Source organism: Salvelinus namaycush, chromosome 40, assembly GCF_016432855.1.
Source record: "Salvelinus namaycush isolate Seneca chromosome 40, SaNama_1.0, whole genome shotgun sequence".
In the NCBI taxonomy this organism is placed as follows: Eukaryota; Metazoa; Chordata; class Actinopteri; order Salmoniformes; family Salmonidae; genus Salvelinus; species Salvelinus namaycush.
Window position 1 is genome coordinate 8,881,710 of NC_052346.1, and position 144,179 is coordinate 9,025,888.

The window sequence follows — 144,179 nt, forward strand, 5'->3', positions numbered from 1 at the left end:
ATTAAACACCATATTCTTTACTACTCTAAACAGGACAATGATTTGCCTGGTCCCAGATTAGTCCTGTATAGCCGATTTCTATGGTCATTGGCATGCCAAATTGACCAGACAGCACAAACTGATCTGTGACCAGTAGGTTAACCAATGATTACTATGCTGCCACAAAATAATATACATAATAACATTTAATAATATATGCCATTTAGCACACACTTTTATCCAAAGTGACTTAGTCATGCGTGCATACATTTTAAGTATAGGTGGTCCCAGGAATCGAACTCACTACCCTGGCGTCACAAGCACCATGCTCTACCACATGAGCTAAAAAGGACCACAAAACCTACAGCATATACAATGTTAAAAAGCAATAAATACTGTAAAACAAATCAGCACTGAAATCATACAGCACGGTTTAAATCATTAATAGCACCCAAACCCAATACATGTTGACTGAGTCAGTCTGGTATTTGGCTGGAGGTGAACAGCACAGATGCAGCCACTGTGACTTCCAGAAGCATCCTGCGCCAAACCTGCACCTCCTCTATCTCGCCACACATCTCAATACAAAGATGTTCCTTCAAACGGTTAAAAGCGACCGTGTCAGTCAAAACAACTGCATGCTTTGGTGAATACGTACAAAAGAGCAAAAACATTGTTTAGCCTACTAGCTTACCTTGAGAATAAAGCCAAGGAACTCCACTCAAAACATCTCAGGAAATAATCACTCACCTAATATACTGTACTGACAAAGACTCAAAACATCACAACTGTAGATGCCACCCATTTTGCTCAAAATAGAACAACATAGTGGCTCAAACGCTGTGATGTGTGTATATGGTGCCATAGTTAGCATGGCAGGCATCATGAGATTAATGATGTGGAAGCCATCGGGTTGGTTGGGTAAATACCAGTGTTCATTAGTAATTACACAACGCCACAGTGACCACTCTTCTTCACCGGATCTGATTTTCCACAAGAACAGTCCTAATACCGCCACTCAATGGACCTACAGTACTGTAAGCAGCACAACAAAAGTCCCTCTATTATAATGTTGTATAATGTTGTTTATTTATTCAACCTATTTAACCAGGAAAGACCCCTGAGGTTAGAACAGATTTTACAGAGCCCTTCTTTGTATAGCCTACCATTGACCTCGGTCATGTAAGAATTGAACACAAGCACACAAACACTCATCTTAAGTAACAGGATGCTTTCAAATTCAAAATGGCCGCCACTGTAGATGACCACTTAGCTTCTGATTGACCTTGAGTATATCATAAAGAGATACGCATGGCCCACGAGGACGCTACTGTGGTAGTATGTGGTCTGAATGGTGGGGGTGGTGAGTGGATAAAGGACCGGCATAACATTTCAGTCACTAGCCTAAGTGCTTTCCTTCTCCACTGTACAATAGCACGGAGATATTACGGCGAGTTAAGACGACGCGACCTTGAGAACGTATCAATAAAAAGCTTCATTAACCCATTCGATTAACCTCTTCCTCTCATAAGCGCCATAAAACTGATGCATGTTTTTAGCCAGGCCTGGCCATTCTGATAAATCACGGGAGACCCACAGGGCTCTTACATTTAGCCTACAGTTAAGCCTGGTTAAACCAGACTGAACGCGGCGTTCGATTGTGATCACTGGTGAATGCGGCGCTTCCGTTTGGTTGCACCAGGCTATCTTACAGTAGCCACAGACATAAACAGCACAGGACCAGACTGGGTTGATGTTAGTGGTTGGAGATCCATATAATGTACTGTGGCAGTCATGGCTGACTTGTGTTACGGGTCAACAACAGTGTCAGGCTTGAAGTGTTTTCATCACCTGGTCTATTTATACGAGTTCATCTTCAATTGATAGATAGTACAGTGCAGTATTGACCAAGAAGACGCACAACAGTGAGCACAGCTCTCCACGGTACTCTGATTAAAGACTAAGCTAAGCAGCTAAGCTAAGACTAAGTTAAGACTAAGCTTAGACTAAGCTAAAGTTAGCTTTATGCTAATAAAAGATGGAATGTACCGGCTAAAAGCACATGGTGCATATTTCCTCAAGCATTGTTCAGTTCCCTGTTCAGAATTTACTCTTGAGTAGCTCAAAGTACACTATTTTCATCAGGACACACATGTAAGAGCTCGATAATAACATAAACACTGATTACTAAAACCACTGATTACTAAAATAAACATATTTAACAGAATCCCGTCAAATGCAAACATTCATCTCTCTGCATCTCTCTGTAGAACATTTCTATAGAAAACCAATGGATTAATTTATCTCCAACTATCATGGGGGGGGAACTGACCTCTAATCAATGAATTAGGCTAAGTCTCTCACTCACAGGAGGGCACATCAATACACAATTGACCGTATTAGGTCTCTGGTGGGGGGCTTAGCATTATCAAATTAAAGTGTTAGTCTGGTCAACTTATCCAATTACAGTTGTCAAATGCATGGCCTTCACCCAAGTGCGACGGCTGCAGAACAGAGCCTTGGGGGGGGGGGGGGGGGGGGGGTCGTTGCGTTGTGGGGCATACCAAGGGAAGGCTTGGCCCTATCCTCATCATCTGGAGAGGGAGAGAGGGAGAGAGGGAGAGAGGGAGAGAGGGCCGCATACTTCCACACAGGATTACAGCGGCGGTGGAGGCACAGAGACGTCTTTGAGGTCGAGACATGCCTTGTAGTAACATCAGTGAGCCGCACAGCCACAGTCACAAGCTGTTAACATCAGCGTAGGAAAAGCCTCCTCCGTTGGCGTGCTATCATAATAGTGGATGAACACACACAAACATAAACATGAACACACACACACACACACACACACACACACACACGCACACGCACACGCACACGCACACGCACACGCACACGCACACGCACACACACACACACATACACACAGGCTCGCTTTCAATTAAAGTGTCCCTCAGTCTGCGCCCAAAATGGAACTCGATAAAGACGTATTTAATCATATACTAAACTATGAACTGTTTTTGATGATCATAAGGCTGCATTAGGGTCTTCAACTGAGACGCTGCAATTTCATGAAGGGAGGGATTATTGCCCAAATAAATGAGAGGGAATTCAGAAGGAAAATAAGTCCATTTTCTATGGATGAAATCCCATTTGAAAGCTAAACTGGTAAATGAGCACTCTGCTCTGGTTGCTATAATTCACCATCTAAGCATAATCCAGTACTAGTGAGTAGTGGTAATGTCCTGATCAGGCAAGGACACACACAAACAAATGAAGGACAGCTATGGGAATACAGTATGCATTTATTCCAAGTAGCTGAACGTTAGAAAACGATAAAGAGTTGCTTTCCACTACCTTTACACCCAAAGAGAAATACATCCAAACAAAGATATTTCCAAATGGACCGATAATCTATCAAAACCAACTGCCAGACCTCCCACTTCACTCAAATTTGGAGGGATAATTCCTCTCTAAAGATGATAAATAGTTTATTGATTAGCAGATGTCCTGACTAATGTCAATTCAGGAGGGGCTGCAGATGCACGACTTGCCGGTCCTCATAGCCTAAGAGACGATCCTCCATAGATCTCCAGCAGTGTACCCATTCTCCCCTGCTCCCCACCCCACCTCCCTGCTACCCTGAGTCCCTGAGTCCTCCAAGGTGTGGAGGGGTCACAGACAAACAAAGACGCACACCATCTGCTAAGGGTAAGGCCAGGTGAGACCAGCTTTGGCCACTTGGCTGATCAACGGACAGCATTCTACATAAAATGTTGACACAGATACCCAAAGGAAGGTCAATGGAGATTTAGTATGGAATGAAAAACACTTTCATTACATAAGATAAGACCACAAGTAATCCCAACCATACACGCAGACACATGGACAGAGTGCAAGAAGGAGGAGATGAAGGGAAAAAGGAGGAATTGGCAGAAAGAGGGAACAAAAACTAATCTGCATTGTTTTAATCCAAGGCCAAGGAAGATTATATATTTCTGTTCCCTCGACGCAGCAGCTTTTCAGACAGGGCACGTGACCTTCCACCCGGCCAGTCATGCTTTTTAGTGTCCTAAAGCAGCATCCATATGTCCTCATCCAAATCACGCCTGCTCCCATTCAATAGCTCACTGTCTAAACAGAGAGAAAGCTGTCACTCACTTCACTTTCACCACGTTCCCTCTCTATTTGCATGTAGAAATAGATGTACATGACAGACTCAATATTGTTGTTTGGCCAAATACATCTACTGTGAATCCATCTTTTGGCCAATAATTTCCACATAAAATCAACCTATATCTGATACGATAAGAGAGAACCAGATATAACCGTAACAACCACAAGGAAAGCTTACATGATGCATCATGACATGTCTTGTCTTGTTTGGAGCTTTTTAATCTGATGTTGACACAGGGCTGTGGAGCCGTTGTTTGTGTTTGTCATGGACGTCATCAGAGTTGAGGAGCAACGGTAGGCTCCTTAAGAGTACATCTTGGGCTACCTACCCCCATTCGCTTGAGTAGCACAGTCAGGCTAGGAAGGGTGCCACAGACAAACCTGCACCCCCAACATATCACGCCAACCAATTCCCTTGCTTAATGTGCCTCTGTCATGTTCCATTATCACAGATCGCACTCATCATGTTACACATTCAATCTGGCCCCCAACAAAATGTTAAATGGCTGTTCCAGTTTGCAGTTTTCCAAAGTGGACGATCACAGCTCAGAAGATTTGCATAGTCATACTGCTGTCCCGAGCGGTGGTTGAGAGCAGTGTAGCCCGAGCGGGATAGCCTGTGTGTGGTTTGGGTAAATAAACGTCGATGTCTACACTATGGCATTCCCACCGCTCGTCTCAACATGCAAACAGCCCAAGGGGGTGGTCTGTTGACAACTAAAAATATGCTATAAACACTTCTGAGGTAGCTTCAAAAGGGTATTTAGACTTTAGCGTACCTCATTTAGTGTTCAGACATTCAGACATGTATAGAAATGCTTGGAAGTTGTGTATGTCTGAGCCAATAAGAGGCCCTGAAGATTAAGGGGGTGAAGACACACACACACACACACACACACACACACACACACACACACACACACACACACACACACACACACACACACACACACACACACACACACACACACACACACACACACACACACACACACACACCATTGCATTTTATCCAATGATTATCTCCCCCTGATTAGCGAGTTTCTGGGGGGGAACACATACCTTTTTGACGACGGCGGCCGAAACTGGTCACGTAATGCGCCCAACTAAGTGACGCACGTCATCAACCTCCTCTGTCCTCCTTCTGCTCGCCCCCTTAATAAACCCTCCCAGCTTAATGTCATTAATGTCTGATGGCTGGGAGATTGTGGTCGCTTTTTACCAAGGAGGAGAGGAGGAGAGCCCCCCTCAACTCCCATTCCCACCCACCACCTCTTATCAACCCTGTCTCGCCCTCCCCTTCCTCTCCCAGCAGTACCACCATCCACCACCCACCCCCCCACCTTTCAGTGGAATGCTAGCCCGTTGGTGATGGTTAACGGGGGGATGGTAGTAGTAGTGGTGGTGGTGGTGGTGGTGGTAGTGGAACCAGTCAGGTTGTGTGTGTGGGGTATGTTGGCACCCATGTGTTTCTAAACATTGGAATCTGTCACTGACACCACTGGCAGTGGAGTAAGCAGGGCCTCCTAATGAGTTGAGAAGATCGCTCACCACGCACACACACACACACACACACACACACACACGTACACACACGTACACGCACACACATACACACATACACACACGCACACGCACACGTACACGCACACACGTACACACGCACACGCACACGTACACACACACACACACACACACACACACACACACACACACACACACACACACACACACACACACACACACACACACACACACACACACACACACACACACACACACACACACACACACACACACACACCACACTAACTCACCCCTGGACATGTTGGTACTCTTCTAATACAATGTCCATGTGGTGGAAGTCCAAACAAACAGAGCTTCCTGTTTCGGGGGATCGGACTCTGCTATGAATGGCTTGGCTTGGTCTGCTGGTTTCTGTCTCACTACAGACAAGCTGTGTTTCTGTGTGTCCATTTTGGATCCCGTTGTAGACATGGCCATCGCTCAATGTTTGGGGGCATGCAGTTTATTGAATTAACGTGGGGCGACTCCTCAATATTTCTTGATTATGTATCCGTTCCTGTTGACTTCTGAGTCCATTTATCTTTTTTTATCCAAACAGAACAATGGGACCAAATTGATGACCACCTGCTCTAGAAATCAAATTAGACCCTCACCACATATTCAGATTGTGTGTGTGTGTGTGTGTGTGTGTGTGTGTGTGTGTGTGTGTGTGTGTGTGTGTGTGTGTGTGTGTGTGTGTGTGTGTGTGTGTGTGTGTGTGTGTGTGTGTGTGTGTGTGTGTGTCAGTGTGTATGACACATCTGCAACTTATGATAAATGCAATAAAGCTTGATGCATGACACTTCGGTCATATTCAGTATAATTAGCCGTCGTCAATCTTCCCTGTTATTATGATGAATAGGTTTCTCACTGTCAATTTTACGGGACACAACGATCCAGTAATGAAAATGTGTGGTCTCGACATGCCAAGATTTTACAATCACTACACAAACTTTCCAGCTGATGTTGCGTCCTCTAACCGGTTCAAATGTTGTCTTTCAGATCCTGCATATTCTCACTGCAATGTGCACGTTTCTAGTTTTAGCCCCATCTAATTAACTCCTAACTTTCTCTGACCCAAAATGCGGTGGTATGTGCATGTTTATTTTTCACCCAACTACAACTTTCACTTGTCATACATTTAGCTAGGAGGCATCCGCTTCTGTCCCCTTTGGTTGTGGTGCTACTAATTGCTCATGTGTTTAGAGTAATTGTTCATTTAGCGACATTAGCGACTAGTGAATGTTGGGCAAAGGGACCGTGATTGGCTAGGCTGGGAGTAGCTCTTCCTTTCTCTTCCTCTTTATTTTAACAAGGACTGCTTTCGCCTGCCGGGACCCTTTCAATTTCCCTTTCACCCCTCCAGTGTCTGCCCCCTTTTCACAGTGGAGGGGGGAGACAATGGAGAGGGGTCCCCTCCCCCTTCCTCTCCACTTTTCCCCCATTTCTCCCCCCTCTACCCTCGTAGGCGTCCTGATCGAGAGGCTCGGGGCTTTGGTTTGTCACAGCCATTCAGCTGAGACTGATTGTGATTGCGGCAGATGGGCTGGAGTTTGTCCCAGGCAGCCAGGCCTCCCTCTCTCTCTCTCTCTCTCTCTCTCTCTCTGAAAAGAGCTCAGTCAGAAACATCTCAAGCCGATCTCCACTCACGTCCCTGAACCCCCCCTCCCCCTCCCCCCTCACTGCTGTCACCCACCCCTTCCCCATCTCTCCTCACCCCCATTCATCTCCCTTCATCTCCCCAGAGGAAAGTGCCACCTTCAGAGCCAGCAGCCATCTCACCCCTCCCTACACCCCCCACCCCCCAACACATGTTAAACGTCCTGTAGCTTGAGCAGGAGAAAAGCGCTGAGGCACAGAAAGAGGAGGGACCTCAAGAGTGAGACAGAGAGAGAGAGAGAGACTGTGTGAGAGCGGCAGAGTATGTAACACGAGTGGGAGCGAGAGAGGAGCAGAGAGGGAGAGAGACAGAGGAGAAAGTGAGAAACAGCGTTGAGGCAGCAGTGTGCATGTTGTCAGAGGGAGAGAGAGAGAGAGAGAACGAGAGAGGCAGAGTGATAGAAACACACACAGTGTGTGAGAGTGAGGACAGGCAGAGATTGTGTGTAGAGCAAGTCAGAGAGAGAGAAAGAGGGAGTGCAATAGAAAGAGAGAGGCTCAGAGAGAGAGAGGGCGATTGCTGTTCTGCGCAGTTGTCACACCGAGCAGAGGGCTGCATTGTGGATGTAAACTTTATCGTGGGTGGGATCAGTGGCTTGCAGCAGCAGCTGTGCAGTGCAGCGTGCAGCAGGATTACCATGTGTGTCAGCTGAAGACAGAACACCAGGATGCATCACCTCAGGCATGGTAAGGAGAACACCTAGACGCTCATAACACCACCACTCTTTTCCCTTTAAGACAGGAGATGTCCCTTTAAGGGTGGAGATGTCCCTTTAAGAGTGGAGATGTCCCTTTAAGAGTGGAGATGTCCCTTTAAGAGTGGATATGTCCCTTTAAGAGTGGAGATGTCCCTTTAAGAGTGGAGATGTCCCTTTAAGAGAGGAGATGTCCCTTTAAGACAGGAAATGTCCCTTTAAGACATGGGCCTTCAGCAGTATGTTTTCTCTGATTTTGTGGACTGGGGGCATCAAGCTTCTGTATCAGGTGCATAGGCTTCTACGCGACCAATAATCGTAGGTTATTATGTTGGGCTTAAAGGTGTTGTGTTTTCTTTCTGTTGTCATTTCATGCTGCCGTGAATTTCAGCCAGATGTGTCCTTTAAGTTGCAAGGAGCGTCAAAGTTAAATGCAGTGTACTTGCTCCCTTGTTGCGTACGTGTCGTTGATTGTAGCGTTATCATATTTGACCGGTTGTGCCTCTTTAAATCGTGGTCAGCTTGCTGTGAGCTGTGTTTGTCCAACTGGTTCCGATGAGCGTGTAGCCTAGCGTTAGCTACATTTCTTATTTCGGGAATGAGGCTACTTACAGGAGATGATCCTGATTTGCAGGATCCCTTTATTAGCCAGTGCAGCGAAAAGGAAAGCAATTGTGTGCCCTGTTGCTAGTGGCAACGGCACGGGGGCCGGCCCTGTAAGCGGCTTTAAGTCTGATTGATTGATAACGGAGGGAATATGTGCCCAATCGTTCAAGGAGAGGTACAACAAGTTAGTCTGGGAGGTGTGTGTGTGTGTGTGTGTGTGTGTGTGTGTGTGTGTTTTGGAATGTATTTCGTCCCCTCTTAGCCATATTAAAGATTTATATGTTTCCCCCAGCAGTGAGTCTAATCCTGCCATAGAAACAGCAATGGTGGGGTATGGATTGTGCTCCCTTGCTGGGACTGTGTGTGTGTGTTCACATCATTACTGCTTTGGCTTGGGTGCCCCTGGCTCTCCCCCAGTGTGTGTGTGTGTGTGTGTGTGTGTGTGTGTGTGTGTGTGTGTGTGTGTGTGTGTGTGTGTGTGTGTGTGCCTGCGTTGTGGATGGATGTGGCCAGCTCCATTGTACAGCTGTGGGGCTCCCATAGACCACTACCCCTATTCCTCCATGACTGGTGAGGGGAGAGCTAGCTAGCTACATATGCCAGCCCCACAGCAGTCACCGTATACGGGAGGACTGTACTGCATGCACACCCTTATCAACAGAAGCCTTAGCTGTCACTCAAACACCACTGACTTGAGCGACGGCTCCTATTTCTGTCTCGGTGATTATCGGAGTAAACAACGAGGCGACAGAAACACATCAACATGACAACACAGGACCTTAGGAGATGACAACATGTTTGTTGGTTTATTTTCTCCTTGTCAAACTGTGTTATTCTGTCTCAAACAAACACACTTGCGTTGCGGTTAGACTATGTCATAGCGTTGCAGTATTACTCTGTTAATCTTTAACAACAGATTTTTTAATCACAAGGGAGGCTATGATTGCCTATAATGATTCACTATAATGCTATATGGTTCAGGGTAAGTTGCTCCCAAGGCAGTACAACAGTTAAGGGACAGGCTGAGATGCTTCCAAGGCAGTGATACTTTACAGGCAGCCTGGGCCAGCTTCTGGCCAAGTGAAAGGGTTCACACTGGGCAGATGCGTTGCTGGTGCTGTCCAGTTTGAGGCTAGCGGCCTCTGAAACATACCTGGGGATTAGTTGAAGAGGATTGCGAAGTGGAGATATGTGATTTGATGGAATTAAAAGCATCATGCTGCATGTGTCCCCGCGATGGATGAATGAAAACATTTTCTGAGTGACATGATCTTTCTTCCTCCTATTCTACTCCCGTACAGCGTTTGATGTTAATGTCTGTCATTAACTGTACTGTGTGACCTACGCTATATGGAGCCAGTTTAAAGTGTGTTGTTGTGTGACAAATGTCTTGTGGATTCACTGGATTGGTTGTGTAAATGTCCTGTTTGTTATAATCCCACTAAGAGTATACTTTCAGGTGAAACCATATGAATGTTGAAAGTTGATCTTTTAGTGGAAGTACTGTAGAAGTTGTCATGCTAGTCCAACCAGTGGTATGGTGGCACAACATATTATCCTCTCACAATGTCCTGCCAACCACTTTGCATGTAATCCAAATGTCTACATGGACAGTCAGATTGTTGACAGACAAGCCGCTGCCAGTAAGCATACAGGGATCACAATCGGTTACTGCCATCCCCTCATCAAATATGATGCTTTACTGCCCTCTCTTCCCTCTCTCTCCCTCTCTTCCCTCTCCTCCCCCTCTCTCCCCTCCTTCCCCTCTTCCATTCATCGACCCAGCTAGCATATTGGGTTCAGGTCAAAATGAATTACTGAGGAATGTTCTCCTGTTCAATGGCCAGCCCCAGTGTGTCCCAGCATGGGAGCATTTCCACCTCATTTGCAGCCAGACTCGTTTCATTTGGGAAGAGGACCCAATTCCCCAGAGGCCAGTCTATCTCCCGCTCTGTGCTGTCCAGCACTGGGGTTGGACACACTCGCACACATGCAAACACACTCTTAAATGAGCATGAACAAGACCGCACGCACACACACACACGCGCACGCAAACATACACACACAGTGGGGAGACCCAGAGGCGCCCATAAAGCAGTAATGGTGTGTGAGGCCTGAGTGTGAGGCCTGAGTTCCTCTCCCCTCTCTAACCCCTGGCTCTGTTTAGACAGTCTCTACTGCTGCTGACGATCACTCGCATCAATTAAGAGCAGCAGTGAATGCATTCCTCCCATAGTCCCGCTACACATTTATCTAGCTAAGAACAGCACGTGGGAAACTCTAAAAACAGCAGAGGTCTTTGGAGGGCTCTCCGACATGGGACAAGCCAGTATGAGCCTGTTTCGGTCTAAGTCTGTCTAAGTTTCCCTGTTGAAAATGGGGCAAGGCAAATGCCTTGTCTCTGATGGATAGCTCAGTCATTTTGAGATTAGCAAGATTTCAGCTTGGCAGCTGTGTAGGCTATATGAATGTATTCGTTCTATAGCTGCAATGACTCGGCTTGTTTTCAATTGCCAACGTAGTTTCAAATGTGAAAGACATATTTCAAATGTGAAAGACTGTTAAATCCTTGTCATGTTGTGGCTAACTGCCTTCTGAATCTAGTGTCCCACTCTAAAGCAACATTAAAAGTTAATACCCCAACACCATTTATAGGCAATAAAAGGGTTTTATGTGGTAACTGTCAATGGATGGTGTTGGTGGAATCTGATTACTCCTTTGCCTTTAGAGACAAAGTACAGTATTACCCTGTTAAATTATGCCATTAAAACGCCATCTTGTGGTTTAAAACGGCTGGGTTCGCTCTACGGGAGTTCTCCAAGGTGAAAATGTTAGCAGGACATTATTCCAGTCGCTAACTGCTGAATTGCAAAGTTTGCCAATCAGGTTTGGCCCACAAAATAAAGCCATGGATTATTTTTCTCATCAGAGTCTTTATGCAATGACAGATTCTTGGAACACAGGCTTGTAGAACTCTGGTTGTTGTGCCTCTTTAAATATAACCTTAATCTTTAATTGTGTTGGCATCTATCCCTTTGATACATGTGTCCACTAAGGATTAAGTTTAAGAGATAAAACCGGTGGACATAAAAGTTATTTGGAAACACCCCAGATTGGATTTAGTTTTAAGACTTTAAGACTAGTTTTAAGCAGTAGGCTTTCAGCAGTAACTGGGTCATAACTTTCAATAGGGCAAACTATTTATGAGAAGATTGATGTGTCTGCCGTCATTTGAGAATTTTTTTTTGCCATCAAAGCTTCATACTTTATCCCACAAAAATGTGATGAGAAAAGCTACAATGTGAACGGTATACAATCCAACCAAGGTGCGTGGATGGAGAAAATGACAGGATATTTGACAAGCGTTCATCTCCTTTTGAAGAAAATGCTTTCTTTATTGTTAAAACCTGGAAACAGAAGCTTCCGTCATGATTATTAACCAAGGAAAGGTGTCAAACCATTCTAGTAACATCTCTTGATTGATCTTTTCACACGTTTTAAAGATACCCTTTTCGGGAAACAAAACCATTTATGACGTTTGTTGGGAATGAACTGGAGCGTATTTATCAAGCCTCTCAGTTGGAGTGATGTAGGATCCAGTTTCCCCTGTCAATGTCATCTTATTCATTGTGATATAAAATGCGTAACTGATCCTAAATCAGCACTTTGAGTTACATGGCTTCAGATTGAGGTTAACCCGAGCCCTGGGGAATATCAACACACTTCATCTCCCGTCTATCCCAATCGTAAATCACAGGATAATTGTGGGAGAAACAAGCAGACCTCATCCACTTGCCGTTTCTTTTCTTTTTATTTGGCTCTGTGGGGTCAGAACTAGATTGGCTACTGGTACCTGGTGCTCTCTTAGAGACGTAGATGTAGGTGTGTGTGTGTGTGTGTGTGTCCACATCGGTATGTGTGTGTCAGTATTTGAACATAGCTAACACGTTGTAATGGCCTCTCCAGGGAGACCAGGGACCCTTGAGAGAACGAGAGCCAGTGTTTACCCGTACCTTTGTGTCTATTCTAGAGGAATGACTTGTTTGTCTGCTGCTGTAAAAGGGGACCGTGCTTGCGCTGCCTCTGAAACGATGGTCGATGGATTCCCATTCACAACGAGTAAAAAGGGACCAGGGGTGGCCTTTAAAACTAGCCTGGATGAGTCAGCAGTAAACAGCCATAATGGGGTGTGGTGTGCGTGCGTGTCTGTGAGGCTTAAGAGTGAGTCCCCACATATTGAGAGGAAGTCAGTGCATTTGAAGGGCCTACTGCAGAGCGAATGAAAAGCTTGTGATGGGTGTTGTCACGTGTTGGTCAGTGTGACATCAGCACTGGCTCCACGGGGAAAGGAATGGACAGATAAAGACAATTATAGGAGTGATACACACACGATTACATGTTGGAACATGAGTGACTACCTGAGTGACTGTAGTTTGATATAGATGGTGAAAATGCCCTATGTTTGTGTGCATGCATGCAGACGTGTGTGTATGTACACACAGTCACGTGCGCATTCGTGCACGTTTGCGTCTGGTTCCAACACTGAACACCTGCAGCGGTTTGTGACTGATGATTCACAATCTCCATTCATCGTGCCCGAGCCGACTGTCTGCATTCTGTCTGTGAACTGTCTTGTGATGGTGGGGCATCGGAGGCCATTTCAGAGTACATCTGTTCTGTCGGAGTGTTTCGTTCCGTCTGAGGTGGAATGCGTCTGACTGTGGCTGATGTGGTTTAGAAACAATCGAGGTCGGCCGTGACATGCCCAATGAGAAAACGTTTAGAGAGACGGGGGGAGGTGTGGGGGGGCTCCTTGCTCGCTAGGAACATTCTAAGCCATGTCAGGCACAAGGCTTCAGAGCTAAATTCGCCATAGCTGTCATTGGACAGATGATTAGTGGTTTGTGTGACTGTTACCTTGGGTTTTCTTAATTGTGTGGAAATAAATGTGTGATAAATGTGTTGTAATTTCAGAAGATAAGGCAATTGGCAAAGCATATAATATGTGAACACCATTCAGTTTGAACTTTTCCTACTGTAAAATATGTCTCTGCCTCTGAAAAGGTTCATGGTTCGTTCACTGGCTGTTCTCTATCAAGGCTTTCCATAATTTATAAAGTGTTAAAATGTCTTAAAAGATGGAGCCATTCTTATCAAAAACACCGCTTTTGTGTTCTTTGTGTGTTTCTAAAGAAAACTCATCATGTTTCATGTCTTCCATTATTGACGCATGCGGTGTGGTAACACTCATTGGCCCTCTGACCTCCTCATTTCATGGGTGTGTGTGAGGTGATAACATATGGCTCCAGCCTCCCGCTGCTCTCCCGTGTAGCCCAGGTCTGGACAGGGTACCAGAGGTCAGAAACCCTCAGATGTGGGTGGTAGGTGTAGTAGCCTCTCTCTGCCTCTCAGTGCTAAGGGGGAAAGTTTTCTAGTGACATAGCTGTAACTGCATAACGTACATGTGCGTGGATACACACACACACACACACACACACACACACACACACACACACACACACACACACACACACACACACACACACACACACACACACACACACAGGGGCATTAGCCATTATTGCTTTCTAACGGACGCTATAACTTAATAAGCGCCTGAACAAACTCATTGGCCTGATGCTCCATGGAGGGAAATATGGCATTGGAATCACTGAGAGGGTTGCATAACCGTGGGATAGACGGATTAAGGAAATGGCCAAAAAGAGAGCCAACCGGCAAGGTCTCTCCGAACACACACGGACGCATGTTTAGTCACACGTGCGCACACACACACCAGATTTGTTCATCTGCAGAGTTAAAACTCAGCGTGGAGCTAGCCAGCGCTAATACATAAATGCATGGGGACTCATCATCGTCCAAACATTTATGCTTCCCATCCACTTCACTCTGTGTACATTTGCGGTTTACTCAGATTGAGATAATGTCATGGTTTAGATGTTCCGTTTGCTTATGTAAGCCTTGTATTAACACTATTGGAGGGCTATTTTATTCAGGCATCCTTTTCCCAGAGTGGTGTGTTTAGAGTATAGACTGTGAGAGCTGATGTTGCTGTAGAAGAGTTTTCATTATTATGTAGTGGATGGTGAGGTCGATTTCCTGTTTTAGCCAAATTAGACTATTTGTAGCGTACATCCATGGACAATGTCTTATTGTCACAGCAGTGAAATATGTTGTTTTACAGGGTCAGCCATGGTAGTACTGCATCCCTGCAGGGAATTAGGGTTAAGTGCCTTGCTCAAGGGCACATTGACAGGTTTCCACCTTGTCTGCTCGGGTATTTGAATCTTTCGGTTACTGGCCCAGTGCTCTAAACGCTAGGCTACCTGCCACAGTATGTCATTTTCTCATTGCCACAACGCTACTGCATATGTAACAATGGTTTTGTTAGGACAGAGAGGTAGGTTTGGCTTGCCAGTGTATGAATGTGTAGTTTGGTATACAGAGTAACCCTAAGCATTATGAGTAAGGATAACTTTTTTCCTTGTATATTCACGTCTTTCCTCATCAGGCAAACTTAGAATGACAAAATAGACTTAAACCAGACAACCTCACACAAGGGACAATGGTTGACAATGGAACAATCATAAGGATAAAAGAAAAAACGCAACAAAACGAGCTCTGCCTCCCACAATGCAGTTCAAAGCGTGTCTGGGGGACGAACGTGTCAGCTCAGGTTGGCAAATAACATCTCCCGGAGAATGATTGATCCTCCCGCCCCTCGCCAGATCATGTCTTTGCACGCGGGTATGCTCCGACGCCAATGCAGCCGCGCTCCTTTGTCTCCGCGTGACGACGAAAACAATCTGGAGATGGGGAAGATTGGTTAGCCTGGAGAATGTATGGGGAATCAGGGCTGATTTGATCTGTGTTCATACACACACCTTTCCTCGCCTCGCCTTGGCACATTCTAGGCTGTCATATGAAACCTAAAGGAAGGTGATGTTGTTGTGATGGTGCATGAATACCAACATCCCAATGAGGAAAAGACCAATACAGTATTGTGTGGGTGGGTGGACGACTGACTGCTGATCCTGACAGCTGATCCTGGATCAGAACTAGATGTGACAGATCTAGTTCAGAAACATATGGACCCTGATTAATAAGGTTTCAGTATAGTTCTGGTCCAATACACTGCAGTAACCAATCAAATGTCGTTTTTTGGCATAACGTTCATACTGTCAGTACATATTGCCAAAAGTACCCCTAGCCCTATAGGGCGAGCGATGAGATGGCATGTGGGATATGAGATGGTTGGGGGGCCCTCCCTTGCCCCTGCCCTGCCCGTGGTGTCAGCCTGGGGGCAGAGCTTGGCCCTCCCTGGTCCTTGGCCCGTTGCCCTTCGCAGCAGCACCTTGTGCGAGGCGTGGGAAGCAGTGGGGCGTCCGCGGGGGGTGTTATGTGGTTGGGCCTGCTTCACTGAAGCGTGGAGCTAGTCAGGCTGCGTTCCTGCTCTCCACTGGCCCAACTGCTTGTGGTGGATATATTGTGGGCAGACTGTGGGCACAGACTGGGCACTGGTGCGGGCAGTGCCAGGTGATTCCAGGTCACTGGGAACTGCTGGAGGCCAGCGAGGTGCCAACCCCGATCTGTCTGCCCGTCGCTGCCGTTGGAATGCACTCTCTCCCGAAGCCCCCTAACTGTGTTCAAAGAGCAGGGGGAAAACGCAGGGATGGAGGGAGGAGGGTTTGGATGCAGCTGGGGTTTCAATTAAATATTGAGATGAAAAGGTTCACAAACACATGGTCAACTGTGGACAGCTAGCAGTCTTAGCATACAGCATGCTTCCTTTCCGCCTGTGTTCGATCAAACATGGGATCAGAGTATTGGAAAACACATCTTGGCCATGTTCCAATTCCGTAGTACTATACCATTTAATTAGAACACATGCCCAATACATTCTAGTAAGTGGTACTGCATGCTTGTGTGACATATTGGAAAACAGCCTTATTTATTTATAACCACCATCACAGCTCAAGGAGAATGAGTTCTGATATCTGGAATGTTTGTCATTATAGCTTTTAGGACTGACTCTCATTCTGTGTCTCTTTTGAGAGGTAGGTTTACACAGCTGGTCATGGACAGGCTAGCCTAGCCGTTCCCAGAGAAACAGATCAGCAGAATGGGCTAACTTGGTGGTGGTTGAAATGCAGATGCCACATGATGTCGGGATCAAATATGCCTAATGGGTTGTCTATTACTCCAGCGGTCTTTTTCCACCCCTTACTTACATGATCCTATTCAAATACCACCCCTCCCCATTCTCAGGGCTGAAATTGGAGTCAAATGTTGCCATGTTGAGGTACTGTTTTGACTGCCTGTTAAAAATGTACCAATTACCGTAATTATGTTTTACACAGAATGTAAAATGGCTTTATTTTTGGCAATGATTTTCTCAACGGGCGCAGTTAGCTTAAGTTTCCTGCCCCCTGTAACATGTCTGTGAATAAGTGGCCTGAAACTTAACCCCTTACATGTCTTGCTCGCAGACCTGACAAAGGCTTTCTTAATAAACAACAGGTGTAGATTACCAGGGAAATGCTTTACTTCCCTACAATGCAGAGAGAGAAAAAATATGAGTAATAAAAAGATAACAACACAAGGAATAAATACACAATGAGTAACGATAACTTGGCTATATACACGGGGTACCAGTACCGAGTCCATGCGCAGGGGTACGAGGTAATTGAGGTAGATATGTATATGGGTAGGGGCAACAGGATAGATAATAAACAGTAGCAGCAGGGTATGTGATGAGTTGACAGCTAGGAAAACAGTGTAGACGTGGTGACGAGTTACTGAAGTTCAGGAGTTTCTCACAAGGTGACACAACACACACACACACACACACACACACACACACACACACACACACACACACACACACACACACACACACACACACACACACACACACACACACACACACACAGTAACTGGAATGGTTACTAATAGGACTGTGCAACTGGAGCGTGAGTGTGTTGCCATGTGTTTCAGGTGTAGCGTGTAGGATCACATGGGCACAGATTTCTCACAGCTCAGTTACGATACTGTGTGTGTGCATGTTTGTTTGCGTGTGTGTGTGTTTTAATAGGGCAGGTCAACTTACACTCAGATTCACTGCATCAACTTCCGGTTGGATTCACCGGATCACTGTTTCTCAATCAGTCGGCGTGCCAAGACTTTGTCTCTCTTTCCCTTTCCTCACACACAGCAGTTGGATGACAAACAAACCAGAACTTTCTTATTTAGCGCTGGCGAGTATATTGTCCTACAAACTACTAATTCAGTGGGGACTTCACCATCCATATTCATCCACTATATCCATATTCATCTACTATAGCTACTACCTTGGTAGTCTTTTTAACACAGGACTTTCCCCAGGTGAGTCAAAGAAGAAACTCATTGTTGGAGTCTCAGCGCAATTCCGATGTCGTGAAATTGCCCTATATCTAATACTAAGAGTTATTTTGTAGGCTAACAATGGTGGCTGGTGGGCAATGAAACCACAGCATTACAGTACCTCTTCTTGTTTCTTGCCTTTAGATATGTTGCTAATATGGAAGGTATGCCTGGCCTAGAGGAGTTGTCTGTTGCTTCCAGACAGGTAGCTACGGTAATATGGAAAACTAAGCGTTGTTTTGTGGGGTAACAATATGATGGTGGCTGGCTGGCATTGTAACCGCAGCAGTACAATTCCCCTTGTCTGTAGCTTTCAAACATGTTACAGTATGTTGTTAATATGGAAGGCATGCCTGGCCGAGAGAACTGTTAGTCAGTCAGGCAGTGATACCTTGGGAAAAGCTCTAAAGAGGCCATCGTTATCAGTGCCAGTACATGAGCGCGCCACTTTCTCTCATTAGCAAAATGATTGAGCTCGCGTGAGATTGGGGGGGGGGGGGGGGGGGGGTTGTCTGTGTTACAGTTTTCATAGAAATAGAACGCTAGAAACTGTATCTCTATGACTGAGTGGATGTTTATGGTTGTCAAAGTGGAATGCTTTTCATGCTTTTTGTGTGCTATTTTTATCAAGGCGTAGGCTAGTGTGTCTCTGTTTAGTGTCTAGTTGCTGCCCCCTATACCCTTTCTGTTTGTTGTTTGTTGACGTGTTGGTAAACCACAGTGCTGTTAGCTAGTTGTTTGGCAGAACACAGTGCGTGGAGCACTGACAGAGAGAGGTGACAGACCTTCCTGACTGTGTCCCAATGAAAAACGATCAGCTATTCACTTGTCTCCTGTTCTCTCTCTTTTGTTCTCTCTCTCTCTCTTTTGTTCTCTCTCTCTTTCTCTCTCTTGCTCTCCCCTCCTCTCTCTCTCTTTCTCTCTCTTGCTCTCCCCTCCTCTCTCTCTCTTGCTCTCTCTCTCTCTCTCTCTTGCTCTCCCCTCCTCTCTCTCTCTCTTGCTCTTCCCTCCTCTCTCTCTCTCTCTCTCTCTCTCTCTCTCTCTCTCTCTCTCTCTCTCTCTCTCTCTCTCTCTCTCTCTTTGTTCAGGGAGAAACTGGCCGTGGCTCGCCTGCAGAGGGAAGTCGCACGAAGCAAAAGCGAAGGAACAATGGTACTGTTGATGCTCTGTCTTACACACAGACACACCACACACACACACACACACACACACATTATCAGCCTTAAACCCACAGCCCACAGTTGTAGGCATGCCAGTCCTGCTCGGTCATCGACCAAGGTCACCGCACTGCTAACTTTCCTCAACCAAAAACATATATTTACGTTGGGTCTTGCAGCACTTTTCTGGGTGGCAATTCTAGGTCTTGCTCCCATCGCCATGATATTATCAACCCATATTATGGCCCATTAGTGCTGCAGATTTCAGAGATGACGTCAAATGTAGCGCTTAAACACACACGCACACACAGACACACACACACACAGACACACACAGTGGTTGTAAAACAAGGGGAAAGCAGACCAGGGAGCCAGTCGTGCTGACGCAGAGGGTGTGAGGTAGGGTTCACAGAGAGGGGACTGACAGTGTGACAGAGCAGATACCAGCGGACCACGGTCTCTAGAGTGACAGCCAGGCCTTGGACTCAGCTGTTTAGAACCGCAGTAAATTCACTACAGCCCCAAATAGCTTCATAAAAGAGCGCTATGGCAGCAATCCTAAAGCAGACTTGAGATTTACATACTCTAGGATCGCCATATCTACAATGCTTTTTCGTGGTGGTAGTGGTCTCGAGTTCCAGCGTTCTAGAAGTCCGCCTGAAAATACCGAGTTAACAGCCTGGGCTCGTAACACTAAAATACAGTAGAACAGACATGGATATGAACAACGCTATATACTGTATAGAGTGTCTAGCATACGCATCATGACAATGGCCGCATACTGCACATAGCCTTCTTTGTATAGATGGTCCTGTATGGCTCAGTTGGTAGAGCATGGTACTTGCACTGCCAGGGTTGTGGGTTTGATTCCCACATGGGACCAGTATGAAAATGTATGCACTTACGTTGCTCTTGATAAGAACATCTGCTAGATGACGATGTAGATTGTAAGAGAAATGTTTCCTGGGAGCACCCCACTGAGACAGTGATGTTTACCATGGAGTCTTTGGAAAACACTTGGATGTTAGTTTGTGACTGCGGAGAACGACCTACCCAGTGTATTGATTTCTGCATTGCGGTTCCTGAGGTACGCTGTAGCCGTCTGCAAGGTCAGACGTGACCATGCAATCAGAGTCACATGTGTTTTAACACAGTGCAGGCTCTCGCTGTTGAGGCTCACTGTAGCAAATTCCATACAGTCCCAGCACAAGAGAAGGAAGTTCCCACAGCTCTTATCTCAGGCTCCATTGGGAAACTCTGTGTGTCAGCACCTCGTCCTGTAGTCAGTCAGACTAAGAGACTGATCAGCCTCTGACCTTAGTGAAGAGCTAGTAGGGAAATATCTACTGCCTGGCTGTGTGTGGTTTTCTCTGTGTGTGGTTTTCTACTGCTTCTTCGAGTCGTGAGAGTGGATGCCATGCTAATTACAACTCCGGGTGTGTGTGTGAGGAAAGGGGGGTGAAGGAGGGATGAGTTATCTGTGTTAGACAGGAGGAGGGGAAGGGAGTGGTAAAAGAAGAATGTGGGGTGTGTGTGTGTGTCTCTCTGAGCTCCATTTTGAAATTGGGATTATCCCTCCTCTCACACACACATGCCTGGGAGATGCTCCTCTCCTCTGGGAGCTCAGGCATGGTCTTTAGGGTCTTTAATAGAAATCAAACGAGAGGGCTGCATCAGGGAGATAATTGTTAATGTGATGGCAAGGTGAACTCGAGAGTAACCTCCTCGCACACACAGCCACGTAATGATATACAGATACCGACACAGACACAGCCTCCAGAAGACGACAGATGAAATGCTGTAGACTTTGAAGTGTGCATCTCTGACCCTCCTCTTTAACTAGTTATGCTCTCTTCTCTGCGGAGGGAGGGAGGGAGGGAGGGAGGGAGGGAGGGAGGGAGGGAGGGAGGATTTTGATTTTGTAATACAACACTCAATGTTAATACAACTGAGTAACAAGTCTTAACTTTAGCTAGTGTTTTAAATTGGGGGGTACAGTTGCGCAAAACCATGGCAACTGCCAATGACTTGGGCCTTAGACTTCTGTATCATTCTTCATTGGGCATTTAAAGTTTGTTATCAGGACTTAAACTACAGGAGTTTGTAAAAAGCAATACATATGTATCAAGTGTCTCAGAGTAGGAGTGCTGATCTAGGATCAGTTGCTCACCCTGTCCATGTAACCCTATTCAAATCAGCACTCCTACTCTGATAGATATGGCCCCTGGTCTTCTAAATGAGAATTGAGGTTAAGATACTGAGTCCCTATATGATAGACATGACTTATATGCATTGGTTTATTGGTTATAAGGAGATGTTGTTATAGCCATACCTGCCAGGCCTTTGAACGTGCTGTGTACTGCTCAAACATTATCTTAAGCCCTGCAGGGTGTTTAATCAGCCAGCCCCACCCAGCCACCTTCCGTTCAAACTCAGTCAGGAAGAAAAACACTGGATCCCCCACAAGGTATTTGATGATGAGCTCTGGTAACTGGTCGTGTTTATGCTCAGAGAAGGCAGAACACAGGCCCAGTCACTCCAACAAGCGTAGCCTGTCTTTCTCCAGTCAAACCCTCTCATTCAGTACCAGTCGCTGCTGTGGGTTTCCCCTGGAATTCAGAATTCTGGAATTCTTCACATCCAAGCCAGCCCAGAGAGTGAGGAGTATTTGGGCTTGCTGGCTTAATGAGTCCTGTGAGTGTGGGGGGAGTGCGTGTGGGCATGCATGCATGCGTGCGTGGGTGTTTCTGTCCTAGGCAGGATGCTGGGGAGGGAGGGAGGGAGGGAGAGAGAGAGAGAAGTAAAAAAAATGTGTGGCTTCTGAGGTCGCTAGGTGCTGCGGCTGAGATTATGACCACTGGAAGCGGCTGTCTAAACAACATGGGAAAATAAATGCTGCACTTTGTGTGAAACACACTTTATTTTCTTTGCCTTCTGAGGCACAACATGGTATCACAGCTTAATAGACCCATAATGAAGTGTAGATGCGTACAGCTTGCATGCACAGACACATTCACACACAAGCAAGTCTACAAACACACGCACTCACACACACTCACACCACTTTATTTCTCCTTCCTTGATTACTGCATGTGATTTGCTCACGCTTGAATGAAACTCAAGCGAAAGGGATTGAAACATTTTCTCATCAGCATCGAATTCTAGGCTATTCAGCAGTCTCATTTACTCCAAAGGATCCAAATGCACCAGTGGTAATTCATGGGGAAAATGCGCTTAAGATAAACGGGGTACTGTTACAAGTCTGAGTGTTAAAAGAGATCTGGACAAACACACAGTGCAGTAGGCCAAATGGATGATGAACCAAAAAAGTGTGCCTATGCATTCTAGCTATAAGCTCTCCATTAGTGGGAAAAGAGAGAAAGGGATTGCATAGTGAGTTGAAGTAATAGAAATAGCATTACTTATATTCTAGAATTGTGCTAGTATAATAGCCTACTTCCATTCTATAGTATATTCCTTGTATTTCTATGGTTGAAGTCTGTGTGGTGGACTGAGGTCTGTGTGGAGACAGCATGGAGATGCCTTTGACAGCTGTTTGGAGGATCTATGACACTGGTGAGGGCCTGGGGACCGAGGGGATCGCTGGGGACTCAGGTGCTGTCTCTACAGATTGGGGCTTATCAGCCATGTGCCGGGACAGAGGGATCCCAGTGATGGCTGTCACCGCTCGTCACCCATCTCAATGTGCGAAACCACTATGGGGACCATCACTGGGATCCCTCTCTCCCATAGGTTTCACACATTGAGATGGGTGACGAGCGGTGACAGGCAGGCCTAAATCGCATCTCCATAGAGCCAGCAGTCTCTGGACGGAGCACGTGGGGTGGGGGGGTTGGGGTGTGTGTGTGCTTACGTTTCTGCGTGTGTGTGTGTGTGTGTGTGCCTCTCTTTTTTTCTCTCTTTCTCTTTCTCTGTGTGAATGGACAGGGTGTGGGTCCCTTGGCAATGATAAATGGGCCACTCATACGGTTTACCATATCCCGGGGTGTGTGTATACTGTACATCCGCAGTGGCTGCCTACGTGAGAGCAATAGCCAGGCTCTAATGTAATGGTTTGCCCTGCATGATAATTGAATTTATGGACTCCCTAGGGACCTGTGGGGCAGTGATTTCTAGGGAATAGCATGAGGTTCAGTTTACACCATCCTCTGTATTTCGAAGATAAGTATTATTTTAGCAAATGGTCATGTTCAAGACTATAATCATATTTTATATTGCAATTTAAATAGGGATATTATGGTAATTGTTCTCTGCTCAATGTACCAAGGGCAGAGCTACTACTAAGAACCTGCCTGAAATGAAATTGTTATTTAGAAAATGTATTATTTCAGTGCAATTAGGCTAAGAGAGTAAAGGCACTTCAGGCAAACATGCTACATGACATGCTACACATTCTACATGACATGCTACATGACATGCTACACATTCTACATGACATGCTACATGACATGCTACACATTCTACATGACATGCTACATGACATGCTACACATTCTACATGACATGCTACATGACATGCTACACATTCTACATGACATGCTACACATTCTACATGACATGCTACATGACATGCTACACATTCTACATGACATTCTACACGTTCTACATGACATGCTACACATTCTACATGACATGCTACATGACATGCTACACATTCTACATGACATGCTACATGACATGCTACACATTCTACATGACATCCTACATGACATGCTACATGACATGCTACACACATTACATGACATTCTACATGACATGCTACACATTCTACATGACATGCTACATGACATGCTCCATGACATGCTACTCATTCTACATGACATGCTCCATGACATGCTACTCATTCTACATGACATGCTACATGACATGCTACTCATTGTACATGACATGCTACACACACTACATGACATGCTACATGATATGCTACACACGCTACATGACATGCTACATGACATGCTACATGACATGCTACATGACATGCTCATGACGACATGCTACATGACATGCTACATGACATGCTACATGACATGCTACATGACATGCTCATGACGACATGCTACATGACATGCTACTTTTTAAAGCATTTTGTTGTTGTTGTCATAATAGCATGTAAATACCTGTATTCTCTATTGTAGTGAACACACATTGTTTAGCCTACAGTTTGCCAGTCAGACAAATCCCCTTGTTACACTTCTTCTAGCAGAATCCAGGCTGGTCAATATACTGCCAGCCTGGCAGGCAGACAGTAAACAACATGTATTATTGATGAAGGAGGAGGAACCTGCATGGTGCTTTGTGTCCCTGATGTTTGTGTTGCAGTACTGGGCCAAGGAGATATCCTCCAGACCTTTGATTCAGCGAGAGCCTCCCAGCCTCATACTGAGGTGCACTGTGTAATGAAGAGATTATTGAGTGAGAGAGGGGCACACACACACACACACACACACACACACACACACACACACACACACACACACACACACACACACACACACACACACACACACACACACCCTCTCTCTCCACACACACACACACACACACACACACACACACACACACACACACACACACACACACACACACACACACACACACACACACACACACACTGCTAACATTGCACAGACTGCAGCTGGTGCACAATGTGGCCTTGAGAGACGCAGTAGTCTCTAATTAATTTAAAATCTCCTCCGGATCATGGAGGGGTATCAGGGGGTTACGGAAGGTCTAGTAATTCACTACTGAGAGCCCTGTCTGTCTGTCCCTTATGAATAAATGACAACACAATGCTGTAGATTTACACAGCCATGCTAGGACTGTGTCTAGTGCAACTGGGTTACTATAGCATGGAGCAATCAAGCCCAGTTACATATGCTGAATATTATGACAGAGACATGATTTGAAGTAATGATTCTATGTTTATACCATATGTATATATTTTGCTAATGATGGATCGTATGCATACACCCAGCTCCATATCCGTGCCTTGTTTCACAGGGGTTGGGTTAAATGCGGAAGACACATTTTGGTTGAATGTATTCAGTTGTGCAACTGACTACGTAGTCCAATGTCTCACTCTTCACCGAACAATATTTGGATGCAGTCACTGGCCTTGCTTATTTCCACACCATACCTTCCCAGGTAATAGCATGATAATCCCATTGAGTTCAAAGTTAATCCGGAATACCCAGCTACAATCTCTAGGCAGAGCCACTCGCTAAACCTTGATGAGTCAGCAGAATCATGAAGCATCTCATTTGACAGATTATATGACTGATAAGAGTAAAGGAGGAGACATTAAATGTGACAAAAGTACCCGGTACAGTATTATAAATGTTCTAGGATCAGTTTTTCCTTTTAGATCACAATTAATAAGATTATATGGACAAGTAGGACTTGATCCTAGATCAGCACTCCAACTCTGAGACACTTTGTGAATATGGGCCTTGACAGATATGTTTTTTTAGGAAGAGAAGGCCATCTACTGGACAGAGAGGGAAGAACATCCGTGCAGACAGTTTACTACCATGCAAGCGAATCATAATCAGAGGTATAATCCTTTTTTTTGTCACTTGAGACATCAAAGTAAATGCTGCTTTAGAAAGAATGCTTATGCTAGTTTTTCTACTGATTGCCTGAACAGTTTTTCTCACATCGAGTTGATCCTCTCTTTGACAATACTGAATGTAGTCTAGTCTAGCGGCAGCTTAATGTTAGTGGTTGGTTTTAGCACGTTGGAGTATGCTTTCAATTATCAGGCTTGGTATCACTGGGCAAGGCCAATTGCCATACGCATATAAAGTCTGTGGACAGTAAATACTGTAAATACTGTAATGTCTCGCTAGGATTTTCTGGCAATGTAAAGATATTTTAAAGTTGGATTTAACGGATCTGGGCCTTGTTAAATGGCAGAAATTATACATTGAACAAAAGCAGAAGACTGCTTTTAATATAATGTATGCTGTTATAAGTGTGTTGTTGTTGAAGCTCTTGGCAAGGCTTAGTGTGCAGACGTTGGGTAGAGTTCCAAATTGCACCCTATTCCCTATGTAGTGCACTACTTTTGACCAGGGCCCTTAGGGAGGTTATCGAGTAGTATGTAGGGAATAGGGTGCCATTTGGGGTTGATAATTTTTTACATTTATTTCATGGTTGTTGTGCCTGGGGTGTTTTTAAGTAGTTATGGTTAACAAAAGGCAGGGACAATGGACAATTGCAGGAACCCAGGCCAAATCACTGAACAGTGTCATTTGCAGTTATGTTTGAGGCAAATTGGACCTTTGCATATAGAGGTGATTTTAACATACAGTAAACATCTTTAGGCAATTAGTGTGGGTATTTGAACAATCGGTCGACACATTTTTGATGCCAAGTAATTTAAGTTACTCCTTGAATCCCTTAAATATTCAATCAAAATACCGCAATTTACCTTTAATTTTCTGATTAGATGTTTTTGTTTTTTGCACTGTGCCTGTGTTTAAACCTGTTTATGTTAGAGTTGGCTCATTTTTTTGATAGAAAACCCATCTCTTCTGAAAGAGAAAAGGTCTAGTTTCCAAAAAGGTCACTAAACTTTCGAAAGCGATTACTTCAACTCATGTTCAGTTGTTCAACTCCGGTCTAACTAGTCACGGTAAAGGAACTCATTTGGGTTTGGTCCAGCTCTAACTTGGCACCAGCCCTGTGATAGTGGGTTTATGTTCCTGTAGTGGCGTGTTATTTACGGCAGCCATTACGCGTGATGGAGAGGCTCCCTGGTGCGTAAAAGCCGCTCCACATAGTATCCCTGGATTTACGGTTGTGTTGAAGAGCTGGGGCTGGTTTTAGTTGTGAATAGGGTTTAATGCTCAACTGCTTCAGCGAATTAAAGTCTTGGGCCAAGTCACAGAGTTAGAGTGAAACATGGCTATTTATTGGACGGCTTCAACTCTAACACACTGGGCTCACAACTGAAGAAAAAAATGGTTTTGTCATTGATTTGTATTTAATTTATTAATTTTTTAATTTATATTTTTTTGTCTGGAAACTGTCCTGGTTGTGGTGTTGCAGTAGTGTGGGGCACCTTCTTCATTCAGTGTTACTTTGTCTTTCTCTTTTGGGACATTTAAAAGACACTCTTATCCAGAGCAACTTACAGTTAGTGCATTCATCTTAAGACAACGGGGGGGGGGGGGGGGTCAAGTGCGAGTGTTTGGCACTTTTGGGGGGAGGGGGAAGAGGTGGTATGAGGAAGGGTGCTGTGGGATTATTTAAGATACTCTTTGAAGAAGTAGGGTTTCAAATGTAATGTCTAGGAGTAGGGTAATAGTGACTATGTATATGGGTTGATACATATATATATATGGGTTGATTTGATATTCACACTAACAATTAGTAGTGACTATGGGTAGGGTATAGGGGTTGATTTGATATTCACACTAACTATTAGTAGTGTCTAGGGGTAGGGTATAGGGGTTGATTTGATATTCACACTAACCATTAGTAGTGTCTAGGGATAAGGTATAGGGGTTGATTTGATATTCACACTAACCATTAGTAGTGTCTAGGGGTAGGGTATAGGGGTTGATTTGATGTATAGTTATATAGGTAGTTTGATTTGAGAGTAATACAGATTTGCTATATTAAGGCCTCCGTAGTATATATGGAAATTTGAAATGTGTCATTCATGTGGTAAGGAGCCTGGTTTGTGCTATAGTAGGCTTGGTTAGTTCCTCTCCTGTATGCTGCTTGAGCTAGTGTGTTGATCAATATCCACTAGATGGCCCTGCAGTACTTGTCTTGTGAAATTGTCTGCTTTCAATTCCATCTTGGTTACCATGCAGTGGACAACCTAATGAACAAGATCTTGGTGGTATTGCATATATCAGAAATAACATAATGATGATTAAAAAGCTGTTGATTTTTGCTTTTTCAAATGAACTCATGTTTTATATGTGATAGCCACGAAGGTAAATATTTTATACCTCTATATTTTTTAATAGAGGTCAAGGAAAGGCCTTACTTTGTTTGCTCTAAGGCTCTATGCCACATGGAGTGTTGAACTAGTTGATTTTGGACAAGGTTATTCACTCAATTACAGTGACTCAGCACTATATATTTAATGGCTGACCAATGTCAGAAATGAAAGAAATCAGACAGGCCAAGGCAAACTTTTTTATTAACATAATTGGTGAAGCAAAGGGAAATTCTAAACTGATCTGGGAGAATCTAAAAAAGTTAACAGGGAAAGACCATAGTAACACTGCAAAAAGACTAGAAATCATGGTGAATAACAATCTAACACAGGATGCAGTCGAAATAGCAATAGCCTGCAATTCCTACTTTATTGACTCTGTCAGGGTACTGACACAGAACCCCTCCACTGGTTTCTTGGGCTCAGTGCTAGTAAATGATGCTCAACCTGTCTTCATCATAAGGGAGGTTTCGGAGTCAAAGGTGGACAAGGTGATTAGCTCACTAAAGAACTCTAAAGCCAAAGATGTGTTTGGGATGGACTCTACCTTTCTTAAAAACTACAAAGAGTCACTCATTGGCCCCATTACTAAGGTCACCAACACATCTATTGGTCTCGGGGTGTTTCCAAGGGTATGGAAGTCGGCCATAATAACGGCCATCTTTAAATCAGGCGACCCTGCTGACGTGAGTAACTACAGGCCCATTAGTATACTACCTGTGGTGTCAAAGGTTGTTGAAAAGTGTGTAGCAGAACAACTGATTGCCCACCTCAACAACAGCCCCTTCACATTACATTCCATGCAGTTTGGCTTCAGAGCGAAACACTCCACAGAAACGGCCAACTGCTTTCTTCTGGAAAATGTGAAGTCCAAGATGGACAAAGGGGGCGTTGTTGGGGCTGTGTTTCTGGACCTAAGGAAGGCTTTTGATACTGTTAACCATGAGATTCTCATCACAAAATTGTCCAAGTTCAACTTTTCCCCCGATGCCTTGAGATGGATGAAATCATACCTTGAAGGCAGAACTCAGTGTGTCAGAGTGAGCAATGAGCTGTCGCCCACTCTTAGCTATGATGTGGGTGTGCCCCAAGGGTCAATACTGGGGCCCCTCCTGTTCAGCCTGTACATTAATGATCTGCCTTCTGTCTGTACTGGGTCTGAAGTTCAAATGTATGCAGATGATACAGTGATATATGTGCATGCAAAGAGCAAACAACAAGCTGCACAAGAACTCACTACTGTAATGGTCCAGGTTACAAAGTGGCTCAGTGACTCGTGTTTGCATCTCAATGTGAAAAAAACTGTTTGCATGTTCTTCACAAAGAGGGCAACAGATGCTACTGAGCCAGATGTCTATGTGTCAGGGGAGAAGCTCCAGGTGGTATCTGATTTTAAGTACCTTGGCATCATACTTGATTCCAACCTCTCTTTTAAAAAGCATGTGAAAAAGGTAATTCAAATAACCAAATTCAACCTAGCTAATTTCCGATTTATACGAAATTGTTTGACTACAGAGGTAGCAAAACTGTACTTCAAATCTATGATACTCCCCCACTTAACATACTGCTTGACTAGTTGGGCCCAAGCTTGCTGTACAACAGTAAGACCTATTCAGTCTGTCTACAAACAGGCTCTCAAAGTGCTTGATAGGAAGCCCAATAGCCATCATCACTGTCACATCCTCAGAAAGCATGAGCTCCTGAGTTGGGAAAATCTTGTGCAATACACCGACGCATGTCTTGTATTCAAGATCCTAAATGGCTTGGCTCCCCCTCCACTCAGTATTTTTGTTAAACAGAAAACCCAAACATATGGCAGCAGATCTACAAGGTCTGCCATGAGAGGTGACTGTATAGTTCCCCTAAGGAAAAGCACCTTTAGTAAATCCGCTTTCTCTGTGAGAGCTTCCCATGTCTGGAATACACTGCCATCAGACACACATAACTGCACCACATATCACACTTTCACAAAATGCTTGAAGACATGGCTAAAGATCAATCAGATTTGTGAACATGGTCCCTAGCTGTGTGTTGCCGCTTTCCATGTCTGTTGTCTGTAACTTGTGAGGTGTGGAAACACTTCGTTGCTTTTATGAATTTTGTCTTACTGCTTTTTGTTCTATGTTGCTCTGTCTGTATGCTACGTCTTGCTTGTCCTATGTTGCTATGTCTGTATGCTATGTCTTGTTCTATGTTGCTATTGTCTATATTGTAATTGTTTTTAATAACCTGCCCAGGGACTGCGGTTGAAAATTAGCCGGCTGGCTAAAACCGGCACTTTTACTGAAACGTTGATTAATGTGCACTGTCCCTGTAAAAATAAACTCAAACTCAACTCAAAATGTATTTATTATTTAGCACCTTTTTTACCCCTTTTCTCCCCAATTTCGTGGAATCCAATTGGTAGTAGTTAGTCTTGTCTCATCACTGCAACTCCCGTACGGACTCGGGAGAGGCGAAGGTCGAGAGTCATGCGTCCTCCGAAACACAACCCAACCTAGCCGCACTGCTTCTTGACACAATGCACATCCAACCCGGAAGCCAGCCGCACCAATGTGTCGGAAGAAACACCGTACACCTGGCGACCTGGTCAGCATGCACTGCGCCCGGCCCGCCACAGGAGTCACTAGTGCGCAATGAGACAAGGATATCCCTGCCGGCCAAACCCTCCCTAACCTGGACGACGCTGGGCCAATTGTGCGCCGCCCCATGGGCCTCCCGGTCGCGGCCGGTTGCGACAGAGCCTGAGCTCGAACCCAGAATGGGTTCAGGTGGCACAGCTAGCACTGCGAGGCAGTGCCTTAGACCACTGCGCCACCCGGGAGGCCTCTTTAAGTGTTTCTATCCAGATGCAGTCTCTAACTGACCCTGTTCAGGACAACAGTACAGAGAACAGAAGGAAGTCAGGAGATGGGACTTGTGCTTTTATAAGATGTCCATATAGGGAGACGTCCATACAGTGAGACGCATACAGTGTCAAGAAAAAGTATGTGAACCCTTTTGAAATACCTGGATTTTTGCATAAATTGGTCATACAATTTGATTTGATCTTCATCTAGGTCACAACAATAGACAAACACAGTCTGCTTAAACTAATAACACACAAACAATTATACGTGTTCATGTCTTTATTGAACACACTGTGTAAACATCCACAGTGCAGGGTAGAAAAACTATGTGAACCCTTGGATTTAGTAACTAGTTGACCCTCCTTTGGCAGCAATAACCTCAACCCAATGTTTTCTGTAGTTGCGGATCAGACCTGCACAATGGTCAGGAGGAATTTTGGAGCATTCCTCTTTACAAAACTGTTCCAGTTCAGCAATATTCTTGGGACGTCTGGTGTGAACTGCTCTCTTGAGGTCATGCCACAGTATCTCAATCAGGTTGAGGTCATGACTCTGACTGGGCCATTCCAGAAGGCGTATTTTCTTCTGTTGAAGCCATTCTGTTGAAGCCATTCTGTGTTTTGGGTCGTTGTCCTGTTACATCACCCAACTTCTGTTGCGCTTCAATTGGCAGACAAATAGCCTAACATTCTCCTGCCAAATGTCTAGATAAACTTGGGAATTCATTTTTCCGTTGATGATAGCAAGCTGTCCAGGCCCTGAGGCAGCAAAGCAGCCCCTAACCATGATGCTCCCTCCACCATACTTTACAGTTGGGATGAGGTTTTGATGTTGGTGTGCTGTGACTTTTTTCTCCACACATAGGGTTGTGTGTTCCTTCCAAACAACTCAACTGTAGTTTGATCTGTCCACAGAATATCTTGCCAGAAGCACTGTGGAACATCCAGGTGCTCTTTTGCATACTTCAGATGTGCAGCAAAAAAAAAATTGGACAGCAGTGTCTTCTTCTGTGGTGTCCTCCCATGAACATCATTCTTGTTTAGTGTTTTACGTATCGTAGACTTGTCAGAGATGGTAGCATGTTCCAGAGATTACTGTAAGTCTTTAGCTGATACTCTAGGATTCTTCTTAACCTCATTGAACATGCTGTGCTCATGCACATCTTGGCAGGATGGCCACTCCTAGGGAGAGTAGCAACAAAGCTGAACTTTCTCCATTTATAGACTATTTGTTTTACCGTGGACTGATGAACATCAAGGCTTTTAGAGATACTTTTGTAACCCTTTCCAGCTTTATGCAAGTCAACAATTCTTAATCTTAAGTCTTCTGAGATCTCTTTTGATTGAGGCATGGTTCACATCAGCCAATGCTTCTTGTGAATAGCAAACTTACATTTTGTGAGTGTTTTTTATAGGGCAAGGCAGCTCTATCTCCAATCTTGTCTCATTGATTGGACTCCAGGTTAGCTGACTCCAATTAGCTTTTGGATGAGGACATGAAGAGGACACACTATTTTTGTCTATTGTCTTAGATGAAGATCAGATCAAATTTAATCACCAATTTATGCAGAAATCCAGGTAATTCCTAGGGGTTCACATACTTTTTCTTGCCACTGTAGTAAGACATCCATATAGTAAGACTTATAGTAAGACATCCATATAGTAAGACATCCATGTAGTAAGACATCCTTATAGTAAGACATCCATATAGTAAGACATCCATATAGTAAGACATCCATATAGTAAGACATCCATATAGTAAGACTTATAGTAAGACATTCTTATAGTAAGACATCCATATAGTAAGACATCCATATAGTAAGACATCCATATAGTAAGACTTATAGTAAGACATCCATATAGTAAGACTTATAGTAAGACATCCTTATAGTAAGACTTATAGTAAGACATGTCCATATAGTAAGACATCCATATAGTAAGACTTATAGTAAGACATCCATATAGTAAGACTTATAGTAAGACTTATAGTACGACATCCATATAGTAAGACATCCATATAGTACGACATCCATATAGTAAGACATCCATATAGTAAGACTTATAGTAAGACATCCATATAGTAAGACATCCTTAAAGTAAGACTTATAGTAAGACATCCATATAGTAAGACTTATAGTAAGACATCCATATAGTAAGACATCCATATAGTAAGACATCCATATAGTAAGACTTATAGTAAGACATCCATATAGTAAGACATCCATATAGTACGACTTATAGTAAGACATCCATATAGTAAGACATCCATATAGTAAGACATCCATATAGTAAGACTTATAGTAAGACATCCTTATAGTAAGACATCCATATAGTAAGACATCCATATAGTAAGACTTATAGTAAGACATCCATATAGTAAGACATCCATATAGTAAGACATCCATATAGTAAGACATCCATATAGTAAGACATCCATATAGTAAGACTTATAGTAAGACATCCTTATAGTAAGACATCCATATAGTAAGACTTATAGTAAGACATCCATATAGTAAGACATCCATATAGTACGACTTATAGTAAGACATCCATATAGTACGACTTATAGTAAGACATCCATATAGTAAGACATCCATATAGTAAGACATCCATATAGTAAGACATCCATATAGTAAGACATCCATATAGTACGACTTATAGTAAGACATCCTTATAGTAAGACATCCATATAGTAAGACATCCATATAGTAAGACATCCATATAGTACGACTTATAGTAAGACATCCATATAGTAAGACATCCATATAGTAAGACATCCATATAGTACGACATCCATATAGTAAGACATCCATATAGTACGACTTATAGTAAGACATCCATATAGTAAGACATCCATATAGTACGACTTATAGTAAGACATCCATATACTAAGACATCCATATAGTAAGACATCCATATAGTAAGACATCCATATAGTAAGACAACCATATAGTAATATACAGTTGAAGTCGGAAGTTTCCATACACTTAGGTTGGAGTCATTAAAACTCGTTTTTCAGCCATTCCACAAATATCTTGCTAACAAACTATAGTTTTGGCAAGTTGATTAGGACATCTACTTTGTGCATGACACAAGTAATTTTTCCAACAATTGTTTACAGACAGATTATTTCACTTATATTTCACTGTATCACAATTCCAGTGGGTCAGAAGTTTGCATACACTTAGTTGACTATGCCTTTAAAGAGCTTGGAAAATTCCAGAAAATGTATTTCAAGGCCTACCTTCACACTCAGTGCATCTTTGCTTGACATCATTGGAAAATCAAAAGAAATCAGCCAAGAGCTCAGGAAAAAAATTGGTGATCATATCTGACCTAAAACAGGGATTTTTTACTCTGATTAAATGTCAGGAATTGTGAAAAACTGAGTTTAAATGTATTTGGCTAGGGTGTATGTAAACTTCCGACTTCAACTGTATTTCATAACATCTATTTTAGCAGTGCATTTGTAATTCTACAGTTCAGGAGAACGATATCATGTTTCTAATTCGAGCTCCTAAAGCCATTCCAGTTGCCATGGCACAAGATGGATACCCAGTGTAATGCAGCACTCTGCACTGTAATAATAATAAGCTGTTGATTCAAATGTACAATTGTAAGGCAACCAGCTGCAATAGGATTGTGAGTATGCTTTAAAAAAAAAAAAAAAATGTTGAGCAAACTCACAATCCTATTGCAGCTGTGGTAATAAGTTAATCTTGTACATCTTCTGACCTAACCCTGATACACAATCCATGTCTCAATTGTATCAAGGCTTAAAAATCCTTCTTTAACCTGTCTCCTCTCCTTCCTCTACACCGTTTGAAGTGGATTTAACAAGTGACATCAATAAGGGATCATAGCTTTCACCTGGATTCTCCTGGTCAGTCTATGTCAGGTGTCCTTAATGTCTTGTACACTCAGTGTAAGTTAAAGCTTAAACCCTGCTGCTAGAATCAGCGGAAAGCAACAGCACTAATGCTAGATTTTTCTTTACTAAACATGGTTTTTAAAGACTCCACTGCAGGCTCACTGCTGAAAGATGATCAACTTTTGCTACAGAGTCTCGAAAAGCAGAAAAGCTTCTGAACATCCCATTTTTTTTTCTATGACCCTAATTGGAACATGCACTATGTCCTGAAGCCTCAGAAGTTACTCCAAAGGAGAAACTGTCCTTGGTTCAGATTCTACACTTCAAAGGCTATGCGGCCTGCCTGCCTTCCTGTCTGACCATCTCAGGGAAGAAGTTTCAAGTCAAAGATAATGTCGGGGTTCTGTGGTAAAGTTTTGTGGGGCCAAACACTGCCTGCTCTACATCTAAACTTCCACAAGCTGGTTGACTTTGGGGATTTCCCTTGAAGATACTTTAACACTGAAGACATGATATGGAGAAAGTTAGTGCACTAATTTAACTATAATCTGCCTCCATATGGCAAAATCTACCTAGTTACAGTAAGTGGCAGATGTAACTATTGATCACTGCATGCTGGGTAAGCCTCTTAGCCGTACAGTAGGTTTAACCACTCAACCATCTCCCTCTGTCTAGGGTGTAATAAGCTTATTGCCAAAATATAAGGTTGTTTACTTCTGGTTAAAAAAAAGAGAGGCCGTGACACTGTTGAACACAATAATGGTACAAAGTGAAACGAACACTGCCCCTACCTCGTTCTCCAACTAATGTGCATGAATTGAGGAGAAAACTGAAGAGGAAATTGGACATATCCTCCTCATGTCTGCCAAGAGTGGCTGAATTTCCTCTTCACTTGAACACTATAACATACAGTACAATATTAGGGGCTGTGATTATAGCAAAGGGAAATCGTGCCTAGAATAAATGCAGATACTGATAGCCGTTCTTTACAGTATGTTTTATGGACATTCCATGATATATCTCATTCCCAGTGAAGGCTATAGTTACAGGGGATGCCTCGAAAGGAAGGAAGGAAAAGGGGATACCTAGTCAGTTGCACAGCTAAATGCATTCAACCGAAGTGTGTCTTCCACATTTAACCCGATCCCTCTGATTCGACGTCAACGGCGCCCGGAGTATATGTTGTTGGGGGTTAACTGCCTTGCTCAAGGGCAGAATGGCAGATTCTTTCCAACTTGTTGGCTCGGGGATACAAACCAGCAACTTTTTAGATACTGGCCCAACCGCTAACTGCCTCCTACACAGTATATAGCCACCAAGTCCATGGGTAGCTGACTATGGCTGTCTTACAATAGAAGGTGTAATGTACATTTCATCACGTGTGTCATTCACAGTGAACATTGTAGTGGATGCGTCAACATAGACTACAAGGCCATGGGAAGTTGACTATATATAGATATCTTAATATACAGTTGAAGTCGGAGGTTCACATACACCTTAGCCAAATACATTTCAACTCAGTTTTTCACAATTCCTGACATTTAATCCTAGTAAGAATTCCCTGTACAAAGATTCACCACTTTATTTTAAGAATGTGAAATGTCAGAATAATAGTAGAGAGAATTATTTGTTTCAACTTTTATTTCTTTCATCACATTCCCAGTGGGTCAGAAGTTTACATACACTATATTAGTATTTGGTAGCATTGTCTTTAAATTGTTTAACTTGGGTTAAACGTTTCGGGTAACCTTCCACAAGCTTCCCACAATAAGTTGGGTGAATTTTGGCCCATTCCTCCTGACAGAGCTGGTGTAACTGAGTCAGGTTTCTAGGCCTCCTTGCTCGCACACACCTTTTCAGTTCTGTCCACAAATTTTCTATAGGATTGAGGTCAGGGCTTTGTGATGGCCACTCCAATATCTTGACTTTGTTGTCCTTAAGCCATTTTGCCACAACTTTGGAAGTATGCTTGGGGTCATTGTCCATTTGGAAGACCCATTTGCGACCAAGCTTTAACTTCCTGACTGATGTCTTGAGATGTTGCTTCAATACATCCACATAATTTTCCTGCCATTTATTTTGTGAAGTGCACCAGTCCCTCCTGCAGCAAAGCACAACCACAACATGATGCTGCCACCCCGTGCTTCACGGTTGGGATGGTATGAAGGCTGCGTGGTCCCATGGTGTTTATACTTCCGTACTTATGTTCGTACAGATGAACGTGGTACCTTCAGGCGTTTGGAAATTACTCCCAAGGATGAACCAGACCTGTGGAGGTCTACAATGTTTTTTTCTGAGGTTTTGGCTGATTTCTTTTGATTTTCCCATGATGTCCAGCAAAGAGGCACTGAGTTTGAAGGTAGGCCTTGAAATACATCCACAGGTACACCTCCAATTGACTCAAATGATGTCAATTAGCCTATCAGAAGCTTCTAAAGCCATGACATAATTTTCTGGAATTTTCCAAGCTGTTTAAAGGCACAGTCAACTTAGTGTATGGTAACTTCTGACACACTGGAATTGTGATACAGTGAATTATAAGTGAAATAATCTGTCTTTAAGCAATTGTTGGAAAAATTACTTGTGTCATGCACAAAGTAGATGTCCTAACCGACTTCCCAAAACTATAGTTTGTTAACAAGAAATTTGTGGAGTGGTTGAAAAACGAGTTTTCATGACTCCAACCTAAGTGTATGTAAACTTCTGACTTCAACTGTAGATGTCATGACATAAATGTTATGAAATAGATATTATGAAATGGATATTATGAAATAGATATTATGAAATAGATATTTGTGACATGTAGATAGTCACAGACTTTGGTCTATGTTGCTGGTGGCTTTTCTGTCTCTCTACCTGTTGACCAGTAACAACACCTGTTACATTTAGCTGTTTTGTTGACAGCCAGCAGCCAACCTGACTCTGTCCTTTTCCCCACAGCGACAAAAGCTGATTCACGTGCTAGAGGAAGAGCGACGCCTGCGATTGGACAGTGAGAAGCGGCTTCGGGAGGTGACGGACGAGTCGGAGCTGGGCCGAGCGCAGATGGTTTCGCTACAGCAGCACTTCTCCAGGTAACACGCAGCCCCTACGCACGCACCCACGCACACACACATATACATACACACTGACACACACACACTGACACAGGCACAGACATGAGCGCGCACACACACACACACACACACACACACACACACACACACACACACACACACACACACACACACACACACACACACACACACACACACACACACACACACACACATACACCGCCGTCCCACGCGCCATGGCAACGTTTCCATGACAACATACCAGTAGGCACCACCAGCTTACTGTACCACTGTAGCATGACACAGGTCAGACACAACCTATATAGGCCTAGATACATTCTGTCTATGCTACCATCAGATTGCACTGCCATACTCATTGACATAATGCCAAAGATTTTAATGCCACAGACTTTGCCACAGGTTTCAAACTAGGGGCCAATTTTAATTTACACCCCAAAAAATGAGCCATCTCTGTTTTTAAATCTTTTGTGTTGAGAAATCTTTATTGCAAACCGTCTCTCCTCTTATCTTTCTCCACTTCATTGGAGAGTATAGACCTACCTCTTGGTGTGTCACTTCATCAGTCAACCTTGACTGTATTGAAATACACATTTGTATCTCTCCAACATTTAAAATGAAGGAAGGATGAAGTCTTTGTCAGTTCTCTGACCGTGAAGAATGACAACTGCTTCGAGAGTCCATTTCCCCCTTACTGTATGATCATTTTCATCCTACTACAGGCTCATTGAGGTGTGACAGTATGTAAAATAATTCACCACTCAGCTCCGAACTGATGTCATAATTAGGAGATAGTCATTCAACGCACCGCCTTACGAGAATAACCCGTGGATTTTTATAATGAGCGCTTATCTTCCCATTTTAAATTGGGTGAGAAAATCTGTCATATTAAAATAGTCTGACATTGGATTGGAGTTAGTTGTCTGGAGTTAGTTGCTCAGAATGACCTCTAAACGTGTAGTTGTCATAGTTGCCATGTAGTGTTTAACTATGGGGTTAGTCCAGCTATGGTACAAGTCTAACAATGGTATTAGTGTTTCTTCTCTAAGTTCTGTATTAGTATTGTAAGAAATCTGACGTTCTTAAGACCAAGGGTGTTTGTGGGCCAGTGGTTACTGTCGCTGCCCTTGGTCAAGGCGATTTGGAGTTCAAGCATCCCCCAAATCGCAACAATGGTGTCAGAAGTGGGATTCGGACCCACGCCTCCAAGGAATGTCAGATGTGTTAGTGTAGTGGCTATTCTGGCTACTCACCCGCTTCACTCGACCTCATTCACAACAGCCTTGATGGCTAACACACTGCAATGCACATCTATTAAATGTTAATTAACTTATATCCCAATGATTCTATATGGTGTCAAACTTAATGGAGAAATAGTGGTTAAACCATCAGCATGGGCCATTGTCATTCCAGCCCACAAGCTTAACATACCCATGCCCCACAACTCTGTATCATGTTCAGCCTTGGCTGTGGCATCCTGTCACCATATATCTATATGCATATCTATCAACACATTCATTCTGTCGCGGAACTCCTTTATCCATGTGGGCGTACAGTATGGATTAGATTTTGCAGTCAGCACAGAGAACACAGTCAGCTCAGACATGCTATTGTGTATCTGTATAGTAGCTAGCTTCCCCCCCCCCCATATGGAATAATGCCTGAGGAATCGGGCACAGATCATTCAACACAGAGATCTAATAAAAGTCAGTGAGCGGGGGCGACATCGTATCATGTTTACATAAGTGCCTGTCTCCAGTCTTTGTCCCTATTCATATCGCCCTTCCCTGACTGCCTCTGTGACTGCCTCAGTTATGTCTGCCATCAGTCTGATCCCCAATCAGTGTCTGACTCAACCAGCCATAGCCTTATTATGTGTTCTGTCACATCATCCAGACTCCAGGCTGATCTCAGATCTGTTTATATTCTGGGCTATCACTGGCGCGGACCAATGAATCAGCTGATAGAGTTAGCATAACGATGCCCGATGTCCCATAGCCCGAATAAGTGAGGCGAGCCAGACTGGGTGTGCATGTATGTGTGTAGGGGAAAAAATATATTAGGCTTATCTGTGATTGGGTCCTGCTATAGTCCCTTTGTGACAGATGCTTCCGTCGCCGGGCGGTTGCCTCTCTCCAGAGGGATTGTTCTTATTGGCTGTGACTCCTGTGGATGACTGCATGCCTCCTCGGCCCCTAGACTGTGGAAGAACAGGGATTCCATTATGTCCTTATAATGCTCAGCGAAAAGAGACCTTCCCAACACACGCTATAGGAGATGAAGTGCTTGGCATTGCTGGTGTAATTCTCCCTGTATTGCTCATTGTCAGTAGTGGTGGATGGCAGTAATTTCAACAAGGATTGCTAGAAATGTGTTTTTTTGTCATTATATTGCTCTTGTTTCTGTACTTTTCAGTGCCTATTAAAGGAGGTGTCCCTGCAGTGACACACAGAGGAGCGAAAAGGCTTTAGAGAGACTCAGTGGCTTGTTGAATTCATAATGTTTGTTTTTGTATGTTGGAGTGTCTGGCTGCGTCGGTGGCTTCGGGTGTGGGTGCGTGTGCTTGTGTGTTTATTGCGTACGTGTGTGTGTGTTTGTGTGTGATTTGCGTGTATCCCTGCATGTGTGTATGTGTGTGTGTACCTGGCCTCTCATTGGATTATTATATTTACATGGGAGCCAGTAATGTGTGGCGGTGGTCGCAGTGGCAGATGGGACATCTGTGTGGTCACTTTAATTAAGAGCTTACCAGCCAGCAAACCAGCCAGCAAACCAGTCAGTCAGCAGGCTGCCCACACTGTCTTCAGCCTGAACCTTTGACCCACTTGATAATGCCAGCTCTGCACTCTTAAGTCACTGACACACACACACACATTGTGTCTAGTACTTAGTTCAGGATGATTGAGCATATTGTGCCATCCTATAGTTGCATTATTTCATTACTATATTGTTACCTGCATTATTACTTGTAATCCCACTAAAATCTGATTCTCCAGTGAAATAACCTTCCATTGTACCTGTTTCTTTGGTTGTCAAGGATAGAACCTACAGTATATGCCCTGCATTCATCTATGCAACATATAATCTTCATCCCAAATGGCACCCTATTCCCTACATAATGCACTACTTTTGACTAGAGCCCTATGGCCCATGCTTGAAAGTAGTGAACTATTTAGGGAATATGGTACCATTTGGGACACAGACATAGCCTACCATTCATTTCTCATCAGAAGAGAATAGCCTCTTCACATGAATGTGTCCTCATAGATAATATCCAGGAATTATGGAGGTTGACATCCAATCTCTTCGGGTGTTTTCACACTTGGTCCCTTTGAGACAATTTTTGCAGAATTTGTTTGTGCAGTGTGAACACTCCAAAGGAAATCAGACACCTCAAAAGTGCCCCTGAAGCAAACCCGAACTGAAACCATCTCGAAAGGTGGTCTGAGTTCGGTTCTCTTGAATTCCGCTGTCCGGTTCACTTTTTTAGGGCAGTGTGAACACAAAGCTCCCCAGGTTCGCTTCTCATTATTTCCGGCATAACACACTAGACTACTGCAACACCGTTTCCTCTGACATAACCCCTCACATTGGTTCCACGAAAGAGAGAAGATGATGACGTGTAGGGTCACAGAAAAAAATAGCTGTTTTTGGATATTGATTAGCGATGCACAGATATTACAACATTTGTGTGGAGTTTCATACTGATACGATGTTCAGATCATTTTTTTGCAATATGTGATCTATAGGATGAGAGCCTTGTAAACTGTTTATTTGATTATGGGGGTTGAATAGCGTAGGAAGGCAACAACATATTTGGTGAATCAATGCTTGCTCTTAAAGGGGCATTTGGTGTACAATTTTCAATTACAACATTATTTAATCTGCAGTTATTCTTCTGATATTTATTCTGTTATTAATATTATCTTCTGATCATTATTATTATGACTCATATTTTAAATAAATGCAGTCTATTAGCTTCCAAAATGTGAGTAGGTATATCTAGCTGTCTGATAACATGTTCGGATGGAATTGCTTGTCCTGCACTTTGTAAAAACCCAGAATGCATTGATTGAATGTTGGAAAATAGTATTACTTCCTTTCTAAACATAACAATGTGTGTTGTTGTTTGTGTCGCACTGCTTTGCTTTATCTTGGCCATGTCGCAGTTGTAAATGAGAACTTGTTCTCAACTAGCCTACCTGATTAAATAAAGGTGAAATCATTTCTGTTTTTTAAAATGTGAATTTTAAGAGGACTCAGGCCACAGAATCGGTGAAGTGAATTGGCAAAAGAGTTGAATCCTCATTCAAAGGCAAGGGCAGTGGGAATAGAACGAGAACTCAGTTCTTTTGCTTTTTTTACCCCAGAGTTCACTTTAAAGAGGACTGAGATCAGTTATTTTAAAGAGGGCTGTATGTGAAAACACCCTTAAATAGACTGGAATCTATTTGACCCATGGCAACAATTCATTTGAGTATCGTTAATTGTGGCTCCCGAGTGGCGCAGCTGTCTAAGGCAGTGCATCTCCATGCAAGAGGCATCACAACAGTCCCTGGTTCGTATCCAGGCAGTATCACATCCCATAGGGTGGGACAAAATTGGCCCAGTGTTTGTTCTTGACTGATGAAATAAAGGTTAAATTAAATCTAAATGAGGTCACATTGAATGATAGTGCATTGAAATAAGGTTAGAATAGGACCTCTAAATTGGATAAAGATAAAATACCACAACCACATATCAATATTCCGGTAACATTTTTATAGCCTGCAGGAATAATGCTTTATAACATGTTATGGGCCTGTCTTAAAGGGCTTATAATATGTTATGTCTGTCTATATGTAACAGAACCATATTTTTTTCAGTCAAACTTCCTTAACATAACAGGACACCCTTTTTTGTCAAGTTATTAGTCTGTTTTAGTTTCGTCTTTCCACAGCCTGGTTTCATAGACTAGACGTAACATAGTAAACGTAAATTCGGAATACTCAAATTAGTATGATATGTTATGTTTGGTATGGCTACTTAAGTACTTAAGACAGAAAAGAAAGTAGGGTGGTTGGTCGGGGTGGATGGGTAGGCGTATAATGCAAACGTCTAACAACCCAAATGTGACGTCTAGTAAACCAAAAGTTTTGAGTGCGAATCTCATCACGGACAACTTGAGCATTTTATCTAATGACCAACTTTTCAACTACTTACTACTTTTTAGCTACTTTGCAACTACTTAGCATGTTAGCTAACCCTTCCCCTAACCTGAACCCTACACTTAACTTCTAAACTTAAACCTAACTCCTAACCCAAACCCCTAGCCTAGCTAACGTTAGCCACCTAGTTAGAATTCATAATATATATTATGTTTTGCAAATTCGGAAACATATTGTACTTTTTGCAAATTCATCATATAAAATATGAATTGTAATTCGTAACATATCATACGAAATGGGTGATGGACATCCACAAACTAATGCATACCATATGAAATATAACATATCATACTAAATGGAGTGTCCCAGATTTATGTACAGAATAATACGAAATGCTCTGAGACCAGGTTGCTTTCCAATCTCCTGTTTTGGAAAACCAAGGTGTTATGTGCTGATATGAGAGAGTTATGTTAATGAGCTCCTTGTTAGATCCATAGCACCTCGCTGTCTTCCTCCTTCCTTCTCTCTGATCAGGGAATAGAGAAAACACACACATCAGAGAAATCCTAAGAGTGGTGCCAGATGAACCCCAGAGAAGCACAGCTTTTTACTAGCCCAAGCGTCGATGTGTGTGTGCTTCCTGATGTGCCTTTGTTTTCTTTTCGGGAGGTGAATGTAAGGCCAGGAACCTGATCGAAACAATCGTTCAGTAGTGGGTCGTCTGGCTTCCTTCTCTGTTTTGTACACAAAAAGACGTCATAGTCTCGGTTCCCAGTTTTGTGTTTTCCTTTGTGTTCATGTCTGTCCTCAGATCAGCAGGTCTGCATTCCTTAAGGGACTGGTCACTCACACACTCGAACCCCACCAACACACACACACCCTCCCCCATCCCTATCCAGCTGAGCATTAAAGGGGAGGAGACCCCAGCAGGAAGGTCACATGGTCAGCCCCTGACTTGGGTCAGCCCTCAGGGAGCTAGCTCTAGATTGGTCGTCATTAAAACTCAGGGATTAGTAGAAGATTTAGAGCCCACACAGCCCACCCTGTAGGTTATTTACACACACAGGGGCCTGACACTGTAGAGAGAGGAGAGAGGACAACGGGAAACCAACTAACAGGAGCCCTCTCAACTTCTCGAGGGCTGAAGTTTGAACAGTTAGTTAGACAGGAGCAGAGTTACATAGACAAGTAGCGGAAGATGGAGGTGAAAGAAGGTGGCCGTATGGACTTTACTAGAAGTTGACCGGACTGAATTGTTAGGAGAGCCTGAGTCTAGCCCTCCTCCATCCCTCCCTCCTCCCTACAGTCAGACAGGATGTCCTGTGGACAGGCATGGACCCGGGGGCCACTGGGGCCCCCCATCAAAGGCTTCCACTTAGGGCTTGGCCTGAAGATGAGAGAAGCAGTTTTCAGGTAATGAAAGATCCAGGCTCGTTCTGTTTCTCACTGTTTCTATTTGTCTTCAACACTTGTCTACTGTACCTTTATGGAGACAGAACTTTGCAAACTCCTGGGGAACTCAGTTGCATGCTGGAGAACTCTTAAACCTGCACACTAAAGCCTATGTTTTGTGTATAAGGTCATGGCCACCTGCAATAATATGCTGACTAATCAATGGCCTAACTCCAAGTCACTTATCCACACTCTCCTTCTTGACTTTGAATCAGCTTTGTCTCCACAAGTTGTGTTTGTCAGGATAAGGGAGAAGTATGGACTTCGGGCTTGTGAATACTAATAACAACAGCAGATGATGACTCTAGGTCTAGATTTACAACTCTGTGGAGTATTCTGTCTGCATATTACTGGTGGTGGGTGGGTGGGTGGGTGGGGGGGGGGGGGGGGGGGGGCTAGGATGATGTAAACAGGCAGGAATGAGTGGATGGACGTTCAAGTCCAGACGTGTTGTTTGGAGAGTCATGCTTGGTTTCAGACTGCTGAAGCTGGCCCCCACTATTACCACAGACTGAGAGAGGGGAAGAGAGGAGAGAGAGACCATAGGGTCCGGCTATACAAACACTACAGACCATGGTCATGTGCTTACCTCGTTAGCGTGTTAGCGCGTTCCCGGCCCACAGCTGTACCGGCGAGTTATCACTCGGCCACAGCTAGCTAGCTAACATACACATTCCCCTGATTCCCAATGAGCTCGGTGATTGCGTGTGTGTGCACTCACGTTCAGAGATCAATGCCCTTTTAGGCTAATCAAACACCCAATACCATTTGAAGCATTTCAAACAGGGACCCTCGGTCGGAGCAGCTGCGGAGTTGATTGTGGCACTGTTTCACACCCCGCACATCTGGTGGTGTCTTGAGGAAAAAACAGCCTCTTTGCTGTTCCACTCACAGCCGTCAGACTTTACTGTTCCACTCACAGCCGTCAGACTTTACTGTTCCACTCACAGCCGCCAGACTTTACTGTTCCACTCATAGCCGTCAGACTTTGCTGTTCCACTCACAGCCGTCAGACTTTGCTGTTCCACTCACAGCCGTCAGACTTTGCTGTTCCACTCACAGCCGTCAGACTTTACTGTTCCAATCACAGCCGTCAGACTTTGCTGTTCCACTCACAGCCGTCAGACTTTACTGTTCCACTCACAGCCGTCAGACTTTGCTGTTCCACTCACAGCCGTCAGACTTTGCTGTTCCACTCACAGCCGTCAGACTTTACTGTTCCACTCACAGCCGTCAGACTTTGCTGTTCCACTCACAGCCGTCAGACTTTACTGTTCCACTCACAGGCGTCAGACTTTACTGTTCCACTCACAGGCGTCAGACTTTGCTGTTCCACTCACAGCTGTCAGACTTTGCTGTTCCACTCACAGCTGTCAGACTTTGCTGTTCCACTCACAGCCGTCAGACTTTACTGTTCCACTCACAGGCGTCAGACTTTGCTGTTCCACTCACAGCCGTCAGACTTTACTGTTCCACTCACAGCCGTCAGACTTTACTGTTCCACTCACAGCCGTCAGACTTTACTGTTCCACTCACAGGCGTCAGACTTTGCTGTTCCACTCACAGCTGTCAGACTTTGCTGTTCCACTCACAGCTGTCAGACTTTGCTGTTCCACTCACAGCCGTCAGACACATTAGCGATGGATGGGAGACGGTTAGACTGATAATAAGTGTCAGTTTCATATTTAAACCACCCACCCTTATTAGAGGCTTTGTTTTTTGCTGATTTTATATTTCTCCGTCCCCACCCTCCCTTGTGCCGCAATTTACCGAGTTACAGGAGTTCCAATGTAGTCAGTTGAATTGGAATGATTGAGTTTATTTAGGGGGATCAGGGGACGTTTTGAAATTACATTTCAGAGGCTGATCAACTTGGAGAGGTTATTCAGATGTAACAGTCTCTCTATCATTACTGTATAGTGGTGACAGTGGAGGGGAGATCACTCAGTTTATAAAAATATACTTATTACAGTGGTTGTTAGATTACACAGTGCTATCTGTAACTATGTCCGTAACCAAGACCTCCACGTTAATACACATACACATACTCACATACTGCACACACACAGACACACACACACACACAGACACACACACACACTAATTCCCTTCCGCTATGGATTAACCATGTTGGTTGTGATGATACTTTACAGGCGTACTAAACGAGGTCAGATTACAAGCCTGTGTGAAAGTAGGGCAACCGTTGGTTCACACATGATCAAGGCTTTCCTGTCTTGCCACTGTTCAAAGGGCTGTCGCTGGGTAGGATGCAGACCAGCAGACTGCCTGTGGCAAGTGACATGGAATATGCAGTGACCTTATGGAAGTTGTATGGATCTTGTGGCGGTGGCACTCGTCTGTGGCAGTCACACAAACAGGCAGGCAGGCAGGCAGGCAGTCAGGCAGGCGACACACAGGAGCTGTCTATGGCGTAATATGAACACCTGTCCACACACGATCAGGCACATAGACTGATACACATGGTCAATGCATAGAGACACTTGTGCCTTAATAGCCGCTACTAAAGTCATTTATTTAGAGGGTTTAGCCAGTGAGGTTTCTGTCTGAACGTTCCCGGGAGCGCCACTTTCTCCTCTATAGCCGTTGCTAAAGTACCATTGGACACTTCCGCCTTGTTCTGTTTATTTTGGATCGTTTTCAAAACCTATCAAGACGCCCACAGTACCGACTTGGATACACATTATCCCAAATGCTGATCAATAAGAACATCTGTTTTGATTGTTTACAGCGGGTCATTTCATAGGGAATTCTCAGAGGCGTTCTCCTACCTCATCAAAATATCCAGAATAAAGGCACTAACATGGCGTCCGCTCTAAAACCTGGCCAAAATCTTTTAATATATGGCTCTGGGTACTACTGTACAGATGTATGAACATATTTAAACTCAACATGGGAGTCAAATCTAACTTGAAATGACCCTGTACTTCATTACATAGCAGCAATGCCAGGCACAGTAAATGCTTATGATAGGGAATGACAGAAGAGCCTGTACAAGGACCTCAGCTGGGATAGGTTGTGTGTGGAGGGGAGAGACCCTGACCACAGGCCACCTTCTCCTCTCCATGCCCCAAGAGGAGCATCCAGGCAGGGGGAGGTTTGAGGAGGTTGGGGGACAGCTGTGCTCCTGGTTTTGCTGTGGATTAATCGGATTCATCCTGTCATCCTCCCTAAGTGTCTCCTCTGGGGCCTGTCAGTGATGTTCTGTGCTGCATGTGGGCCACACATGCTACCCTTCACACGCACATACGCAGTCACACACACACACGCACACACACAACCCTATCACAGATCCTCCGGGAGCCTCCGAGGGCTAGAGGCCTCTGCCCATATGGGGCCCCTTGGCTCCCAGCTTACTGCTAACTGCTTCCTATGGCCAGAGATGTACATGTGGAAAAAACATTATGGATTTGCTTGAACTCCAACCTCAACTAAAGGAGGGACAAGAGGTGGAAGAACGAGAGGATTGTGTTTTCAAGAGGAATTAACTCAAGTCTTATCCATATGTCCATGCAGTGACTTTTTAGTCGCATGTTTGTGAGAATTGTACCCTATGTGACACGGCACTTCACTCAAATGAAAGGAAAATGGTGGCAGCATCCTGGAGGTTGTCGTTATCTCTCTCAGAAGAACAGGACGCTGTAAAACAGTGACATAACTGCCTTGGTCTGCCTGGCCTCTGACTGTCTCACTCGTCCCTTTGGTGTCCCCCTGCATGTCTCACTGTCAGGGGTCAAAGGTGACTTGAAAGAGCCAGTTGTCCTAGGGTTTAAGGAATTTGTAATGATTCCCCTGTGCTAAAGGGGAACGATGCACCCCCCCCCCCCCCCCCCCCCCCCACCCATTTTCCGCTTTAAACAAAACTGGATGTGTATCGCCTGGTCAGAGAACGAGTGTAGAGACCCCAACAGCATTTGTCCTGAGGGCTTTATTAGGGGTCCAGGTCACCCAGTCCCCTCTAGGGTAGGAGGAGAGGGTAGAGGCCAGGAGAGTCCCCATTACAATGACCCATTCTGGTCGAAAAACACAAAACAAAAGTTTGAAAGAGGATAAAAAAAAGTGGCTTAGCTTAATCTATCGGCCGGCCGGGCAATTATATGCATTTACAGAGGTGGAGGAGATTTAGTGGAAATTAGAAAAAGAGTGTTAAAATGGAACTTCAAGAATGCTGAGTCGGATAGTTTGGGGGAGTTTGGGTGAGTTTTCCTGGAGCTGCTGCCAGGTTAAGATAAGGCAATGATAATATTTATCCATCAAGTCATGGTGACCCCTCGTGACCCCAATCCAGCCACAACCTGATGATTGTTCCCTACTCTTTTTTTGGGGGGTGTGGGGGGGGGGGGGGGGGCTTTTCAAATTGTGCCTTTGTCAAACCTTCTTAATGGGGGTTTGGGAGAGCTCAGCTCCTAATACCGTGTTGATGGAGTGAGAGTTTGGTCCAGGGCATTTCCCAATGAGCCCCGAGGCTGCAGTAGCCAGGTAGATCAATCCAACCCATGAGCTCATGGTCTCACTCTTTCTCTATCATGGTAATATGTGTCCTGAGACATACGTCTGTTTGTCTTTCAGTCTGTCAATTTGTGCGATTATTGCTTGTGTACAGTATTGACATGACGACACAGCAGTGACTTACATAGCAATAGAAAGTGTCGGTTTCAACTCAGCCTCCCTAATCCCTGGCAGCCAATAAAGCTCCACGTCTGCTGTCCATCCATCCATCCCTCACACTCATCCCAGGCTGAGTGATCCGTATCCCGGCTTCCCCCCTGTGGCCACAGGCCTGATCCCTGGTCGTAGCCTAGCCACAGCCTAGCGTCGACACAGCAGGGGCTGTCCTCCTCTGGCTCAGGCTTAACATGGGACATATGGGAAAGGGTTTCCCTCCCCCTTAACTTCTCCCTCCCTTTGGACTTCCCTTACCAGACCATGATCCTGACTGGGACAGCATAGGGATTGGATAATAACCCACCACAAGGCAGGCCACCTCATAGAAAGCGAGACTGGTTGAGACTGGCTGGCGGGTTGTGTGTGGTTCAGGATTCCAAAGCAGCGACCAGCTAACGGACGACCAACCAAACATGCTGGCAGTGTCTGTTAGATGGGAAAAGCACTCAGGCTTGTATGATTCTTGAATGGCCTATTTTAGCGGACCCACATTTTGATCTGTGTCTGGGTCAGCCAGTGACACTCTGAGAGCTGAGTGCTGAGAGCAGGCTGGCTGGTCCGTCTGCTTGTCCCCATGGAGCTTAGGGAAGTGTGCACGGTGTTTGTGGCATTGTTTAGGAGAAGGGATGTTTGTAAGAAACACAATGGACCCAAATTCAGCAACATGGGGTAAGTTGGACTGAGGCAATCTGATCAGTGTGAGCGTTTAAAGATCTGTATGTGTGTGCGTGCGTGCGTGTGTGTGTGTGTGTCGTTTCTTTGCTAAATCCTTGGTTGTGCGTGAAGCATTGTTAGAGGTACCTCTGAGAATTAATAGAATTTGACTGGTATCCGTTCTACAACTGGAATAGCGCTTGATCGTTTTCATTGACAGGTGATAAAAATGGCGTCCCATTTGAAGTCTGGACGGCGGTGAACGTTTTCATAGCTTTAATGGCAGGAAGCTGCAAATCTGTGTTTCAATGTTTGGGCCATCTGAAAGTGGCTGAGACATGAGTAATGTGAGACACAGGACGCAGGGGAGACCGCCACACAGGGTGTTCTGCCTCTAACAGGCCATTTTGGTCCATCAATGGTTTGCATGTTCTGACGACTTGTCAAACACACCTCATTCAGCTCATTCAGACATCTGGCTTCCTTCCCCAATTGGATTTACTTGAAGTGATGTGTGTGTGTGTGGGGGGGTGGGTGGGGGGGGGGGGGGGTGGGGGGGGGGTTGTGTGTGTGTGTGCGTGCGTGTTTTACTTATACCTGGGGCTGGACATTGATTGGAGACTTAATTGTACTTCCTGGCTGTTGCCGACGTGTTTGAAATTCAGCTGGTGCAGTCTGGGGGTCAAACGAGTCAGGCTTTGCTTTCCTCAATCCATCCATTCCTCCATCCTTCCCTTCCTCCCTCCTTTTCTCCAGCGAGGTCCTCAATAGAAGGTCATTTACAACCACTGAGATTGTAACCACATTAAGTAAGGGCTGTTTGGACACAGATTTAAGCATTGATTCTACACACACAAAAAACTATCTTTCACAGCTTTTTTTCACTTATGTAGTTATCAGCTTTAATGGTTTGGGTTGACATCAAGTGGAGTTGATAAGTGTTTCACACAAAAATAGGAAATTCCCAACAGATTTTAAATGGCAATGTTATTACATTTAGTATCATAGACAAAGTTAATGGCTCAAGTTGTTAGGCCAGAGTCTGATTTTTTTTTATCCCTCTGTAAATTGAATTGAAGTGATATCATAATCACACTTAATATACAGCATATGTGCAACTTGAGGATGTTTTGAAATTGTCGCTGGATTACAGTTATGATCCTAATCCAAGTTTATTATTAGAGATAAATGAAATAAACACTCAGAATCTTTGAAACCATTCTCACTCTATTTGATTGCATATAAAACCATCAAAAATGTAATAAAAAGGTGAAAAGCATTATGCACTTGAAACAACCTCGCGGATCTCCCTCCCCTGTCCTCACGAATTCTACTGCTAAATAGCTTCAGAAAACACTATAATTCCTAATCAGTACACCATCAAAATGTGATTATCAGGGGTAATTGTCCAAGACAGTCCTATTTGTGATGCTCCCCCAGATGAATCGGAGGGAGAAATGTGTTTAGAATTAATGGGAGCTAAACTTGAACCCACCTTTTCAAGGGGACAACAGAGACAATAGAACTAAATGTTATGTTCAGGTCACTGTGTGTGTAGCTGCATAAATCTACTTTAGTCATGTATGGTGCTGAGGGATGAGATGTGTCATATGTAAATTATAGGTTAGTAGCTGAAAAAACACCTGAGAAAGATTCGTTTGGCTTTCCTCTCATATGTAGCTTTTGAATGCCAATGTGGCAGCATTACGACTTGTCATAGCGCTACAACTTGTCATAGCGTTGCGACATGTCATAGCATACCGACTTTTCATAGCATTACGGTACTTATCATAGCATTACGACTTGTCATAGCATTACAACTTGTCATAGCTTCATGAACTGTCATAGCATTACGACATGTCATAGCATTAAGTCAAATCAAATTGTATTTGTCACATGCTTTGCAAACAGGTGTAGACTAACAGTGAAATGCTTACTTACAGGCCCTTCCCAACAATGCAGAGAAAAAACGAGAAATACAAGAAAAATAATAGGCCTACACGAGGAATAAATACACAATGAGTAACAATAACATGGCTATATACACAGGATACCAGTACCTAGTCCATGTTCAGGGGTACAAGGTAATTGTAGATTTGTACTGTACAGTACATATTTATTTTATTTTATTAATTCAACCATTTAAAAAAAACAAGCACACATGCAACTTAAAAGCCATACATGCACATTAATAAAATCATCGAGGATAACACACAATAAAGTCTGGGACTTATTTCCACTGTGGTCCTCTTGAGACAAGATGGCTAGGCAAGATCAAACACAGTATGGCAGTGAAATAATAAAACAAAAACATAGAAGAAGAACATCTATCTCATCATTCCAGTTACATCATAGGGGTTATGCATATGGGCACAGAAGACATCAAACATATTTTTACTTTATTTTTAAAGCTGTCCAGAGAGGACGTTGTTTTTATAGGGAGAGGCAACTCATTCCATTCTGAGGCTCCAGTATACAAGAAAGTACCTTTCCCAGCATTACTCCTGAACCTGTATAAACACACATCAGCAACACCTGATCTGGTGCTGTGATTGTGTGCATCCCTAACACGAGGAAAGTAATCACTTAGATATCTGGGCACAGAACCATAAATACTCCTGTAAACCAAACCTAGTCTAATCTGGGACACCCGAGCCTCAACAGGCAGCCAGTTTCTGAAAGCAGCTCCTGCCTATGTGAGTACGTGGACTCACCTTCAATACTACCCTGATCAGCTTATTCTTGGCTATCTGGAGCTTCCCCTTCATAAGTTTAGATAAGACCCCAAACCAGGAAGTACTAGCATAGTTAAAATGGCATTGAATGAGGGCAGTAGCTAGCACTTTCATGAAGTCCTTATCAAGCAGCTTGGATTTTCTAGACAAAAACTTAGTCCTGGCATTAACCTTCCCTAGCACCTTGTTGGCCATGCTCACACCTCCCAAGCTTCCATCAAGGATACATCCCAGTAGCTAACAGAGGTTTTAGTAGTCAGCACCTCACCCCCTAACTCCACTCTGATTTCAGACGACCTACACAATTTAGGTCTGGATCCAAAAATAATTGCTTCAGTTTTCCCTAAGTGCAGAGATAGCTTATTATCTCCAAGCCATTTGCTAATGTTAGTAAGCTGTGTACTAAGTATGTTCTCCAACATAGTTTTACTTTTGTGAGACACCAGAAGTGTAGAGTCATCCGCATAAAGAAAAAGACAGCAAGAACAAGCATCTTTCATATCGTTAATATACAATAAAAACAGCAGAGGCCCAAGCACGCTCCCCTGCGGAACACCACAACTCATTGGTTTTGCCTGAGACAGTGAAGCATTAACCTCTACTACTTGCTCCCTTCCTGATAATTAGGACTACCCAGCCTAGAGGGACACTACTTAACCCCAGTGTCTCCAGTTTGGAGATTAGGAGACAGTGGTTAACTGTATCAAAGGCCTTCTGTAGGTCAAGCAGTACCATTCCACACAGATTTCCCTCATCAATCTCTTTCCTGGTGAAGTCAGTCAAGTAAAGTAGACATGAATCAGTAGAGTATGTTTTTCTAAAACCCGACTGAAAATCATACATTAGACCCTGTTTGTTAACATATTCATACATTTGCTCATGGACAATTCTCTCCAGGATCTTTGATGTTACACAGAGGATAGATACAGGCCTATAATTCCCAGGGTGAGACTTTATCCCCTTCTTATACAGAGGTATAACTTTATCGTGTTTCATGTCCCTGGGAAAGGTGCCTTGTTATAGGTAGTGATAAAGTGACATATAGTAAACAGTAGCAGCAGCGTATGTGAGTCAAAAGATACAGTATGCAGATATTCAGGGTAGCTACAAGTTAACTACTTAACTAACTATTAGAAGAAGCTATTCAGCATAGCATTACAGCTAGTCCTGGACATTCTGATTCATAGTATAGCATTTTGACAGTCAGTCAGGCACCTTGTAGCTCAGCATGTATTATGAAGTCAGACTTTGGCACCACTGCAGTGGCTTCCATCCATATCCATGGTCCCTTTATCCCCCTCTGCTCTCTCTCTCTGCTTATATGGTGCACATACAGGACCCTGTGACTTCAACCAGTCTGGGGAATCCACCGCATGTTGAAGTCGTTCCCCTCATTCGGCACTGGAAGCTTTGTGTGCGCGTGTGTGTAAGTGCGTGTGTACTGCAGGGGAATGTTTCTGCCCATCTCTCTTGGCCAGGCTGTAGATTTGGGATTGGGCCTGGGCTTGTCCAGCATTGCTGGTTGGGACTTTGAGGCACACCATGTGCTCTCATGATCTGCCCTGAATCAGCCCCTATTAAAAAACACACAGAGACCCTTTCAAGTGCTGGCTAGCCGCAGCCACCAGACCTCCAGCCTACAGCCCCTAGTCCTCATCCACAACAGAGGAGCCAGAGGAGAGGAACATCAAAGGCCCCCATCATCCTGTCACTTAGCCATGTGGAGGTCACCGGGGTCAGACCACTACCTCTCTACACAGTGACGTTCTGTCTGTCTGGTGGTAATGTGGCGGAGAATGTGGAGAATTTGATTTGAATGTGTTTTTTGAGGGAAGAAAAGATCGTGAGGGAATGAAATAGTGAAATAAAGTTGTTTTGATAAAGCAGGATTTAAAAAATATTTTTTATAACATTTATAATACGGTATCAATGTAAATATTGGGTAAATAATGCCTTTGCTCTCCTATTCATCTAGTGAATCAAAGTAAGGATCAGGAGTTATTCCTTACGACATGATCTGACCAGTAAATCATTCATGACCCTGGTCATACTGTAGACACACCGGTAGGTTTGTGAAGAGGATGACTGAATCCCAGTGTATTTCAGCTCAGCCATATTTGTTTCCCAACTAATGTTAAGTCAATAAACTCTGAATGAGTCAGTTACCCCATGTTAGTTACTTCCAATACCATTCTAATCAAGCATGTCATTCAGTCACAAAGTCCTTGACCTGACTACAATGTTCCAGTCCCACACCCCCTATCCCTGACCACAGTGATTATGGACAGTGTCCTAAGTGGCGGGCTACAGCAATCTGCCATAGACCTGACCACTCACTCAGTCTGTCAATCAGTCAGACAGTCAGTCAGCTAGCTAGGCCTGATTTATAGCCAGCTTTTCTCGTGCTTCCGACTCAGCCTGCCAGATGGTGTGGCCGCTACGATGGTGTGGCCGCTACGATGGCAGAGCCCAGCCCTGCCTACGCTAAAGCCGTGGTTTTGCCGTCGCGCAACAGTTCAACTGTGAAAACCGCAATGGGAAAACAGGCAAAATCTCACTGAGCTCAGATGTAAGAACAAACAACAAACAAAACAAACGTGGCTGAGTTGTCTTCTCCAGAGTGTGTTAAGCCTGAACAATTAACAGTGTCAACTGTCACTGTTGAAAGGATGATCAGAAGTGTCACCACTTAAAGGTGACTGACACTGACAGGGAATTCAGTGAGACACAAGTAGGTTGCCTAATGCTGTTTACTGCAACATCAAGTTATCTGTCGTTTTGCTGTCTCTTTCCCCACTATCTTAGAAACGGAATTTCAACATTTCATTTAAAATTGCAAATGACACACCCATCTGTCAATCCATGGTTATGTCCCCTGGCTATGACCATGGCTTTGTCCCTGGCTGTATCCATTGATACTGTATGTCGCTGGCACGTGTCGCTGGCACGTGTCGCTGGCACGTGTCGCTGGCTGTGTCGGCTGTGATGATTTGGAATTCGTCTTCGTTTATCAAAGTCTGGCCTTCTCTCCCTGCTCCACCATGGTATTCCTCTCCTGAAATGTCACAGTGGTTTCATCGCGCCATCTCTTTGTACTCTGACTTGTAGGCCTATTTCCAGCCGGGTCAATGGAGGGAGCCCTATCCTAGACAATCTCCCTAAAGGTCCAACTCTCACTGGATGTGTTTTTTACCTGGAATAGGCCAGGGAGAATGTAGAACAAAAGGTAATCCCATTGTAGTGATTCATATGGGAATCAGGGGTGAGGAGTAGCATATTGATGTAGGCTGTGGGGTAAAAGTCTCTGGTTTGCATTGAGAGAAATCATTATTTGGCACAAAAATCGAGGCACAACCGTATCACAAGTCCCATAGAGGCACTGAGGCAGTCTGTCAATACTCTGCCTCAGTGGATGCACTTGTGAACCTCCCCAGCGCCATATGTACCCATTCAGCACCACATCGTGTGGTGTACCACATACTGTAGTGGAAAGGGACTGGGGTATGATCCAAAACCCACCCGTCCCCTCTTGTGTCGCTGGCCCTAAAACAATCTCCCCCTTCTTCCCCCTCTGTTTGTGTGTGTGCGTGCATGTGCAGGATGGAAGAGACGGTGCGGACGCTGCTGCAGAACCAGGGGGTGCTGGAGCAAACAGCTGTGGACACTGTGGACATCATGAAGGCCTACAAGGTAACCCCGGACTGCTCAGCACTCTAATGTACTGTACTTGTCCTCTTGCGCACTGGGGCCTCCCACTCCTCTTTCTATTATGGTTAGAGCCAGTTTGCGCTGTTCTGTGGAGGTAGTAGTACACAGCATTGTACAAGATCTTCAGTTTCTTGGCAATTTCTCGCATGGAATAGCCTACATTTCTCAGAACAAGAATAGACTGACGAGTTTCAGAAGAAAGTTCTTTGTTTCTGGCCATTTTGAGCCTGTAATCGAACCCACAAACGGTGATGCTCCAGATACTCAACTAGTCTAAAGGCCAGTTTTATTGCTTCTTTAAATCAGGACAACTGTTCCGCTGTGCTAACATAATTGCAAAAGGGTTTTCTAATGATCAATTAGCTTTTTAAAATTGTTGCTGATAACGGGCCTCTGTACGCCTATGTAGATATTCTATTAAAAATGAGCCGTTTCCACTTACAATAGTCATTTACAACATTAACAATGTCTACACTGTATTTCTGATCAATTTGATGTTATTTTAATGGGCAAAACATTTGCTTTGCTTTCAAAAACAAGGACCTTTCTAAGTGACCCCAAACTTTTGAACGGTAGTGTATATATGTTTTTATATATTTTCCTTTATTATTTTACCCTAACCCTACCACCTATCCTCTAACTGGAGTAAACTAATGGACCACAACACTTAGGTTTCTACTGCTTACTGCTTACTGCTTATACATACTATATACATTTTACGGACAAAGTATGTTTTACAATAGTTATCTTTTATTTGTTTTTAGTCCCATCCTTCAGTTCCACATATTACTTAAGCTCGGTTCTTGGCACCCAAACTGGTTGCTATAATTAGACTCATTAGCAGTAGGCCTATAGTAGCCTTAAACTTTGGGTTTGTGTGTTATGTGCACAGCTACGGTATATTCTTGTGTGGATTTTTTGTTTGTGCTGTTCCTTAGATACTCAAGGTATCTCACAGAACTCTTATTGACACAGAAGGTCCTTTAATTATCCATGTGAAATTACGTTCATTTAATTATGACAAAGTGACCTTCCAAACAGCATCGTAGGAAAAAGTGGAACTTTTTTTTATCTAGAAGTAGTTTGGTTGTGTTACTGTTAGGGGAGGTCGATAAAGGTCATACCATTACAGTTCATGGAGGTCATGTCTTGTACTCTTATGATTCGTACCACATTTAAAATGTAATTTAGCTTCAACTTTTTCATTTCCAAATGTGTTAACCAAAAGTAAGGGAATTCCCACTAAGTGCATTGCACGTATCTCTCAATTGCAAAACGTTATACGGACTTCTTGACTTCAGTGATGAATATGCTACGTCTGTAACGGCTGTCGTCTTCCTCCTCGTCTGAGGAGGAGAAGTTTGAAGGATCAGAGGACCAATGCGCAGCGTGGTAATTGTTCATCTTATTTAATGGAAGTGAACAACTCAAAATACAAAAACAACAAAGTGAAAACCGAAACAGTTCTATCTGGTGCAGACACACAAAGACTGAAAACAACCACCCACAAAACCCAACAGAAAACAGGCTACCTAAATATGGTTCCCAATCAGGGACAACGATTGACAGCTGCCTCTGATTGAGAACCATATCAGGCCAAACACAGAAATAGAAAACATAGATTACCCACCCAACTCACACCCTGACCACACTAAAACAAAGAAAATACAAAAGAACTATGGTCAGAACGTGACAACGTCGTTATAAAAGACAAAACCATTCATTAGTGTGGTGGACATGCTATGCCTTTAGAAATCGATCATGAATGGTAATGTGTGAAAAAAAAATTGCGTCATAATGGGAAATGGAGGTATGGCGGTATACATTTCAATAAGCCTAGTACATGCATTAGCTAGATTTATTGTGGGTGAACGTAGGGAGTATAACTCTATGGCTGAATCCCCTATTCCTTATACAGAGCACCATTTTTGACCAGGGCCCATAAAGTATATATCACTAGGCATAACAGGAATAGGGGGCATTTTGCAATGCAGCCTTCCTCTCAGCAGTGGACCATATTTCCACATAGTCAGATACCTTGTGATTATTCAAATGATGGGTATTATACAGAATAATAGCAGCCCCGGAATTAATCAACCTGAGTGGATTAATTAAACATGGAATTAGAATCTGTCAACGTGTGCCAGTGGAGGGGATCGATTTCGTTCTAACGTGTGCCAGTGTGGGGGGATCGATTTCGCTCTAAGTTGTGTGAATGGATGCAGCAAACATACACATGTGGAGAGAAACATATGTCAGGTTACCGAGATGACTGCACCTACTGTGACCAGATGTTCAGCAAGCAATCAGACATAACAGGGCTGTGGTAATAAGAACAAGCTCTCAATTAATGGTACCATTACTGGGGGAGAGATATGGGTCATATTCATTATGCACCAAACGAAAGAATACTCACTCAAACAGGCAGGGACGGCCTGAACTTGTACAATAAGAAATGCTTACAACTTTTTACTACAGAGTGCCTGCAAAACAAAAGAATCAAACAAAGTCAAGATTAGGAACCACCGGTATGTTTCAGCCAAGATTGGAATAGTCCTTTAATGTTCAAAGCAAAACATAATGCTAGTGGTTGCCAAGGACAGCATTTCCAATTCATGTTCAGGAGGGAGGGACGACTTGATTTGGATGCATTTGGATATGGCGGCGCTAGCAAGGACTCAACCTCATCTATCAATGTCTCCAGCCATGGCTGTCTGCGTCCGCCGCGCTACCGGGAAAGCCCATCGTCCGGCTTGACAATTAACTGTCAAGGAGGGAAGAGAAGGATTGAATGAAAAATGTAACAAAGGTGCACAGGTGTACATCAGGCGATAACAACAAAAGGCTTTGGTGAGATTTTAAGGTGAAAAATTGGGGGGGAAAGTCCATTTACTTGCATTGCAAAGCTCATTGGCTGGCTATAGGCATGTGTTGAGGTTTACACGACATCTAACTCCCAGCTCAATTGTAGTTGTATCCCTCTCCTGGTCCTTGATAAGATTTGGAATAGGATGGAGATAAGAGCGTTTGTGAAATGGATGTTGCAAATGAAAGGGCGGTGACCTCCTCGATCAGACTAAGCCATGCATGTTGAGTATTTAAAGGTGTCTCAATCTCTCCTATTGAAATGTACCTACATTTAGGATTCATGGCAACTATATCACCTCAGGAGCAGTGTGTGTGTTTTTTAAAGCACATTCAATGCATAAAGATAAATGTCCAGTTTAGTCCAGTGAGGATTAAGCGTTTCATATTATCGGCATATCACTTTGTTTTGGATACAGGAAATCCATCATAAATCCCCAGGGGTTTTGTATTAAATTGTAAGGAAAATGGTGTTGGATGTAAATACAGTATATTAGTTTTAACGACAGCTTATGCTATGGTTTTCATATGTCTCAATATCACATACAAAACGACGTGGTGTACTGATTTAAGACCAAAGTAGCATGATATAATTTATTTGAATAGTAACATCAGAGGGAAAGAAAATCCCTCCTTGACTTCTAGGATAGTGTGAAAATACTTTGAATAATTGACAGGCGACACATGACATATCCTCCTTTAGCAGTACTCTATATCCTGTGTTGAATGTACAGTACCTAATTAGTCAATATCAGGATGCTGTCTGGTCTGTGACTCTCTTGGTGAGCCATGCCCAGCGGGCCTGGGGATATCATGGACCCCATCGTTTTATTATGTTCGCTTTTAATTTCCGCCTCTGTGCATTAGTGTCACAGCTGGAGACTGAGGCAGGGTGTGAAGGGGGGAGAAAGAGGGGTGTGGGGTCCTCTATCGGCAGACAAGATGGAGAGGTCTCAAGGTCACTGCCACTCTTTGGAAATACAAGTGAAACACGATTAGGGATTAGGGGATGTTTTGGGTGTTGAATTGTTTTTTTTCTTCTCTTTCCCTCTCTCTCTCCTCTCTGTTCTCTCTCCTTCTTCCCCTCTCTCTCTCCTCTCTGTTCTCTCTCCTTCTTCCCCTCTCTCTCTCCTCTCTGTTCTCTCCTTCTTCCCCTCTCTCTCCTTCTTCTCCCGCCTTTGTCTTTCTTTCTCTCTTTCTTTCTCACTCTCCTTCTCTCTGCCTTTCTCTCTATTTCTCTTTTGCTCTCTCTCCATCGTCTTCTCTCTCTCTCTCTCTTTCTCTTTCCTCTCGTCTGTCTATCAGGATAAACTCTCAGAGGAGGTGCAGAGGACGCGTGACAGCTTGGAGCAGAACAGCAGCGGTAGTAGCCCACTGCCGTCTTCTGGAGACCCTTTGCTGGCAGACATCGGCAGCATCAGCCGAGCGGAAGAGTTTCAGGACCAAACAAAGCTCCTTCTGGAGCGTCTGCGCACCCTAGAGGTACAATTCAAAACATGGCTCCGCCTCTCTTCTCTTCTCCTCCCTCGTTCTGCCTCCGCGACCAGGCTCTCCTTCTTATGTTTGCAGTCTGGAGCATAATGGTCTTATCAAAGTCTTGTGCGCTCTGCTGTTTGAAGAGCAAAGCGCTCCACAGAGGGCTCAGGTTTCTAGGACTTCACAGCGGTCTTTGTTCACTTCCATAGCGCTCCTCCACTGTTCCACTGTGTGCTCTGTTCTCAGCATTAGCAACAGTTGAGTCAGAAATCCATTTTGAGTAATCCTTCTGATTCCGATTGTTTCCGACCATACAGTATACCCACTAGACTGACACACCAGGCTTTCAGATCTCCTCAGCAATTAAAGGGGCTAAGTCTATTAAGACTTAATCAAATTACGCTCAGAGACCCACCTACTCATTTACGAAGTGGCCCTCGCTGATGCCGCGAGGGTCTGTGGTTAATGTTCAAATACTTTGAGCGTATGATATTTATTTATTTGTTCCACCTTTATTTAACCAGGTAGGCTAGTTGAGAACAAGTTCTCGTTTGCAACTGCGACCTGGCCAAGATAAAGCAAAGCAGTGTGACACAGACAACAACACAGAGTTACACATGGAGTAAACAATAAACAAGCCAATAACACAATAAACAAGTCAATGACACAGTAGAAAAAAGAAAGTCTATATACAGTGTGTGCAAAAGGCATGAGGAGGTAGGCAATAAATAGGCCATAGCAGCGAATAATTACAATTTAGCAGATTAACACTGGAGTGATACATGAGCAGATGATGATGTGCAAGTAGAGATACTGGTGTGCAAAAGAGCAGAAAAGTAAATAAAATAAAAACAGTATGGGGATGAGGTAGGTAGATTGGGTGGGCTATTTACAGATGAACTATGTACAGCTGCAGCGATCGGTTAACTGCTCAGATAGTTGATGTTTAAAGTTGGTGAGGGAAATAAAAGTCTCCAACTTCAGCGATTTTTGCAATTCATTCCAGTCACTGGCAGCAGAGAACTGGAAGGAAAGGCGGCCAAATTAGGTGTTGGCTTTGGGGATGATCAGTGAGATATACCTGCTGGAACGTGTGCTACGGGTGGGTGTTGTTATCGTGACCAGTGAACTGAGATAAGGCGGAGCTTTACCTAGCATAGACTTATAGATGACCTGGAGCCAGTGGGTCTGGCGACAAATATGTAGCGAGGGCCAGCCAACTAGAGCATACAGGTCGCAGTGGTGGGTGGTATAAGGTGATTTGGATAACAAAACGGATGGCACTGTGATAGACTGCATCCAGTTTGCTGAGTAGAGTGTTGGAAGCTATTTTGTAGATGACATCGGCTGAAGGCTATCAAAACTGGTCGCCTAGAGCGTTGGGGACAAAGAATAAAAGGATAGAGCCCCTACCGGAGTGCCCGATGGGAAAGGTTTTGCACTTTTGGGACTAGGCCATTGGTCCCATTGCGGCCAGACAAGCTCAACCAAGTTCAATCAAGTGCAGAGAAAGTATTAAAAAATATATATAATACTACTTGAACCCAGGTCTTCTCCTAAGCCACTATGGACAGCTCAGACATGAGAAAACGCTGCCAGAGTTAATGAAGGACCCAAGAAACCGGCTCGTTCTACAGACATTATTAACGGTGCCACTAACTCCATGCTGACAGAAATTGCAGTTAAGGCTAATTACAACAAAATGCAGTGTAATTGCTTGTTGCTTTATGGCTCCTCTATCACTGTATAAGTTATCTTCCCTGCAGTCAAAAGAAAATAATGGCAGGCCTGTCTAGTGATTTGTAAGAGGAAGCGTCCAGCATTACCCCAAAAAACTACATTCGAAATGTATCTGCCATTTTCTTCCGTCCCGCTGCATCCGTGATGGATGCTCCTCCAGAAGAGAACCGGTTAGAACAACGGCGAGGCAATACATCACTGGCCTTTGTTATGTGTAAACGGTGGTGACACTAAGTAAGGGCGCCCATTTCTGTTTCCCCACCACCAGCCCAGCCCAACTGATATCGTTCATTACCATGGTGGGCATGCTATGCCTTTAGAAATGGTGCTTACTTTAAGCTTAGATTGAATCCTTTTGAAAAAAACATCTTGGAGGGGGAAGAAAACGGGGATTCTTTTCACAGATGCTTGAATGATCAGTTAATGCTGCCACTCTAATTTATATGTTTTTACGGCTCCCACCCCAAAAACGCTAATGGAAGTAGCGTCGTTGACTGATTAGACATTCGGTCGAAGGACAAAATGAGTTGGGATTAATCTCGAGTGGACATAGGATGGAATACACAGCTACAAATTATATACCTGTACCTAACTCATCCATTCCAGCTCAACTCTCAATGCTTCTAGCTTTCCACACAAGTAAGTGTTGTAGAGACTCCATGGGAAGACAGAGCAAGCAAGTGACTGGGTCTTGGGTGACTGTCTGCAGTTTGAGCAACTGTGCATGCCCATTGCCCAGCCTTGTGCCCATGCAGCTTGGTTGGCACAGTTGGCAGCCGGGTGCCAGGGAAAGGAGGTCTGGTGTACAGGCGTAACAGAAGGACAGCTGCCACTCTGGTCTCAGTGCAGGGCTGGCTCTAACTCCTGTTCAATTACAGGCAGAGTGAGAACTGACTGTGGTGCAGCCAGCTCTCGCCCTGTCCATACAATCCCTCCTCCTTTCTCCGCCCTCCTCACCCCAATTCAAACCTACTGTGAGCGAATAGAAGCAAAAACTCCTGCTGTCTATAACTCTGTTCTCTAGCTAGTTACCTTCCATTGAAGTTTACAAGAAAAATACATCCATGATTCTAGAAAACCACTTCTCTAATCATGGGAACTCAGCAGGAGAAAACTACCTGGATGATCATGCATGTATTCTATTCTATAAAAAGCTATTTATAATGGCATGCATAATTTATATGTTTCAAAATCTATGGCAACAGCAGTTGTAGTTGCTATGCTTTAATTACAGCAGCTGTAGGAGCAATACATTGACAGGATGTGCTAATATGAATACATGTTTATTATGTGATTTAGTTGCTCTTTTCATCCCCAATCAATCAATCAATCTTCCCCAATGTTTTTTATGACATGGCACATTTATTTAGTTTAGCATTTGTTGATAACACATCGCAGCCGAGCACTGCATTCATTCACAGTAATATTGATTATGCACCGTGGCTGTACAAAATATTGTTTTTCAACTAGGCTACCTTTTTTTGTCCCAGGCTCAAATAATATTTCTATTGTTAGATTGTCTGCAATGTCAGACATTATTCTCCATGATGTTTTGCAATACAAGATGGCAAAAGAGCACTATAATGAAAGTATTTCAAATGCTTTTAATGCATTTTTAATGTGTGTTTATCAGGTACTGATAGGTTCAGTTTGATGGAAGTAGACGTATTTTCCCACATACTTCCCATATCAACAATATTGTCAATACAGCACATCACTTCACCTTTCTCCGACCCCTTGTCCCATAGAGAAAGATGATTCAACCAGTTACTACCAACACAAAGAATATGATAAGAACCTCAGAAAAAATGCTTATATGCAACCTCTGGGTAATTATTTACCTTCACTAGGAGCTTTTACTTTACTAATATTAATACGTAATAATACAAGTTAATTCTTTTTGTAAAGGGCTTTTCCTGTACATCTCAAAGTTGCTCATTTGTTATAGCTCTGTGCCATTTTGATTAAGGCAGTGGAATATGTTAGGTGCAATTATTTAGCCCGGGTTTTAATCAAAGGCTGGCTGTTTGTACTAAAGGGCATGTGGCGAGTGAGGTAAGCTAGCCGGAGCGAATGTTGACAGCTTCTAATATGGCCTGCCCGGACCATTTGACAAACTAGAAACAGAGGAGATCAATAGCCCCTCTCCCTTAAAAAGGTGAAGCAATATTCACCCCCCCCCCCCTAAAACAAGGACATATTCACATTAGCCCCTTCTAGCCTATTCTGCCTAACTTCTTACTTGTACCTTTTAAAGTTCAGGATCATAACTTCAAGCCCCGTGACCTTTCATTGCGAAATACTTCTGCAGGTTTTTATTAGTTGGCCCCGGTCTTATGGTTGACACCTGACCTTTTCCACCTCCGGCGAATCCTGTCTTGTTTTTATCTTGTTCTCTGGCAGTGTAGTCTTGCGCTACAAAACACAGATATGATTTGTTGCATCAATAGTTTTTCATATGAAAACAGATTGGAGAGACTACAAATACCTTTGGCATTATTTTCATTGGCCACATATTCAGTATCATTTCACATCTACACTGAACAAAAATATAAATGCAACATGTAAAGTGTTGGTCCCATGTTTCATGAGCTGAAATAAAAGATCCCAGATATTTTCCATACGCACAAAAAGCTTATTTCTCTCAAATGCACAAATTAGTTTACATGCCTGTTAGTGAGCATTTATCCTTTGCCAAGATAATCCATCCACCTGACAGGTGTGGCATATCAAGAAGCTGATTAAACAGCATTATCATTGCACACGTGCACCTTGTGCTGGGGACAATAAAAGGCCACTCTAAAATGTGCAGTTTTGTCACACAACACAATGCCATAGAAGTCTCAAGATTTGAGGGAGCGTGCAATTGGCATGCTGACTGCAGGAATGTCCACCAGAGCTGTTGCCAGAGAATTGAATGTTAATTTCTCTACCATAAGCTGCCTCCAACTTCGTTTAAGAGAATTTTGCAGTCTGTCCAACCGGTCTAACATCTGCAGACCACGTGTATGGCGTTGTGTGGGTGAGCGGTTTGCTGATGTCAATGTTGTGAACAGAGTGCCCCATGGTGGCGGTGGGGTTATGGTATGGGCCGGCATAAGCTACGGACAACGAGCACAATTGCATTTTATCGATGGGAATTTGAATGCACAGAGCAACCGTGACGAGATCCTGAGGCCCATTGTCGTGCCATTCATCCACCGCCTTCACCTCCTGTTTCAGCATGATAATGCAGGTCCCCATGTTGCAAGGATCTGTACAACTGAAAATGTCCCAGTTCTTCCATGGTCTGCATACTCAACAGACATGTCACCTGTTGAGCATGTTTGGGCATGTTTGGGATGCTCTGGATCAACGTGTATGACAGCATGTTCCAGTTCCCGCCAATATCCAGCAACTTCGCACAGCCATTTAAGGGGAGTGGGACAACATTCAACAGGCCATAATCAACAGTCTGATCAACTCTATGCGAAGGAGCTTTATCGCTCATCAAGAGGAAAATGGTGGTCACAACAGATACAGTACTGACTGGTTTTCTGATCCACGCCCATACTTTTTTTAAGGTATATGTGACCAACAGATGCATATCTGTATTCCCAGTCACGTGAGATCCATAGATTAGTGCCTAATGAATGTTTTTCAATTAACTGATTGCCTTATGTGGACTGTAACTCAGAAAAATCTTTGAAATTGTTGCATTTTGCATTTACATTTTTGTTCAGTGTATGTCAATCAGGTTAGATAATTATATGTTGATTGTTCTATAACCACCTGTGATTGTTTTAAATTGACTAGCAGGCACCGCCTGGTATTTCTTTATATACTACTTGAATTACTTTAACTCTTCCTGCATTACTGTTTGGTAAATGACTCATAAACAAATCTGATGCATACAAACTTGCTTTTAACGACAAGCTCTCAGTGGATTTCAGTCATCACTAAATGTGTTTTATTTTGCTGTACAGGAGGAAAACTCAGCATTGGCCATGGAGAATGAGAGCCAGAGGGAGCAGTATGAGCACTGTCTAGATGAGGTGAGTAGTCCAACCCTCACTCTATTCACCCAGCCCTCAACCTCAGTGAGGGAATTCTATTTTTCACCACACTAATGATAGCCTGCATCTCAGGAACACGTGTTATTTCTTTCCTCTTTCGTGACTTATTGTGAGTTGTATTCTTTTCTATTTACCTTTAGCGACTTTCTTTAAGATCTTACCGATAATACTGATCAAACATGTTACAAATACTGCACTATTTTCCAGTATCCTTCTCTACCTTTACCGACTTTCTTTGAGATTTTTCTCAATGCACAATTTTCATGCTCTCAAATTCCATCAATGCAATTCCAAAGTAATTCCTCTCCAAAAGGAAATGTGATTATGGAGGAAGAGGTACTTGGCGTTCCGAAGACGAACTGTGTTGTGGGAGAAGCTGGGTAAATGGTGGCCTGAGGGAGCCGGATGACAGCAATTAATGAGCTTGTTGGCTAGGACCGCACGCTGAGTCACCCTGGGGGAAGGCTGGAGGCCCGCGGGTGCCAGAAGGGACAGACTGGTCTAATACACTGTGGTGCCAGCTACTGGGGCTCATATGACCTGAGATCTGGGCTCTGGTGCCAGAGGGAGTGGGGGTGGGGAGGAGGGAAACGTAGATTGATGGTGGGACAGAGAAAGCGAGAGAATGAAAGAAAGAAAAGGATAAAGAAAGAGGGAGAGAGATGGAGAGATAAAAGGAGAGTTAACAATACTTTAGCTGTGTTTTTAACAGTCCAACAATGGCATGCAATTGCTTTGCAATGCTCCAAGCATATTGTATGAAACTCCACACCGTGCTGCAGCCTTGGAGGCTAATGCCTGGGTTGAGCCCAGACCAAATCCCTTTTCCACTTCCGTGACCTCAAAAAGCCAGGGCTGTGCTGCTCTGTTGTCTGGTCTGGTGTTGTGTTGCCCTCTGTAGTCGCTCAAGACGGGAGCTAGCTCACTAATGAGCATGTTGTGATGCGGAAATCTCCACAGCTCTAACAACTCTGCCGATGGGCTCAGGGCATTTGGAAACTGTAGAGAACGCTGGGCTTGTTTAGTAGTGATACATTTTTTTAAATAAAAAGATTGTGGATTATTATCTCTACATAGCAGAGTGGTGGTTGTTTGGTATGCTATTTGGGCTGGCCACTGACGTTAGTTATTAAAATGATATTTTTTTTATATATTTTTTTTCCCCACTTAGTAAACGTGCAAATGTCATGCTATTGAAAGGCTGGTAAAAGGAGTTATGCCACATTTGGCAATATCAGATGTAAGGGACTGTTATGCCGCACTTCATGTAGTATGACTTGAACTATAAATGCTCTACAAAACCCTTTATAAGTTGTTTTATTTATCAATTGTTGTAATTTAGATTCTAACTTGAAGATCATTAAATATTCTTTGAATTAGTGCCCTTCAGTTTTACAGGAGCAGCTCTGTATCACCCCCCGCAGGGCTCCATCACTTCGTCATATTTACTCCATCTCCCGTTATTCAATAGAGGGAGAGAGACCACCTCTGAGAAAAAGCCAGTGCGTGCTTACAGTGAATTAACGAGCAATCAATGGGCTGTAATCAGAGTCGGACTCGATGGAGCTTTGCGGTCTAAACTTGGAAGAGTGGTAGGGGTGTGAGGCGCTCTGCGGCCAAAGCCCGGGCACAACAGTGCTTTAGCCCGCCACTTCTTCTCTCCGACTGCCCGCTGTGTCGCAAATGACACCCTATTCCCTATATAGTGCGCTACTTTTGACCAGGGCCCATAGGGTCAAGTAGTGCAGTATATAAGGGATAAGGTGCCATTCAGGACACAACCCCCTACTCTCCAAGCCACTATATCAGCCCTGACACTGCTGTCAATACAGGATCAACAGAAGACAATTAAACATCATGAAGACATGCAGCGCGTCTGGCTCCAATCTGTTCTGCTTCGCCTGGCCGCTACTGGCCTTCTCTGCCACCCTGCGTCAGATTTATGATGATTGGGCCCCTTAGGAATCAACACACTCCTCCAAGGGAAGGCAGACGGGGTGACAATGCTGTAATGTATTGGGACATCATGTTCACTAAAGCCTGTAATCATTTTGATAAGCGATCGGAGGAACTTGTGTATTAAATGTCGTTGGAGGAATAGGGGAAGTGAGAGAGTGCAGCGTCGGCATGCACAGGGCAGGGGCAGTTTAGAGTTGAGGTCGTGGGTCAACTGGAGACTCTTTCTTTCTTTCTTTCTCACTCATCTTTCTCACCCATAACAGCCACCATATTATGGTCAGTCACTAAACAGCTTGCATGAAACGTTTGGATAATTCTTGTTTCTTTTTTTCACTCTGTTTTAGGTTGCCAATCAAGTTGTGCAGGCACTACTCACCCAAAAGGTAAGAGTCTGGTTTCCATAGCAACTGTGTTATCAAAATGTCTCAGAATTATACTATTATTAGATCCAATGATGTTGTTAGACATGCATACAATACAGTAGCTCAAAACTTAATCTTACCATTCACTTTTTTTTTTAGACACTTCTCATTATCTCGTGTTAACTAATCAACTTTTATGGTGTCCATATTAGGACAGTCATACATCACTAGAAGTACACACCTCTGTCTGTAATAACTCTCTCTCTGTTGTTTTTCCCCATGCAGGATCTGAGGGAGGAGTGTCTGAAGTTGCGGACCAGAGTGTTTGACCTGGAGCAACAAAACCGGACCATGAGTGTCCTCTTCCAGCAGCGAGTCCGACCCGCATCAGACCTGCTCCTGCAGGTAGGGACCTGTCCACTCATCTAGTCCCAGAAATACTATAGAACCTCATTGTCCCAAAACCATTATAAAACCTCATTGTCCCGGAACCACTATAGAACCTCATTGTCCCGGAACCACTATAGAACCTCATTGTCCCGGAACCACTATAGAACCTCATTGTCCCGGAACCACTGTAGAACCTCATTGTTCCGGAACCACTGTAGAACCTCATTGTCCCAGAACCACAATAGAACATCATTGTCCCAGAACCACTATAGAACATCATTCTACCAGAACCACTATAAAACCTCATTGTCCCAGAACCACTATAAAAACCTAATTGTCACAGAAGTAATATAGAACCTCATTGTCCCAGAACCACGATAGAACTTCATTACCCCAGAACCACTATAGCACCTCATTGTCCCAGAACCACGATAGAACCTCACAGAGCAACTATTGACCATTACTCAGCGGTGCCAGACTGATGGAGTTAAAATAGCATTTCACTGCTATTAGTTTCTTGTATTCAATATTGTTGAAGGCAACAGTGTGGGTGTAAGGACAACTGTTCCAGTAGCATATTTGCTCACTTAAACTTCTGAAGAGCAGCGATATTAGATCATCCATCTTTTTGTGATGGCGATGTGATCCTGAGTCCAGGGTCTGTGATATCATCATCGCTAAAAAACTATGTGCTCATGAACCATCCAGCCTCCACGGAGCTGCGGGGCTCAGACAAGATCATTTGAGAAAGTACCGAGACTCGCGTCATCCATCCTGGGTTCTCTCGGGGGACGGTAAACCTCTCAACCAAATTACCTCTAGCGCACCAGACCTTGTGGCACGTAACACAGACATAGATGCTAGAGAGAGGCGAGGGTATGTGTGTGCGCGCGTGTGTGTATGTAGTCTGCCGTGGGTAGGAAGGCACACTTACTGTAACTCAGAAATCATTTACTCCAGTCACTGCAGAGAGAGACAGAGAGAGAAATATTGACAACCATGTCTGCTATAAAATGGCCGCATGGATTTTCCTTAATCTGATTTGCAGCTATGGCAGTCCAGCTCTCGTTACCTTACCTCCTCTCAAAGTGGAGGGTGGAGGCTCTCAGACTGCCACAGGGTAAAGGAGGGAGATGTGGGGTGTGAGAGGGAGCCTATAGAGGGCACAAACGGATAATGAGACTCCTACTGGTCTTAATGAGAACATGTGGCTCAGAAAGGATGGATGAGAGGAGCTCAGGGGAGAGCTGAGTGCAGGGTACTATACAAGTCAACCCATCCAGGTACAGAAACAAAGAAGTATATAGTTGAAGAATAACTTTTTTTTATTGTTGACAAAATCAGCCTCCAGCACACTGGTATTGTTGAATAGTCCACAAACCATTTTAATGGATATCGTTTAAGCAATGTTTCGATCAATAGACCATCGCGGTTTGTTCAGGTGTTGACAAAATTCGAAAGGATTATAAATGTGAATTGCAAAGTGAGCTGACGACAATCCTTTATCTACCTCAAGTTCAGGAGAGAGTATGCCCTCTGTCAGTCGCCCTCTGCTAGCAACTGATATGGACATATGGATAATTGAAAGTCACAGTCCACATTGTCCAGTGAAGGGTGCAATTTTGGCTGGGAGGGAGGCATTTTCGTCGTCCCAACAGATTGAGCAAAGCTGTGGATGCACTATTTTTGTCCCAACTACACCAGGGCATGGTTAAAGTGAAATGTGTAATTGTTTATTATCTATTTGTAACTATTTAATAATATTTAGATTTAATAAACCAATATGTATGTTCTGGTTATATCCTACAAGAGTAAAGGTTTGCTTATTCCGTCTGTTCTGTAGAGCATTTGTGTTCAGTATACAACGTGATCAACAAGACATTGACGAGAGCAATATACCATAAATCTATTTGCTTGTGTAGCAGGAGCCTCTGTCTCTGCCCCAAATGGTATCCTATTCCCTATATAGAGCACTACTTTTTACCAGAACCCATAGCGCTCTGGTCAAAAGAAGTGCACTATGTAGAACATAGGGTACCATTTGCGACATATAACCTGGCTTTTCACGAGGGAGTATGCCGGGAAGGAGGATTTGTAGCAAGACATTTTTTTTCAGCGGTGAGGAAGTGAGATTTTATTGTGAAGGAGGCGGAGAGATTATAAAGATTTATGTCCAACTTTATGTTCAACCGATGGTTGCCAGCGCATTAAACAACAAGAAAATAATTGACACTTGTGTAAGCGATAGCTAAATCATACGTTATAAGATGTTCTTTTGTATTTTTCATGGATTCTTCAAACGGTCATTCATTTTATTGAAAAGATCATGATTCTTTCATGGTTGTGGTTTTGTCGATATGTTTCAGGTTGTAAACCTTGTTTCTATTTCTGGGATTAGTTTCTCTATAAAGGTGGCTGTGACAATGATGACTAGTAATACAAGTGCCGAAAGAGTATATGATTGATTGATTGAGTCAATTAAAACATGGGTTTGAAATCAGTTCCCCTGCTAGTTATTGTGGATCATTTCTCTTGAAGTAGCCTAATATTTTGCTCTCTAAAATGGCTGCAGGTAACCTTCTGTTTTTATTCACATTTTTTTCTTTTTTGTATTTAACCTTTATTTAACTAGGCAAGTTAGTGGTTTGCATGAATTACCTTTATACCATAACCTACCAGAAAATAGTAATTAGTGACAGTGGAACATATTCATATTTCCTTTCAGTCAGAGGGTGGCAGGTGTTTGGCCGTTTTTTTATCACCCGCATTGGCATTTCATTTCTACTGTTCTGGGAGTCGGTAATTAAATGTGCTGTTGGCCCCTGGGGCCAACTTGAATTTCCCTGATAACGAATCACTGCTCTCTATTGAGATTGTGATCAGGAATACTGGGAATATGCTTGACCTGCTGTCGCCTCATGTAATGTGGCATTTCACACGCTGCAAAGCTTTGTTTGCTGCGGTTCGGCCATGTGTTTAGTAAGGTGTGTAAGTAGTGAATAATAATTCCCTCCTTCCACTTATACAGCCTTATCAAAAGTGACAGGCGAGTGGTAATTGAGTTGTCAATTATCCGTAAAAGTAGGTCCTGGTTGCCGTGGAAACTTCCCAGGCCCCTTTGGCAGGACCTAGTAGCTACGCAGTACCATTCAGTCATTTTTGCCTTCTGAATTTTGATGGGCTTTTGCACTATGGTTCCCCTCAAAGTGTTGCCTTTGCTGGAGTTGTGTTAACTGGACTGCCTGCACAGTATTCCTATTCTGGTTAATTTCTCAGTGGAGTACGAGAGCCATGTTTTGTCTTAGCTTAGCCAATTCCCTGCTATACGTTACCTGTATCCTCTGACTAAGGCAAGACCAAGCCTTGAGTGCAGAATCAAACGTAGATAAGGAAATAGGTAGTAACAGAGAAGGTGAGCTCCCTCAGTGCGCCTCCGTCCTTGGCTAGATCACACTTCCACGCGGTCAGGTACAGTGAGGCTAGCCCTAAGAGACACAGAGATGGGGGAGCTGTCCGCACCCATGTCCCCCCTCCCTCTCCCCACCCTTCCCCATCGGAGACCTTGTGACACTATTGACTGAATCATTGATGACTGTGCTGAGGAGGTGTAATCCTGCACCCCTACGATAACATCAGCCCCCCTTCTCTTCTCCTGACACTCAACCACTCCCACCCCCCTGTGTGGACAGCCTATACCCTGGAGAGGAGCGATATGGCTTCAGAGAGGACTACATTTCTATTACGGGCTTTATGGTGAGAGAGACGCCATCTGGCATGTTAAGTCCACTGTAAAGGACAACCTGGACTGAGTCAGCTACAGGGGAAGAATTCTCCTCTACATATAAAGTATAGGTCATAAAGGCAAGTTAAGCGGTTTTCAAGAAAATACTTGGTTTAGAACAAGCTGTAGTAGGTATATTTTGCCTCCGTTAATTCACAGTTATGTACATGATATGAATATGATATTCAAATTCAACTACAAATAAGCAGAACGTGTTTTAAAACCTTTTCATTTAATTACTGTCACTTACCTTTAATTCTCAATTTTAAGTCTTTGCATAAATGTGTAAGCAATAAACAAGAATATATTTTATATAAACATTTGGTTACGCCTAACAAACTAATTTAAAACTATTAAGCATCAAATGTGCACGAACTGTGCAAAAATAATGATTAAATCAAATTGATTAGAGGCTCAACATGCTGTTTATGTCACGTTCCTGACCTGTTTTCTGTTGTTTGGTATGTGTTTATTGGTCAGGGCGTGAGTTTTGGGTGGGCAGTCTATGTTTTCTGTTTCTATGTTGGTTTTGGGTTGCCTGGTATGGCTCTCAATTAGAGGCAGGTGTTTGACGTTTCCTCTGATTGAGAGTCATATTAAGGTAGGTTGTTCTCACTGTTTGTTTGTGGGTGATTGTCGTCCGTGTCTGTGCACCACACGGGACTGTAGCGTTTGTTCGTTCGTTTGTTATAGTCTGTACCTGTTCCTACGTGCTTCGTGTTATATGTAAGTTCTCATGGTTTAGGTCAGTCTACATTCGTTTTTGTTATTTTGTAATCCTTCCAAGTGTTTGTTTTCGTGTTTCGTCGTTTGCTTTAATAAATCATTATGTATTCACAACCCGCTGCATTTTGGTCGAATCACTACTCCTCCTCTTCGTATGAAGAGGAGGAGGAATGCCGTTACAGTTTATGTACTGCACTTCATTCCCATTTAATCCAGTTTAAACAGCTCTATCATTATTTCTATTTTTCATAAGTTAACTCACGACGGAGAACAAGAGAGCACATTGCGTCTAATCCTTTTCCACATCCCCATCGATCGCGACCACTCTGGACCAATTTGACTTGGGCCAAGTTATAAAATACGGAGCGTTCCACCGAGATGACCTCAAGGTTCAGAATTTCCAGAAAATAGTCAAACTAGCCTATCTGCTGTGAAAGAGTATTGATGCCATGTCCCTCCAGGTCCCTGCTAGCACACAATATGCTGTACAGTACTAGAGAACCAGACAAGATTTAATGAGAGCATTACATGGGCACCATTTATGAAAATAAAATATATACTGTCAAAATTGAGTATATCAATTAAAACAATGTTTTCTCCAGTTGCTGCAGATATACAACACTGCACGATGGGTCGAGCAATTTCAACTCAATTGCAATTTCACACACAAACACAGTTTTTATTCTTCTAACCTCATGGGGACATAAAATGCATTTTCATTCAGAATCCTATTTCCCCTTAACCCTTACCCTAATTGTAACCCTAACTCTAAACCTAAGCTTAAAATAACCTTTGTCCTCATTGGGACGTGGGTAATGTCCCCACGGGGGAGAATTTTCCTCGTTTTACTATCCTTGTGGGAACTTAACGGGATTTTAGATCCCCACAAGGTTAGAAGAACCAACCCACACAAACACATTCACATCAAAATACAAACCAATTACTTTTACAAAAACCCATTGGAAATCAATATGATTTAATCCATTGGAATGTTGCCATTATAGCCTATCATCGTTTAGATGATCTGCAGGATAGAGTCCCCTTAAACTCAGTCTAAATGGGGCTGAGATTACGGAAAGAGAAACAAGAGGGAGGATTAATTTGGCACTCTAGGGAGATAAAGGGATCATCTAAATGTGATTTAATTCAGATCTCCAGTTTACATCTGTAACGGGTGTCTAGATCTTCCTCCTCCTCGGATGAGGAGAGGAGAGAAGGATCGGAGGACCAAAATGCAGCGGGTTGTGAATACATAATGATTTATTTACAGACGAAGACGAAACACGAAGAACACTTGAAATGATTACAAAATAACAAAACGAAAACGTAGACAGACCTGAACTATGAGAACTTACATGTAACACGAAGAACGCACGAACAGGTACAGACTACAACAAAACGAACGAACAAACAAACCGAAACAGTCCCGTGTGGTGCATAGACACAGACACGGAAGACAATCACCCACAAACAAACAGTGTGAACAGCCAACCTATATATGATTCTCAATCAGAGGAAAAGTCAAACACCTGTCTCTGATTGAGAACCATATAAGGCTAATTACCAACCACCTAAACATAGAAACACAAAACATAGAATGCCCACCCCAACTCACGCCCTGACCAACTAAACACATAAAACAATAACATAAAACAGGTCAGGAACGTGACAACATCCATGTTCCCTTAAACAAGTTCCAATTCCCTCTAATTTGCAGATATAAATGCATCTACAATTAACTTGGAACTATTTCCATCCAGTTCTCTGTGATTCGCAGTGGGTGGCTCACACACAAGCAAGCCTTTGCAGCTTTTCAAACTTGATCGATACGAATGCGATGCATTGAGATTCGATGTCAAGTCAACCCAAACGAATGTGCTTGTACGTCCTTGGAAGTGTTTCTTTAGCCTAAGGGACAGCATATGTTGAAGACACATGTATTAGCTGGTGTTCTACTACTGAAGCCTCGCTTCACATTGCATGACGTGTATTACACTAGTGCAGCAGTCATCACAAATGTTATATGACATATTGAGCCTTATAAAGAAGTAGACCTGTAGATACCTGGGAGGTCTATACTGCCCTACCAAAAAGGCAGTAACCTCTCATTTGGTTGAAAATGAGTTAATGTCATTTTTACTACATGAAATACATGTTTAATCAGGTGGACCAGTATTCTGCCTCTGTTGGGTTTTGGAGAAAATGGGGGTCATGTTAGCAGTAACTGCATCAAGTTACTGTGAAACCAAGGTAAATAAAAGCAATCTTTCTCAGTTCCACGCTATGAGCAGCTACTGCCTTTTTGCTTGGCGGGGCAGTATAGGTATCTTTCCGGTGGCTTTGGTTAGTTGCTTTCAGTGAGATTGTGACTATTGATCCTCTGACAGTAGTCCATGGATGTTTTGAACACAATGTTCAAGTGGCCATTGTCAATGCCCAAGGCTGGGTTTATGAAACAAAGGACTAGGATTGTTATCCCTCTCATCATGAATACATTTTTTCTTGGAGATTTCAAAAGAAACTGGTTACAAGGGGCTGTCATCCCAAGTAAAATGAATATGGCTTCCAGGAATATGGTTTCCACCATAGATATAAATACAATGCAATAGTGTATCTATCTCAATGGCTTTCACACTGCGTTTGCAGGAAGGCTTGTTAGCTCGAAGCCTCCGGGACCCCAGGGCTCGGCCGGTGTGTTGATCACTAGCACTGAGACTGATTTTATTACAAGCTTTTCGACTTATTGTCTGTCTCTCTGTTTCTGTGTTGGATCAGTAGTGAGCCGGTGTCTTCATTCCAAAGGCTATTTCCGGAAAGTCACCTCCTTACTGTAGCTCTGTCCCTGTTACTCAGTGTAACGGTAGATAGCACATACAAACTCTAGAATGGCAAAATCTTGCATCGGAATCTCACACTTAAACAGGTGGTAACATGGATGTTTGTATGAAATAATGGATAATGTGATAATATGGTTTGGCCTTGGGCAAGGAGTTTGAGATCAGTGCTTCCTGAATGACACAGCTGTGTAGCAGGGAGTTTGCGAGGTGTGAAACTATTGTTTAATAAACATGTGTCCTCTGTGATTTAGTAGAGGAGTGGCTTCATACTGAAGGAGCCATCTGGGTAGTCTGAGTAGTAGAACAGAGATGATGTGAGGTAGAAATTGCGTTTCTATTGTTGTACTAAGAAATGGAGTAAACACATATTAGGTTAGGCCTGTCATATTGTATACTCTCTCCCTGTCTTTTTTATTCAGATATACTTTATTTATGTTAAAGGAACATTGTGGGATATCGCCCGCATCTCCAACTAATGATGTCATGCAAATAATCATTTTCATAACTTTCAAATGATTGGGATTAATTGTGGAGGACACTGAAGGAAGACTATAGATGGATTTAAGCTAATATACTATACACTAAAAGTTCCATGAGGTGAATCTCATCGCTGCAACGCCGGCAGCGTGAAATCCTTCTGGCGGTTATGTTCATCTAGAGTGGGCGTACACAGCACGGGAAGGAAAGTTAGTGCAGTGTACATGAATCTGGCAATTGTATTTCATTATCGAGATGGAGAAATTAAAATAGATATGAGCGCAGCAGAAAATATCCTCCCTCAACGAGTATTAAAGTTGCCTTTCGAGGGGAATGTGGCATAAATGGAGTGTTTTGTTGCAGCACATTTGCCGTTAAGTAGATCCGAGCACAGGGAACCGGGCAGTAATTAGGTTGGAGGATTAATATGTGAAAATGTAGTTGGTTTTGTATCCTTCCCCTGTGAACGGAAACCAAAGAAAATAATGGATCGCAAAATACTGTTTGAATATGAATACAAAAATCGAAGGAATCCCTCGCTCCCCAATGCAATTATTTCCCATTCACATGAATTATTCTTAACAGATGACATTAATGGCATTGATTCTAATACTATTGAAGAGTGCCCTGCATAGATCTCAGTGGAGGGAGAAAGAGGTTTACTTTCAAGCCCTGGGAAAGTGCGGCTGAACCAAAGCCTTTTTGAGACCTGCTCAAATGTGATTTTTTGGGGGGTTTTCGTTGTGAGATTTGAATAAAAATGATTAATATTTGATGGTAGACTTTCTATTGTATATTCATTAATCTACTACTGGAAAGATTTGATTGATACAGAACACCAATATGAAATGCAAAATAGCACGCAATATAATATAGTTGTTTGATTGTCACATTATTCTGTTCAGTTGAATGTGTTAAATGCCTTCTCTATGTAGTTGATATATTTCTGTATGTAGTAGAGACATTCAGTAAGACCTTGTCCTTCCTTGTCCGTTCAGAAACTCCACTCTCGGATCATGGATTTGTCTGCCTCTGATCTCCTCCTGGAGCCGGAGAGGAGCAAAAGCTTCCTGCTATCCAGGAACACTGCCTCTCCACCTCATGTAAGATTGATGGAAAACAAACCAATGGCATGTTCTTTTCCCCCCCAGCCTCACCCATATGTATTGTCCAGGCATCATAACTGACGTATAGCCCAGAGAAATCATTAGGGAGGATTAAAATACCAGATCTAACTATTTGGGGATTTGATCCTCTGTTCTCGGTAAGCCGAGTTGGCAGTATCACATTCTTATAGGTATAAATCCTTGTCATGTTACCAGAGGACCATCGATTGAGGCTCGTCTTCAGTAAAAATTTGTCTGCGGGATAGTGTAGTAGATTAGTCATGTTATACATTATGTATTAAGGTCTTAAAATGAATTCACTCTGGTCTTGTGTCCTTTTACTCCGTAAGGACCCAACCTGATAAACCTTAATATATGTATAGAAAATTGTGGCAAAAAATTAAGTGAAAAATTGATAGTATAATAATGTTGAAATCTGATCATGTATTTATGTGTTTGCGACAAGATAATGAGGGGAAAGAAGTGATGTGAAAATGTGATATACAGATTTCCTGGGCCAATTAGTTCGCTTCCTATTATCTCTCTGACTGAATAGTTGATTAGAATTCTGAATCGACATTTGTTTGGACAGAATTGTGGAATAGGACTGATGCAGAAAACATCTGTTGGGGAGATTGCTTCTGAAAGTATGATGGATCATTTGCATCTCACTGGCTAATTATAGAGTTTGAAGCAGTAGCTGTCGTAACACTTTACAAGAATACTGAAAACCCCAGAAAGTCTCACACATAAAAAACAGCCACCGGTAGTCTAATTTAAAACAGTCAACAGGTATGCAAAATAGCATTACTGTACAGAGAAAAAAGCGGTGTGTGTTTGGATAGCCTTGTAAAATGCACCAGTGATTCAATATTGCATAGTCATAGATTCCCGGCCATATTCTTACCTTCTGACATCATTACCTTCTCATATGACCTTGTGAAGCTCTCTGTGACACTCACCAACTCGCTCACCCCCGTTCACCCCTACCACCTGTCCTCCAGCTGTTCCCTTATCTCCCTGGGTAATTAGCTTTCACTGGAGCCCATCAGCTGTCACCCCTAGCTCCTAACTCAAACCGTGCTCCTCCCCTGGCATCAGCCCTGTGTCTGTGTCCCAGACTAGATTTGAAGCCACTCAAGACACAAACACTGGAGAGTGATGGGGAAAGCCTTTCAGTTAAAATACAATATAACACGCTGTATGGGTCCAGAACCAACTCTTTAGCTTCTAGACTGAGAAGCTGAAATATGGCTTGTTAATCAGAGTGTTTTTGTAGCGCTTTCCTGCATCTCTCATAATTGTCTCTACCTTCTCTACCTTAATCCCCTTTATCCAGACTCATGAATGTATGTGGCACTAAATCATGACTAATGGTGTCTTTGGAATCCGTCCTGCAGGATGTCCAACTGAACGGAAAGGCGGGACTTCCTGTGGCCAAGTGTCTGAGCCAGCTGAGTCTGACGGTGCAAGCACCAGTCTACCCACGCAGCAGCTGTAGCAGCAGCGAGCTGTCCCTGTCTAGCGCCTGCAGTGAATACTCCAGTGGATCCTATACCTGGAACGACGGACGCTCCTGTGGGAAAATGGTACAATGACCAGACCAACCTCTCCTCACTCTGTCTCTCTGTGTGTGTCGGTCTCTCTCTCTCTATTTTCTTTGTCTCTGTCTCTCTCATTTTTTAACTTTATCAATGTGGGGTTTCAATCAGCTTAAAAAAAATCTAAGTAACACATAGCTGAAGTTTTAGAACACCTAGTCATACAAGAGTTTCCTTTATTTTAAATTTTTTCTACATAGTGAAGACATCAAAACTATGAAATAACACATGGAATCATGTAGTAACCAAAAAAGTGTTAAACAAATCAAAATATATTTTTGATTTTAGATTCTAGAAAGTAGCCACCCTTTGCCTTTATGACAGCTTTGCACACTTGGCATTCTCTCCACCAGCTTCACCTGGAATGCCTTTTCAATAGTCTTGAAGGAGTTCCCACATATGCTGAGCACTTATTGGCTGCTTTTCCTTAACTCTGCAGTCTGACTCATCCCAAACATCTCAATTTGGTTGAGGTCGGGGGATTGTGGAGGCTAGGTCATCTGATGCAGCACTACTCTCCTTCTTGGTAAAATAGCCCTTACACAGCCTGGAGGTGTGTTGGGTCATTGTCCTGTTGAAAAACAAATGACAGTCCCACTAAGCCCAAACCAGATGGGATGGCGTATCGCTGCAGAATGCTGTGGTAGCCATGCTTGTTAAGTGTGCCTTGAATTCTAAATAAATCACTGACAGTGTCACCAGCAAAGCACCCCCACACTATAACACCTCCATGCTTTACGATGGGAAATATACATGCGGAGATCATTCATTCACCCACACCGCGTCTCACAAAGACACGGCGGTTGGAACCAAAAATCTCCAATTTGGACTCCAGACCAAAGGACAGATTTCCACCGGTCTAATGTCCATTGCTCGTGTTTTTTGGACCAAGCAAAGTCTCTTATTATTATTGGTGTCCTTTAGTAGTGGTTTCTTTGCAGCAAATCAACCATGAAGGCCTGATTCACGCAGTCTCCTCTGAACAGTTAATGTTGAGATGTGTATGTTACTTGAACTCTGTGAAGCAATTATTTGGGCTGCAATTTCTGAGGCGGGTAACTCTAATGAACTTATCCTCTGCAGCAGAGGTAACTCTAGGTCTTCCATTCCTGTGGCGGTCTTCATGAGAGCCAGTTTCATCGTGGCGCTTGATGGTTTTTGCAACTGCACTTGAAGAAACCTTCAAAGTTCTTGAAATGTTCCATATTGGCTGACTCATGTCTTAAAGTAATGATGGACTGTCGTTTCTCTTTGCTTATTTGAGTATCACGCTTAGTATCACGCTGGTATGAATTATTCGGGAGACAGATGCAGGGATGCGTAATAGTTTTTTATATTCCACATAAACTACAGCGTGCCCTGTAAAACAAACACATATACAACACACAGGGTTGAAACCCAAACAAAAGAGATAAATAAATAAATAACACACGCGCACAATGATTAACACACGGGACGAGACCCATAATCATCTGCGCAATCCACAATGGCACGAAAGCCAAAGCACACAGCACAGCTACTCACACACACCAACGGACATGGTAACAATAATCGACAGGACACTGGTAAACCAAGGTCACACTTATACAATTACTAATCACTGGAAATAGAGGCCAGGTGTGCGTTAATGAAAGTTCCGGAGGAATCCGTGACAGAAAGTAATTCCACAAATGAACTTTTAAGAAGACACACCTGTTCATTGAAATGCATTCCAGGTGACTACCTCATGAAGCTGGTTGAGAGAATGCAAAGAGTGTGCAAAGCTTTCATCGAGGAAAAGGGTGGATGCTTTGAAGAATCTGAAATATAAAATATATTTTTGTTAACACTTTTTTGGTTACTACAGGATTCCATATGTGTTATTTCATAGTTTTAGTTTTTTTAAATCAAAGCATTAAATATTTAGCTTGAGCCATAACCCAAAGTGCTTAGTATCTCTATTAGACCATTTGAAAGGGAGTAAAACAAATTGCAGACTGAGTAACAGCTTAACAAAGTAATCATATGACTCCACAACCAACTCTGTTGTAGAGAATGAGAGTGGGCCATGGTCACAAATCCTCTGAGAAGTACTAACAGCTCAATTACCAGAATTTTCGAATGACGTGTTTGTGTGTCTGTCTCGCAATCTCCCACTGTCCTCTCTGAGTTCTGTAATAACTTCTGTCTTTCTGTATTTCTCCTGCAGTCCTCTCTGACGTGGGAGAAGAGGTTGAGCCTGGGTTCCTCGGCCCCCGGGAACATCTGCACCCCCCTGGAGGAACAGCTCCCCACGAGGAGGAAGGAGAGCCACATCCTAGAAGGCCTGCGGAAGCTCCAGAGGAGAAAACCAAAAGGCTCCTCATCCTCCTGGGTCTCCAAGTCAGGCGACAAGGACTGCATGAACTCTAATGAGGGTATCTACTCTCTGGGGATTAAGAGTGGGAGCAAGGGAATCTCCAAGGCCACTTATGTGGGAAGGACCACTGTATCAGGGGTGGGGGGCAAAAGGTTTGTGTATGACTCTGATGATGCGGACGATGAGTCGCTACATTCGGCGTACTGCAGACGAGACAGCGTCCCCAGTAAGGACGGAGGCTGGATGTACTTCAGGAAGCTGTCGCACAGCGTCTCGGACAGTGTGTGTAGCTGGGATGGGCTGAAGAACAGTGGCATAGTAGGGGATAGTAACTGCAGCATGGGTACAAAGCACCCGCCCGGCTATAATTCCAAGGAGCGGCCAGAAAAACTCAAAAGCTTCATCAACAGTTTCCTCTCCGGGGGGCGGACCTCGGCTGTTCTAAACCCCTCCCTGTTGCACTTTGACATCAGCCCCACAGAGGCCGAATGCCCCCTCCACCTCTCAGACACCGACCCTGAGGATCTGCACCCTGAGGTCAGTGACCACCGGCTGCCTGTTAGCCGGACAGCTGAGCAACTGCAGAAGGACATCAAGAGGCTCTCAAGAGATGCTGACAAGCTGCTTCCCGTACAGTGGTTGAGGAGGGAACCTGGCCGAACTCAGTCTGCTGATGGAAGGCCAAGGCCCTTCAGTCCAATCAAGGAACACAAGGGGGCTAAAACCCAGTCTGAGGAGAGTATCATGGCCATATTCGATGCTGACGGACAGCCCATTGAACTCAGTGCTCAGCAGTCCTCTGTTGGTGCTGGGGCGCGGAAAGAGATTCCTGGGAGGAAGGAGAACGGGGTTGCTGAGTATGCAGCACTGTCGCCTCATGATAGGCCCATTCGTCATAAGGTAGGCAACAACGGCAGCAATAGCAGGGAGGGAAGCCCAGAGAGGCTGCAAACGCACGTCACTCCACTGCGAAAATTGATAAAGCCGCCTTCCAAACGATCCAACAAAGGCCACTCTGTCCCTCCCATGAACAATGCTTCCACCAGCCCCAAAGCCATCAGCTCAAAGATCCCCAGCAGCCGGGGGAAAGGATCTCCACTGAAGGTTTCTAAGGGCTCCACCACAGAAACAAGCAACAGTGGACCAACCTCCGGATTCACAGCTCAGGAGTCAAAGTCCCCTTCTTCTCCTCCGGTCAAGATGTCCAGGTTCATCAAAGCTCCAGGCTGCACTACAAGCCCCAAGGCAGTGAACAACAAGCTTCCTGGCAGGAATGACTGGACAAAGGGCTCCTCATCTAGTGTTCCAACCGGCTCCCCACACCTCCCAAGAAGGCATTTGGACCACGTGGACTACAGGGAACAGCCTACCAGAGACAAACACTGTGAAGCCAGCAGCAAAACTGAACTCAGGTCCCCGTCTCCTCCCCCGCCCCCTGGCCGCACCACCTCCTTACTTATAAGACCAAACTATGATGGGTCACCTCAAGCACTTAAACCAGGGGCTCAACCATCCATGCCTACAACTGTTAGGGGGCCACCCCCGAGATACCACCCCCCGCCTGTACCAAATATGCAACATTCATTACCACCACCACCACCCTACAAGGGCCAAGATACCATAGACCTGGACGCAGGCTACGGTACCGCAATCGCACCTCAGAAACTGTTGGACAAATCGAGCCAGCAGCACCCTGCTTCAAATAAGACCCCCTCTAAAGGCACTTCGAAATGGGTCCCCACAAAACTCTACCTCCCCTCCTCAGCCTCAGGGCATGTGCCTGATCACCCTGAAAATGCACCTAAAAGCTCAAAGAATGTCCCTCCTCCCTCATACAACTCTCAACGTGGCTCTTCGCTTCAAAGCACATTTACAAGTCAGAATGGTACCAATGACAATAGGCATCCTATGTTGTATAAGACCTCTAGTAGTTTTCCTGTAACTCTGCAGGGCCACCCTCAGTGTTCAACAGAACCTCACAGTAGTATGACTCAACCTCCCCAGGCAGTGGCAAATCCACCCGTCTCTGGAACTAGCACTCAAAATTTCACTGAAAAAGCGTCAAAGACACGCATTCCTATGGGCTTCAAAGCTTTTGTGAAATCGCCCCCCTCACTGCAGAAAGGCTCCACCACAATACCAGGAAAGCAAGAGAAGGAACACATCAACTTGGTTTCCAAAGAGACTGTGACTTCAAATGGTTTCGCATGTGAAGGTTTTCAGGCAGTGTATGTTGATTCATTAGCCATGACTTCCATCATGGAGACTAAGGGTGAGGTCCAGTGCATCCTTCAAGAAGAGGAGGCACACACCTCTGAGTTGGCAGAGCAGGGGGTTGGTGACAAGTCGGAATGTGACCGTAGACTGTTCAAGAGGTCCATATCTGTCACGACCAAACCTCACCTAAAGCCTGTCCTGGGGATGAACGGGGCGAAAGCTCGCAGCCAGAGTTTCAGCACACACTACATGGAAAAACCCAACATCAGCGTGTTGGACGGACATGTGAAGATTCGAACCCAGATCATCACCAACTCTGGAGAGAGGGGGAACTCGTTAACAAGACAGAGCTCGTTTGTAGAGGGCTTACAGATTAAACCCAGTAGCGGATCTGGGGAAAGTCCGGTCCGTTGCCACAGCCACAGGCTGAGCCACTACGGAGGTATGACAGGCTCTAACAGCCACCAGGGCCTTCCGGAGAGAGCCTCCAAATCGGGCTCCACTGGTGAAGGGCCATGGAGCACTGCAAAGGGGGAGAGCGTCACAGCTCCACATCAGAAAGAAGTGCGTAGCTTACCCCTCGCCGACCGGATCGGCTTGAAGAACACCCGAAATCCCAAGAAGGTCGCATCTCATCCTCAGTTTGAGTCGCCGGCCTCTCCTGTCTATATCCCGGAGGCCACAGCAAAGGCTGGGAAAGTGCTCAGCCTCGGCAAACTAGACCTCGCGAAGAGCGTCAAAGTCCAGGCAGGCTGTTCCCAAGGAGCGATCGATAAGGGAGAGCAACCAATGAGCCCCACAGTCTGCACCATCGAGGAGAAGGTCATGATGGGGATTGAGGAGAATATCCAGAAAGGTCAGGGTCAAGAGAAGGTAATAGCATCGGAGACCAAGCAGAAGACCGGCCCGTCTCTGGCCAACTGGTTCGGCCTGCGTAAAAGCAAGCTGCCAGCCTTGAATGGAAAGAAATCAGACGCCACCTCCCCGAAAGAGAAAGATGAGAAAAAAGAGCTGAAGATTGGATCTGTGCTAGGAGGCAAACAGATGAAATCGGACAAAAAGAAGGACAAGAAGAAAAACGACAGCCAGTTCGAAAAGAGTCCAGAGCTGACGCTGTCGGAGAACAAGCTGAGCTCAATCATGGATCATTGCAATATTCAGATGGGACAAATAGCCAATCAGATCCAGTGTTCTACAACCTACATTGGGAAAGACCAGTTCATGAAAGAGCTTCTTGGCAGGTTTGTATTACCGTAGTAACTTTCAGAAAAAAATATATTTAAAGTGCGTTTGCATAATTAGTCATGGGTAAAAACCTCCCAAAAATGACAGTGAATTGATCAGGAAAAAGAACACTCATTAGATAACTTGTCTCCTGTGATGCTGAAATGATTGCGGATTGTCCTTTTAACATTTCTCCAAGTGTTCATGCTGCTGTAAAATACAAGTCTTGCTTCATTATGCATGCATGTAGAGGCAAAAACACACACAGCTAAACAGCAACACCAGCTGCCTCTTTGAGTTATGGTTCTACATAAGCACTTCCTAGCCTGGAATCTAGAGACACGGTCAGCCCTGAGCTATCTTGGCTGGAAGAGTGCAGAATTACCACTCCTCCCATAAATGTATATAATACCTAAAATCTCAGCTGACAGATTTTATCAAGAGTAGTTACAAACATTTATCACTCAATGAGACTGGAGTCGGGAAGAGCAGTTAAAAATAGGTTATTTTAGATCCTACGGTAGGGGGATAGCTATACCCAACAAAAAGATCAACGCAACATGCAACAATTTCAACGATTTTACTGAGTTACAGTTCATATAAGGAAATCAGTAAATTTAAATAAACCAATTAAACCCTAATCAATGGATTTCACATGACTGGGCGGGGCACAGCCATGAGTGGGCCTGGAAGGGCATAGGCCCACCCACTGGGGAGCCAGGCCCAGCCAATCAGAATTAGTTTCTCTAAAATGACGTTGGAGGCGGCTTATGGTAGAGAAATTAACATTCAATTATCTGGCAACAGCTCTGGTGGACATTCCTGCAGTCAACATGCCAATTGCATGCTCCCTCAAAACTTGAGACATCTGTGGAATGTTAGTGGCCTTTTATTGTCCCCAACACCTGTGTAATGATCATGCTGTTTAATCAGCTTCTTGATATGCCACACCTGTCAGGTGGATGAATTAGCTTTGTAAAGGAGAAATGCTCACTAACAGGGATGCAAACAAATTTGTGCACAAAATTGGATAGAAATAAGCTTTTTCTGCATATGTACATTTCTGGGATTTTTTTATTTCAGCTCATGAAACTTGGGACCAACATTTTACCTGTTGCGTTTATATTCTTGTTCAGTGTATATGGAGGCCATATTGAGTGAGAACAATGGAATTTATCAGCCGGGATCTCTTTCCACCTGCACAGTTCATATGAAATCAGTTAAGCAGACAGACAGAAAATGAATCAAATCATGTTTCCTATACAGGAGTGTGAGGAAGGGCGACTCCATTGCTGAATCTCTCCCTGGCATCTCCATTCCCAAGAGAAACAGCGATATGAGGGGAGATTTGGAGATCTGCTCCGATACAGCTGTGAGTGAGCAAGAGGTCCTGTAATGAAATGTTGCAAGGCTTCTAGGATATTGCATGGTTCTCTCACTCTACTGCGCCCTGTCTCACTTATCTGTCCATCTTTCCTCACAATCTCACCATTTTCTCACTATTTCCTCTAACCTCAGTATCCACTTTCTCCATGCTCTCATGCTGGTCAGTTGTTTATTCAGTTGTACATATACTCCATATCATTTACTGTTGCCAGAACTTTTTCCATGTCGTATGTCTAGTTTGTGTACACACCTGCATATTCCGCCAACCTTCACACAGGCACACACACACACACACACAAATATGAGAGCACACTAAAGCAGCTAAGCTACAGGACTGTTTTGCTAGCACAGACTGGAATATGTTCCGGGATTCCTCCAATGGCATTGAGGAGTACACCACATCTGTCATTGGCTTCATCAATAAGTGCATCGATGACGTCATCCCCACAGTGACCGTACGTACATACCCCAAGCAGAAGCCATGGATTACAGGCAGCATCCGCACTGAGCTAAAGGCTAGAGCTGCCGCTTTCAAGGAGCGGGACTCTAACTCTAAGCTTATAAGAAATCCCGCTATGCCCTCCGACGAACCATCAAACAGGCAAAGCGTCAATACAGGACTAAGGTCGAGTCGTACTACACCAGCTCTGACCCTTGTCGGATGTGGCAGGGCCTGCAAACCATTACAGACTACAAAGGGAAGCACAGCCGAGAGCTGCCCAATGACACGAGCCTACCGGACGAGCTAAACTACTTCTATGCTCGCTTCGAGGCAAATAACACTGAAACATGCATGAGAGCACCAGCTGTACCGGAAGACTGTGTGATCACGCTCTCCGCAGCCGATGTGAGTAAGACCTTTAGACGGGTCAACATTCACAAGGCCGCAGGGCCAGACAGATTACCAGGACGTGTACTGCGAGCATGCGCTGACCAACTAGCATGTGTCGTCACTGACATTTTCAACCTCTCCCTGTCCGAGTCTGCAACACCAACATGTTTTAAGCAGACCACCATAGTGCCTGTGCCCAAGAACACTAAGGTAACCTGCCTAAATGACTACCGACCCATAGCACTCACGTCTGTAGCCATGAAGTGCTTTGAAAGGCTGGTCATGGCTCACATCAACACCATCATTCCAGAAAGCCTAGACCCACTCCAATTTGCATACCGCCCCAACAGATCCACAGATGATGCAGTCTCTATTGCACTCCACACTGCCCTTTCCCACCTGGACAAAAGGAACACATACAGGATGTGAGAATACTATTAATTGACTACAGCTCAGCGTTCAACACCATAGTGCCCTCAAAGCTCATCAATAAGCTAAGGACAATGGGACTGAACAACTCCCTCAGCAACTGGATCCTTGGCTCCCTGACGGGCCACCCCCAGATGGTAAGGGTAGGTAACAACACATCCGCCACGCTGATCCTCAACACAGGGGCCCCTCAGGGGTGCGTGCTCAGCCCCCTCCTGTACTCCCTGTTCACTCATGACTGCACGGCCAGGCACGACTCCAACACCATCATTAAATTTGCCGATAACATAACAGTGGTAGGCCTGAACACCGACAACAATGAGACAGCCTATAGGGAGGAGGTCAGAGACCTGGCCGTGTGGTGCCAGGACAACATCTCCCTCAATGTGATCAAGACAAAGGAGATGATTGTGGACTATAGGTAAAACAGGACCAAGCACATTCTCATCGACGGGGCTGCAGTGGAGCAGGTTGAGAGCTTCAAGTTCCTTGGTGTCCACATCACCAACAAACTAACATGGTCCAAGCACACCAGGACAGTCGTGAAGCGGGCATGACAAAACCTATTCCCCCTCAGGAGACTGAAAAGATTTGGCATGGGTCCTCCGATCCTCAAAAGGTTCTACAGCTGCACCATCAAGAGCATCCTGACTGGTTGCATCACTACCTGGTTTTACAACTGCTCAGCCTTCAACCGCAAGGCACTACAGAGAGTAGTGCGAACGGCCCAGTACATCACTGGGGCCAAGCTTCCTGCCATCCAAGACCTCTATACCAGGTGGTGTCAGAGGAAGGCCCTAGAAATTGTCAAAGACTCCAGCCACCCTAGTCATAGACTGTTCTCTCTGCTACCACACGGCAAGCGGTACCGGAGCGCCAAGTCTAGGTCCAAGAGGCTTCTAAACAGCTTCTATCCCCAAGCCATAACACTCCTGAACATCTAGTCAAATGGCTACCCAGACTATTCACATTGCCCCCCCCCCCCCCCTCTTCACACCACTGCCACTCTCTGTTGTCATCTATGCATAGTCACTCTACCTACATGTACATACTACCTCAACTAACCGGTGCCCCCACACATTGACTCTGTACTGGTACTGTATATATATATATATATATTATTTTTTTACTGCTGCTCTTTAATTACTTGTTACTTTAATCTCTTATTCTTATCTGTATTTTTGAAACTGCACTGTTGGTTAGGGGCTCGTAAGTACGCATTTCACTCTAAGGTCTACAGCTGTTGTATTCGGCACATGTGACTAGTAAAATTAGATTTTATTTGGGAGATATGCTACCAATGTTGAACCCCATACTAAGCTTTGCAAAGAAAAAATGGTTTCTGTAAGACTTGGAATGCCACGTAATTCTGACCTTGTAGAAGATATTCTTTGTACTTTGTTAGGGACAGAGAGAGAGAGAGCAAGGAAGGGAGGGGGAGAAAGAAAAGAGAGTCCACATGCAATATGCAGGAAATTCAACCCAGCTGATGGGGAATTCTGATAGCAAATAGGAGGCTCTTATCGCAGACACTCAATTCAACAAAGGCCTGTTTAATACTATCCTTGCAGCTTCATCTCTATCTTCCCTCTACAGAAATACAACAAAAGAAAATAAATGAATATATAAAACAGAATATATATCAATAATGTTCTATCTGAATATGCCAGCTATTGCATCTGTGTTAGCTTAGCTGCGTTTGTTATTTTGGATGTCTGGCTTCGTAGAAGTATATAAAGTATTATCACGTTGTAGAAAAGTGTACTTTTCTTGTTTGTGGTTTATGAATCATACCAGACATGTCCTTGAACTAGCAGTTTGTTCTGTTATTATCTGTGCAGATGGTATTCAAGGAATGTTAAGGCCACAATACAAAAGATTGAATACACACACAAGCGGCAAAGCAATTATGAATACAATGCGCTGCACATTACAATGATGTAGGGGAGACCAAGGAAAAACGTAACACGAAACCACTTAGAAAGATGTTGTACAATGTGCTAATGCTTGGATAGTGTCTCTAAATGCCTAAATTCATCAATTATTTTCTGTTTTATTGACAAAAAATTGGTTTTGAGGCCCTTAAGTAAATATACCTTCCGCTTCTCTTTTTTTAGTTTTTTGACCTGTGGAACATTCTCCATGTATCTAAACATAGCATTTTTATCACTAAGATGGGGTCTTTTGATTGGTATAGTTGATGACAATAATTATTTGTATTTTCTCACAAGATTCCGATTAGTATAGGCTCCTATGTGAGGGGAATAGTTGTGACGCAGCACCTTATATGGTATTTAGATACATTAACATATTAAATAAAATGTTACTTCTTTACATCATGTTTTGTAGTAAAACTAAGATAATACCTAAAAAGTACAATTGACACTTTTGAATGCTAATATAATATATTCATTTTGATACATTTAGAGTTTTTGGTCTATATGACATGCCCAAAAGATCATCCAAATATCTGTTTCAAAACCCTTCATTTACCCTTCATTTTTAACATTGGAGACAGTGTTACAATTAACCCCGTAGCCTGTTACATTTAACCCCACCTACTGGGTCAATTGTAACATTTCACTCCCGCCACTTTTGGTTGAATTCTAAACAACTGGTATGTTCTAGATACATAGTTAGTGTGTAATGGTAGCTGAGATATGCATGTTGTTTGTATAATAATATTATTTAATTTAAATCAAATAATATTTTCATAATAAGCAAAAGCCTGAAAGTGTTACTTTGTTCTCCGGTCTCCCCTACCATTTTTTCAACAAATAATGTACCATCTGTTGATGATGTTGTGAGGCAAATTGAATAACACTTTATTTCAATGTTCTGTCATTATGCCTAAACAAATTTGTCATCAACATGATTTAGAACTTATATTATGTATATATTATATGTTGTGCGAACTCAAGTTAAATACATACTGACTTCATCCTTCATTTTTTCCCACCAGACCAGCATTGTGACACAGAAGATCAGCTTGCAAGGAGAGAATGAGGAGGACCCCACCCCTGAGACTTCATGTCAGGACCACATGATAGGTAAGGCTTTTACTGTAGCCGTGGGCCTACTGTAGCTATCGTCTGAAAACATATAACATTTTAGTGCTAATAAGCAACATTAAAATACATTTTTCAACATAGACATTTTCAGTAGTCACCAGCAATACATCTCAAACTTTTGCTCTCTGTGTAAAGTATTTCTGTAATAGATTATACAAACGGTCTCTTATTTTAGGCCTCTGTAGCATACAGAAATAACTGTTGCCATTCATCACCAGATGGCAAATGCATGTGGGACTTGAATATGTAACACTTGCACATACCAGAGAAAAACTGTAAGCTTAGAGCCTATACAATATTTCCTGCATCTTTGCAGGACTGATTTGTCTTGTCACTGGCAGAGTGAGTCTTTATTATCACGCCACTCTTCCACTGCATATTGAGGTCATCAACAAAATGGTTACTGTCTCCGGCGTTCAAAAATCCTTTTAGCGTTGCTAGCGCACATTGTTATTTACGTGGCTAAGACATTGAGGGTTGTCGGGGCAGCTGCTGTTCTTAGAGCTTTGGTAGCATACAATGTGTGATGAGAAAATTATATGCAACAACACCCACTTACTATTTCAATGACAAGGCGATCTTTACATGCTGGGCAGTTTGTCATTCATTGGCAGGTGGAAGGCATTCTTAGGGAACGGGACTAGGACAGGGTAATCAATGTTTATTAGAGCTGTATAATACTAGGTGCCTATCGCTCTGTCGGAATGCTTTAGGCAGTTAATGTGCCACTGTTGTCCATTCAGGAATGGGGTCTTCTCTCACTTAGTCTGGCTTTGGCATAACGTGAACAGGAGAGGAGCAAAACGGTCATGTACAACCTGTGCAAAAGGTGTTTGTGATGCCTCGACTTGAATTATAGTGGTCTTTTCTTTATATTTGAAGTTTGTCCTTATTTTCACACAAGATTATGATCTCCGTTGCTTAATTTTGTTTATTTATTTCCATGCATATAATCTACACAGATAATATGGCTGCTGGTAAGCAGTATTTCACTCAATATAACTAATTTATGTTGACTATCATAATGACTATTTAAATCAAGATTTATCTAAAGGATGGACATTATGGAGCTAGATTTAGGTTATTTTGGACATAATTTACATCCAACATGGAAAACATAGGCCTATATACCGTTACTTATAAAAGCTGCTCTCTTTGGCTCAAAGTCATTTTTATATGCTAGCCTCTGTATTGATGGGGTCTACCACACAAATATTGCCAGACATTGTTTTGACATGGGAAACTTTCCAGGGTGTATGAACATTTCCCTGATTCAACTAAGCCCCATATCGTGGAACAGAGCCAAAAATAAGATTGTTAATCGTTTCTGTATTCTAATTAACTGAATGGCATATTTAATTCTGCCAGCTAGCACATCTATCCAACCTCCCCTCAGTATGAATTAAAGCTCTCATAAAGATTTAAGCAGAGTCCACTTATAGGCCCTGAAGTCCAGCCTAGCATATCATTTTACCCTGGGATTTTATGGGTAGAATATGTCACACATTTGCCTGATCTCAATTACTTATTTTCTCTGAACACACAAGAAACTAGAAACAAAAAGAGCATTTTTTTTTTTACATAATGTGATATTGTAGCAGGAATTAAAACTAAAAACTACAAAAGGATGCAGATGGACTCATGAGTCTGAGGTGTGGCTTTGTCATGGTTCAAATCAAATCACATTTTATTTCTCACCTTACAAGGCCTTAACCAACAATGCAGTTTAAAGAAAAATGAAATATTTACTAAATAAACTATATAAAAACAAATTAAGAGCAACAATAACGAGGCTATATATGGGTACCAGTACCGAGTCAATGTGCAGGGTTACAGGTTAGTCAAGGTAATTGAGGTAATATGTACATGTAGGTAGAGGTACTATGCATAGATAATAGATAATTAACAGCTCATGTTATGACCTTTGACTTGTTGATTTTAACGGTTTGAGGTCTTGGTCATGTGACGATAGTCATGACCTCTGGTTGTAATTCCCATGCAGTTGTGATGGTGGTTAATGTCGGGGTTTTAAATGAGTCCTCATCATAACATGTCATTTGGTCTGCAGCGCTTGCCCTCTATCACCTGGAGGTTTAATGTAGAAGTGATTGGGATCACAGTAAACACAATTTTTACCCTAGGGACAATTAAAATCATACCCTTCGAGGTCCAGAGTACTGCTGGTTTTCTGTTCTACCTGATAATTAATATGCACCAACCTGGTGTCCCAGGTCTAAACCAGTCCCTGATTAGAAAAAAACATTGGTGGAACTGGCTTCGAGGTCCATGTTAGACCTAGTTATAGTGTGAGTGCAAAGGGCATATTGAAAACAACTGCCAAATCAACTCCTTTGATTATTAAGCTTTGTGAGGTATGGATGTCTCCCTCTTTCTCTTTCCTTCCTCTCTTTCTCTTTTATTTCCCTTTCTCTATTTATCTCCCTCTTTATCTTCTCTGTCTTTTTCCTTGAATATAGGATCAAGAATGTGAGACATTCTGAAGTGGTTTGCACTTGATGCATAATGCAGAAATCTGTAGTAATTGATCAGCTGCTGTTTTAGGGGCTTGCCACAACCGCCCCGTGATGACTCAATGCAGATTAATCTGAGCAACATAACAGGCCATCTGTCCATCGAGGTGGTTTATGACCACCTCAGCTACAACTCATTCTCACGCATTAATGCGGAGTAGGTGGTGCAAGAGAGGCAGAAGAAGACACGTATGCCTACAATATGACTCTAACTGTGCACTAATAGCATGATTTAAGTTGACTGTGTTTACTCCCAGTCATCCAGTGGGACGTTTCTGATGCATAATTGAATGAATTCTTGTTTTGATGCACTGTTGGTTTAATTGAATGTCTGGTTGCACATTTAGAGAGAACTGTAAATATTGCTTTATTAGGTTAATAATGTATTTTACAACAGCAGTGCATTGCCTCTGATAACGTATAGCTTTGGTTTTAATTATGAGGGTTTAATGCAGCTGTTAGGAGATGATGTTGTGCGAGCCCTATGTTTATGGGTATTTGTACTAAATCATATCCATGAGAGGGCTACCTCTTACATGCCTTGAACCTCTTCAGGGGAAACAGTTAATTCATGAATTCATTAATTCAATCATCCATTTATTCATTCGATGGATGGATGTGTTAGGGCATATAGAAGAAGTGGATGTTTATGGTCTGGGCGTTACAAGACCAAGCTCCAGGGTTAAGGGCAGAGCTAGCAGAAATCGACCCAACTAAACAAATAGGTCCCATGCTTGTCCATGAAATGCAAGAAAGAAATCAGAACTTACAGATTGTTCTATGGGGGAAAATATCTTTCAAAACAACTGCGTACTCGAAAGGATCAATCATTTCCAAGGTTTTTCCATCCTCAACTAGTCTATAATAAATATATAACGCTAGATGGATATTTTATACTTTTGCAATGCAGCAACATACTGTGCAACCTAGAATGAGAACAGAAGAATGTCAAAGCGGCAGTCATATCAGCCATGAGACCTTTCCCCCTCTTTTGTCTTTAAACTGAATTCATGTTAGAACTAGTTCAACATTCTCTTTCTTTCTTTTTTACCCAAATTGTTGCAATTAAGTCATGAGCACAGAATGATTAGGCAACATCATTCACAGTTACATGGAATTGGATCATGCCGAACAGCCATCCATCTGTCTCGCTCGGAGAGGCTTAGCAAAACGGTGTATTTTAAGCGCTGTCCATCTGTTGCTACAATGCTCTTAGATCACTGCGCAGTGTGGAACATATCAAGTTCGGCGAATGTGTGTAAATCAACATAATGCTGATACAGGAGGTAGGGAGAAAAATCACAAATAAATTGGCACTCTAAAGTCACGCTGGGTTCCAAATGGGTGAAATTAGATTGGGAACGCAGAGAGAGCTAGGAGTTACAAGCGGCCGTTCATTTTAGATCCTTTTCAAGATTAGTCAGATACCTTTATTAATATTATGAAGAAGTGATACAGATTTGATCATAGAGTGCTGATAACCACTTATAGGAATAAACCTGATGAATTACACACACAACAGATCGTATCACACGTATTACTAGACAAAGTAATACGAAAGGTTCAGACCTTTTTCCTGCAATACATTTCTACAGTTTCTCGTAATGATTTGGCTTTGGATTGTACCCAGGTGCTCCGTACGTGAAGTAATGCTCCTGTTTCTCTTGCTTTTGCCTCCATTCGTTCTCCTATCGTATTGAACCTACCCAAGATGCCCTTTTTACCCATAACCCCTTCAGTTGCTTGTGAATCCAATCCAGTGGCTCCTCCTCCTTTTCCGTTGCTCCCCCCCACCCATCATCACACGCTGCTTCTCCTGTCCCCCCCCCCCCCGCCCCTCCCCCAGGCTCCAGCTGCCAGATGAGAACCCTGGACAGCGGGATTGGCACCTTCCCCCTCCCTGATTCCGTCACCCTGGTCAACGGGCGCCACATTCCCAGATCTGAGTCCAGCCCCGACCGGATGATGGCAAGCATTCACAGTCCCACTGATCCTGACCAGGACCTCCTCTCGGCTTCTGCTGCTCATTCCCCATCCCATGTGAAAGTGCCATCCCTGTCTGAGACCCACCCGCATGCACAACCCACCAGTGCCCTGGGCCACTCCCTGTCTGACCCTTCAGTTACTGGAAGAGGTTGTGGACAGGAAGCCCTGAGCTGCCTCCCCAGACCATCCACCTCAGGTAAGACTGGGGGTTCACCTCATATCAACCTCCCCGTTACGTCCCCATTCTATACCCGTCTCCCAAAGCGTGCACTTCCACACTCCCCTTTATGAATTAAGAAGCATTGGATTGCCATAAGCATTGGCTGTCCACACCAATGTTGTTATACCAGTACAGTCCCATCATGTGAGGTGGATTGTTCAAGTGCACACTTCAAGGAGAAAAGTCGATGATAGGGACACAACCACTGTTACAGGCTCTGTGTTGTCTCTGCTTCATGCCAATGGTTTTATGTTCGGTAAACCAATGATCCGCAGCTGCATATAATCGCTAGAATGGCTGGGCTGGCTCAGAGGATGTTTGGCCACTATCATGAAACCCTATTTGGTGTTAACCCATCTATAAACTGTGTATAAAATGAGAGAGGATAAAATTCAGATTCTCGCTGGCTCAATTTGATTGTGCAATGAGGGTCGCAGTGTTTTACTTCAATTCACATCATTATGGGGCGGCAGGTAGCCTAGTGTTTAGAGCATTGGGCCAGTAACCGAAAGGTTGCTAGATCGAATCTCCGAGCTGACAAGGTAAAAATCTATCATTCTGTCCCTGAACAAGGCGTTTAACCCACTGTCCCTAGGCCGCCATTGTAAATAAGAATTTGTTCTTAACTGACTTGCCTAGTTAAATAAAGGTTAAATAAAAAAGTATGAACCTTACGTCACTCTCAAGAATTCACTATACATGTTCCACCCTCTCAATCTCAACAGAGGATCCATTCTCCACTTGAAGGTATTCAGTGAAAATGAAAACCTTCTACCTTTGTAGAATGCTGGACTAGATGGACAAGCCTATCAGGCTTGATTTGGTATTCTGAGTGATATTCTGTAGCTCTGCTTAACAAAGGACACCGTGTCCCTCACCCACCTTCACAAAACCCTCCGGATAATACGACCCACAGACCATATCCCAAGGATAAGTCGCTAATACAATTAGACACGCAAACTCACTAGCGACAATTAGCAGCATAGATCATAAACCACCTTCTGCCTGTTCTTTCACTGCAGCAACACAACAGTATGACGGTGGGTGGGAGGGAGGGAGGGAGGGAAGGAGAGCGAGAGGGATCATATAGGCTGAGGGAAGTAACACTAACAATGTACTCGTACAGTATAGGGATGAGTGATCCCAGTGATTTATGCAATCAGGGAATTAGTGTCGATCTGTGTGACCTATGTACTGCAGTTAAGGTAGGCATGACCAGCAGCTGTCATTATAAGGAATAGAGAAGGAGCCTAATCTCCATCACGGATTCCCTCACAGGTTGTCAAGAAGATGAAAGGACTATTTTGTCCTCGGCACAGTACAAATTATTCTGCTGATGTTCCCGCGGCGCCGCCGCCAACGAGGCCCAGTTAATTATATTGTCAGGAGAAGGTAGGAAGTTGTAGAGAGAAAAAAAAGACAGAAGGAAGGGGTAGATAGTCATTAAAATTCACACTGACTCAGCTGTGACAATCATTGGATGCTTTGTCATTGGGGGTGACAGTTTGAAGATGCTATTTCGGGGCTGCTTCAAGTCAGAGATGTAGCGGTGTAGTCTCCGTAGGGAGGATGCCATTGACTATTAACAGATGAAATGCCAAACTCTCCTCACACTTAAAGAAATTGTAGCATCATGCTCATGTTGTACAGCGTGTGCTTTCACAGGTTAACAACTATTTTGGCATAGCGTTAGCTATGGATGCGTCCCAAATGGCAACCTATGGCCATGGTCGAAAGTAGTGCACTATAAAGGGAATAGGGTGCCATTTGGGATGTAGATATGAGTTTTACTGAAACTCCGGGACCTAATAGCTTTGACTTTCTATTTTTCCGCCCTCTATGTACGCAATGCGTAGGTCCTCTTCCTGGTGTGAGTGTGTGGGTTTGGTTGTTGTCTGTGTCTCATGATTTGTTTCTCTTTACTTTTGAATGATAGATGTGATCAGAAGGAAGCGACTGAGTCAGATAGACTTATGCAGCACCAGCCACACAGTCACTACAGAGGCCCACGAGGAACAAGTGGAGAAGAAGAGGATCACCAAGGACCTAAACTCATCCAGTGTAAGGAACTTCCCACGCACTATTAGGCCTATGTCAAAGGGGTGGTGTTTTGGGAGCAAAATAGACTGCAAGAGCATAGTAATTGTGGCTTCTGTACAATCCCTATACAATATCACATCTCTAAGAAGCATTATCATTATGAAAGAGTATCTCCGTAATCTGTTGAGGATACAGTGATATCTAATTACCCAGAGTCAGATGAACTCGTGGCTACCATTTTATGTCTCTGCGTCCAGTATCAATGAAGTTAGAGGTAGTTTCGCGAGCCAATGTTAACTAGCATTAGCGCAATGACTGGAAGTCCATGGATATCTGCTAGCATACTAGTAGATCTAGGGCCTAATTGCTAAAATCCCAAAGTATCCATTTAAGGAAGCAATTGCTAACTAGCGTTAGTACAATGACTTGACGTCTACCATAGACGTCCAGTCATTGTGCTAACGCTAATTAGCATTTGCTCGTGAAACTACTAACTTCCTTCGTACTGGATGCTGAGACATAAAAATGTTATCCACAAGTTCATCTGACTCCTGGGAAGTAGTCTTTAAAGGGATTTATTTATCTTCTCATTGTGTTCAAATGTCCCTCTCTTTCCTGAACAGGACAGAGCCGCGAGTGTGTGCACATACTCAGGCAGCAGCAGTGACACCGAGACAGAGTCTGAAGGGAACACGCTAGGCTCCACCCAAAGCACTCTTACCAACAGAGCAAAGACGAGCAACCAAGGTCAGAATCTCGCCTTCATCCCACATCCACAGACACAATATTGATGTTATTTAGATGTACTGTAGGCCTACATCATTTGATTTTAGACAGTTTATCTTGATTGGTTGATTGATTGATAGATAGATATATTGATTGAAAATGGCTCTCCACAGTTGACTATGAAGAGAAGACAATGAAGAGGAGCAGTGTGGGAAAGTTCCCGTCAATCATGGACTACTATCAACATGACATGTTCTCTCACGTAGAGAAGGACGACCACAGGAGGAGTTTCTCCCAATACAACTTGTTGCACAACCAGTCATTGCTAGAGGGCAAAGCAGGAGACAGACTAAGCGTAAGTGCTTCCTGTTAACCTATGACATACACTGAACAAAAATCTAAACACAACATGCAACAATTTCAAAGATTTTACAGAGTTACAGTTCATATAAGGAAATCAGTCAATTGAAATAAGTTCATTAGCCCCTAATCAATGGATTTCACATGACTGGGCAAGGGCGCAGCCACGGGTGGCCCTGGGAGGGCTAAGGCCCGCCCACTTGGGAGCCAGGCCCAGCCAATCAGAATGAGTTTTCCCCAACAAAAGGGCTTTATTACAGTCAGAAATACTCCCCAGCACGCCCTGCCAAATTCTCAAAACAACTTTGGAGGTGGCTTTTGGTAGAGAAATTAACATTCAATTCCCTGGCAACAGCTTTGGACAGGGACAGCAGCATACCACCCTGCATCCCACTGCTGGCTTGCTTCTGAAGCTAAGCAGGGTTGGTCCTGGTCAATCCCTGGATGGGAGACCAGATGCTGCTGGAAGTGGTGTTGGAGGGGCAGTAGGAGCCACTCTTTCCTCTGGTCTAAAAAAATATCCCAATGCCCCAGGGCAGTGATTGGGGACACTGCCCTGTGTAGGGTTCCGTCTTTTGGATGGGACGTTAAATGGGTGTCCTGACTCTCTGAGGTCATTAAAGATCCCATGGCACTTATTGTAAGAGTAGGGGTGTTAACCCTGGTGTCCTGCCTAAATTCCCAATCTGACCGTCATGGCAAACTTATCATCCCCAGTTTACAATTGGCTCATTCATCCCCCTCCTCTCCCCTGTAACTATTCCCCAGGTTGTTGCTGTAAATGAGAATGTGTTCTCAGTCAACTTACCTCGTAAAATAAAAAAATAAAAAAACATTCCTGCAGAGCATGCTCCCTCAAAACTTGAGACATTTGTGGTATTGTGTTATGACAAAACTGCACATTTTAGTGGCCTTTTATTGTCCCCAGCATAAGGTGCACCTGTGTGATGATCATGCTGTTTAATCATCTTATTGATATGCCACACCTGGTGTATGGATTAACTTGGCAAAGGAGAAATGCTCACTAATAGGGATGTAAACAAATTTCTGGGCAAAATTGGAGAGAAATAAGCTTTTTGTGGGTTTGGAAAATTTCTGTGATTTTCTATTTCAGCTTATGAAACATGGGACCAACAGTTTATATGTTGCTTTTATATTTTTGTTCAGTATATTACTTTTGACATATCCTTTTGTAGCTCATCAACTAGATGATCATGGTCTGTTGATGTTGCTTCAGGAGGATCTATTGTACGGACCTTTACCACGAACCTCGAAAAAGTCTGATGTTTACAATAGAGTTTGACACTAATGTCATCAAGGATGTAGTCAAACTTTCCCTCTAAATGTCATGTGAGATCATGCATTAGCTCAACGCAAACTGTTTCCATGGTAACTTGCACTCCAACTCATGTGAAAACAAAATCGCTGTAAAGCAACATTTGTCCTTTTCCAGCTTCTCCAGCTTTCTCAAAGTGTGGACAAAGTCCACAAAGTTTGATGTCTTTCACCCTCCTATACAACGCTGTAGTTGGATTGTTCGGACGTTTTCATAAAATTAATTAAAGTCGCCTAATTGCTTTCGATTGGCTTGCCCTCTCGTGTCACGGGGTATTTACCTACCAGCATTTAACTTCACTGAATGACAAATGAGGAGCAGTGACCATGAAATGGTCCTCAGCTCCTACTTCCTCTCAGATCAGTTCAGTAGAATAACCTAACACATACACACACGACCTGACAGAAAAATCCATAATCTGTAAAAGGATTTGACTCAACTAGAGGTCGACCGATTAATCGGTATGGCCGATTAATTAGGGCCGATATCAAGTTTTCATAACAATCGGTAATCGGCATTTTTGGCAGATTACATTGCATTCCACGAGGAAACTGCGTGGCAGGCTGACCACCTGTTACGCGAGTGCAGCAAGGAGCCAAGGTAAGTTGCTAGCTAGCATTAAACTTATCTTATAAAAAACAATCAATCTTCACGTAATCACTAGTTAACTACACATGGTTGATGATATTACTAGGTTAACTAGCTTGTCCTGCGTTCCTACTTCGCCAAACGGGGGATGATTTAACAAAAGCGCATTCGTGAAAAAAGTACAATCGTTGCACGAATGTACCTAACCATAAACATCAATGCCTTTCTTAAAATCAATACACAGAAGTATATATTTTTAAACCTGCATATTAAGTTAAAAGAAATTCATGTTAGCATGCAATATTAACTAGGGAAATTGTGTCACTTCTCTTGCGTTCATTGCATGCAGAGTCAGGGTAAATGCAACAGTTTGGGCCGCATGGCTCGTTGCGAACTAATTTGCCAGAATTGTACATAATTATGACATAACATTGAATGCTGTGCAATGTAACAGCAATATTTAGACTTAGGGTTGCTACCCGTTTGATAAAATACGGAACGGTTCCGTATTTCACTGAAAGAACAAACGTTTTGTTTTCGAAATGATAGTTTCCGGATTTGACCATATTAATGACCAACGGCTCGTATTTCTGTATTTATTATATTATAATTAAGTCTATGATTTGATAGAGCAGTCTGACTGAGCGGTGGTAGGCGGCAGCAGGCTCGTAAGCATTCATTCAAACTTTACTGCGTTTGTCAGCAGCTCTTAGCAATGCTTGCTTCACAGCACTGTTTATGACTTCAAGCCTATCAACTCCCGAGATTAGGCTGGCAATACTAAAGTGTCTATAAGAACATCCCATTGTCAAAGGTATATGAAATACAAATGGTATAGAGAGAAATAATAACTACAACCTAAAACTTCTTAACTGGGAATATTGAAGAACTGGAAATATTGAACCACCAGCTTTCATATGTTCTCATGTTCTGAGCAAGGAACTTAAAAGTTAGCTTTTTTACATGGCACTTATAGCACTTTTACTTTCTTCTCCAACACTGTGTTTTTGCATTATTTAAACCAAATTGAGCATATTTCATTATTTATTTGAGACTAAATAGATTTTATTTATATATTATATAAAGTTAAAATAAAGGTGTTCATTGTTCATTCAGTATTGTTGTAATTGTCATTATTACAAATATATATATATATTGGCCGATTAATCGGTATCGGCCTTTTTTGGTCCTCCAATAATCGGTATTGGTATCGGCGTTGAAAAATCATAATCGGTCGACCTCTAGACTCAGCACAAGTTCAGAGAGAGGGAGAGAGGAAAAATACATGAATATTTTTTATGTTCTTGAACTGTGGTTCTTACTGTTGGCCTATAGAGGCCTTGTACTATGAAAGAGGAGCAGTACTGAAACTAGCAGCTACTCTGCTAAGGCAAAATACAACGCTGCAGGGATCAGGCTGTATACCTTTTTATTAAACTTACAACATCTTTCTTGCCAGTCTCTTTTTGGGGTCAAACATTTCTAACAGATTCAATAAGTACAGATCTATTCCATTCTGCATTGACTGAACAATTGTCTGCTCAAAATTGAATGTGGAAAACGAATGCCCTTGGTGTATGCTTTGACCCTGACGAAGGCACTGCATACAGAAACATTGGTTCATCTATTCATTGAATAACTGGGAATAAAATAGAGTATGCAGCTTTTTGTCTCCTCGGCAGTTAGTCTACACTTATTAAAACAATTTTGGATATGAGTCTTCCGCTCCCACTCTACAAAAAGGTTTGTGCTAAAAGGGCCAGGATTTGACCATTTTAATGTCAGTGAAATCAAATCAATCAAATAAATAAAAATGAAATAAGGTAAAGTGTGGTTGCTGGTTGCGGACGTGGGGTTGTAACTGAGATTTTTCTAACAAGGTTTATGTGTGGTTGGCTTCTGCGGTGGTGAGCCGGGGGTTTGAAAGCATGGCTCGGATTGCGATGAGACTCCCTCCAGAAATGCAGCGTGTCGGACAGAGATCATGTGCATCCAACCTGCACAGAGATCACCCAAACAATGACAACAAATACACCAAAGACAGAGCAACACTATGGATTTAATCCTACTATCTTTTGCTGTCCAATAATTGGTCTTGGAAAGACCTCACAAGATAATATCTTCATAAATAAAATAAAGAAACTTTGAAAAGACATCTAAATATCACAATAAAGGCCTATGAGAACTTGTTTGGTTGAATAGCACTTGACTATTCTAAATTAATTTGTTAATAATTAAATGTTCAAGTTAAAGGTGTACAGAATTACAGAAGAGAGAACCTCATTTAATATCCATGAACCAACCAAGATGATGGACCCCCTTTCAACCCATTTTCTCCTTTTCAACCTGTTTACTCCTTATTAACATGGATTTGACCTTAAAGGGACAATGTCTCTCTTAAAGGGACACAGTTGCTCTCATGTCCACCCGTGACAATACTCCCACAGTGGGGTCTGAAATTATTGACACCCTTGATAAAGATGAGCAAAAATGACTGTATAAAATAAATAATTAAAATACTGAGCTACAGTATATTGTATGCTCAAAATTGTTTGAAAATTATATTATTTTATAATCTCAAAAAGGTAGGGGTCCCAATAACTCAAATTGATAGGATAATGGTATTGAGCATTTTTCTAAAATGTTTTATGAGTTGGAGAACACATTGGGAGGTATCTAAGACCATTCCTCCTTACAGATTTCTTTCAGATCCTTGATATCCTTCGTCTGTGCTTAGACAAAGGATATCCCTCTTCAATTCAAACCAAAGGTTTTCAATGGGCGTCATGTCCGTAGACTGAGATGGCCATTGCAAAATTGAGATTTTGTGGCCAATTTACCATGTCTTTGTGGATTTTGATATGTGCTTGGGGTTATTGTCTCGCTGGAAGATCCACTTATGGTCAAGTTTCAGCCTCCTGGCAGAGGCAACAAGGTTTCTGGCGTAAAATGTCCCGGTCCTGGGTAAAGTTCATGATGCCACTGACCTTAACAAGGGCCCCAGGGCCAGTGTAATCAAAATAGCCCCATAATATCGAAGATCTATCACCATCTTTTACAGTAGGTATGGGGTACTTTTCTGCTCATTCTAATTTCCACGTCAAACCCACTACTGGTATGCGTGGCCAAAGAGCTCTATTTTCATTTCATCCAACAAATGTAAAAGCCTGGAGTTTGCTTAACGGCATTATTATTTAAAACAATTAGGGGGTAGATCAGCTTTAATATTGCAGATAGATTTTGGCTTCCATCAATTTAATTGTTTGCATCATTTCCAATCTCCCATATATATTTTTTTGTAAAAATATACAGTACCATTCAAAAGTTTAGACACACCTACTCATTCAAGGGTTGTTCTTTATTTGTACTCTTTTCTACATTGTAGAATAGTATTGAAGACATCAAAACTATGAAATAACACATGGAATCATGTAGTAACCTAAAAAGTGTTAAACAAATCAAAATATTTTTGATTTTAGATTCTATAAAGTAGCCACCCTTTGCCTTGATGACAACTTTGCACACTCTTGGCTTTCTCTCAACCAGCTTCAACTCGAATGCTTTTCAACAGTCTTGAAGGACTTCCCACATATGCTGAGCACTTGTTGGCTGCTTTTCCTGCACTCTGCGGTCTGACTCATCCCAAACCATCTCAATTGGGTTGATGTTGGGTGGTTGTGGAGGTCATCTGATGCAGCACTCCATCACTCTCCTTCATGGTCAAATAGCCCTTACACAGCCTGGAGGTGTGTTTGGTCATTGTCCTGTTGAAAAAACAAATGACAGTCCCACTAAGCACAAACCAGATGGGATGGCGTATCACTGCCGAATGCTTTGGTAGCCCATGCTGGTTAAGTGTGTCTTGAATTCTAAATAAATCACAGACACTGTCAACAGCAAAGCACCCCCACACCATCACACCTCCTCCTCCATGCTTCACGGTGGGAACCACACATGCGGAGATCATCCATTCACCGACTCTACGTCTCACAAAGACACAGCAGTTGAAACCAAAAAATCTAAAATTTAAACTTGCTCATTGCTCATGTTTCTTGGCCCAAACATGTCTCTTCTTATAATTGGTGTCCTTTAGAGTGGTTTCTTTGCAGCAATTCGACCCTGAAGGCCTGATTCATGCAGTCTCCTCTGAACATTTGTTGTTGAGATTTGTCTGTTACTTGAACTCTGTGAAGCATTTATTTGGGCTGCAATCTGAGGTGCAGTTAACTCTAGTGAACTTATCCTCTCCAGCAGAGGTAACTCTGGGTCTTCCTTTCCTGTGGTGGTCCTCATGAGAACCAGTTTTATCATAGCTCTTGATGGTTTTTGCGACTGCACTTGAAGAAACTTTCAAAGTTCTTGCCATTTTCCGGATTAACTGACGTTCATGTCTTAAGGTAATGATGGACTGTCGTTTCTCTTTGCTTATTTGAGCTGTTCTTGCCATAATATGGACTTGGTCTTTTAACAAATAGGACTATCTTCTGTATACCACCCCTACCTTGTCACAACACAACTGATTGTCTCAAACGCATTAAGAAGAAAATAAATTCCACAAATTAACTTTTAAGATGTCACACCTGTTAATTGAAATGCATTCCAGGTGACTACCTCGTGAAGCTGGTAGAGAGAATGCAAAGAGTGTGCAAAGCTGTCATCAAGGCAAAGTGTGGCTACTGTGAAGAATCTCAAATATAAAATATATTTTAATTTGAAACTTTTTTGGTTACTACATGATTCCATATGTGTTATTTCATAGTTTTGATGTCTTCACTATTATTCTACAATGTATAAAATAGTAAAAGAAAAAAACCTTGAATGAGTAGGTGTGTCCAAACTTTTGACTGGTACTGTATGTATATATTTTTTAAATATATTTTCCTTTATTATTTTCCTCTTCCCTAATTGGAGTAAACTAATGGACAACAACACTTAGGCTTCTACTTCTAGCTGATACATACTATATACTGTACATTTTAAGGACACAGTATATTTTACAATAGTTATCTTTCGTTTGTTTTTTGTCCCATCCTTGTTTGTGTTTTGTCCCAGCTACCCTTAACCCCCCCATCTATCACTGAAGTCCATCCAGTTTTCTATTTGCAATATTATTATTATTTAAATGTATGATGATGTTTCACAAAAGCTCTGAACCTTTCTGTTCTCTTAGTTTCTACAGATTGTAAATTAAATATATATATTTTTTTTTTTATTTAAATTTTTTAATTAAAGATAATTTTGCTAAGAGTATTATATTATTGATCGATTGACTAGGACTTTTCAAATCACCCAGCAGTGCTAAATGGCATTGGCACTTGGATTCGATAGGAACTGATGCTTTGGTCAGATTACATGAAAATAGAGGTCTTTGGCCACGCACACCAGTGGTGGGTGTGGCACCAAAATGACAATGTATGAGTCGAAAAGAAACCCATACCTACTGTAGAATATGGTGTTGGGACCACACTGTATATGTAACCATTCACAGTCAGTCAGGTAAGTTCATAATATTGTTATGGAAGATTCGTTTGGGAAGTGCGAAGTGTGTGGAAGGTGCGGACGGGGAGCGCGGATGCAGTGTGAGATTGGGTGATTTAAGTGCCTTTAATAACCTTTCACAAACATTCAGGAGAGTGATGTAAAGCTCGGCAGCTCTCATCAGAGACCTCATGGCCCAGCCTGGCCCCCATTCATCATCCTGACACTGCCTGACAGCCACGCTGCCTGCCTGCCTCTCTGCCTGCCTGGCTACACCCCCTCTTCCCTCTGCCTCCTTCAAACCCACCCCCTTTTCTTTCTATATCTTTCTCAGTTTGGCTCTCATCCTCTCTTTCTTCCCCTCTCTTTCTTTCATTCTCTCCCTTTTTCTCTCTTTCTTTCCTTCTAACCTGGTTCTCTCTCTCACTCCCTTCTCTCTCTACCTCTCTTTTTCTCTCTCCTGATGGGTAATAGAGATTGCTACAGGCCTCTCTGACAGGGGGAAAACAGCATTGGATGCTGTGCTGGGGCCGGGCATGGCAGGACATAAGGAGCCAGACCAGAAAGGGCTAGGTTACACAGCCATATGCCTCATAACTATATAATATCTGTGTTCACACCTTCTCCCCAGCTGCTTGTAACAGCTTGTTACCTGGACCACTAATGTAATGGGGAGAGAGAGGGATGTTTTTGGTTTTGGACATGCAATTGGAAATAGAAGTACAGACATGTAAGTGTGGAGGCCCATATATATATATATATATTGATTGATTGATTTCAATTGCATGCCAGCTGCTACTGCCTGTACATACATACATACATACATACATACATACATACATACATACATACATACATACATACATACATACATACATACATACATACATAAACTCAGCAAAAAAAGAAACGTCCCTTTTTCAGAACCCTGTCTTTCAAAGATAATTCGTAAAAATCCAAATAACTTTACAGATCTTCATTGTAAAGGGTTTAAACACTGTTTCCCATGCTTGTTCAATTAAACATAAACAATTAATGAACATGCACCTGTGGAACGGTCGTTAAGACAATTAAGGTCACAGTTATGAAAACTTAGGACACTAAAGAGGCCTTTCTACTGACTCTGAAAAACACCAAAAGAAAGATGTCCAGGGTCCCTGCTCTTCTGTGTGAGCGTGCCTTAGGCATGCTGCAAGGAGGCATGAGGACTGCAGATGTGGCCAGGGCAATAAATTGCAATGGCCGTACCGTGAGACGAAAGGACAGACAGCTGATTGTCCTCGCGGTGGCAGACCACGTGCAACAACACCTGCACATGATCGGTACATCTGAACATCACACCTGCGGAACAGGTACAGGATGGCAACAATAACTGCCCGAGTTACACCAGGAACGCACAATCCCTCCATCAGTGCTCAGACTGTCCGCAATAGGCTGAGAGAGGCTGGACTGAGGGCTTGTAGGCCTGTTAAAAGGCAGGTCCTCATCACACATCACAGGCAACAACGTCGCCTATGGGCACAAACCCACCATCGCTGGATCAGACAGGACTGGCAAAAAGTGCTCTTCACTGACGAGTCGCGGTTTTGTCTCACCAGGGGTGATGGTTGGATTCGCGTTTATCATCGAAGGAATGAGCGTTACACCGAGGCCTGTACTCTGGAGCGGGATCGATTTGGAGGTGGATGGTCCGTCATGGTCTGGGGCGTGGTGTGACAGCATCATCGGACTGAGCTTGTTGTCATTGCAGGCAATCTCAACTCTGTGCGTTACATCCTCCTCCCTCGTGGTACCCTTCCTGCAGGCTCATCCTGACATGACCCTCCAGCATGACAATGCCACCAGCCATACTGGTCGTTCTGTGCATGATTTCCTGCAGGACAGGAATGTCAGTGTTCTGCCATGGCCAGCGAAGAGTCCGGATCTCAATCCCATTGAGCACGTCTGGGACCTGTTGGATTGGAGGGTGAGGGCTAGGGACATTCCCCCCAGAAATGTCCGGGAACTTGCAGGTGCCTTGGTGGAAGAGTGGGGTAACATCTCACAGCAAGAAATGGCAAATCTGGTGCAGTCCATGAGGAGATGCACTGCAGTACTTACTGCAGCTGGTGGCCACACCAGATACTGACTGTTACTTTTGATTTTGACCCCCCTTTGTTCAGGGACACATTATTCCATTTCTGTTAGTCACATGTCTGTGGAACTTGTTCAGTTTGTGTCTCAGTTGTTGAATCTTGTTATGTTCATACAAATATTTGCACATGTTAAGTTTGCTGAAAAATAAACACAGTTGACAGTGAGAGGACGTTTCTTTTTTTGCTGAGTTTACATACATACACAACAGTATACCATTAGTGGTATATGAACAATACATATTTCAGACACACAACAATTGTCCAGAATCCCAGTCAGGGAGAAGAACAGCCGTTCTCTCTTTGGCCTCCTTATCGACTGACTGGCTCTTGACACCTTTCGAAGTAAGAATGTTTCCAACGTATATATTCTTTCAGAATCCCAGTCACCCAAGACATTCCCATTGACCTGAAATACCTCAGTGTTACTAGATGATAACCAATTAGCCGTAGACAAGCTCTTTTTCCACCTGAAGTGCCCCTGAGGTGATGTTTCCCCGTGTGTTCCATTGTAAAGGATACACTTCAACTGGCTCCTTAGGTGCCAGCGGATGGTCAAGGTCTGCACGGAGGTTGGTTTCGACCCACAGACGAGTGGTAATTGTGTTTCACCAAATCAAATTCAATCACAGATAAGAATCCCTCCTGCCGAGATAGAGAGCTCAGTGCTGTTTGGAGAAGAGCAGGACCATGATTGCTGTTCCTCACTGTCATAGGCACTGAACGAAAGGCCACCCCAATTCCAATCACTGATCACAATCAAGTCATACACCCTCTGCTCTGTTCTCATGGTCTTCCACATCCATGCACCTGTAGACTACACTACACTGGCACATACTATAGGGTTTGTTTCCCGGACCCAGATTGAGCCTAGTCTTGGACTAAAAAGCATTTTCGATATGGCACTTTTGATTCCCCAGTAACTTTGCTAGAATGGAGATATGTGTCAGTGTGCAGATTTGAATCACATTTGTTTTTATCACCAACCCTTGAATTACCATTATTAGTCATTGTACCTCAAAAGTGGTATTTTTCAGAAGTGTAGGGTATTTCTGATTTTCTCTGTGCTGATTTAGTACATGAAGAATATCTAACCCGCGGTGCCTGTGTTTAGAATGCATTATTGTGAACCACCAGATTGTTAGCGGAGTGGTTGGAGTTCCTGGGAGGAAAGCCATTTCTAAGAGGCACCTGGCAATGAACACTTAATGATGAGGAGTTAGTGCAACCCCGAGGGCGGTCTATACCCCGGATAATATGGTAATACCTCTGTATACTCTCCACCCGGGAAATGTGTGGATGGCTTGGCCCCTTCGGTAGATTGGCTGGAGGAAAATCCAGTTACCGCAGAGAATTGTGTTTACCTTTACCACAGATAAAATGCAGCCAGAGAGCACATGCTCCTTCTAATAATTCCTCAAATTATTTCAAGATTCCTCAGTGCATTTCTGCATACATATTTCCGTTAAGATATTCTAATAGTTATTGACCAAGGTTGAATTACACAGCATACATTTTTTTCTACTGAAGATGTGTTTTGTATTCACTGTGGTTAGATTTATAACAGTATGTGGAAAAATACATTATGCGTGATTTCTGTGATTATGCTAGATTGGAGATGCAGAGCTTTTTATATATATTTATCTCTCTGGGGACTTCTCCTATTGTTGTGTTGCCAATTTACTCAAGGTTGGTGGAATGGCTTGGAGGCGTTTTCCATGAAAGAAGGCAATGAGTTCAGCAACCAAACACGATTAAAGTGTACATGCCAAAGATATTTCTCAAAAGTACATAAACAACAGGACCTAGAGGGCTCTAGGGATTCATCCTGAAACTGCAACGTTAATGCTGCAATCTGGGATTTATTTCTTAGCAAAATGGCAGCCCCACTCTTGTTGTGTTACATTCTTCAACACACAATGGATTGAAATCTCCATTGAACAGATACCCAGATCCCACATTATACCTTTAAGTGAGATTCTCTGTGCATACCAAAAACAATATGTCAATATGCAAAATCATATACAATAGATGTTTGCTCTACAGTATATTTGAGGTTAAGCCATTTGTGTTAATTTATTAGCGAGAATAAGCCGGCTTGACTCGTTTCCTTTTTAACAACATGGGCTGCTGACAACATTATAATATGTTGTGTTAAAACAGCTACGAAGGAGAATCACTCTCCCTCCCTCTCCCCCCCTCCCTGTAGAGAGGTTGATATCTCCCGGCAGATTCCCCCAGACAGACTCATTGGGCCTTAAGCATAGGAGGAGAATAAACAAAGCTCTCAATAAATCAATGCAATACTCAGGAATGGCAGTAGTCAAATTGCTTTGTAGTGTTGCTTCACGCTGAAGTAGATGTACACTGAGTGTACAAAACATTTCCATGACATAGACTGACCTCGCGAGTCAACATGGGTCAGCATCCCTGTGGAACACGTTCGACACCTTGTAGAGTCCATGCCCCGACGAATTGTGGCTGTTCTGAGGGCGAAAGGGGGTGCAACTCAATATTAGGAAGGTGTTCCTAATGTTTTGTACACTCAGTGTAAATTCAGCATGACAGCCTTGTTTTTGTTGTTTCTGGATATTCTTTATTGAGAGACCGAGTGACAGATTACTTATATGAAATGATATGGAGAAAGGGGTAATCTGGGAAAGCTTTATTGTTGTTTGAATACCAGATTGACCCTTTAAAGTGTGATAATAATGTGCTGCATTGTGGACTCAGTGTGGGCAGATGACAAAAACACATCTCGTCTAATTTTCTCCTCTCTTGTTTGTCTTGTTTTTGCTGTAGAAAGGGAATCAAGTGGACATGACGACAGGCAGCTGCGACGGAGGGGACCAGGCCGGCTCCAGAGACGTGTCCTTGGAGTCCCTGAACAAGTTGAACAGCAGTGGGCTGGGGCTGTACCCGGAGACAGAGCTAAGGCCCAGCAGCGATGACTGCTCCTGTTCCGCAGGGGAGAGAGAAGAGGACTGCTGCAGCAGGGTTGACAACGAGCCCTCGTCGTCCAGCTACTACTCCAACAAGCCCGGGGCGGAGCGTGTGGGTTCTCTCAGCGATTCGCTTTACGACAGCTTCTCCTCATGCACCAGTCAAGGCTCCAACGATGTGTAGAGTAAGAAAGTGGAGGCCGGGGACGATTCTGTGGAGTCCTCTGCTACTCCCACCAACCGAAGCACTTAGGTCACAAGGAAGGAAGTGATGTCATAGGTGATGTCGTAAGATAAGGACTTGAACCCAGACTGTACAGTTTGCATGACCTCTAACCTGGACAATTAAACTATAGGCTACAACCTTACCACCGTTCAAGGTGTGGAAAGCAATATTAGAAATCGTCTTCTAGCGTTATATATTTTTTCCCGAAGGGGGAATGTTTTTTATCATTGCACTGTAAAAAATACTGTACAAAGTTTTTAAGGAATTTAAAAAGTGAAATTCAACTTGAAGACACAAATAGAGTAAATACCACCAAATCAAACCAATTAGTAATATCATCAGGAGCAACTGATGATGCCAAGTAGTGTGAAGCAATACCTTAAGAATCATCAAATGTGCAAAAAACTATTACGGTTGTTGGATGTGGATAGATGGTTTTCTCACTGATCATTATTTCTCAAATTTGAATTGGAACAAAGTGTTACTGCCACAGTGTTGTATGCCATAATGGCACGCCTACACGCCACAACTACCATCATGCAATACACTGCAACCCATACCATGCAATCATAGCTCTTGAATCCATTGACTCAAATGTGTACGATTTTCAGACTGCTGTGGTATCTTGAAAGTTGCATGGTGAACTAAAATGTGACACACATTAGAATAAGAACAAATAGTGTATTTTATTTTTGAAGTGGTGTGATTTATACATTATATTAAGTGACCTAAATACATGCATATGCACATTTAATTGAACCACCAGTACTGTGGAATCTTAAAGAACAATATCCTGCATATTGAATGTACTGGAGTCAGTTTCGACTTTGAGTTGTAGTACAGATGAGAAATACATGATCAATACATGATCAATCATTTCTACCAGCAAGTCAAAACTGTCAAGATGAACTTCAACTGCTGTGTAGTGGCTTAAATGGATACTTCGGGATATTTGGCAACAAAGCCCTTTATCTTCATCCCCAGTCAGATGAACTCATGGAGGCCATTATTATGTCTCTGCTTCAAGTATGAAGGAAGTTAGAGTTAGTTGTGTGAGCCAATGCTAACTATCGTTAGCTCAATGACTGGACGTCTATGGTATCTACTAGCATGCTAGCAGTTACCATATACTTCCAGTCATTATGCGAACACTATTAAGCAGCGTCCTTAAAACTGCATGCAGAGACGTATCCACGAATTCATCTGACTCTGGGGAAGTAGAAAAAAATCCTGAAGTATCCCGTACCATCACCATTGTACTTGGGTCACTCAGTATTTAATGTAAACAGAACTAAACTAGTGTCTGAATGGTACTTATGAATCAGAAACTTCTGTTGGCTTCAATAACACATTTGCGGAGCAAGGTCTCTGCCAGTAGCTCAGGGAAAATGCAACGCTTATACCTAGTTACCTTGAATATAAGGTTACAACTCACGGAAAATGCTGTCATTTTTTAATGGAAAACAGACATTTTTTTAAACGTAAAACCTTTATGAACTGCAGGATAACAGAACTGTTGAAATTGTGTCTCTTGTAGAATCATAAAACACTCCTTTCTTTGTATATTTTGTTTGTGTGTTAAAAACTGCAATTAAGTTAATATCAAAATGGAGCATTGCTGACTGGTATATGCAATTTTAAATTTAAATCATTGTGTTATCTTTGCCAATCATTCAATCTTGTCTATATGTCTTCTGATTGAGAACAGCTAAACTTTTCTTGCTCGTTTCCTCGTTTTGTGACTTCCTGTAGGGTTTGTCGATACAAAATGTTTTTTGTCGAATAAAAGCTACAGCTGCAACCTTTTATCACTTTATCCAATAACACATTTGAAACGTAGTAGGAATACATCATCATGCCAAACGTGCGTAATTTGATTCTGGTGCTAATCAAAAACAGATTGTGTACGTTTCATTGTTTGAACCATTTTCCATGAAACTGTTAACAATATGTAAGGAGAGTCTTGCTAAGACCATAATGTATTTTTTTTTCTAGCTGACGAGTATTTATATCCCACTTTTTGTACATGGAACTGTATAGTGGTGTTTAATTGTCCTACTTCACATCTTCTCTGCTTGATTGTTCCTTTGTAAGAGAACCTGTTACCAGCAGTGTTACTTCGGTAATTACGTGTGCAATTTTGGCTGTTACATTAGACTTTTAATGATATATTTTATGTAATAATTTCCAATACAAATAAAAATAAATGATTTCCTATTTTCAATTTGGTGCAGCTTCCGTAACTGTTGGAGGTTGACGTTTGTGTGTGCGTGCGTGCTGTCATACAGGTGTGCGTTCAATATCATATACTGTAGTCAAATGTAAGGTACTATAGTCACAAGGAGCAGTGAGATCTTCACTGATCTTTGCCATTGCGCTCATAAATGTGTACCTGAAGTGTCTGTAAGTAGGCTACAGCAGGGAATTGATTAATAATGGCAAGGGAAGGTTTGAGCCACGTCCTGTCTTCAAATGCTTGCCATAAAGCTCATGTCATATTCTTCAACTACAAAACGTGTTAAACGTATAGCTCGTGTTCACTGAGCTTTACTCTCTGAGACAGTGCTTACAATGCAGGGGGATTTATAACAATTAGTCTCTTGATGGGTAATTATGTGACTATAAATAAAAGTAATTAATTCAGCCACCCAAGAGTGACTTCCAAACATTCTCTCTCGCTCTCTCTCTCTCTCTCTAACTGAAACCTACACGATCCATAAAAGACACAGAAGAACCACGAGATGATCTCAACAAATGTATTTAAGGATGAGTAGCTTTTCTAAATATGGTTAAATGTGCATGGCTGCCAACGGTGCATTCCATGCCCAAAGGCCTATCCAAAGGTGACTTTTTCATATTTGGACGCAATTAACAGTCACGGATCTGCGTGTGTAGGATATGAGTGATTGATGAATTGCTTCCATATCACGAGCTTTCATCACGTGGTACGTTTTATGATTTATCTTTATCCAATTTCACTGGAATTCTGCAACGTAGTCTCTCGAACAGCAGAGCTCGCCCTCGTCCAGCGCTGCGCATCACATCCCTCGCTGCAGAATGTGTTCTAACACTTTGATGCCACGGATCCATCTAAGGGTTTTGCGTTCGTTTTAAGTTCACCTGGTCTGATGTGTTCCTCTAAAGTGTCATTTGGGAGACGATGTTGCTTCTCATTTATGCAACTTTGCTTGGAATTTTCCTCAAAACAGGTATGCTAAACTTTGGAGACGTAATCTTACATGTGTTGGCTTGCTGCGTTGTATTCGGATGCTGAGAGCATTTCCTCGTGATGTGTCAACGTTTCCAGGTATTCCAATCTAATTCAAGTTTGGATTATGTTTAAATGATTTTGGGCAGCTTTTTTTTATCGGATGAAAACAATGAAATCGTTTTCAGAAGTCCAGTAGAGGTCTGGTAATGCCAACAGTGAGGCGCGCAGGAGGTTACCATTGCAGATCAAATCATCTCGTTAAATGCATTTATAACTGTCTTGGAATAAGAAATTGTGGCACAGATTCTTGGATTTTACATTTCCAATGGCACCTGCGCTCCAGCTACGGAAAATATGTCACCTTAGGTCATAATTGCGTCTGTAAAACTATTGCGCATATCACCTGTGCAAAGGCAGATATTTTCAAAATGTGATTTAGACTACTATTTTACATATCTTTGATTAAATTTAATGATGTTGTTTAAAAATGTAAAATAATAGAGCGTGACATGCTGAAACATTGAACATTATTCCATATTTGGAGCGTCTTTCTGATCTTACAATTGCCCTACATGGCATGCTAATTAGGCTATTAAGTATTCCCGATTAATTGCTATTAAACATGACTAGACACCATTACACGTGACGAATGTATTCACTCATTTTATAAAGCAGAGGGACATGTGTGGGCCACTCATTATCAATAGCTAATTAATAGCTCTCTAATGCAATTCACAAATGCAATTCAACATTTTATTTTACAGGTGTAGGCATTCCATCAAGCTCAAATGATAAGGAGCATGATTGATCAACAGTTGTCAGCTCAGGTGAATGTAGTAAACTAAATCACATTTTTTTAGTGGGTGTTAAATGAGCTGATCTACCACTCCATGAACACCTGCGATGAATATTAATATCACTAAATATGCAGAGAATAACAAAGCTGTCTCTTTTCAGATGACTGTGGAAGGAAAATACACAATTGAAGATAGATTACGGCAAATAAACTGATTTCTCAATCCACATGGGTCACCTTATAGCAATGATATGATAATAACGTATACAAATGGTGGTAATGTGGTTGTTAAAAAAGAATCAGGTAAAATGACAATGATAATCAGCCGATAATCAGCCACTATAATGGAGTAGTCCGCATTGTCATTCCAACATACACCCACTGATCATATCATCAGAATGATGTGACAATCAGCCGCTCAGAGCTTTTCCAGTCCATATTTCCACTTGAACCCATTGCACATGGCATATGAACAGTGGCGTGTAAGAACTTGATCTCACCAAAAATGCCTCTGTCCGTTCTGAGTTGGATGTGCTGCGTTTGGTTAACATTCCCACTCCTTAAACATCATCTTCATTGTTAGCAGAAATTACTTCTAGGTAATTTGATGAGGTTTTTACCTCAGTGAAAAGGATAATGCGGAACAATATGAACAGTATAGACAATATGTACATAACTTTATACTTGCTTAAATGTTCATTATATATAGTGTCAATATCCAGTGGTTTATAGAGGACAAATACAGCACAGTCTAGGATGTGTTTAGGCACTTTAAGAGACTATTGCTCGGTTGATGGATGGAATTTTGAAGCATTTATCTGGTTTTAAAGTAATTACGCTCTGATTTTTTTGGGGGGGGGATCCTTTTCAATTGAATTTGTGCTTGATGGCGCTGTCAGACTGGGAAATGAATGACTGTCGCCATTTCAATAATTAGAACACAGTACTATCTGTCATGGAGAACAAATGACCTGAAATTGTGGCGCTTGAGAAAATGTTGAATTATTGTTTATCATTGCACGGTCATGCATGTTTCTGCTAAACCCCCATTTGCAAACCCTGAATCAGATTGTGCTCTCCATCCGGTATCCTCTGTTAAATTCTTCCGATTTTTCATCCCTGTGAAACAACTTTGCATGAATAGCCAACCATCTGTCATTCTTTGTTCATCTCAATTTCCATTTAATTCCAATCATTCATGTTAGAATGAATTCATCTCATTTGAAGTCAGTGCTGGAGCAACAGCTTCATTGAGTGTGTGGATAAAGCACTCTGTTTGAAACACTCTGGCTTGATTGTTTTGACCTGTAGTAGTCACAATGGCAATTATTATTTTAGTGGGTAAAGTTGAGGGGCCTTTTTCCCTGCACAGATACAGTATGCCCAGCTTCCACACACAAGTGTCTGACGGCTCTATATTAAGTTTAGTTGGCAAGTAAATGAGAGTATGGATTTATATTGTTGAAACATATTTTTCATTATTTTCAGTCAAAATCCCTTTATCCTGACTCCAGATCTGTTTGTGCATTAAACAACTCCTCTCTACTGTGTTTCTTTGTTGTCTTGACAAATGTGTATGTAGTCAGAGAAGTATGTGTTCTGTGTGACTTGTCAGTGCTTTCTGTGGTGTGGTACAGAAACGTCATCATATTAGCTCCAATGCCTATTGTCTGATATGTGTAACATGTCCGCATGTGTAAGGATAACATCAACATCGTCTCTCCAACATAAAATGCTCTTTGAGACAATCTTCACATTTGTTATTCATCGAGGAGATCCAGTCTTTTTTTCCAGAGTCCACCTCCTTGTCCTCTGATCATTGCAAATAGGGACCAAGTTGACTTTCAAAATGCCAGCAAAGAGACTTTTTCATTTCAAAGATGCATTTGTCTCCTCGAGGATGCAGTTTCTGGTCTGTGGTAATGGCAATAGATCACGAAAACACTTATTCTTGATTAGTTGGGAGGAAAATATGTGGGGCTGAAAGGCCCCAGATGAACAAGGGATAATACTCATGACTGAATTGCACAAAATAAAATTTTCAAATCTTTCAAGTAAGATTTTAGGCCTAATCTTTCAAAAACGTTCAGCATTTTGATCAAGCCTGCCTGGAGTGCCGGTTGGGCAGAGTTGCTTTGCACTTTTCTGACTACTCCATTGGTTATGATGTGCCAGGCAAGCTCAAGCAAGCACAGCTAAACACATTTGAAAGAATCTGCCTGTAGTCTCTCTTGACCAACATTCATAGACTAATGAGATACTATATGCCAGATACTGGTGAACTGTTCTTGTGGGCTTTTTTTTAACCCTTGTGGTTCTTCCGGTCTCTCTCTTGTACAGGTTATGCTCTCCAGATCCAGTGTTACCAGTGTGAGGAGGTGAAAAACAATGAATGCTCCACGCCGGAGTTCATTGTCAACTGCACGGTCAACGTGCAGGACATGTGTCAGAAGGAGGTACTGGTGAAGAAGGATGGTAAGAAAAGAGCATCTCCTGGGCAGTCCCATTCCTTTCATCATTTGTTCTTTATTGGATAGAGATAGTGGGAGAGTAGTCCCTTCTCACAGATGCTGTATCTCCGCCACAGCAGAGCGTGAGCTTTAGTCTGACGAGAGAGACGAGTGAGAGAAAGACAGGAGGTTTGGGGGATCTGTTTTGTGTCAGAAGGGTGTGGGCCGGATTAGAACCCACGCCGAACACAATATAAATGTGTTCTGCAGCTAGACCACCCCAGGCCACACCGCCTTCTCTGACACCTACCTTGCCATGCAAAACCAAGCCACACCGGACTGTGACACTTTTAACATGTGACCTAAATAAGGTATATTTCCCTCTTTCCTGTACTTCCTCTCTATCTCTGAATTCAGTGGAACTGACCTATAGGTTCTCCTTGTGACGTCAACAAATGAGATCATAAACTAGGCCTATACGTATGCCCACTAAATCAATTGGGACCTATCAAAGAATCTCCATAGATGAAGAGGCTATTACCATAGTTAATTCATAGTTTATGGCTCATATTCTTTTAATGGGATTATCCCAAAGGGTGGTTAACCCCCTTGGTTGCTGGTTGCTGTACTCAGTTGATCCATGCATAATTAAAAAAAATTATAAACTGGGTAATATGAGCCCTGAATTCTGATTGGCTGAAAGCTGTGGATTATCAGACCGTATAACCACAGGTATGGCAAAACATTTATTTGTACTGCTGTAATTACATTGGTAACCAGTTTATAATCGCAACAAGACACCTCAGGAGGTTTGTGGTATATGGCCAATATACCACAGCTAAGGGCTGTATCCAGGCAATCCGCGTTGCATCGCGCTTAAGAACAGCCCTTAGCAGTGGTATATTGGCCATACAGCACACCCCTTCATGCCTTATTGCTTAATGAGATAACACCCTTCAAATACACTAGGCCTATTGATCCTACCACATCCAATGTTATTACATGTACAGTATGTCACTTGTGATCAAATGTATGCTTTCATTTACAAGAGCATTCAAAAAATGTACCAAGACCATCATACATGTAGCTAGATTGTCTTTAGCGAGTGTTTTATGCCCAAACTATGTCTCTGAACGTGATGGTTGACAAACTTCATCACTCAAAGGCAATGATCTATGGCAATAATGTCATGAACAAATGTACACTATGTGTAATGCTGTGTAATGGTTTGAATAACCTTGAGATAAGGATTTACTTTTGTGTGAAATGCACATGCTTACAGTATATTCAGAAATCTTTTCCAGCCTCTGCACTCTTTAGAAAGGTCTTCTGAGTCATTTGATTCTAATGCGATGTTGGCAAAGGGATTCTTATGTGCTCCTGTAAGCAGATAAAATGAAAATTCATGCATACTTTTATTCAAACATAAAACCTTCTAGCAATGTTGGGTAATGAATGTGTTCCTTAATTTGATCATTTCATATAATGTCAGCATGAGACCAGGAGCCTAACTAATTATCTTTATATGCAGCAACCACAATTTATCACAAATAATTAATTTGCGAATTACCACAACATTATCGTGGAAAGAAACACTTGCATAATGTGTTTATGATATGTGAAGACGTCTGTAACATAATCCTCAGGGAAAGTTGACTTCTGCACGTGAATTGGTGTCAGCTTGGTCTCTACACATTCCTCTCCCCAACAAAGGTTTGGGGACTTGGTTTGTTAGACTGTCAGTTCTAAATGTGCATAGTGATGAAGTATGGAACAAAGCAGAGGGTTGATTAAGCTAAAGTTGTATTGTTAGTTAAGTCAAACTTAATAGCAGTAATCAGGGGCTGACGCAGGCTGAAATTGGCTACTTTTGTCTTGAAGGCTTGTCTGACGTCTTTGAGACAAAACAACAATATTGTATTGCATTTACAAATTGCCACTTTGTCTGACAGCTCATCTGTCATTATTTCAAGAGAAAGACGAGTAAATTAGAGCATTAAAGTTTTGATGGAAGTTTTAATGTGACTAGCAGTTCTCTTCCGCCTTTTATCTATTTCCTCTCTACGCTTTAATTAGAACTTTTCGTAACACTTTACTTAACGGCGACAGGTATAACGCGTTATGCCACAGTTACAATGCAATGTAAGACTTGTCGTAAGCACTTATGAACTGACGGCCTACCGGGGAACAGTGGGTTAACTGGGTTAACTGCCTTGTTCAGGGCCAGAACGACAGATTTTTACCTTGTCAGCTCGGGGATTCGATGCAGCAACCTTTCAGTTCCTGGCCCAATGCTCTAACCACTAGGCTACCTGCCGCCCCTTCTCACCATTATGACAGTTCTTTGCAGTCTGTTGTTATAAGCATCCATATATGCTTATAACAAGTACAAATGCGTATGGATTCAGTGGAGCTTGAGTCACATCTCCAGGGTCACCTTGGATTTGTTTGTGTCCAAAAGCCCAGTGTCTATTTCCTAGGAAGGAGTAGGGAGAAGTGGGAGTTGTTGAGTCCCTGCAAGGTGTTCATTCATCAGGCAGGGAGACGCAGGCTTTCTTACCACCTCCTGTGGTAAGACTAATGGCACAACAATATTTCCATGAAATCGAAACCCTCTTATTCATGTGCATTCTCTCGCCACCATATAAATCAAAGCATAGTTTTGTTACAATTGTTCCATAGTTTGAGAGCATTATGTTCTACGTCGAGATGACATTCTCAAATGTTTTATTTTGTATAATGGCTCTACAAAGGTTCTAGGCACTTAGAGGACCACCTCGCAGTAATATGACCCACTCCAGTATTGATCAGGATAAAGTACTGTTCAATTGCAAATAGCACTGAATTACAATATACTGTATGTCTCAAGAATTTCTCACTAAGCTAAGATCCTAAGGCTAATATTTTCAAATCACCACATTTTCTTGATGTGTAATTGTTATTTCTGTATATTTGTGAAAAAAGGTAGATTAGATATTGCTTTGTCTGATTTTCACAGATATTTGCTCTACGTACAAGAAAATGCACTGTGAAAGGGTGAGAGACATGGCATAGGCCAGACATAACATAAAACATACACACATTCATGAAAACAAAACAAAAATGACAGTTGAAGGACTTTTACCCCTCCCTTCCCCAGTTCTTGTGCTACCTCAGTTTGCTCCGAGACTTGGCTCAGTTTCACCAACAGTCTCACTACCACATATACCTTGACCTGCACTTCCTGTATAGCTTTGCACTATCCCTGACCGCTTCTCTCTCTCCTTCTTCAGGCATATTTTACCGCAAGTCCTGCGCCTCATCCGGGGCGTGCCTCATATCCTCGTCAGGCTACCAGCAGTTCTGCACTGGAAGGATCAACTCGGTGTGCATTTCCTGCTGTAACACACCGCTCTGCAATGGGCCCCGGAAGAAGAACCGCCCGGTCCCATCAGCCGCGACCTTTTCATTTTCCTCCCTTCTTTTGCTGCTGGTCTCCCTCACGCTGGTCTCCCTCGCTCTGACATAGACCTAGAGGCGTCCATTTGTCCCCTACTCTACCCGAAGATAACACTAGAGTATTATGACAGTACATATAGCCTACAGTGTACATAACACTACGTAGTGTATTGGCTACATCAGACTCTAGTGTCGTCTTTGGAGAAGAATCCTATACATAAGAGACTATCACAGGAGGTTGGTGGCACCTTAATTGGGTCGAACGGGCCGTGGTAATGACTGGAGCAGAGTAAGTGGAATGGTATCAAAGACATGGTTTCCAGGTGTTTGATGCCTTTCCATCTGCTCCGTTCCTGCTATTATTATGAGCCGTCCTCCCCAGAGCAGCCTCCTGTGGACTCTACAGCTTCATCTTTGGATCGGATACTCAAGAGCTTAAGACTCTTTGGAAGGATCCCTTTTTATAATCCTGGTGTTTTGAGTTTTTGAGAACTGAATGCTTGCCATTGCCTCCTTCTTCTTCGTTCATCGCTTGCCCTCCAATCACCCTTTGCTTACTCCGTAGGGTCCCTATTGGGGGCAGTGGGCACTGACCTCATCAACGTCGGTGTTCTCCTGTTTAAAGGAAGATTGAACGTGTCAGATCAATACTCCTGATGATTAGGAGTCAGACGGGATCACAGTCAGTGAGTACTCAGCAGCCGTTTAGCTGTGTGAGAATTGTGTTAACTCATCATAGATCTGAGTGTAGAGATGGCACTATCAGCTGAGGACATTGAGCAGCGAGTTGTAGGGATTTTGGAGATATACTTAGATGTCTGCATCATTTGCTACTGGTACAAGTTCTTGTTACAGTAAGTACTAAATGCTGGATCTCATGTCTTATATCATTTGTAAGTACAGATGTATGATCTTAATTTGACCAGTTTCGCACAGCAGGAAAATATTCCTACAGCAACAAATCCTACAGAAATGTAAATTATTGTGTAGATTATAATTAATGGACATTTTTGTAGGGATTGATAATTTTTTTTGATAGGGCAAACCAAGTCCAACATTTTAAAGTGGAAATTACAACTTTAGAAGCCTTTAAAAACCTTGAATACACTACAAGTTTGCTTTCCCTACTGTGCAGGAAATTCCCTGCAAAAACAGGTTGATCAAATTAAGATCCTACATCTGTATATACCCAATTACTTTCTTGGACTTCAAATATTGCTGAAAGACACAAGTGATTTGTTTTTAAACTTATCCATTTAGACGTTATATAAATCAACATATTCAATTACCTGTTATTAGCTGTAGTCATTTACAGTATGATAACAATCTGTATCAACATCCAGTTTCAACTTCAAAAACTTTTTGAGGTGTCATTCTTCAAGTAGGGAGGCAGGTAGCCTAGTGGTTAGAGCGTTAGACTAGTAACCAAAAGGTTGCAAGATCGAATCCCTCAGCTGACAAGGTAAAAATCTATCGTTCTGCCCCTGAACAAGGCAGTTAACCCACTGCTCCTAGGCCGTCATTGAAAATAAGAATTTGTTCTTAACTGACTTGCCTAGAAAAAGTATATTTGAAGTCATTCAATAGTTTAGCTTTTTAGTTGTAGAGCTTATGCAGTTCAGTTATACATAACTGATACATTCACATTAAGGACATGTCATTGCAGGGATGCATATTATAAAATGTTCTGTATAGACATGAGATATGTGGCTGTCAATGCGGGAAGGTCGGATACAAGTATTGGTTATTGTAGCTACCTGCTTAAACTGTGTAGAGGTGCTTTTTAGTGTAGTTGCTCATCTGCCACTATTTATGATGTTAGTATCATGCTCATTCAGCAGCGTATGTCCTTTGCAACACATTGACTCACGGAAGTGGAAACAATTGCTAAACGATCAGCGATCTGGAACGCTCACCACGTACGGCGTGTTGTGGAATGGATCACTTAGCTATAGGTGGAGAGTCATAGTTGATGGATACATATACTCAACAATACATCATGTACAAATACTGCTCGTACTGTTATGTCTTAGTGAAATCATATTCTCTCTCTTTCGATGGATGTTTCCTGTCTGATGGATTGCCACTCGAAAGGACCAGAGAGCACAAACACAACTACAATATTTCGGATTGTATAACATGATCCACATAAAACATTGGAGTGAGTGACTGGTCAAAATGTTTCTATTGACCCCTAAAACTGACGCCACCTCAATGATAATTAGAGTTTATATGACTACTGAATGTTGACGCGACAATGTGGAGTTAATTTGGGAGGGAATTGTACATACAAAAGAGTAAAGGACAACAGTTGCATGAGGAAATACACGAGGGGGTGTTTATTTATGTTGGCTAGTGTTTCTTTCTTGGTTCTTGTGCCATGGGCTTTTGCCAGTCATACTCAGTATTAGCTTAACAGTAGCTTTACAGTCATCTACTTTGTATGTCTTTTCAGCTGGGTCTATTGTCAATTGATTGTTTATTTATTCTTCTGAAAAGGCCGCACAGAGACCGAAGGGAAGACCATTATTTTTAAAATGCAGCATTTATGAAATGTCAATAGATTTCAGAAACATATCTAATAACTTACTCTCATTTTGATTTGATTTATTAATTGGCCATTATAATTATTGAAATGGGATAATGTATGAAGTATGTCATAATGCATCTTTCAAATGAAAAGATAGTTATTAAATGAAACGATAGCGATAATGATACAGCTTATTTTCTCCTGATTTGATGTTTATCTTGAACGTGTAAGGCATTGAACTAACAGGTAGACATGTTTAACAGAATTGTGGTATTATGGGTAATTTTTTTGATGGTCAACCTTAATTGGTCTTCTGTGAAGAGTGATTGTATATTCTGCCCATGTGAAATGCAAATAAAGAGTCGTGACAAAAAACAGTGCTTCTGAAACAGCAGCCTCACCACTCTGTTTTCAATTGACCTAAATATGTAATAGACAAATACAATATGTATAATAAGATTTTTAATGACCTCATGAGTCTTAAAATGCCAACCTCTTTTGTTGGGGAGTTAAGGCTTGCCTGTAAGTGAGACATGGGCCTAGTTAGGTCAGCCTCACACTGCGAGAGAGAGATGGAGGAAGAGAGAGAGGGAGAGAGGGATGCCCGACACAGCCGTGCCCCACGTTTAAATGAGAGACCCAGGGTGACGGAGGCTGTGAAATATCATGTCTCGGAGCCGAGCTTGAAATTTCAGTGGCCTCCAGCGGCTAGGGTTTTTCTTATTATTCACCGCCAGATACGTACTATGGACCTTGTTCAACTGATTCCACCGTCTGGAAAATGGATATCACAGGGAGATATCCCTGCATTTCATATTTCTGTAACTTCCACACAGTTAGATATAGGCTAGGGCAGAATGGAAAACATTGAAGTGGTTTCATCGATTAACGTTGACATCTTAGTGGACAAAGCACCCACCCACGCACCTTTTTCTATATAATTCTGCCGCTCCCAATTTATTATTACAGACCATACTAATGCAATAGACCTTAATTTCAGATTTTTTCTCACAGTTTTGCATTATTAGGTTTCTCTAATTACAACTACTGTATAATTGTGTTGGAATATGACGACCCATTCGTGACCACTATTAACCATGTCTTCAGAACATTGTCAGTGTTTCGCTGTCTAGCCTTGTACAAACTAGTAAGACCATTGTACTGTCTTTCCATTTAATTATAATATTTCATTTCATTTGTAAAGCACATTTCTCACACCGAAAAGATTCTACATTTTCCTCCACAGTAGGTGAGGGACTAAATTAACTGTGCCGTATAATGCTACTTTCTGCCGTCCACTTTGAGTACAACACTATCATAGACTTTACATTGTCACCAACTTCAATTATCATGCTACGAGAGGCAATAAGGAGTTCGGTGCAGAGACCAATTATAACCAAGCTGCTTCTTGCCATTCAACCACGCATAAACGGGGAAGTACACGTTTCGCTGCAGTCAGTGATGAACAAGCAGGTGCTAACAAGCACAACGATCATTTGCTTCAGGCAGGACAGAAGGTAGAGGAGGGTGCAGTGCGTGGGTTTCTCTATGGTATAACAAACTATTGATTAGCCCTTTGACGGTGATACCGCTCAAATCCGTGTGTTAGAGAGATCAGCTGTGTCAGGGTCGTCCCCTGTCTTCTTGGTGTGTGCGGTGACAAACAACCCAGTGCTGTCGTAATGTAGGCAGTGGGCAAGTCTTACACAATACTCTTTCCTTTACATAGCACTGTTTTGCCATTTAGAGGCAACACAGACGGATGTGGCTCTAAGCAATGGAGTGATATGCTATCAGATGTCTTCAAATATACCTTGATGGAGCATTTCAACACATTGCAAGTGTGACATATGTTTAAAATTGAGCCTTTAGCTTTCTCCCACTATGCATCTGTCTGGGGAGAGAGGACCAGACTGGCTCTTCATATAAAAGAGGAGAATGAAGTATAGATGACATAAATATTATAACACGGCTGGTGGAAAATGTCAGCGAAATAAGTATCTTTGGTCAACAGTCAGCAGATAGTCTGATGTGTCCTCTGCGAGCATGATTGGGCTTCTCCTGGAGTTATCAATATCTCTGTGTGTGTTTCTAATATCATATACAAAAGCCCAGAATGCCCACTTTAGAGATAGTCACCGCTGGTTTTCATTGTGACCTGATAAAGGCTGGCAAAGAAAATAAGAGATTAGAATTTAAAGCCCAAGAACAAAAACACCTAGAGAGTGGTTTGAATACAAAGCGGCCATGATTGAAAACCTCCTCTCAAATGCTACTCTACACTGTTTCTCACAATGCATCTTGCTGCTTATTTCAAGCGTCTTGGAGGGGAATGCAATTACACTAGAAGACATTGATGATGTGATTGTTATGGCTTCTCAACAAATAAACTTTCAGGCAAATAGTTTTAGGTGTTAAAACCTATTAAGGAGCCGCGCCTTTTTTTCAATTTTCGCCTAAAATGACATACCCAAATCTAACTGCCTGTAGCTCAGGACCTGATGCAAGGATATGCATATTCTTGATACCATTTGAAAGGAAACACTGAAGTTTGTGGAAAGGTGAAATTAATGTGGGAGAACATAGAATAGATCTTGTAAAAGATAATACAAAGAAAGAAACATGCAGTTATTATTTATTTTTGTACCGTCATCTTTGAAATGCCCAGGTGCAATTTAGATTTTGGTCACTAGATGGCAGCAGTGTATGTGCAAAGACTGATCCAATGAACCATTGTATTTCTGTTCAACAATTTGTATCAAGACTGCCCAAATGTGCCTAATTGGTTTATTAATTAAATTATTAATTAATTTTCAGGTTCACAACTGTGCACTCTCCTCAAACAATAGCATGGTATTCTTTCACTGTAATAGCTACTGTAAATTGGACAGAGCAGTTAGATTAAAAAGAATTTAAGCTTTCTGCCAAAATCAGATATGTCTATGTTCTGGGAAATGTTCTTGTTACTTAAAACCTCATGCTAATCACATTAACCTACGTTAGCTCAACCACACCGCGGGGGACAAGATAACATGCACTTCAGAAGGGGCTGCTGCAGGCGTAAGTGACTTAGACACCGATTCTATGTGCCTCTCTAAGGCTGAGTTTAGATTTTTTGTTGTTGTAATTGATCTTTTGTCCAATCAGATCAGCTCTGAAAAAAAGATGTGAAAAGGTTTAATGTGACTGGTCAAAAGACCAATTACTGGAAAAAAATATCAAATTTGGGCTGCCTCTGTAATTGCAGCCAAAATTACATTGTCTGTCATTGAATGCTGATTCACCAGGCCTAAAAGCCCCTTCAGTGAGACATAAAGCCCCATGGCTTCTTTACAAGCTCTGGCAAGGGCAACGGAGCCCCATGTTCCTCTCAACGTACAAAAGTAAGTCCCGCAGAGATATAAAATCAGTGCATGGAAGGCTCCAGGTGTATCGGCAAACACCTGGCACATGTTCCCAACAAAAACCTAGCAACATATAATCTTAGCTTCCTGTAAGGTGTAGCGGACCTTGAGGTCTCTGTTTCTGCCCGGTACGTTCGAGTAGCATTAATGCCTCATTAAACTCATGAGCTTTTAGATGATGTGCTTGAGGGGGGGATGAGGAGATGTCTTTCACCTCCATCATTTTTTAAATTATCTACTCTCCTTTAGGAATACGATGGTAACAATGAGCATCCACTTTCATTCACATCAACTGTCATCCATGTCTTAAGTGAGGCTTACACGCTTCCCATTTGATTGCGCAATGATGGACCAACAGTACATGTACACTGTTAATAAGTCCCAGTAGTAATATTTCTAGTAAACACACACAAAATCATAGGATGGGGCACATGTGAGCCGGAAGCAATTATGTACTCTTCGTACAGGAAATGAAGAAGATTAAGCCTCACCCGGTGGGATAAAAGCATGCAGTTAGACCCACAAGATCACAGAGAAACACAGTGCTGAACACAAGCAAAGTGGACGCTCCTGTACCTTCTCGAACAGGATCATTAAAGCAGCGGCAACTGCACCCTGCAGCAGAAAAAGTGTTGGCGACAGACAGCGCTATTAAGCAGAGAGGCTGTGTGGAAAAGGAGAGAGCCAAAGGATTGAGATATTAGGATAAGAGGGGGTACTAACTGCAGACTACAGACCTCCTGGGTTTAAGAAACAGCAAAAAGACAGAGATTATTAGAAACAACAGGGCTACCTCTGCTTCGGCCCTAATGATGTTTGTGCAAACATAGGCATATTAGGGGGTGCTGGTTGAAACGCTCTAGTTCACAGGTGTCAAACTCATTCCACGGGGGGCCGAGTGTCTGCGGGTTTTCGCTCCTCCCTTGTACTTGATTGATGAATTAACATCACTAATTAGTTAGGAACTCCCCACACCTGGTTGTCTAGGGCTTTATTGAAAGGAAAAACCAAAAACCTGCAGACACTAGGCCCTCCGTGGAATGAGTTTGACACCCCTGCTCTAGTTGATGAGGGACTTCAACTCATGTTTGATTTGTTTACTTTGTAAGTGTGTTAGCCAGGATGGCAAAAGTATTCAAATTTGGGAAGGATCGTGTACAAGGTAGTTATTATGTTTTTGGGATGGGGTAGAGGAGGTGGGTCCAAAACCATAGGGACATCATAATCACCCTACTTCTAATACTGACTTGATAGGATTATTTTGGTGCGTGGGTTTGTGATTGATCTGAGTTATCACTTCACATGTGTGTTAATTGGCATGTTTAAACCATTCATACAGTACATATCAATACATGTTTTTATGGGGGGGGGGGGGTACCAGGCTTCCGCAGCAGACTTTAAAAAAAAAATGGCATCACAAATACATGCTGTTGCATACATGCACGGTCAGGGCAATGCACAGACCTTTTGTTGGGGCAGGTGCTCCAACAAAAAAGACCACCTAAAAAGAGAAATCCGTAACCGCGGTCACCGACTCGTTGAGCAGTTATGGCTTTGATTATTTAGTTACATAAAAGCAAAACATGGCCACATCTTAAGCGCTACTTAAATGACACATATTTAATGAAAATGTAACGACGGTTTGCGGGCAGTGTGTTCAGAACCACGACGACTAAACTGTATACGTTTATTTCTTTTTTACCCAAAACAAAAGCACACTTTAGAGACTGGAACGGCATAGAAAAGGAGCATGTACTCTACACAGGTAGAGACGTATAGGAGCATGTGCCTGAACGTGGTGTACATTTACCACGGAAAAACGGGCGTGCATTATACCCTATAGTGTCTTTGCCTCGATTGCTTTGTGCTCTCAGACATCCTGAGTTACGTCTAAACGTTCCAAATTATAAGGATCAACTATACAGCCAGGCTGATCAAAACCAGCTAATTGATGAAAGTAAATGTTCGTTTCGCTCCCACTCTAAAGTGATCTAATGGGAAATAAAAAGTGTCTCAACTTTTCTTTTTCTCAAGGGAGCTAATAAAGAAAACGAAACTTTATAACAAATCTGTTTTGATTGATTCAACTGTGTTATTGGGGATGGGAGCAAGAGAGGATCTATATCATTAGGCAATGGGAAAACATTAACAAGCTTTGGGGCCTACACTAAATATATATCAAGCCACCAGAAGAAGCCAGAAGATAAAAGAGACTGTATTAATCAAAATAATGTCGGTCGGAAGAACCCTTGGTGCAATGTCCTGTCGTTTTATACTGATTAAAATAGAAGCCGGCACTTGGAATCCAATAGTTAAGCTTTATAGATTGAGACATGCAGTGATGGAAATGGATGTCTTGTAAAAAGGTAATTTAGTGTTCGTCCCAAATGGCACTCTATTACCAACTAGTGCAATACTTTACACCAGGGCCCATAGAGAATAGGGTGTAATTTGTGGCTCGCATTAATCTAGTCCAGTCATTTATCTCCTAAAGTAAGATGCCACAGCCCAGCCTCACATTCAATTCGCGCATATATGTACAAAATGTATTTCAGCAGATTTCGTGCGTTTTTGTGCATTTTTGGGGTGGTTCAATTCGTTTGAAAATACACGAATTTCTGTGCTACTTAATTCGTGCGAAAATACACAAATTTCTGTGCTACTTAATTCGTGCGAAAAGACACGAATTTAACCAGTAGGCGACACACAAGCCGTTGCAACAACCATAGACGCGATCGCCTGTATTTATTTATTTTACGTTATGAATATATAGATATTTTGTCTTTTTTTAACCATTTAACCATAAGAGGTTATATATATATTGTCTTTATTTAATCCCTATTAAAACATTGTGGTTTTATGCCTATATGTACTGTTTTCGATTTTTCTGAACAGACTTTTCAGGATAGAATGAATGTAAGCAATGCATGATGGTTAATGGTGTTTTATTCGGTTGTAGTTCCATGTATTTCTTAAAAAATAAACGTGTAAACCATTTTTATTGAACAGAATGTAACTGAAAATACAATGGCAGCCTTGCCATTGTCCATCAATAACAAAACATTTTTTTTTCGTATAACATTTGGGGAAATGTATGCAGTCATTGTAGTCTTACATTTTGTTGGCCAACCAAAATTACCAAAACGTTAACCCGTAATAAGGCTAGGGTGGCTGAGTGTAAATACATGGCTCTGAGTGTAAGCACCTTTTCACTAGAAACGTTCTTGTGTTCAAATTACCGTCAGTGCGAAATAGCTAGAAAGCTTTCGTATTTCCACTTGGCTGCACCTACGGTTACGATAACGATAAATCAAGTGCAATACCTGCGTCGACCTGTGTCGAGCAGCAAAACACCGGAAAGCTTCTAGCCTACCGTAAAGTTACAAGAAGAACAAGAATAGTTACCTCATCCGGTCATGTGACACTCTGGATGCCCCCTAAAAGCAATTTCAACCGTTTTGAAAAATGACGCCTGGTAACCCCCAAAAAATACCAGGTGCATGAAAAGTTTGGACTTAGAATATTTTTTGAAAACCTCCATAAATCACTCAGGCCATTGACTCGAGAAGAAAAAACATAAAATATTTTCCAGAAGAAAAAACAGATTATTTTTTGAAAACCTCCATAAATCACTCAGGCCAGCACCCATTGATTTGGGGCGGTAGTATAGCGCTCCCAGAGCGGGTATGGAAGTCTGGATCCCCCCTAAAAGCATTTAAGGCTCTGTGTGTCTTTAAGCACCATACTTTTTCACTCCATCCTTGCTGTGTGTGTGTGTGTGTGTGTGTGTGTGTGTGTGTGTGTGTGTGTGTGTGTGTGTGTGTGTGTGTGTGTGTGTGTGTGTGTGTGTGTGTGTGTGTGTGTGTGTGTGTGTGTGTGTGTGTGTGTGTGAGAGAGCTTTTCTTTGACATCTGTTTAGCGAAATTACTGATTTACAGTTCATGAGGGTTGACCGATTCACACATTTAAAGTTTTGGAAAGATCTGACTTTTTTAAACCTTCGAAACAGCACCTATGACCCCATTTTAAGGCACTTCCGGTTGGCACAGGAAGCTATAAGTAAATACATATCCTGATCGGGGTATGCTTTTACAGAATCCTGAGTTTTAAGTCTATACGTTAAGAACTGACTGATTTACACAGGGTTGAATGCACTATATATCACAAACTGCTGGTTGGGTATGGCAAAACACTTTTAGGGTGATTTTATCACTTCCAGTTGCTCCAGGAAGCTTAGAATCAACACAGGTAGACCTCATAGTGGCTTGATGGATTGTCATTGAAGACAGGTTCATAAGACATTCATAACCCACATAGGCTTCAGGTTGAATTTAGGGGTGCAGGCAATGTGTTCCTATGGGGTGAGATGTCATTGTAAACTGTTTGATGTAAACACCTTCTTTTAACTGTTAAGGGTTAATGCCACACGGTCAATGTTAGGCTTGCACAGAGACCTTAGGAACGTTCCTGAGGTCAAATTGTGCTTCTAAACCTTAACAGTTCTCTCTCTGTCTCCCAAAAGCAAAAGACTTGAAATGTAGGTCAAGGGTCATCTTCTTGTCACTGTCGCTGCGCTCAGACCGAGCAAGCTACGGTCAAGCGGGGCATCTCGTTGAACTCGGCACGGCTATGGTGATGTCATTTTTAGTGGTGATTTCAGAATGCTATTTTGGTGGTTTTTCACCGTTGAAACATATTGCAAATGCACAAAAGTCAACTAGCAAGTCAGTGTCCATCAGCCAATTAGATATTTTCAGACACCAAACTGATACCATCTGACTCCAAACTCACTTTTTCCAACTCGTTTAGAAGCCAACTATCACATATTTCAGAGCAGGCCCAAAATTCACAGCGCCTTCCATTTAAACCATAATAAAACAAATAATACGTAGTTATGTTCTAGCTGCGGGTCCAGTTTTCACATTATGTTTAGCCCTATGTGAGGCGACCTCGAATCCCAAGTTTCGGCTCGATAGGTCATTCGGTGCCCGAGCAAAACCTTAATTGGTGCTGAAATTCCACTTTTTTCCATGCCTTGCTACGGGGTCCTTGAATGAGCTATCGGACAGAAATGTCGGGGTCCGTCTCTATGGGCCGAGCCGGTTTCAATGCACCTAGTCTTGCAACTCTGGGACTTTTCTAAATGTCACCATTTTGTAATGCTCAAAATGAATTGAAGTCAATGCAAATGCACCGAGGCTTTTTATCGGTCCGAGAACCTTCTAGAGCCACATAACTCACCGTGCTTAATCGACCTGAGCTCTAGAACAGGTTTGTAAAGTTTCAGAACTCTAGGTCTGACGGTTCTTTAAAAGTTCAAACAAAAGTAACTATTGCAGGCACTGTCTGCCTCTAAGCCCCTCAGTGTGTCACTCCATCCTTTCTGTGTGGGTGTGTAAATTTTTCCTTGAAATCTGATGGGATGAATGACTGATTTACAGTTCATGAGGGTTGCCTATTCACATATATTAAGTTTTGGAAAGATTTGACTTTTTTAACCCTTCGAAACAGCCCTTTTGACACCAATTATGGCACTTCCGGTTGGCACAGGAAGCTGAAAGTAAACACATATCCTCATTGGAGTGGGCTTTTACAGAATCCTGAGTTTTAAGTCTATACGTTAAGAACTCACTGATTTACATAGGGTTGAATGCACTATTTCTCTCAAACTGCAGGTTGGGTATGGCAAACACTTTTAGGGTGATTTAACCACTTCCGGTTGCTCCAGGAAGCTTAGAATCGACACAGGTAGACCTCATAGTGGCCTGATGGATTGTCATCGAAGACAGGTTCATAAGGCATTATTAACCCACATAGGCTTCAGGTTGAATTTAGGGGAGCAGGCAATGTATTCCTATGGGGAGACATGTCATTGTAAACTGTTTGATGTAAACACCTTCTTTTAACTATTAAGGGTTAATGCCACACGGTCAATGTTAGGCTTGCACAGATCGGGAGGACCTTAGGAACGTTCCTGAGGTCAAATTGTGCTTCTAACCTTAACGGTTCTCTCTCTGTCTCCCAAAAGCAAAAAAATATGAAATTGAGGTCAAAGGGTCATTTGGGTCCTTCTTCTTGTCCCTGTCGCTGCACTCAGACCGAGCTAGCTACGGTCAAGCGGGGCATCTCGTTGAACTCGGCACGGCCTGGAGATAATGGCAATGCCATTGCAGGCTTTGTGTGTCTTTAAGCACCGTACTTTTTCACTCCATCCTTTTATCCCCTTTTCTTCGTGGTATCCAATCGCTAGTAATTACTATCTTGTCTCATCGCTACAACTCCCGTATGGGCTCAGGAGAGACGAAGGTCGAAAGCCACGCGTCCTCCGAAGCACAACCCAACCAAGCCGCACTGCTTCTTAACACAGCGCGCCTCCAACCCGGAAGCCAGCCGCACCAATGTGTCGGAGGAAACACCGTGCACATGGCCCCCTTGGCTAGCGCGCACTGCCCCCGGCCCGCCACAGGAGTCGCTGGAGCGCGATGAGACAAGGATATCCCTACCGGCCAAACCCTCCCTAACCCGGACAACGCTAGGCCAACGGACCTCCCGGTCGCGGCCGGCTGCGGCAGAGCCTGGGCGCGAACCCAGAGACTCTGGTGGCGCAGCTAGCACTGCGATGCAGTGGCAGAGCTTCGAGACCCACTTAAAAAATGTTCGTCTGAACACACTGCAACTGGATCTGTAATTTTTTTTTTTTTACTCCTTTTTGTGAACATGACCAATTTGTCAATGTACGATTTCTCTTAAATTACGATAGATAAATGGCTGGTTCTTTTTTTCCTGACACCGTATGCTTATGTACTTTGACGTGAAGCGGTCAAATTAGCACCCTACTTTACGTTTTTGACCTTTAATCCCAGAAAAATGGCCATAACTCAAAAAGCGTTGAGGCCTCGACGCCATCTTGTTCGGGGCCAACTGTCCATTACGTCTTCGAAATATTTTCCGTTTAGGAGAAAAGGCCACATGCATTTGCAATGTGCTTGTGCATTTGCAATATTATTTATTTTCCCTCTGGTGGGAATTTCCTAGACTGCGGAAAAATGACCAAAATGTGTTATTTTTATAAAACGGAAACCGAACGTCCGAGAGATTTAGTTTGATGACTTCCTGAAAGATCTCTCCCCCGCGCACGGCCCGACGCCGTCCGCGAATTTTAGAAACGTTGCAGGACGTCTAGTAAGGGACCTTACATTTGCAATGTGGCGTTTCTCACTAACCATATGGCGAGTGCTAAAATGTTCCCTTAAGGTATGGAAAGGCCTTGGAAAGGCCATAAGTGTAAGCCAACATAATTCATTATTTTACATTAACATGTAATACATGCATTATGAAGAAAATTGTGTAATTTAGGCTCCACGAAATATGAAATGTGTTATGAAGAAAATCGTGTATGGTTGCCTACATGACAAAAAGGCGTTCTGATTACAAGTGCACCAGTATCCAAAGTATTAAGCGAAATCAAGCACAGAAAACACCATTGGCATTAATAAAACAATATTTCCCACAAATTAAGTCGCAGGTAAATGTGCGTCTTTTCTCAAAAATTCTGTTCAGCAAGTCTAAAACAGTACATATAGGCATACAACGACACATTTTAAAACATGGTTAAACAAAGACAACATTTCTGTATATTCATGACGTTGAATTAGCCATTAAGAAGAACAAAAATGAAATACAAATTATCGCGTCTACATGGTTGTTGCAACGGCTTGTGTGTCACCTACTGGTTAAATTTGTGTCTTTTCGCACGAATTAAGTAGCACAGAAATTCGTGTATTTTCAAACGAATTGAACCACCCCAAAACACCCCAAAAATGCACAAAAACGCACGAAATCTGCTGAAATACATTTTGTACATATATGCGCGAATTGAATGTGAGACTGTGTTGGATGCCATGTCTCAAAAGTTTTTTACAACTTTGGGATAATTATAAACAGATGTTCACTTTTTCAGAGCAAAACATTTAACTGTCCCAGGATTGAGAATTGATAGACCCCTGACTATTGCCCGAAATAAAACAATTATTAGATCATTTTAAAAATCATACATTTTACTGATGTAATTTCTTGTTTTTCATTAGTGTAACATGTACAGTACCAGTCAAAAAAATTGGAAACACCTACTCATTCAAGGGTTTTTCTTTCTTTTTACTATTTTATACATTGTAGAATAATAGTGAAGACATCAACACTAAGAAATAACACATATGGAATCATGTAGTAACCAAAAAATGGTTAAACAAATCAAAATATATTTTATATTTGAGATTCTTCAAAGTAGCCACCCTTTGCCTTGATGACAGTTTTGCACACTCTTGGCATTCTCTCAACCAGCTTCACCTGGAATGCTTTTCCAACAGTCTTGAAGGACTTCCCACATATGCTGAGCACTTGTTGGCTGCTTTTCCTTCACTCTGCGGTCTGACTCATCCCAAACCATCTCAATTGGGTTGAGGTCGTGTTGATTGTGGAGGCCAGGTCATCTGATGCAGCAGTCCATCACTCTCCTTCTTGGTCAAATAGCCCTTACACAGCCTGGAGATGTGTTGGGTCATTGTCATGTTGAAAAACAAATGATAGTGGGACTAAGCCCCAACCAGATGGGATGACGTATCGCTGCAGAATGCTGTGGTAGCCATGCTTGTTAAGTGTGCCTTGAATTGTAAATAAATCACTGAAAGTGTCACCAGAAAAGCACTCCCACACCCCCTCCTCCATGCTTAACGGTGGGAACCACACATGCAAAGATCATCCGTTCACCTACTATGTGTCTCACAAAGACAGTGGTTGGAACCAAAAATCTCCAATTTGGACTCCAGAGCAAAGGACAGATTTCCACCTGGTCTAATGTCCATTGCTTGTGTTTCTTGGCCCAAGCAAGTCTCTTATTATTATTGGTGTCCTTTAGTAGTGGTTTCTTTGCAGCAAATCAACCATGAAGGCCTGATTCACGCAGTCTCCTCTGAACAGTTAATGTTGAGATGTGTCTGTTACTTGAACTCTGTGAGGCATTTATTTGGGCTGCAATCTGAGGCTGGTAACTCTCTTGAACTTATCCTCTGCAGCAGAGGTAACTCTGGGTCTTCCATTCCTGTGGCGGTCATCATGAGAGCCATTTTCATCATAGTGCTTGATGGTTTTAGCGACTGCATTTGAAGAACCTTTCAAAGTTATTGACATTTTCCATATTGATTGACCTTCATGTCTTAAAGAATGGTGGACTGTCGTTTCTCATTGCTTATTTGAGCTGTTCTTACCATAATATGGACTTGGTATTTGACCAAATAGGGCTATCTTCTGTATACTACCCCTACCTTGTCACAACACAACTGATTGGCTCAGACGCATTAAGAAGGAAAGAAGGCACACCTGTTCATTGAAATGCATTCCAGGTGACTACCTCATGATAGCTGGTTGAGAAAATGCCAAGAGTGTGCAAAGCTGTCATCAAGGCAAAGGGTGGCTACTTTGAAGAATCTCAAATATAAAACATATTTTGATTTGTTTAACACTTTTTTGGTTACTACATGATTCCATATGTGTTGTCATAGTTTTGATGTCTTCACTATTATTCTACCATGTATAAAATAGTAAAAAGAAAGAAAAACCCTTGAATGAGTAGGTGTGTCCAAACTTTTGACTGGTACTATATGTATTTTTGTTGTGAAGCCAGTACATACAAATCACGCAATACCACAAATATTCCATGTGTTATGGTGAGTATATTCCCCCAATATTTCATTGTTACGTTACAGCAACCTGCAATATAACCTCTCTTTGAGGGGAAAACCTCCCACTAAATGTAGTTTCAGGTTTATGACTTCCATCAGTGTGCTGAGCCTCTGTTGACCCATTGGAAGGTGATTCATCTTGACCAGGAGTTTGCTCTACAGGTGCTTCACTCCATCATTAGTAAGCATTTTCATGAGCACCTCCAGATTGACTGTCACAGGTTAGTTTGTCACCCACAAACAATGGATGCTGTTGCACTGGATGCAGACAGCCAGCCACCTAGGTATTGAGTGTTATTGCTATTGTCTTATGTGAATGTTACTGTTAGGTACACTTTAGGTATCTCATCCAAATTCTCACAACTGAAGTCCCCTTTTGGTAAAGTAAGTTATTCTATTTGATTGAGAATAAATAACTTTGTGTCAGATTCATAACCACTTCTGATTGCATTGTTATCATCATGGAGTAGTCCATAGTCCCAAAACCTTTAATAAACATACATTTTATAAATCAGGAAAAGATGCCTACAGCATTTTGATCTTGTTTCCCTCAAGGACCACATATAATTAATGTGATTCATATTAATGCGTTTGGCCTTGCCATCTTCAAAATAAAAGTGAAACCAACGTTTGACATCGGTTTTGCAAAAGTGTAACGTAGACGCAGTGAGTCAGAAAACAAGTGCAGTGTGAGTTTAATAATAACAAACATGGAACGACTACAAACCAAGAGCCATGTCTAACAAGGAAACATAAACAATACTACCTGATGACTGAAGGAACAGAGTGCTAGAAAAATGGTAAGGAATCAAGGTAGTAATTGAAGTCCAGGTGTGACTGATGGGGCGCAGGTGTGCGTAATAATGGTTGCCAGGTGTGCGTAATGGGGTGTTGCCAGGACCGTGGGTTAATAGACCGGTGACGTCGAGCGCCGGAGGGGGCAAGCGGGAGTAGATGTGACAAAAAGAGCTTGAATCCATCACCTCAAGGGAGTAAAACTGAATATATAGTTGAATTCAGATTCAGATTTAAACTATAAGTCAACACCAACTAAACAAACAGGTATATTGATTAAGTCCATTGAATCTAGAATCCTAAATTGCTTAATCTATTTTTGGAATTACAGTATAAATTAATTATATATATATACTGAATTATATAACTTATACGGCACCTTCAGAAATTATTCATACCCTTTGACTTATTCTACATTTTGTTATGTTACAGCCTGAATTCAAAATGGATTTTTGTTCTCACTCATCTACACACAATACCCCATAATGACGAAGTGAAAACATGTCTTTAGAAATGTATTGAAAATGAAATACAGAAATATCTCATTTACATAAGTATTTACACCCCTGAGTCAATACTTTGTAGAAGCACCTTTGGAGACTTTGGGGTAAGCTTTGAACACCTTGATGGTACAATATTTACCCATTATTCTTTTTTAAATTCTTCAAGCTCTGTCAAGTTGATTATTGATCATTGCTAGACAGCCATTGTCAAGTCTTCTCATAGATTTTCGAGCCGATTTCAGTGAAAAACTGGTCCACTCAGGAACATTCAATGTCATCTTGGTAAGCAACTCCAGTGTAGATTTTGCCTTGTGTTTTAGGTTATTGTCCTGCTGAAAGGTGAATTTGTCTCCCAGTGTCTATTAGAAAGCAGGCTGATCCAGGTTTTCCTATAGGATTTTGCCTGTGCTTAGCTCTATTCCATTCTTTTTATCCTAAAAACCTCCTTATTCCTTGCCGATGACAAGCATACCCATAACATGATGTAGCCACCACCATGCTTAAAAATATGAAGAGTGTTACTCAGTGATCTGTTGTGTTGGATTTGCCACAAACATAACACTTTGTATTCAGAACAAAAAGTTAATTTCTTTGCCACATTTTTTGCAGTATCACTGAAGTGCCTTGTTGCAAACAGGATGCATGTTTTGGAATATTTTTATTCTGTACAGTCTTCCTTATTTTCACTCTGTCATTTAGGTTAGTATTGTGGAGTAACACAATGTTGTTGATCCATCCAGTTTCCTCATAAGGTATCACAACCATTAAACTCTTTAACAGTTTTAAAATCACCATGGGTCTCATAGTGAAATCACTGAGCAGTTTCCTTTCTCTCTAGCAACTGAGTTAAAAGGGAAAGGAAAGGGGGATACCTAGTCAGTTGTACAACTGAAATGCATTCAACTGAAATGTGTCTTCCGCATTTAACCCAACCCCTCTGAATCAGAGAGGTGCGGGGGGCTGCCTTAAATCGACAGTTAGGAAGGATATCTGTATCTTTGTGGAGACTGGGTGTATTGATACACCATCCAAAGTGTAATTAATAACTTCAACTTGCTCAGAGGGATATTCAGTATCTGCCTTTCTTATTTTTACACATCTACCAAATCGGTGCCCTTCTTTGCGAGGCATTGAAAAATCTCCCTGGTCTTTGTGGTTGAATCTGTGCTTGAAATTTCCTACTCGTTTAAGGAAGCTTACAGATAATTGTATGTGTGGGGTACAGAGATGAGGTAGTCATTCAAAAATCATGTTGACCACTATTATTGAACACGGAATGAGTCCCTGCAACTTATTATGCGATTTGTTAAGAACATTAACTCCTGAACTTATTTAGGCTTGCCATAACACAGGGGTTGAATACCTATTGACCCAAGACATTTCAGCTATTCATTTTTTATTCATTTCAATAAAACATTTCTAACAACATGTTGACATTATTTTGTGTAGATCAGTGACACAAAATCTAAATTTAATCCATTTTAAATTCAGGCAAAATGTGGAAAAACTAATAGGGGTGTGAATACTTTCTGAAGGCTCTCATGAGCTTAGTTCAACTGTTGTACCCCATTAGAACCCCAAATATAAGCTTGTTTTACTCAAGTTTGTAAACAATGTAAACGTCAACAAGCCTCAAAACATGGTTAAAACTATCATTTTGATATCATGTATGGTCAGTCTTTGCATCCATAGCTGTGTCTATGAGTTTGAGAGTGGTTACTGAAAGAGATTTGCGTAAGTTCAAATTTGGTATCAGGACAAAATGTGATTGAGTCACCGAATATATTTTAAGTATTTTAATTAAACTCAAGCGATAAATGGTAAATGCAATTTTCGTATATACGGGTTCAATGTATCATCACGCAGGATAAAACAGGGAACTGTGGAATGTACTCATATAGCAGTTCTTATACTATGACAGCTTTAGTTCCAACTCGTCCGTTGGCCTATCATAGTAGAGGCTGAGCGCGGTTTAAACTTTTGCTCCGCCTTTGCTGGCACTCGAACTTGTCCAAGTCCCTTAGTGCTCTCCTCTGTCCACATCTGGTTGTTGGGTAGATTAGATCCGTCTTGTGTCTTCCCGTCGATTCTACACTCAAACAGTTCCTAATATGGTATTGATCAGTACTCTAACCTCCCTGGTTGGCCTAGAGAGATGCACCCCTCCCCTCTCCAGATTGACCACAGCTTTTATGGCCTGTGTTGGTCAGTCCTTACACACCTACACACACACACACACACATCTGTATTGTTTGTGTGTGTGTGTGTAACAAAACAATATTCATCTTCAAACAATATGCTAGCAGGCTATAGTGCATAAACATAAATCCTAACATTACATCCCACAATAACAAAATGTTTTGGTAAAAAGCTTAGGGATGGCCATAGAGACATTTTCTCTTGGCCCATCCCTAAGCTTTTTTTTTACCAAAACAGAGGTGGGGTGTCCACTTTGTTATTGTTTCAACTGCAGATTCTAGCTTTAAGAGCAGCGAGCTGTGACCTGACAGTATTTTCATTAATATATACACTCACTGGTTAGTTTATTAGGTATACCACCCCGTTCACAAAATGGATCGCTCCTACTATACAATGAGTCACGTGGCTATAGCTTGCTATATAAAGCAGGCAGACAGACATCGAGGCATTCAGTTACTGTTTGATTGAACGTTGGGCAAAACTAATGACCTAAGCGACTTTGAGCATGATATGATCGTCGATTCCAGTATCTCAGAAACGGCCGACCCCCTGGGTTTTTCACTCACGACAGTGTCTAGGGTTTCCCGAGAACGGTGCGTTCAAACAAAAAACATCCAGTCAGCGGCAGTCCTGTGGGTGAAAACAGCTCGTTGATGAGAGAGGTCGAAGGAGAATGGCCAGAATCATGCAAGCTAACAGGTGGGCCACAACCAGACAGATAACGACGCAATACAACAGTAGTGTGTAGAAGGACATCTCGGAACAGACAACTTGTTGATACTTGTCACGGATGGGCTATTATAGCAGACGACCACACCGGGTTCAACTCCTATCAGCTAAAATGAAGAGAAAGGCAAGCGTTCACTATTACTGCACAATTGAGGAGTGGGAAAACATTGCCTGGTCCAAGGAATCCCAGTTCCTGTTGCGTCATGCTGATGGCAGAGTCAAGATTTGGCATAAAGCAGCATGAGTCCAGGGACCCATCCAGCCTGGTGTCAACGGTACAGGCTGGTGGCGGTAGTGTCCCGCCATCCGAACTGCAGAAACTGCATGATGTCATCACATCAGCATGGACCAACATACCTGTGGAACATTCAAAAATATAAAACGCATCATGTAAAGTATTGGTCCCATGTTTCATGAGTTTTCATAAAAGATACCAGAAATGTTGCACAAAAAGCTTATTTCTCTCAATGTTGTGCACAAATTTGTTTACATCCCTGTTAGTGAGCATTTCTCCATTGCCAAGATAATCAATCCACCTGACAAGTGTGGCATATCAAGAAGCTGATTGAAAATAAGTATGATTACACAGGTGCACCTTGTGCTGTGGACAATAAAAGGCCACTTTAAAATGTGTGTTTTTCCCCCCACAAAACACAATGCCACAGATGTCTCACGTTTTGAGGGAGCATGCAATTGGCATGCTGACTGCAGGTATGTCCACCAGAGCTGTTTCCAGATTAATTCATGTTCATTTCTCTACGCCATTTTAGAGAATTTGGCAGTACGGCCAACCGGCCTCACAACCGCAGACCATGTGTAACCACGCCAGCCCAGGACCTCCACATCTGGCTTCTTCACCTGCAGGATCATCTGAGACCAGCCACCTGGACAGCTGATGAAACTGAAGAGTATTTATGTCTGTAATAAAGCCCTTTTTTTGCAAAAAAAATATTCTGATTGGCCCAGCCCAGCTCCCCAGTGGGCACCCCTGCCCAGTCATGTGAAATCCATAAATTAGGGCCCAATGAATTTATTTAAATTCACTGATTTCCTTATATGAACAGTAACTCAGTAAAATTGTTGCAATTGTTACATTTATATTCTTGTTCAATATATACAGTACCAGTTATTGTAGAATAAGACATCAAAACTATGAAATAACACATATGGAATCATGTAGTAATCAAAAGTGTTAAACAAATCAAAATATATTTTAATTTTGAGATTCTTCACTAGTAGCCACCGTTTGCCTTGATGACAGCGTTCTAAACTCTTGGCATTCTCTCAACCAGCTTCATGAGGAATGCTTTTCCAACAGTCTTGAAGGAGTTGAGCACTTGTTGGCTGCTTTTCCTTCACTCTGCGGTCCAACTCAACCCAAACAATCTCAATTGGGTTGAGGTCGTGTTGATTGTGGAGGCCAGGTCATCTGATGCAGTTCTCCATCACTCTCCTGCATGGTCAAATAGCCCTTACACAGCCTGGAGGTGTGTTTTGGGTCATTGTCCTGCTGAAAAACAAATGATAGTCCCACTAAGCGCAAACCAGATAGGATGGCGTATTGCTGCAGAATGCTGTGGTAGCCATGCTGGTTAAGTGTGCCTTGAATTGTAAATAAATCACAGACAGTGTCACCAGCAATGCACTCCCACTCCATCACACCTCCACCGCCATGCTTCATGGTGGGAACCACACATGAAAAGATCATCCGTTCACCTACTATGTCTCACACAGACAGTGGTTGGAACCAAAAATCTCAAATTTGGTCTCATCAGACCAAAAGACAGATTTCCACCTGGTCGAATGTCCATTGCTGGTCTTGGCCCAAGCAAGTCTCTTCTTATTATTGGTGTCCTTTAGTAGTGGTTTCATTGCAGCATTTCTACCATAAAGGCCTGATTCTCGCAGTCTCCTCTGAACAGTTGATGTTGAGATGTGTCTGTACTTGAACTCTGTAAGGCATTTATTTGGGCCGCAATTTCTGAGGCGGGTAACTCTAATGAACTTATCCTTTGCAGCAGATGTAACTCTGGGTCTTCCTTAAGTGGCGGTCCTCATGAGAGCCAGTTTCATCATAGCGCTTGATGGCTTTTGCGACTGCACTTGAAGAAACTATCAAAGTTCTTAAAATTTTCTGGATTGACTGAGCTTCATGTCTTAAAGTAATGATGGACCATCGTTTCTCTTTGCTTATTTGAGTTGTTCTTGCCATAATATGGACTTCGTCTTTTACCAAATAGGGCTATCTTCTGTATACTAACCCTACCTTGTTTAAACACAACTGATTGGCTCAAACGCATTACGAAGTAAATAAATTCCCCAAAATGTACTTTTAACAAGGGACACCTGCTAATTGAAATGCATTCTAGGTGACTACCTCATGAAGCTGGTTGAGAGAATCCCAAGAGTGTGCAAAGCTGTTTAAGGCAAAGGGTGGCTATATTGAAAAATAAAATATATAGAATATATTTTGGTTTGTTTAACACCTTTTTGGTTACTTTTAAGAAAAGTAAAAATTAAGAAAAACCCTTGAATGAGTAGGTG

The 144,179-nt window shown here is 42.7% G+C and overlaps 2 protein-coding genes across 2 annotated transcripts; both read left to right on the forward strand.

Moving 5' to 3' along the window:
• Positions 1-19,195: 19,195 nt before the first annotated feature.
• Positions 19,196-114,060, forward strand: LOC120033200 (nck-associated protein 5-like). The gene is made up of 16 exons (XM_038979484.1): positions 19,196-19,253; positions 37,894-38,027; positions 56,298-56,388; positions 60,577-60,753; positions 66,453-66,521; positions 68,846-68,884; positions 69,149-69,268; positions 79,581-79,769; positions 81,970-85,577; positions 86,827-86,932; positions 91,170-91,257; positions 95,656-95,991; positions 97,952-98,076; positions 98,679-98,802; positions 98,955-99,136; positions 111,478-114,060. The coding sequence occupies exons 1-16, from the start codon at positions 19,251-19,253 to the stop codon at positions 111,799-111,801; spliced, it is 5,715 nt and encodes a 1,904-aa protein (XP_038835412.1). The 5' UTR covers positions 19,196-19,250; the 3' UTR covers positions 111,802-114,060.
• A 3,690-nt stretch (positions 114,061-117,750) lies between these two features.
• On the forward strand, positions 117,751-121,808 carry LOC120033201 (ly6/PLAUR domain-containing protein 1-like). The gene is made up of 3 exons (XM_038979485.1): positions 117,751-117,769; positions 118,191-118,325; positions 121,573-121,808. Exons 1-3 carry the CDS (start codon positions 117,751-117,753, stop codon positions 121,806-121,808), a joined length of 390 nt encoding a protein of 129 aa, XP_038835413.1.
• The last annotated feature ends 22,371 nt before the right edge of the window (positions 121,809-144,179 follow it).

What these genes read in the sequence shown, in the direction of transcription:
- LOC120033200 (XM_038979484.1), top strand. An exon ending in ATGAGCACTGTCTAGATGAG is followed by an intron (nt 66,522 to 68,845) that starts GTGAGTAGTCCA and finishes ACTCTGTTTTAG; the next exon opens with GTTGCCAATCAAGTTGTGCA. An exon ending in AGGACCTAAACTCATCCAGT is followed by an intron (nt 98,077 to 98,678) that starts GTAAGGAACTTC and finishes TTTCCTGAACAG; the next exon opens with GACAGAGCCGCGAGTGTGTG.
- LOC120033201 (XM_038979485.1), top strand. An exon ending in GGTACTGGTGAAGAAGGATG is followed by an intron (nt 118,326 to 121,572) that starts GTAAGAAAAGAG and finishes CTCCTTCTTCAG; the next exon opens with GCATATTTTACCGCAAGTCC.